Source organism: Phytophthora cinnamomi (genome assembly GCF_018691715.1).
Source record: "Phytophthora cinnamomi strain GKB4 chromosome Unknown Contig9, whole genome shotgun sequence".
Lineage (NCBI taxonomy): Eukaryota > Oomycota > Peronosporomycetes > Peronosporales > Peronosporaceae > Phytophthora > Phytophthora cinnamomi.
This window is the reverse complement of record NW_027150942.1, coordinates 614892-755523: the sequence shown is the minus strand read 5'-3', so window position 1 is coordinate 755523 and position 140632 is coordinate 614892. Positions and strand designations below refer to the sequence as shown.

General features: G+C 52.6%; 20 protein-coding genes across 20 annotated transcripts; 13 read left to right on the top strand and 7 right to left on the bottom strand.

Annotated features, from left to right (window-relative positions):
* Positions 1–7328: 7328 nt before the first annotated feature.
* Positions 7329–7751, top strand: IUM83_16374 (uncharacterized protein; the record flags this gene model as incomplete). The annotated part of the gene is made up of 1 exon (XM_067941250.1): positions 7329–7751. The coding sequence occupies one exon, from the start codon at positions 7329–7331 to the stop codon at positions 7749–7751; it is 423 nt and encodes a 140-aa protein (XP_067798458.1).
* Positions 7752–26008: 18257 nt separating this feature from the next.
* IUM83_16373 (uncharacterized protein) lies at positions 26009–27082 on the top strand (the record flags this gene model as incomplete). Its single annotated transcript, XM_067941249.1, has 2 exons — positions 26009–26362; positions 26591–27082. The coding sequence occupies 2 exons, from the start codon at positions 26009–26011 to the stop codon at positions 27080–27082; spliced, it is 846 nt and encodes a 281-aa protein (XP_067798430.1).
* A 10886-nt stretch (positions 27083–37968) lies between these two features.
* On the bottom strand, positions 37969–38934 carry IUM83_16372 (putative secreted RxLR effector protein; the record flags this gene model as incomplete). Its single annotated transcript, XM_067941248.1, has 1 exon — positions 37969–38934. One exon carries the CDS (start codon positions 38932–38934, stop codon positions 37969–37971), a length of 966 nt encoding a protein of 321 aa, XP_067798431.1.
* Positions 38935–44070: 5136 nt separating this feature from the next.
* On the bottom strand, positions 44071–45252 carry IUM83_16371 (Gag-pol fusion protein; the record flags this gene model as incomplete). The annotated part of the gene is made up of 2 exons (XM_067941247.1): positions 44071–44318; positions 44877–45252. The coding sequence occupies 2 exons, from the start codon at positions 45250–45252 to the stop codon at positions 44071–44073; spliced, it is 624 nt and encodes a 207-aa protein (XP_067798485.1).
* Positions 45253–45394: 142 nt separating this feature from the next.
* On the bottom strand, positions 45395–45688 carry IUM83_16370 (uncharacterized protein; the record flags this gene model as incomplete). The annotated part of the gene is made up of 1 exon (XM_067941246.1): positions 45395–45688. One exon carries the CDS (start codon positions 45686–45688, stop codon positions 45395–45397), a length of 294 nt encoding a protein of 97 aa, XP_067798459.1.
* A 17787-nt stretch (positions 45689–63475) lies between these two features.
* On the top strand, positions 63476–64421 carry IUM83_16369 (uncharacterized protein; the record flags this gene model as incomplete). Its single annotated transcript, XM_067941245.1, has 2 exons — positions 63476–64148; positions 64243–64421. The coding sequence occupies 2 exons, from the start codon at positions 63476–63478 to the stop codon at positions 64419–64421; spliced, it is 852 nt and encodes a 283-aa protein (XP_067798388.1).
* A 1340-nt stretch (positions 64422–65761) lies between these two features.
* IUM83_16368 (Serine/threonine protein Kinase) lies at positions 65762–68653 on the top strand (the record flags this gene model as incomplete). Its single annotated transcript, XM_067941244.1, has 2 exons — positions 65762–65901; positions 68491–68653. The coding sequence occupies 2 exons, from the start codon at positions 65762–65764 to the stop codon at positions 68651–68653; spliced, it is 303 nt and encodes a 100-aa protein (XP_067798387.1).
* A 2029-nt stretch (positions 68654–70682) lies between these two features.
* On the top strand, positions 70683–72817 carry IUM83_16367 (Multidrug resistance protein ABC Superfamily; the record flags this gene model as incomplete). Its single annotated transcript, XM_067941243.1, has 3 exons — positions 70683–71085; positions 71157–71515; positions 72686–72817. The coding sequence occupies 3 exons, from the start codon at positions 70683–70685 to the stop codon at positions 72815–72817; spliced, it is 894 nt and encodes a 297-aa protein (XP_067798433.1).
* A 4407-nt stretch (positions 72818–77224) lies between these two features.
* On the top strand, positions 77225–77839 carry IUM83_16366 (Ribonuclease III domain; the record flags this gene model as incomplete). Its single annotated transcript, XM_067941242.1, has 1 exon — positions 77225–77839. One exon carries the CDS (start codon positions 77225–77227, stop codon positions 77837–77839), a length of 615 nt encoding a protein of 204 aa, XP_067798432.1.
* Positions 77840–77883: 44 nt separating this feature from the next.
* Positions 77884–79347, top strand: IUM83_16365 (Ribonuclease III domain; the record flags this gene model as incomplete). Its single annotated transcript, XM_067941241.1, has 1 exon — positions 77884–79347. One exon carries the CDS (start codon positions 77884–77886, stop codon positions 79345–79347), a length of 1464 nt encoding a protein of 487 aa, XP_067798406.1.
* A 4053-nt stretch (positions 79348–83400) lies between these two features.
* On the bottom strand, positions 83401–85131 carry IUM83_16364 (T-complex protein 1, epsilon subunit; the record flags this gene model as incomplete). Its single annotated transcript, XM_067941240.1, has 2 exons — positions 83401–84918; positions 85039–85131. The coding sequence occupies 2 exons, from the start codon at positions 85129–85131 to the stop codon at positions 83401–83403; spliced, it is 1611 nt and encodes a 536-aa protein (XP_067798480.1).
* A 273-nt stretch (positions 85132–85404) lies between these two features.
* IUM83_16363 (Multiple epidermal growth factor-like domains protein 10) lies at positions 85405–86474 on the top strand (the record flags this gene model as incomplete). Its single annotated transcript, XM_067941239.1, has 4 exons — positions 85405–85576; positions 85650–85799; positions 85879–86046; positions 86122–86474. 4 exons carry the CDS (start codon positions 85405–85407, stop codon positions 86472–86474), a joined length of 843 nt encoding a protein of 280 aa, XP_067798391.1.
* Positions 86475–86909: 435 nt separating this feature from the next.
* On the top strand, positions 86910–90032 carry IUM83_16362 (Tenascin-like protein; the record flags this gene model as incomplete). The annotated part of the gene is made up of 8 exons (XM_067941238.1): positions 86910–86935; positions 86998–87016; positions 87099–87153; positions 87217–87417; positions 87487–88027; positions 88361–88422; positions 88496–88560; positions 89607–90032. The coding sequence occupies 8 exons, from the start codon at positions 86910–86912 to the stop codon at positions 90030–90032; spliced, it is 1395 nt and encodes a 464-aa protein (XP_067798434.1).
* Positions 90033–90490: 458 nt separating this feature from the next.
* On the top strand, positions 90491–92065 carry IUM83_16361 (transmembrane protein 181; the record flags this gene model as incomplete). The annotated part of the gene is made up of 1 exon (XM_067941237.1): positions 90491–92065. One exon carries the CDS (start codon positions 90491–90493, stop codon positions 92063–92065), a length of 1575 nt encoding a protein of 524 aa, XP_067798390.1.
* A 1168-nt stretch (positions 92066–93233) lies between these two features.
* IUM83_16360 (uncharacterized protein) lies at positions 93234–94082 on the bottom strand (the record flags this gene model as incomplete). The annotated part of the gene is made up of 4 exons (XM_067941236.1): positions 93234–93266; positions 93351–93653; positions 93794–93916; positions 94020–94082. The coding sequence occupies 4 exons, from the start codon at positions 94080–94082 to the stop codon at positions 93234–93236; spliced, it is 522 nt and encodes a 173-aa protein (XP_067798389.1).
* Positions 94083–95187: 1105 nt separating this feature from the next.
* On the top strand, positions 95188–96072 carry IUM83_16359 (Pol protein; the record flags this gene model as incomplete). Its single annotated transcript, XM_067941235.1, has 1 exon — positions 95188–96072. One exon carries the CDS (start codon positions 95188–95190, stop codon positions 96070–96072), a length of 885 nt encoding a protein of 294 aa, XP_067798478.1.
* A 13872-nt stretch (positions 96073–109944) lies between these two features.
* IUM83_16358 (Retrovirus Polyprotein) lies at positions 109945–110532 on the top strand (the record flags this gene model as incomplete). Its single annotated transcript, XM_067941234.1, has 1 exon — positions 109945–110532. One exon carries the CDS (start codon positions 109945–109947, stop codon positions 110530–110532), a length of 588 nt encoding a protein of 195 aa, XP_067798479.1.
* An 80-nt stretch (positions 110533–110612) lies between these two features.
* On the top strand, positions 110613–111359 carry IUM83_16357 (Pol Polyprotein; the record flags this gene model as incomplete). The annotated part of the gene is made up of 1 exon (XM_067941233.1): positions 110613–111359. The coding sequence occupies one exon, from the start codon at positions 110613–110615 to the stop codon at positions 111357–111359; it is 747 nt and encodes a 248-aa protein (XP_067798464.1).
* Positions 111360–112643: 1284 nt separating this feature from the next.
* Positions 112644–113342, bottom strand: IUM83_16356 (putative secreted RxLR effector protein; the record flags this gene model as incomplete). The annotated part of the gene is made up of 1 exon (XM_067941232.1): positions 112644–113342. One exon carries the CDS (start codon positions 113340–113342, stop codon positions 112644–112646), a length of 699 nt encoding a protein of 232 aa, XP_067798405.1.
* Positions 113343–129513: 16171 nt separating this feature from the next.
* IUM83_16355 (Pol Polyprotein) lies at positions 129514–130050 on the bottom strand (the record flags this gene model as incomplete). Its single annotated transcript, XM_067941231.1, has 1 exon — positions 129514–130050. The coding sequence occupies one exon, from the start codon at positions 130048–130050 to the stop codon at positions 129514–129516; it is 537 nt and encodes a 178-aa protein (XP_067798475.1).
* Positions 130051–140632: the final 10582 nt, after the last annotated feature.

Genomic DNA, 140632 nt, shown 5'->3' with positions numbered 1-140632 from the left:
TGCTGTGACAAATCCAGCCTACAGGTTGACTCCAGTAGTGTCCATGTACTCGTCAAGCAAGAAACCTCAGACGAGAGTTAGCTTTAACTTCAGGGGTGACTTTAGATATCCCGTTCCTGGGTTTGACCCATTCGGAGCCCCACTGTGATGGGGAATGCGAGAAAGTTTGAGTTAAGCAACGTAAGATTCTCTTGAATTTGTATGCGCCGCTCGCTGTTTTTGTATCAAATCTTCGGCGTTATTTTCTGCGTTCGGCGCATATAAGTTCGAAAATCCACTTTCTGGAGCAATCACGAATTTGTCTGCGACAAATAGTACCGTAAAACTCGCAATTTTGACTGTAGGATATCGTCGCGGTGAGTGAGTGGGATGTCCTTATGCACTCCTTAAGCTGTACAATGGCATTTGTATTTCCGAAGAGTGCGTTCTGACGAAGAGGACGGTTTGAATGTAATGTGCGCGATAGAAAATCATGGTGATAAACAAGTGATGCCAGCAAAAAACTTCTAGTGCGTAACAATCGTGTCGGTAGAGAAGAAAAACGTAGCTAAATTGCATTTTGAATAGTGTCATCGACATCGGAAAAGAATGGAGGTAGCATAGCGAAGCTGGTTTCTTCAAATGGTAACCCGGTAAAGTATCGACCCACACTCATATCGCCGGCAGCTTCATACCGAATGCATCTATCCTGAACGCCTGGAAGAGCCCACCCAGCTATTCTGCATTTTGCCGCTGCGGAAGGCCCTCCGTTGGAACAAGGAGATATATATGTGGCAAAACCTTTGCGAGTCGAGTGTGTACCAATATCTATGTAGCAACATAGATGGCTAATGAAAGTATAGGACAAATTTCTGGTAGAAATGGATTAATGTAAACGTGTCGGGCGTCGTGAGGCTGTGATCCATCTTGGTCATTCATCATGAGCCCAAAACGAATGGCTAAATAGTCTCCCTCCCCCCCCCAACCTATATGGCCAAAATGGATTGGCGCCGTATTTCCGGCTTTGCACATTGGATTCCAACTGATCAGTAGAAAAGTATGTGCAAACAGGAGCTCTGTATTCCCATGTTGCAGCACCCATGTTGCAGCATAGGTGTCGAACCACCGAAAAAGGCAGTGGTTATTTTCCCTCGGTTAGCTTCACGCCACTATTGTGGTTGCGACGAGCAACAGTCCGCTTCAATCTCTTAAAAATACATTTGAGTCAGCGGCGACTCCACACTCATTAGACGTCCATAGGCACGATATAAGAGAAATAAACTGGAGCGCATAGTTCCAGTTACTGTGGAAATGTATCACCGTCTTCTTACCTATAACATTACTCTTGATGGCCTCTACTTGGCTGGTGAGGTCGCAACGATCATTCAACGTGCTTTGGTGTCATGATGGGCTTGCGTTTGTGTCCCTTCATAGTCTTCGCAACACTACAGATTCATCTCTATTAGGTACGAGCAGAACAAACGCAGACAAGTTCTTGCTACATGTGATTGATAAATATGAAGACAAGTTCAAAGCCGTTGGGCGGTGTAGAAGTATGAATTGAGACATCAATTGGTTTCGTGTGAAAACGCTAGCCAAGATCACCTTTCAGCGTTCTCTGCGAAATCAGGGCGGCGCAAGACTCCGTCTGCGACGGTGTTGCTGTCACCAGGAACGTAACGTATCTCCATTTGATACTCGGCTAGCTCGTCATATCAAATTCACGTAGTGATTTTTGACTCATTTGTGCTCGTTGTTGGGCGTGGAATCGAAGCTGACCACCGCGTTTCGACCACAAGGCGATTGGGTCACTGAACGCATCAACCAAGCGTTGGAAAACTATCTGCGTGCGTTCTCGAATACAGAGCCAACAGATTGGGACATTCATTTATGCATGGCAGTGTAGTGTGGAGATCTCTAGCATCACCCAGTTAGTCGCACTAGCAACAACTGGCTGGTCTCGCGCACATCCAGTTGTATAACGCGAATCAGGATGACCTGGATACACACTAACACAATCCGTGACTACCCCATAGTACATAACGGCAATCAGGTCGACACGAATGTCAACCAACCAATCCCGTGCTGAAAGCACGGAGCCCCCAAGCGATAGATTAGCTCACCTGTCAATTTTTACTCATAAGTGAATAGACTTCGGCCAAAACTTCCAGGGAAATTGCCGACTCCCCCCACGTGTCTCCATTTTCCACCGGCAGATACTACGCATATATATTTAGTTGCTATCTGCTATCAAGACAATGGCAAACACGCGTTCAACGAACAAGAACGCAACTGGAGAAGATCGCTGGTACTCGCTCAAGTGTTCGCACGACTTCTCGACCAAGTGCAAAGGCAAACGCGCGAACTGGAGCAGCCGCAATAACCTCGGAGTCTAGTGATCTGCCACGGGCGCAACTGACCCTCGCGCCAAGTGTATCTGGAGACGTCCTCGGTTCGACTCCATTGTTCACGCCCTTGCTACCACCGAAAATCTCCAGCACCCCGCTGTGACAGCTCTCACTACTTTCCTTAGTACGGAACACTTCGTCACTTCGTGGCTACGATCATTTTTACAAGTCTCAAGTCGATGATCAAGTGTGAATCTAGTTAGCTGCCAACAACATGCACATTCAAGTAGTTAGCTGTAACAAACCGACGCACACGAGCACGTCAATTCGTTTTAAATTTGCGCTTAAGGATCACCGAGCTCCTACTCCGGTACCGTTCATGACAGTAAATTTACTATTAAGCGAACGCTGCCGTCAGCCATGGATTCGGAAAAGCACGACGACCGCCCGCACCTGCGCCAGAGAACGAGCCCCGAGGGTACGAGATGGGACGTGCGTCCCAGCAGCCACGCGCAGCTTCATCCAGCCCCAGGTCAGCCCGCGCCAGGCCAACCGGGCTCCGCGGCAACGGCATCGTCGGCGACGGCAACCGTAACTCCAGAACTGCTGGCGCAGATGCTTCAATGCACGCTCCAAGCAACGCAGCAGCAAACGACTCAAATGGGCTAGCTGCTCGCTCAGACAGCTCAACTTCAGCAACAAATCCTGCAGGTCCAGTCTCGCCCCATGCCGACGCGACAAAATTCCCACCGCCGGGCTTCGAGGGCAACGTCAACGACGACCTGGAGCTCTGGAGTTTTAGTGCAGAGCAATACTACTCCGACTTTAAAACCGAGATGCACGAGCTCTCCTCGTCTTTCTCCGATATGGTATTCGCTAACCTAGGGGTCGATGCACAAGCGTGGTTCCGAGATGTGAAATTATCGATGGGCCCGAACCCACTAGCATGGGCGCTGTTCAAAGAACGGATCCGCGCTCCCTTTCGAGACAAGGATTTTAAGTACAAGACCCTGCTGAAGATGTTCGAGCTCAAGCCTACAAAGTCTCAGCAGGAGTACACGTCGCGCTTCCTGCACTTGCTGTCGCAAGTCGACACATAGCTTCCCGATGTCGTCAAACGTTGGGTTTTCCAGCAAAACCTGCGACCAGATACGCGCGCGTACATATCTCGCAACCTTCCTGAGACGCTCGAACAAGCAATCGAAATAGATCGGCGCTATGAAGAAGCAAAGCCCGCGCATACGCGGCCTCCTTCAAAGGAGCAAGGGAAACAAATACTCAGGCCCAACTCCAACACCGACGCGAGGGCGAAGAAAGACTTCACGACGAAAGTTGACTCGCAGATGGTGTGTGGATACTGCAGCAAAAAGAATCACGCCGAGGAAGAATGTCGTAAAAAGGCTCGTGATCTCGCTGCAGGAAGGCCTGGATCGGCAAAAAGAAAACGATCCAGCTTTGTAGGTTGGCATCAGAGGTCCGCCAATACAGTATGATATTGAATTGGATCCACCGGCTGCCACTAATAAAAACTGCAATTTTAAGCTAAACAATAATAAAAATTGCCGCAATTTATATTGTATTGGTACAGAAATGGTACAACTTATATCACTTTACAGAGGGATATAGCAGTTGAGATCGCAATTTTCAAGAGAGTAGGCTCAATCTAATGGTGCTAGCTGGGAGTTGAACGGCGCAATCAACAGGTTCAGGGAACCCCAGGCGCAAAACTGTCCTGATCCTGTCACTATTAAGATTAAACTCGGTTGATCGGCGATAGAGGTGCTGGTAGTGGTGTCAAATGAGCAGCTGAAACGGGGAATGTATGGGCTGATCGCACGCACACGTGGAAATAAATATCGTTCCGGAGGCACATGGCTGTGTAAATGCGCCATAGAAGGATCTCACCAAAATGGCGCCATTCGTCATGGACATCGCGGTCGTACGGGAAGATCAGCAGCTTCCACCCCAGGGAGCATCGAAAATCTGGAGCCCATGGTTCTGTCACAACACCTGGACGGGGTCACACTCGAAGAAGCAATACGTAGCAGCCTCTATAGCCTGGCAGCCAAGGCGCACACAGTGTTGCGCCAGCGGTGATACTGCACTCAAGTGACCCTGGCCTATAGACTGGAGGTTTATTGGCTAGACTTTCGGTATTTGCCAGTGGGGGCACTTTTTACAAATTTATTGCCAATAATTGGGTCAATTTTATATTGTATTGAGGTCAGTGTAGGCCAGTAATAAAACATTATATTGAAAAACTGATTATTTATTGTATTGCACTATTTTTTTCCGACCTCTGGTTGGCATCCTACCGAGCGAACACCAGCTGGAGACTCAAGCAGTAAGTCCCACGCTGCGCCACCGTCCTCGGATAAAACCAGCGCCAGACATGGCAATATTCGGGCATTTCTTAAGGACAAACTATACTGCTAGTTGACGCATAAAGCTCGGATCAGTGATCGAACTGTCCGGTGCTTCGTGGACAGCGGGTCGTCATTTAATGCAATTTCGTCCTATCTCGCACAAAAACTAAACCTGGACGTGACATTGTGCCCAGAGGCTTTGACGGTCACGATCGGCAACAATCGGCGTGCCAAGATTCCCCGCAGAGAAGCTACAGTCACGGTCCATATGGATGAATGTGATGACTTATCCGACCTTACTTCATTTTTGTATAAGATAGCCAATTAATGATTTATCTAACTTAACCAATCAGATACGGATGAATATGACGACTTATCCGACCTTACTTAATTTTTGTATAAGATATTTATAGCCAATTAAATGTTTTTATCTGACTTAACCAATCCGAATGCGTCTCTCAAGTATTATGGGCCAATGATCATGTGACAAATGAGTAAGGTCCTCAAAGCCAAACCACCCCTGTACATCGGGTCGGAGGGCCACGAAAAATATGTGTACGTGTATACAAAGTTCTAGTTACGAGCAGATCATTTGCATATTGGCATCCTATCGGATCTCTCCAACCAGGATGGGCTTAGACGAGCTCAAACCTGGTAACACCAAGCGAGCCCAGGGGACTGCCATCATGGCATTCAAAGCCTTTGTGAAAAACGGGAAATGTAGAATTTGACTATGTCAAACAATGCATTGAGAAGGATAGTACGGATAAGTGTTTTGAGTCTGTATTAGATATATTTGGTATGTATCTTCCATTTCATGAGAGTAAGTATGGCAGGCCACTTGCACGGAACACCTCCATGCAGTACTATTGGCAAAGCAAGATATGGCTCTTTGAGCTCTTCCCTGCGCAACGACGCATTGTGTAGTGGGCATACTTTGGCTCACTACTTTGGCTTACACGTGCGCCACGTGTATGAGGAAGCGTTTGGGTTATTAAAAATTTGAATGAATTATACTTGAATCCACAAGTATAATTTCAATCAAATAAAGACACCAAGTAGCTAGGTTAAGGTAACATGAGAACTGCATTGCTTGTAAATTGATCTTCCTCCTAAATCTCCAAAAACTGTTTTATCGTCTATAAAAGGGGTTGGCAGCGGCTGGCTGCCAGAGCCCCGCCAATATGCACGTCTCTAATTTGTAGAAATGTGCTGGTTTCTACCAATAGGAATTTTGGGTATGTGTGGACCACTCATTGTGGTGGCCCACTTCAATGTATCCATTGGTGTGACTTACACCAATGCGAGGAAGTATCTAAAACTTTTAACAGATGCTTATCTGTAAAACCACAAGTGACTTTGTCACGCGCAAGTGACTGTTGCACTCGTGACCGTTGTCATGCACAAGTGACTGTTGTCACCTGTGTGTGTAACCCCGTTACACATTGTCGAAGCAATGTTGTTTAGCATGGGAAAGACGCTCGAGAACTTCTGCATGAAGCGAGATGACAAGGTTGTAAACAAAGCGCCACCATGAAGAACGACTAAAAAAAACGATGATGTATTTCTATAAGAATGCATGTTCCTTTAGTGACTACCAAAACACTGCGTTGATGTGTCTGCTGTGGTACCTGTTTGGACGAGCTTCGGTCCTGTCGCTCGCCCGCAAGCTGAATCTCTCCGTTGACGCTGCCGAAGTTTTCTTTGTGCGCCTCATCTGCATGAAGACCTCCGAGGAACAAGGGTTGTCGCTGTTCCCGGACGCCGACTTCATAACGTGCCCGCTGCATGCGATCGCTGTGGCGCTCATCACGCAGACCACTCCGTCCGTCGCCTTGATCGCCATCTTGATCGGGTTCCTCGTCGAAACCGCCGTCACGCTCTCGCCGGCGACGCCGCTGGTCGACGTGCTGAACCACCCCCAACAAGTTTGCCGCCCTCGACGCAGCCCCTGCACCTATCGCCGCTGCTCCGAAGCCGTCGCCGCAGTACCGACGATCTTCACGCACGCCTACCGCCTGCTGGACCGCGTCGTACACGCTGCTGGATTCGTAGCCCCGCGGACGCCACACCCCTTTCGCCGCGTTGGCGCGCAGTACGTGAACGGGTTTGGAGGCCTCACGCACCGCTCGATCTTCGACCGTGGTGCCTGGAAAATGTCATCAACAACTAAAGGATTCAATTACATCTTCAACACAAGCAAACAAGATCACATGAGCAGCAAAGCGCTCAGCGGGTACGACTTGGAGCCGAGCTCAAGGCGCTTGACTTGAATCCGTTCAACGCCGAGACGCAGAAGAAGATCGCCGCTGTCCAGAGCTCGCTGTTCACGACCTGCTACAGGATGGAGAGCTCCAAACACAACTTGAGTCAGCAAGTAGTCGATGTTCTCACAGCTTAGCTCGTCTTGTATTACCCCATGATGCCGGGCTTCTGCGCTGATGCACTGGGCGTCAGGCTCCTGGAATGAGCTGCTGTGAGTGGCGGGGCGTCCATCACTGAGGTGCTTGCGTGGTCTGCTCATCTGGCTGCCTGTAAGGCAAAACTCAAACCAAACCAAGAGCAAACATCACCACAGGAACCAAGCAGCAAAAGCTCAATCATCAAGCATCAGCGCCGTGACATTGACCAGTTAATGCTGCACTTCAAGCGCCAAGACGAGCGCATGGCCAACCTAGAAGCTAAAGTAGATGGAGCGCCACCACAAGACAAGAACAAGAAGCGTCAGCGGGAACTAAGCCAAGACGAGATCACGCCCAAGCGTCGACGGGGGTCGGTGACTTCCCTTCACGCGACGTGGTTCGGGTGGTACGCGCAGGAGCCTCGCTGGATGGTAGGTGCACCGAAGAGACAACGGTCGAACGCGAAGCAGCTCGTCGCCTTGATGAAGCCCTTCGTCGCCGATGATTTGAAGCTGGACGCAGCCACTAGTGACTACCGCGACCAACTCTTGGCGCTCGGGAAACAGGCTGAGGGATCCGTGCTCGCCTTCCTCGCCAGCCGCAAAATCACGTCGCGCGGCTCCACTACCATCCGCAAACGTCTCCACGAGCTGTAATTGAAAGTCGAGCAAAACCATAAGATCACCCGCCACCATCAGCTGCGACGCACTGCTGTCGCGATCCAGACCGCCAAGACGCCCTAGAGCATGCGTCATCTACAATCGGGTAAGTAGCGACAGTACCACACGGCAGGCAACCAGATAAAGAGGAAAATACAACGTCAATTGCATGGTTAGTGCGTTTTGCCGCGAACACTAACGCACGCGACAACAACGTAACTCAGTACCAGCACCATACGCACCGCAGCACAGAGCCCTTGGTCCGTAGAGCCCTTGGTCCGTAGCAGCCCCCCCATCGAATTATGACGACGGCTGGAGTCGAACCAGCAACCTCGGAGCCATGCTCTGCGCTCTTCTGTTGAGCTACGTCGTCGTGTGTGTGTGTGGGGGGGGGAACAGACTGTCAACCGAGGGGCTGTCTTGGAGGTCCGCGTAGCTGGGCTCAAAAAATGTCGAGTGAGCGAGAGCACATGGCTCTCGAGCCAGAAATGTCATGTTTTTGTTTTTTTTTTGTGTTTTTCTCAGCCCACGGGCCGTTTCAGGCCATTTCCTTATGCCTACAATCAAGGCTAAAACATGCTCTCTACTGGCTCTACACATCTTAACCGGTCTCACCTAATCACTTGTAACTACAGTGTTTGTCACAATCAAATCTTTTTGTACGCTGGTATTTTCATGTAATGGGTACCGTTATTGTGGTACACGTGAGAGAGGTCCTTTGGTCGAAGATTTTGGGGTATGGAGTAATATCCACATGGTTCCGACAACTACTCGTTTTTGTAGGATAAAACGGATTTTAGCCAATGAAAGCCATTAGTTCAATCATATATAGGAAATCGTAAGGCCCTCTGATGTGGGACACTTTTCCTACCATTCCAACCGCATTTGGTTGGAATATTGTCAGAATATGTTTGATGCGATACACATGCTCCTATAAATACACATCCCCAAAATATCTATCTGTTTCCAACCCAAGGGTCGGTACAGCGTTTGTCGTTAGAGTGACTAAAGCAAGCAGGCATGTCGATTGCATCGGTTGCACCGGCTAACCGCAAGAAGGCCAGGACAACGGCGATAAACTCGTTCACGACGTTCCTGGCTGCGGAGAGCATGGCACTTGACGCCGCCCACCAACTTATCGACGGGGATACGACAGATAAGGTTTTGCGTGTAATACTTGACAAGTATGCATACTCGTTGACCACATCAGCCGATAAGGTAAGTGCGATCAGTACCTGTCTAGTATAATACGGAAACGTAAAGCATTTGTTCGTAGATAAGTACTCATTACAAGGAGCGCTAGTTAAATCCCAACTAAAAAAGAAATATTTGGGTTGGGTAAGTATTGCATCAACCGAGAGGAGGTTGGTGATGAGAGAAAAGCACCGCCGTGTTCGAAACAAGACTTAGAAGGCATGGTGCGTCTACTTTACTCATCGGCTTCTACAGAGAGTGAATACCTCGATGCAGCACTAGTCATAATAATGTGGTACCCCAACGGCCGCAGCTCTGACCCGGAAACGGTGGAGAAGGGGTGATTTTCCATTTTACCTGGTATGCATTGCTCGAGCATGATGTTATAGAAATTGAGACTAACATTGCACTCACATGTACTAGCTGGTGTTTTATTTCTCCGATTTAAAAGGGTTAAGACAGCCTTGCCGCAAGGGATACCTCTGTTCAAGGATCCCAACAACGTTTTAACATGCCCTGTTCACGCATTAGCAGTGGCTTTGGTACTGCAAAAGGCGCCAAGTCAGCGCAAGTTTCCTCAGTTCATCACATAAAACATAGCTCGGATGGCACGCAGGATATACAAGAATTGAGGCTTACTGAACAGCTAGAGGTTTACAAAACTCACTCTTGTGTGGAGGAAACACAAGCCTCATCGACAAAACGAGCAGTTCCTGGTGCACATGCATACGTCAACAGGTTGCTGATTAGAATTAAAGAGATAGCAGACTTACCCAGCACTGGGTTGTACCCTGAATACAGATCAATTCGGGATGCCCCACGCGCACCACCCCCGAAAAGTCGAGGGAACTATACAGGTACCGTCCAATCACACGCAATCTACAATCGGGTCATAGGGGGCTATTGCTACAACCTCCTAAAACAGGAATATGAAAAGCGAATGTACACCCGTGGGGTACACCGCAACTGGTCAAATGAAACAGGTGTCCCTGACTGAGTGGACAAATAACTTTTGGGGTACCTGATTTGGGTTGGATATGCAGCGAGAGTCCCACGCGAGTCTGCTGCGCGTGATCTTCGGCGTCCTTCGGTTATCGCTCGCGCCCCTAGGCCTTCCGTTTGGCTATCCGTCCAGGGCGGGGGATTGATTTTGCCTCAGCGTCGCCGCTTCTTGACAAAGTGCGTCCAAGGTTAGGATGCACAGGAACCACTTGTGCATTTGAACGCAAAACGAACTCTGTTTGATCTTATCTCTCTTTCCTATATCTTTTCTTGGGCTATCTTCTTCATTACCCTGGATTCTTCAGCGGTCTCCTCTGCTCGTGTCTCTTCGTAATTCCTCACACCTTTTCAGGATCTCTTGATGTTTGTATGCCTGGGCGTGAGTTGATAGCGCACACGCATCACTTGATGTCGGAGGGACTTGGGGCCTGACGGCAGGATATGCTGCACTGTCGACACTTCGGGTGCGGTTTGGCTAGCTCTCCATGGTGAACTTCAGCCATCTCCGGAACTGGCACTTGGCGTCATCCCGGCCGCTGTCTTCGCGGCCGGGCACGTTCCTGGGACTTCAGGCATTGGCGGTTACTTGGATTTGTTCCATTCGGGTTGCCGACAGTCAATTCGGGTTGGCCGGTGGCTCCTCATCCGGAACTTCGTCCATTTAGGCTGAGCGTCTTCAATTCAGGTGGCACATTCTCCATTCGGGTGGCTAATCTCCAATTCAGGTTGCTAGCGACTCTACGAGCTCGGGCACCCCACGCTGTCTCGCTGCTTGAGGTCTTTAACATTCATAGAGCTCACTCGGAGTCTCCTTCAGCTCTGCAACCTAGATGACGGCTTCCTTCGGGGTGTGTGTACCTCTTTCAGGTGTTGATGGCTGGGTTGCTGCTGAGCTTGGGTTGTAATAGATGTCGGTGGATGCTCCGACCCCGTCAAGGCATGTGGCACCTCAGGATACGTTCACCGAGGGCTCTTGACTCCTTCATTCGGGATACCCACTGTCAAACAAGGTCGGCGGTCGGACTGGGCGCTGCAAGCGCCTCCGAACCTGTGGAGTTGCCCGGCATCCAAATCTCCACAAACGCCAGAGCAGGACAGACTCGGGTGTCCCTCTCGTACGCCATCCTGGGTATACCTTCCATTCTCCACACAATCACACGTTCCTCTCAGCTCGGCTAGGGGCAGCTGCACCTGGGCCACCTGGAAATTTTCCAGTTGCCTTGTGTCAAAAGTCCTCACAACGTAAGCAGTTTGATTCGCCAACGGCAGCGTCGTCAAACTCGCGAGTATTAACCTTCATACAATTACACCGACTTCAAATCCATTGATACTGTACTACAAGCAGCGCAGCAGCATCAAGTTAGACGTAGAACATGGGATAGTCAAGCTGAAGTATTTACCTTGCATCCAGCGATTTCATTGGCAATAATTCTGTCGTAGCCTTCGCTGCGGTCTTCGCCGTGATTCTAGCGTCTTCATCTCGCTCGGTGCTGTTCGCGCTGTAGCCATCTTCCCCGATACTACACACAAGCATCCATTGGCGCGCCACTGGTGCTGTTCCAAGGCACCCACGGCCTTCTTGAGGGTGCGGCCAGCAAACCCACGGCTGCATGCACTGCCACAACAGCAACATCCACGCCACAGACCCGTCCTTCATCAAACAGCACGCCACTGCCGCGAAGAACCGATGGGGCGACAGCGGTATCGACGAGGGCTTCATCAACCACGATGCGTGCTGTCGCGATGTAGCTGCGTGCGACACGCTCTGGTGTGTCGTCGTCGTGTCCTCCGCCCTCGTCGCTGTGGTCTTGCCGCCGACGCCTTGCTTGCGTTCGTCGTATCGGGGTCGTTGCTGCTTGTGTCCGGGGGAGGTTTGCTACTGTTCTTACCAACCGTCGCCACCCACGACGTACCAATATGTTGGCACATCGAGTACCAGTACAAGTCGGACTCTCGGTCAGAGCGTTGAAACTTTGATGATATGGCTGGCGGTGAGTGGAGGGCTTGTTTTTCAAGTATACAAAACGTAAGTAAAAAAATCGTTCAGATCTGCGTTTACACGACAACCGTAGGCGTATCTTGCAGAACTGTTGACTACATAACATGTACACATACACAACTGTGGGTGTCACAGTACTGATTGCCATTTCTAAATTTGGAATGTTTTAAATAGTGGGCTTGTTTTGCTAGTGAGTCTCTGACCCACTGCCCTACCCCTATACTGTAATTCGATCTTCTTACTTTTGTCGCTTCGCCGCCTCGCACCACCGCGTGTACTCGTCCAACATGACCTTGTCGGTGTGAGTCCCTCGGTCGATTCTAGCTTGAAAAGTTTCGTCGTAAGCTAATCGGTTTCACCTGCCTGGGCACCCAAAACTTGCACAACCCACGCTGGAATTCCATGACAGTGCGGCCCGCTTCGAGGTCGTACCTATACTTTCGGCACATTCTCTCTCTCCATAGACCATTCTCAACACCTGCCATTCTGCAGTCTTGAAATCGGCGTGTCGCGTTGAAAATGTTAAATTCTCTTGAGTTCGTCGGCGTCTGACTTCCATTTTGTATGAAAACTTTTGCGTTTCTTGTGCGTTTGTGCGCACACGAATTCGTTTTACCCCTGGCGACTTTACGATACAACCACTGTTATTCTGAGCGACAATTCAGAGTTCTCACGAATTTGTTGGCGTCAGATAGCTACCGTAATACACGAAACTCAATACCACCCCGTACTACAGACGGAACACATACGCTGCTGCTGATCACCAGCCTGGTGGGGGCAGCAAAATATCTACCGCGAGAGGGAATGAGACCGCGCGTGGCGGAGACGCTTATCCCCCCCCTATCTCCCTCCCTCCCCCCAAGTTCGGGACCTTGGACAGCGTCTCGTCGTACGTGGCTACCTCCACCACAGCTGAAGAAGGAAGATGGGTGGTTAGCGGCCACTGTGTACGTTATCCGCAGGAGTTTAAAGCGGAGACTATAGTCCAGCTGCATCAGTGCCCAGTCGGTGTCGCTAAACTGCATGGCATCGCAATATTCGGAACTAGGATTGCATGTACGACTTCTAATACTTTCACCGAACGACACTACAGTGGAAATAACACGGTTTTTAATTGTGCATTTGAGTCTACATTTGCTTGCGTATGTACTGGTGTTACTACTAACCATGCCTTGACATGATCTACAACGGTTTTCTCGAATTTCATTAAGGTTCTTCAACCATTGGAGCTGATTCCTGCGTGGAATCACAGATTCTCGCTTCTCGCAGACGTACGAGGGGGACGCCAAGATTTGCCAGGTAGACATCAGCTACTTCGTCGGTGGCTTCGAGGCCTACTTCGAGAAAAGATGCTGTACTGCGAGCCGGTTCTGGTGGTCTGCTTCAATACCGGTATCTGGGGCTACGACGAGTGGCTGCCTGCAACCCGACTCGTACTGAACATGGTGTGCATGCCACTGCTTGTCACGTCGTATAATGAGCACGAAGCTGGAGCCGACGAGGACGTGTTGAGCTAATGCCGTCCAAGTGGATCTGGCGGCCAGAGAAGAACCCACGCGGTGCCAGGACACCGCGTGGAAAGGTCCTGTGATCGCAACTTGCTAGCAATGCGGACTGATTCACGCCACGGGGCCAGTGCTACATGCTGGAACTTCGTAAACTCAAGGTTATGATAATTAGCGTGCCTTTGTAAAAATATATTTTTTAAGTAGCATAGGGAAGTCTCTCGTGGTGTCCGCTAGTGGGACGACCATGGCATTTATCATCTCGTTGCGTTGTTCTAGTAGCTGGGGTAAATGATTTCGGCCGCTTCAACTACTTCAATTATGTAAGCACCAACGATATACCTATGCATCTCCATATTCCTCTGGCCCATGGCGCCGTATTTGGCTGTCTGCACCTGGCTAATGCCCTCAGTGTTCGAATCAGCGCGCAGGTATGGTGTCCAACTTGGAGCCCTTGGACTCCAAATGCTTTAGCTCCAAAAGTCGCACACCACTCGATTAAGTGCGATCACAAGATTGTCACACAAATTCTTGCTACATACAAGTAGTCCTGTCGTCTCAATTAAGTTAACGTACCTTAACTAACCTCCAGCTAAACGGCCTCCAGAAACTTGCGTAACGTACGTTAACCTCCGTTAGCGTCTGAAAACCTATCATACAATTTCCAAGTTAAATCAGGGCAGAATCTTGTGGAGGCGCCTCACTTTGAAGAACGCGATGGACGAGCTCCGAGCTCCGGATCCGGCCCGCCAAACATCCAGCTCCAATTTGGAACGAGAACGCAGTGATATGCTGCAGGCTGTGGACTATGGGCCAAGGACGCCTAACCGATGGCTGCCCAGTCGTGGCCATTGTTCAAGTGGTCAGACTCACTATGAGACTCCGTTGCGTGACCGCTCCCCGAGCCGCTATCAGCTCCGCAGCGCGTCCAAGACACCGCCTCTAATTGCTGTGAGTCATGGCGCAAGGACGCCTCGCAGATATACACCTAGTCGTGGTCGTTATTAAACGATCAGACTCGATTGGATTACGAATTCGAGACTCCGTTGCGTGAGCAGTCGGCCAGCCGATACCAGCTCCGCAGCGCGTCCAAGACGCCGCCCAGGACTCTCGGCGAACACCCATCCCAAGCTACAAGGCCCCGAAATCTTTCCAACGATCGAGCAGAGAGACAACATCCAGCCCAAAGTCTGCACCAGCTCGACCGCGTAAGATTCAGCGCTCAAGTGGTGACATCCGCACAAATACGCGCCGTCAGCGCATAATTGTGGAGTTCCAATCACATGACAGCCCCGCACCAAGTTATGACGCCAATTCTGATAAGAACACAAACTTTAGTGGCCGTCCTCATCATCGTGACCCAAGATCACAGCTAGCTGCAACTAATCGTGACTTGTGCGCACCTGGATTACACTTCACGGTAAATCCACCTCGACTGTTTACTGCTCATCGTCAACACAAGCCAGTACTGTGGCAGTTTGTCACTTTGTTTCTTCATCCAGATCATTGGGACATGGCCGATTCAGAAGCTCAAAGTCGCTATGCAGCGTTCGCTTTTTGCAAGAAGTGTATGGTGTCGATATACTATGCACCCTCAAACCACAAGGTTTCTGCGCACATGTCGGAGTTTCACCGTGCCGAGATGGTCGAGTATGAACAGAAACAACAAGAATACACGGAAGTCTTGCCACGCACAGTCACCCGGGGATTAGAAGCCGTGACAGATGTTCGAAGTATCACCCCAGCGCAGCAGGAACGTGTGAATATGCTGCTTGCGCAATGGATTGCAGCGCATTTTCGGCCGCTTGTCATAGTTGAAGACGAGGGATTTTTGGAGTTTGTTTCCTGCGTTACTCTTGAGCTTGGCCGTGTCTGCGTGGATATCCCTAAACGGAATCAATTGCGAGGCTATATCGTGCGTTTTGCTGGTGACCTCAGAATCACAGTTCGCCATGACATTGAAGCATCATGTTTCTACTTCTCAATCACTAGTGATATCTGGACAGCTCTAACGGCTCACAGCTCTAACTCCTTCATGATTCATTATGTGACAGAAGACTTTGAGCTTCGCAATTGGACACTGGAGGTGACGGAGATCCCTGGGATTCATACAGGTGGAGTTATCGCAGCAAAACTGACGGCGATGATCGATTTGTGGAATCTGAACCGGAATGAATGCACACGATTCGTTCACGATTCAGGAAGCAATATTGTATGTGCTGCCGAGCTAGTGAACTTTGAAAATACACCGTGCATCGCACACGAGCTGCACCTTGTTGTGTCTGGAGCACTATCGAAGAATAAGTCATCCGAAACAGAACGTCCAGCGTGGGCATCTCTTGTTGACGACGAGGAAGACTCAACTACCATTGAATATGAGGGCGACGATGACCTTGATGAAAATGAGAGAAGCTACATGGAGCGACTTAGAGACCTCGCAATTGACGAAGTTCTACAGTTTGCAGATGAAGTACTCGTTGGTCTGGAGAAAAACGCCATGGAGACAATGCGCGAAATCGTTCAATCATTTCGATCGTTGTCTGTGTACTTCAGAAGGTCAGCGAAAGCACGCAACCGGCTCATTGAGATTCAGAAAAAACGTTACAGCAACTCTGTGGCAGTTAACATGATTGTCGACTGCCCAACACGCTGGAATAGCTACTACGACATGTTGGAGCGATGCCTAAAGCTTCAAGGGGCGTTAGATGGATTTTTTCAACACTTGCATTCTGCAGACGGGCAGGTGGAGTTTAAAGATATGCGCAACAAGCTTTCGAAGCCAAAGCATAAGGATTGGATGGCAATTGACTGCATGTGCCTCCTTCTGAGGCAGTTTGCAAGAGTGTCGACAATGCTAGGTGCTCAACGTTATCCTAGTCTACCGCTTGTCACGTCTGCTATTACTGGTGTAGAGACTGTTCTTCAGAACAAGCATCTCTTGGACGGCAAACTAAATGGCGCTGGAAGTGAAGCTTATGCCGATGAAGTACGTGTGTTGATGACGGATGTGCAAGCCACTATTCTTCGCGTGTTTCAAAGTCGATTTGGTAAGCTAAAGAACACCGATCTGACCTGGATTGCGTACCTGGATCCCCGCATAGCGAAGACAATGAATCACGTGAGGCCACATGAACGACTTCCAACTGATGAAAGTTTATGCAAGCTGTCGTTGAGCTCGCAAATGTTACTCCGTCGACACCCCCGCATACCCAGCAATTTTCTACAGAGCAAACACGAAGCCCAGACTATATTGGCGACACAATGTTTGGACCCCTTCAGCCCTGTGCCTCATCACGAACAGAGCAGGCATGCAGAGAAGAATTTGGCAAGTATCTCGCTGCTGCTAAAACTATAGTGATATCACAAAAAGACCGGGACAAGTTCGACACACTTGCATGGTGGTGCACCGACAAATCAACATACCCGAACATCGCTAGGCTTGCAAGGTAGTGGCTCGGAGCAGTAGCAACAAGTGTACCTTCGGAGAGAGCGTTCTCTACTAGCGGAAACATCATAACCGCGAAACGAAGCTCTTTGGCACCAGAGCTAGTTCGGGATCTTGTCTTCATCGCAGAAAACTCACGCAGGCTGAGCAAGTAAGCGTTAAATTCAATTGTGTTCAGCAGAAAACGAAAAAATTGCATCTACTGAAGTAATTGTGTTTGATTCTTCGTCGCTGCAATTACATTACTCTGTTTCCGGATCGTTGGTGTGATCCATCAGCTGTTTGTTAAACTTGGGCTTCTTGTCCTACGTCAATGCAGTCTCTGCAGGTCGTCTCCGTCTCCGTCATCTCAGCAGTCACCTCGCTCGTGGACGGCACCCCCTCGGTTGTCTCGGTCGTCAATCCCGACATCTCCTCGGGCTTGACGTCGGTCGTCTCAACCGTCTCGACCGTCTCGGTGGTCACTTCCGTGGTCTCCTCCTCGGTCGTCTCAGCCGTGCCCGCAGTTGGCTTGCGCTTCGGATTGCGGTGTATCTTCGATTTGGGCTTCGTGTCCTATGTCAACCCCGTATCATCCACAATCTCAATCGTCTCACTCGTCATCTCGCTCGTGGACGGCATCTCCTCGGTCGTGTCCGTGGTATCCTCGGAGGTAGCCATACTTCCTTGGCCACTTTGACCGTTCAGCGGTCACATCCTTCTCCTCCGTGGCCCTCCTTTTCTTGGTCTCCTTGTTGGAGTGCGCTGAGCGCTGTTCTACGACGTACTTGCCACCTATGAGCCGGTCTGAGGCCGCGGAGCTCGACAAAGCCCTCGTGTGGCGGGTTGCCTAGTGCCAGCGTCAGCAGGTTACTTGTGTGGAGCGAGAGTGAATGTTGTAGCAGCTCAGCAGTTCGTAAGCCCGTGGGCGCGGTCTGTCGACATACTGGTCCTCGTCGCTGTCGCTAGCGTCGATCGGTGGCATCTGCTCGCTCAGCGGCGTCGTCCTTTACTTCGGATGGTTGCTCTCCGTCGCCTACAGCTCACGCGATGTGGACCACACACGGCAAGACGTTAACGATCACGTTTTTGGAGGTTTAGAAACCAGCCAAGGGGCGTGGAGGCTAAGTAGGTTTTTCGCAAAACTTCGACAGCTCTACATACAAGTAGCTCCGCCATGCCTAGCCCTCCAGGGGGTTGCCGGCTTCCTTGAGCCCAAACATCTGTAAAACGTCGCCCCGGAGCGTGCCAAAGACGTAACTGCTCGCCCAGCAGCTTTTCCGCGAGGGCCTTAGTATTTGGATACTTCATCCCCGCCTCTTGCACCCCATGCAACAGCGTCGTCTCCTATGTCTTAGTAAGCGTCCCAGCTTCTTTACCAAAAGAAAATTTGTTCATCAGAAAGTATCTAAGGCAACCAAGTGCGGTCGCGCTCAGCTTCGACTTCTCCTCCTACAATTTCATGGACATCGGAGTGCTCCGTGGCGCTGGCCCAATCGTGGGTCAACGTCGTGTGCAGCGTCGAATCGCTCATGCCGGCGCCTTCCTGTCCCAGCTGCGAGAGATACTCCCGAGAGGACGACGAGCTGTTCTGGTCCTGGGTCCACCAGGGCTACAGCGCGAAACTGCAAGTCCGCGGGAGCCCATACACTGCAGTAGCGGTGGGAGACCGTGTGGCCCAGTGTGGCGGAATTCCACGCCATTCTGACGGAGCTATGACCGAATGAGCCCGTCACGGACTTGGACGTACTGCCGCCCCGTGAACACCAGGAGCTTTTGAAACGAGCTGCAATTGTATTCCAGGAGAGGACCGGGCGGAGCTTCGACTACCTGGATGTGTGTCGACATACTAGAATGCGTCACTTTCTTTTCATACACCTATCCGTGAAGCGATACAACCAAGCCATTAGCTACCAATTTACGCAGAACGTCAGTCCGGAAGTACACCAGCATTTCTATCAAGAACTTTTGATTTCACGACATATAAATCTGATAACGCAAGTTTTGCCAAAAGAAAGAAAATGCATCCATCGGCGTCGCTTTCCTACAAGTTGTAGACCACAACAACCAGTTTTATCGACTCTACAAGCTACACTATACTTTGTCGTGGGCTACGCCACCGCCCACCGTTTACTTGGTCTCTCACACGCACTCACACAGGCACTGGTTCACTTGACTGGGCAATTTCTCACTTGCCCTTCGCCTTGTCCGCAGCACCGAACTTGGCAACATCATCTTTCGACGGCGCATAGTTTCCCTTATACACTGTCTTTGAGACAACACCAGCATTACTGGTAGTAGTAATGGGCACATTAGCAGATTCCTTCTGGCCAGCTTCGGCACTATCCGTCAACGCAGACTAGAATCTGAAGCTAGGGTACCCATAGCAGTAGCCAGAATAGCCGAACCTGCGCGGGTAGCCGTAGTTGTAGTCACCGCCGTAGGAAGAGTAATCCAGGTAGTACCCGTAGGCGTGGCCCCTCCACAAGAGTAGTCGGGGGTAGTAGTAGTAGTATTCGTAGCCATAGCTGAAGCCGTAGCCAACTTTGCCGAAGAAATCTTTGGCACAGTAACTTTTACAGCAGTAGTCCTTGCCGTAGTCGTCGTAGTCACTACCGTAGCTCTTGTAACCGTAGCCCTTCAAGCCACCGTCAGCGAAGTCATCTTAGCCTTAGTCATAACTGTCGTCCTTGTGGTCCTTGTCCTTGCCATTGTCGTCCTTGCCGTAGGCGTAGTCCAAGGGCTCGCTGATTTTGGCGTCTTCCTGCCGGCGGCGGTAGTATCACGAGCGCTGTGTGTAGTGGTGGCGCTTCTTCCGGTCGTCACGGTCGCGGTCATGATCGTAGTCGTGGTGACGATGGTGGTGTTCGTAGTCCTCCTGGCCGTCCTCGGAGCCGAGGTGGCGGCATGGAGCGAGACCTGCAGGAGCGGCACGGGCGTCGGACACATGCAGGATTGATGCGCATAGTGTGAACACAACGAGGACCTTGGCGTGTATGCTGCGGACGAAGATTAGTATCAGCTCGGGTGAATGATCGCTTGTTTTGATACAGGACCACACTTGCGTAGCGCCGCGCGCCTGGACCTGCAGCCCCAGCTTGCTTTTGTCGTGTGTGAGGATGGTCATGGACACGGCCTCGCTCTTCTTAAGTAGCTCGTCCGTGACGGGGCGAACCGGTGTAGACCGACATGTCAGAAGCTCGCTCCGAAGCTGTAAGCTGTTCGACCAGCCTGTTCCGCGCCAACACCAACCTGTAGAAGTCGTTGCTACTGCTGGGTCGACACCATTCAGGCTGATGTCGCGCCAAGTCGAGTTACGCGCACGCAATTAATCCGTCGGAACTGCCTCCCCCCCTCTCATTCTTCGGGTGTTTCCTGAATAAAGTGCAATAATGAGAATCTGCACTTGTTCTAAGCTCACAGACAGTCGAGACTTTGATATGCGTGAGCAAAGGCTGGTTTTATTGTTGTGGTTAGCTCTGCTCTCTACTCGGCGAAATGCGGAATGATCTTGTCTGGGCAGGGGCGGAGCCCACTGGACTGTGGGTTCAATAGGTATTGTCGTACGCAGCCAATGTGAGAGGTCGCACCATATTTCTCATACTCTCTTCTCGACATTAACACTGACACGGATCTGAAGCCCTTCTAGCACAGCACAAGATATTCAAAACAAACAGACCTCGTCAATAACTTCATCGAGGATGCAGGCCGTTTGAAAATATCAATTTCCACCCATACGCATAGTGTTAGCACACTAATGCGCGGATTTGGCCTTCCTTCCAGTCGCTGAGCTCCACACCATGCCAAATCCTCATACCACTAATTGGCGTGATGCTCATCAGTCTGTGGGCTCTCTTCTGTTTGCAAACTGGGTCTCCTTGCTGGTCCCACCCTCATGTGGTGAACGCACCACGGATCCAGCTACTCCGCCTTATTTATTCCCCCGAACATAAGCTCCGCCATCGCCGATGGCTGCCCTTCCGATTGCACGGACTCCAAGTTGTACACGGTGGCGCCCTAAATATTTCAATAGGCAACGGCTTCGTCAACATGTCGGCGACGTTCTCCCTCGACGCCACAGGCTTCATGGTTATCCCGTTCCTAGCCACGTATTCGCGGATTTTGAGGTCTTTGATTCGCAACTGCTTGGTACGACGGTGTGTACCAGCATGTTTCATCAATTCACGCGCACTACTAGAGTCGCAATAGAGTACAGTGCACGCTCTCGGCAACTGCAACTCATCCGCCAACTGCTCCAGCCACACGGCATCATGGGCTCCCGTGTTGGCCGCTATCAACTCTGCTTCACATGTGCTTTCAACTAGGATGTCTTGCTTCCAGCTTTTGGCCGAAATTAGTTGTCCATTGCAGTACACAGTAAAGTCACTCACAGATTTCATGTCTCCCCCTTCTGAAGCAAGGTTGGCATCTGTAGAAACCTCAATGTGGAGCTTCTCATTCTTCCTAGCTTCCACCAAATCATAATGTAAACCCATGTCCTGACTACCAATCAAATAGCGAAGGACTTTTTTGGCTGCTTTCCAGTGTACCGCCGAGTACTTGTCCAGAAACTTGCTCAGAATCCGGATCGCAGTCGCCAACTCTGGACGAGATCCACTCACCAAGTACTGCAGACACCCAACTAGACTGCGATACGGTAAGCACTCATCTTGCTTGTGCTCACCTTCTGTTGCTGGTTGCAACTTCACCGCATCAGTTGGCATTGGAATGTGCACTGGATATGCAGTATCCATGCGAAACTTCTGCATGATGTCCTGCGTGTACTTCGTCTGCTGGAAGATCACGTGCCTCTCCGGGTCGTACGCAATCTGCAATCCCAACAGGTAGTTTACATTACCCAACTCCTTCATATTAAATCGGGCCATCAACTTTCTAGCTATGAACTCCACATATTGTTCACAGCCAATTAGCAAAATGTCATCTACATAGATCGGTAAGAGCACCAGGCGTGACTCCACACGAATCCAGTAGAGAGCCTCGTCCTTAAAGCATCTGTGGAATCCGAACTCCACCAATGCAATTTGTAGAGTACTGTTCCAATTCCGCGGTGACTAACGCAGGCCATATATACTCCTCTTCAAGAGACATACCCAGCCCTCGTAGCCCCTCTTCACGTGCCCTTGAGGCTGCTCCATGAAGATTACCCTGTCGGTAGGTGCATTGATGAATGCAGTGACAAAACCATACTGCTTCACCAGTGCACGCGTCATCCCCGCGTAGAGCAATACAAATCTCAGTGTCTCAAAACGAACCACTGGAGCAAACGTGTCGTCAAACTCCAATCCCCAAATTTGTAGGCAGCCAAGATCTACCAGTCTTGCTTTGTATTTTACCAAGCGGTGTTCATTCTCCTTCAGCACCCAAATCCATTTATTTTTGAGTACATGAGCGTTCTCGGGTCGTGGCACTAAGCCCCAAGTCCCATTCTTCAGCTGCGCTCGAAACTCCTCCATCGTGGCCTCTAGCCACTTCGCACACTGGGTAGAGGCCATAATTTCATCCCACGTCAATGGAACATGCAGTCCCATCATTGCAGTTGCTGCCGTAGACGAGCTCAGCACACTCGCAACGAAATCTTTCAGGTGGACAGGTTTCTTTTTCGCGCGCTGTGAACGACGCGGGTTATTCACCTCTACAGGCACGTGACGCTTTCTTTTTGGCGCCGGTCTTTTTTCTTCTAGACTCACTTCCGTCTCATTAGGTTGCTGTGCCGTGCTATCAGAAGTACACACATCCTCCCCTTACGCGCGCACATCACCCATTAAACTGCTCAATTCACTTGGAACAGCGCTCTCCCTGTGCCCAGCGTCATCATCACTATGCTCAACAGAGTCAGGGAGCTCCACAACAGGTAACCGAACAAACGGTAACTTGTTACCATCAAGATCAGATCGACGCCGCTGGCGATAGACAATATTCAATAATTTCTCAACATACTCGCTTGATACCGTTGTCTGCTCGTAGAACTTCATTTCTGTCGGCGATGCTCACTTATCACTCCACTTGTCAAATCGAGGAGTCGATAGCCTTTCGTCTTGGTTGCGTAACCCACCATCAAGGTAGGTGCACCACGCATCGACAATTTGTGAGCCCGATAGACCTTATCCACAAACTTGAGAGCCAAACAACCAAACGGGGGCAAGTGTTTCACACTTGGCTTCGTGCCATACACCCTTTCATATGGGGTCAAGTGGTATTTGTTGCCCTTTGTACTTGTGCGGTTTATTGTTTCAATTACGTACGCTGCGGCCTCGCCCCACAACAGGCTAGGCATACCGCTGCTGTACAGGACTGCTTTCACTTTGTTGAACAATGTGCCGTGTGCCTTCTCGATCAAACAAGACTCCTCTGACGCGTGAGAATGCGATAAAATTTGCAGCGACTCACCAGCCAATTGTTCGGCCATTGTCGTGTTCAGAAACTCAGTGCCCTGGTCGGAATGGAACACACTCACCAGCATCTGTTGTTTTGCCTTGATGAGATCCCGAAAATCCTTTAAGCGATCAACAGTCTCATCCTTAGTCTGCTGTCCATAGTAACACTGACATCTCGAGCCTTCATCAATCAAATGCAGGTATACAGTGTACCCCTCCATGGTCGGTACTTGCATGAAGCCGAGATCCATCTACACTTTCTGGAACGGCACCGTTGTGCTCTTGGGATCTGTTTTACGAAACGACATGCGCTTCATTTTAGCCATATCGCAGTCATAACACTCCCCTTTAGCCTTCCGGCCTTCACGCTCCAAGTTTATGCCCACCATCAAGCCCTTGGCTTCCATTTCCCTTATCGCCTGCCAGTTCGCATGGGCTAGGCGTAGGTGCCAAAGCTTTAGCGAGGAGGAGGGCGTACTCGTAGAAATCTGCAGCACCGACATCACTTTGCATGACCGCGGAATCTCCACAACTGACTGATACAAACCATTCACAATTCCTAATGTTCACGTGTATTTCATCGTAGAATTTGTCAAAGCGATCGCTTCTTGATCGTCACTTGTTTGGGATTTGAACCCGTGCTGCACGTACATCAGCCGCTGCGAGAGGATGTTCGTGGCGCCGTCCACAAACAGAGCCTCGATGGTGATTGGAACCTTCATCTTTGTAATGGCGTCAATCATTACCAATCTGACCAAACCCTTGAACTTCGGCTTCAGCATAGTAGATTTCACCACCCACTTAATCACCGTTACTGTGTCTTCGGTCATCGAAATGAATGCATCGCGGCATCCACATACATTTACGCTTGATGCATTATCCAACACGAACGGCAAACACAATCCAGCAGCAGACTCAATCGTCGACAATTCATTAGTATAGCAAGGATCATCATAACTCTTCACCACCTCGATCATGTGGACTGGCTTGCCTTTGGAATTCTCCTCGTAGGGGCGGTAGTATCCCGGTACGCCGTCATGGGTGTCGTCATTGCGTTGTCCCTTGGTAGCCTGCTTGCCCTTGCCTTTATTGCCTTTCGTCGATTGCTCACTCTTCGGTGCAGTGCAATCGCGCTAGAAGTGCCCCCACTTGCCCCAATTCCAGCACTGAATATTTGTTCGTCTCCGCTTCTGTTGTCCACATCGGTCTCCACCACCACCGGAACGCCGCTTTTTACCTTGGGCATAGAAAGCACTCTCGCCGTGGGGCTGCTGTGGTGCAGGCATGTATCCAGCCGCAGACTGAGGTTGAGCATTTTTCCTCGCCCGCGCTTCTGATACCGACTTTGCCTGCTTCATCCGTTCTTCTCGACTGGTCAATTTCACCTTCACTTGCTGCAAGGTGTAATCGTCGCGATTGTCAAAGGACTCAACCATACTTTCATATTTGTCACCAAGACCAGTCAGTAAGGCAGTAATCACCTCACGATCGGATACGTTTTCACCCATGAGAGTCAACTCCTGATGAATAGCCTCTACACGATGAATGTAATCACGAATGGATTCATTATCTCCATCAAATTCCATACTCAACAGCTCACGACGCTTGAACAGAGCTACAGCGAACGATTTCTTCTCAAAATCTTCTACCAATGCGCTCCACTTGGCCTGTGACTTCTCCAAATGCGCCAAGCGCACGCGAGTCCCGTCGTCAAGTGTGTTGGTGAGAATGTCGTTGAGAAGCAGCACCTTCGTCTTCCACTTCTTTCGTCGTCTCGCCGCCTCCTGGGATCCATCCCGCTCAGGCTTGGTCTCCTCTCCGACGAGGATCTTCCAGCACTTGCGAGCCTTCAACGCCGCCTTCAGTCCCTCCTTGTACGCGAGGAAATTCTTCCCGTCGAATCTCAGGAACCAAACAGTATCAACACGATGGCTGTCCAGCCCTCCTTGGTTTGGGCTCATAACCATGAGAATCTGCACTTGTTCTAAGCTCACAGACAGTCGAGACTTTGATATGCGTGAGCAAAGGCTGGCTTTATTGTTGTGGTTAGCTCTGCTCTCTACTCGTCGAAATGCGGAATGATCTTTTCTGGGCAGGGGCGGAGCCCACTGGGCTGTGGGTTCAATAGGTATTGTCGTACGCAGCCAATGTGAGAGGTCGCACCATATTTCTCATAGCAATGAATGGGGGGAGCGCAGCGCGGGTCCCGCTAGTAGAGTGGCAGAAGGCAATGCCGGTCTGCCAGTCGCATAATTCAATAATGAAAGAAAAACGTCGTTAAGGTGCTAATGTTTATATTAGCAAGTACGAGAAGAAAATGTTCAGATCGCCAGCTGCGATCTGGATAGTACCGACTTCGCTGGTTTGTAGTGGACAACTGCATATAAGAGCGGCCAATGAAATTGCACTAGTTAGCAGCTGTCGCCTTAGCATATACGTTCAGTTACCATCCATAGTGTGACGACGACAAGAGGTCGAGGAGGGATCCGTCGAGGGCGCAGTCCGAAGTCGAGCTCACTTCCTCTTTTGCCTCCAGGTACCGAGCACGGACCTAAAGTAGTAGACATACGAATAAGAGGTTAAAAAGTAATATATTGTAGTGAGTTACCTACAGTGTGCTTTCTGTTCATTTAAACATTTATAATATAATGAGCAAGTCCGAGGTTGACTAGAGTTCGGTTGACTCGCTGCGGTTCAGCGGAAAGCCTTTGCACTTCGCACCATCGAAGAGCAAGCTGGTCATCCGCCTCAAGGCGCTGAGCGAGCAGCGCTCGCTGGAGAAGCTGCAGCACAAGCGTGCAAAGCTGTTGACTCGGTTCGGGGATTTGCTCGAGAGCCAGCTAATGCCGCCGCGTCCTCCTGCAGAGGATAAAAGCGAGACGTGGCAGCACGATTTGCACGAGACGCTGTTGAGTCAGCAGTCGTCGTATATCAAGCGGCTGCTGTGCGAAAAGCTGCCAGGCGATTTCAAGGGAATCGCGACCAAGTGCATGGACGATCCCGTTCAAGTGATTTGGAAGCTCGTTGAAAAACAGTACAGCATCAGCAACGCGGCAGGCGTCGTCGGGCTGGTTCGACAGTTCATGGAGGTGGTTAACACCGACTTCAAGAGCGCGAGATAGCTCTGTCAAGATCTCAACAGTGTGCGCAGCCAAGTAAACAGTGTGCGCAGCCAAGTAAACGTGAACGCGCACGCGGCTCTGCACAGCCACATCTTGACCTCCCAGCTTATGCTGGTGATGGTGCTCGAAGTGCTTCCGAGGCGCATGTAGGGCACTTCGGTCGAGCTGATCTAGGCGGGTTTTACGATCGAGAAGGTGAGCGACAAGCTCAATGCCGTCTTTGGCACCAAGAGCCAGTACAAGATCTGTTTTTTTGCCAGCGGGAAGGTGGTCAACCATGTCAACGCGGCTCCTGCAAATCCGAAGAGGCCTGTGCTTGGCAAGCGCAAGGCCGTAGACGGGCCGGTGCGCGACATGCACTACAACGTTGGTGCAATGAAATATCACTATTGTGGCGGTGAGCACAACAAAATGAACAATGTTGGGCCACACAAGATGTTCGACTGCTCCAAGCGTGCACTTGACAAGGCAGCTGGTGTGTACCGCCGGAACATCTGGTCGAGGCCAAGCCACCAGGCTCGCAAGGAAGTGCACGAGCCTACGTCCAAGATGAGAGGCAACGGCAAGGGAACGGTCAAGGGCAAGGTGAGACGTGAAGTCCCACTGGAGGAGTGCCTGGCCAAAGCTGTGGCGGTGGACGCGTGCAACGCTGAACAAGACGCGTCACCAGCGACAGCTAATGGGTAAAGCCTCCAAGCAAATTCTAGGTGCCCGTGACCCTTGGAAAGGATATGATACCCTTCAGCGACGAAGACTAGCCAATGGATACCGTCATCAACACAGTGAATGCTGACGCCACGGGCAAGGCTCAAGCCGCGGGTAAGCAACCGAACGGCGGCGTGGAAAAGGTAGAGCAGCCAGGCAAAGACAGCAATCAAGAGATTGCTGAGACGGCGATGTCCTTGTCCGGCATGCTGACTGAGGTCGAGAAAAAGGTTCAAAGTTTGTATCCATTTCTGTTAGATGATGAAATGTATCTAACCACACATTTTTGGGTACTTGACTCAGGGTGCGGGCACGGCCTAACCAGCGAGACAGCGTGGCATGTGCGGAAGGAGCCCAACACCCAGTACATGTTTACATTCGCACAGGTCTGTATGCATTCAAATACACATATTGGTACAATGAAATTTTACTTGCATGATCCACGACGAATTATACCTTTACTGTTCGAAAATATTGCGTTAGTACCGGATGCTACATCAAACATTCTGAGCGAGTTTTGGCTCAGGCGCGGTGGGTACGAAATTTTGGGATCCATAACTGGCGAGTACAAATTTGTAAGTTTCAAAGACGAATCAGTTTTTGTTGCAAAATAAAACGTTGCAAGAGCGACAACTGCTGTGTGACGCAGTGAAGCAACAGCCATGTAGACCGCTAGTTCATCTTAATAATAAAAGGTTTGAGCGCACACTGCAAGAGTGGCATGTCAAACTACGCCACCTCAATAAAGAGGCAGTTGTTGCGATGTTAAGCGCAACGATAGTGGCTGGAATGCCAAAATTACTTGCATTAGGTCTAAGACAAATTTCGTTCTTCTGCACAACGTGTGCAGAGATAAGAAAAGGAGGATGTCCTTCCGGAATGCGAAGGATTCGAGAGACGAACACCCGATTAGCGCCATTCACATGGACACAAACGGCCCCATGAAAACAACTGGGGTGTATGGAAACTGCAAGAAAATTAAATGCTTTCCGAGCATCATTAGAGTGGTTTCGAAATTGCGCTTTCACTGCCACTACCCTCACAGACCGAGCTTGGTGATAGTGAAAGCCTTGCCGAGTTTTTTTTTAGTTTTCGGAGGTTCACTATCCTCACATTGTGTCTACCGGAGGATACTTCATAATATTCTACTGTTCACTACGGTACTGTGGAGATCAGTGGCGTTGACACAGAGTACTAAGCACACTTCAGTGTCCGCGCGCTCGCCACATCTTCCCCAAGGTCTGCATCGCGGGCGCCGCTGCCAAGGCTCAGCGCATCCGAAGCACCATTGGCGTCGCTGCCAAAGCGCAGCACGCCATTATGCTGTCTCTGAGCGGGTACGGCGTTGCGTGCGTGTATCTCGATGCGCTTGACGCGGAGCGGAGCACTTGAGCTTCGCGCTGTGCTCGTCCAGAACGGGAGGAGGATGCGTGGTTGGAGCTGGTTGTGGCAGGCGTCGTGCGCGCACCCGATCCCGTCAACGTACTCGCGTGCACGGACCCGAACGCTGAGCACGACTTTCGGTTCCCTGTTAGCTATCCTCAGGCTGGTGAGGCTGCTGCGTCTACACCGGAGGGCGTCACCTCTGAACGCGGTGACAGCTGCTCCGTGGAGGAAGCCGAGTGCATTGTCGCGCGAGAAGTCATCAGGGCGTCTTCCACGTGCTGCCACATCTCCATTAATTCGCCGTAGCGGCCCTTGTAGTTCTCGTCAACGATAATTTAAGCGCATCATCGATGTCGGTGAAGTTCTTGAGCTTGTCGTCCACCATTGCAACGCGTTCAGACGTGCTGAGTTTCTGCTTGGCGAGCAGACCGCAAGGATGGATGTTGGTGAGGGTAGTGTAAGTTGTCACCGGAATTGGCGTTTTCACTAGGATTTTGTAATGAAGGTTTAGGGGAAGAGGTGTTTTAAACAGCGTTTTTGGTGGTAGTGGTAGTGATAGCTCTTTTGAAACCTCTCTACAGACGATAACATATCGTGGCATTGGACTTATGTCTTGCGCAATAAGAAATAAGCATTTGAAAAAGTAGAGGAGTTACGTTTGCAGCTGGAGCGTGAGAGAAAGTTCACGATTCGCAGGATCAGGTCCGATGGAGAAACTGAGTTTGTGAATGCAGCCTTTAAAAGCTTTTGTAAAAGCAAGGAATTATATTCCAGTCATCGAATGCTTACAGCCCTGAAGAGAATGGTGCTGCAGAGCGAGATCGCCAGAGCGAACTGAACAGAGTTCGCTGAGTCTTGAAAGACGCTGATATGGCAGACAAGTGGTGTCCAGAGGCACTCATGTACATGACGTATGTGTAAAATCGCAGGCCTATGGTGCGGTTGGGAAATAAGACCCCGTATGAGGTGGTGTATGGGACACCTCCCAACGTGATCAAGCTACCCGTGTGGAGCTCTGTGTGCTTTGAGGATGTCCCTGTCGTCCTAAGAAAGGACAAGAAGTTGTCTGCTCGTGCCGTAAAGTGCCGGTTCCTCGGAATGTCGGAGGGAACGAAAGGTTATCAACTCTAGGACATGTACACCAACAAGCACATCCAATCACGAGACGTGTTGTTCGATACGACCAATGTAGCCACCCTGGTCCAGCGAGCGTTCAGGCAGACAGATGAGGCCCCCACAATTGAATCTGCCGCGCGAGTATCACTCGCAGCAGAGGGAGCCGATGCATTTGCCACCGAGCCTACGGGAGCAGTGGGAGCTGAAGCACCTGTAGAAGGGTCTATTGGTGCAGTGGGAGCTGAAGAACCTGCGGAGGCCAGTAACCCAGTCGCGGGAGTTATGAAACGCCGACGTGCAGGACTCGTGGATACGCCGCCAAGGCGTGAAGCCCGCCCATGTCGAAAGGCGAAGAAACCGAAGAGATACTCGGACTATCAGTGGTTCCAGGCAATGTTAGAGCAAAACCTGTGCGCAAGACATTCCAGAGCAAAGAGTGGCTACACCACGATCGCTCAAAGACGCGTTGAGTGGGCCTTACATAGAGCGGTGGAAACACGCTCTGGAACTTGAGTACGACTTCTTGATCGAGAATGGGGCGTGGAGACTCGTTCGACTGCCACCTGGACGTAAGGCTTTGTTAAGCCATTGGGTAGCAGGTGTAAAGAATAACGCCGACGGGACTGTCGAGCGGTCCAAAGCACGTCTCCTAGCATAAGGCAACCACGAAGAGTTTGGGGGACTGTGATGAGTGGCATGATTCGAGTCACTGCGCCTGGCGCTGGCTATAGGACCGATATTGGACTGTAATATCCATCGGATTGATGTCCATACGGCGGTTCTGAACGACACGATGGACGGAAAGCAAAAGGTCTATATGAGGCAACCTCACGGATTTGCGAAGCGAGGCCATGAGCATTTGGTCTGTGTACTTCAAAAGAGCATATACGGTCTGGAGCAAGCCCTGCGCATTTGGTATCGAGTTTACATATCTTTTTGACGTCGACGGGTTTTGCACGCCGCACAAAGAGTTTTGCATCTACGTTCAAAAAGTGGGAGAAGAACGGATATGTAGTGGGATTACCTTGATTCTCTACGTTAGCTTACACGTTGCGCTACGTGTACGAGGAAGAGTAAAAGGTATTAATAATTTGAATTAATTATACTTGAATCCACAAGTTTAATATAAATCAAATAAAGACACCAAGTAGCTAGATTAGGAAAAATGATAACTTTATTGTTTCTAAATTGGTCTTCCTCCTGAAACTGTTTATCATCTATGAAAGAGATTACCAGCGGTTGGCTGGCAGAGCCCCGCTAATATGAATGTCACTGATTAGTAGAAATATGCTGTTTTCTACCAATAGGATCTTTGAGTATGTGTGGACCACTCATGTGGTGGCCACTTCAATGTAGTCATTGGTGTAACTTGCACTAAGGTGAGGAAGTATCCAAAAACTTCTAGCAGATATTTTATCTGTTAGAACCACAAGTGGCTTGTAGCCACTTGTGCGTGTACCCCCTTACACCTTCCCCCTTCAAGGTTAGACGCACGGGGTCCCCGCACGTCAATTCTCCGCGTAGGGAGAAGAAAACGCCGTGCTCACAACGATGAGCGCGAAGAAGATTGAGCGTAAGCACTCCATCGACCAGAACTGCGCGCGCCAAGAGGCGAAGTACAGCGACGTCGTCGCCGAAGTCGACGACGATGCTGAAGACATGGAAGACGAGAAGGACTCGTTCTCTAAGCGCAAACACTCAGTGTCGAGCAACTCGCTTGACCCCCACACTGGCAACGTCCGCCAGCGTGAGGGGGATGAATCGGACGCTTCGAGCTCGAAGCGTTCGCGAACTGAGAGTGATAACCGACTGGCTTCTGCTGGGGCTTTCCGTTCTCCGCACGCTGCAGCTGCAGCGCGTGGTCCTGAAGCCCGTAGCTCTCCACGCGCCGCACCTGCAGCGAGTCTCCCGTGGATATCGTCCGCGTCCGAGCTCTCGGACCGGTATGGGAACTTGGTACCTCTGAATGAGGTGCCGCCGTACGTGTGCAACGCCATCAAAGATGACACCGTGGCTGCCGAGCTGCACTTTGATGCGGAAACGCATCAAAGACGCGATTATTACATCGAACTCTTTCATGAGATCCGATGGTTCCAAACCAAGAAGACATCTTCTCGCAGCAAAGTACCCGAGTGACAGGCACTTTGTCAAAGTTGGAATGCTTTTGTTGAGAACTTCACCAAGAAGCTGAGTGCTTACCGTGATCGGATTAAGCAAGCGCGTGATCGCTTCGAGGCGTACTCGAAGCGTGGAAAGTTGGAGCAACTCCACGTTGCTGCGGAGGAGGCTAACCTGCCGTGCGCTGTGCCCGAGGGCTTTCAGTGCGCAAAGTGCTTCCCAGGCGCGGTCCGCTTAAGCGACCGCGACCTGAACGGGTACACGTCGTTCCGTGTGCCTGGAAGTCTGAAAGAGCTCCGTGCTAAGTTCTTAGCACGTGAGGGTTCGGGCGCTAGCGATGACCGCAGCGCTCGCACTATTTCCGCTGCGCCAGCGCGTACTCCTCTTCGTACGCCCTCACCATTTCCGGAACGCCCTCCATCAAGACGTTCCGCGGCTCCCATGCATCTTGATGGGGAGGAAATCCTCTCCAACGAATACGAAAACGAGCGCCTTGAGGGTTCATTTTCGGGATACTATGGTCAACAATCCGCTCAACAATCCAGCGGGTTGAGCCGCGGGCGTCACGGATCGGCGGTGGCGGGGGTGGGAACACGCCCCGGGTATGATCCGCCCCGGGCTGATCAGTTCGCGACCGGGTGACCGCCGTGGAGCGTCTGCAGGGCGATGAGTTCGCCGCCCTGAAGCAGGAGCTGGCGAACCAGAAGGCTCAAGTCGCGGCGGTCTCGCAGACCGCCTCGAATATCCAGGTCGAGTTGGGGACCCGGATGAAGGAGTTGCTCCAGTGCGTCCGTGCGCTGGAGGAGAGGCTGGCCGCTGCCGAAGCTTCGGGTCAGCCGAGCTAGATGGCTCGTGCTGCAGGTACGGCTTCAGCCGTCCGACGTAAAAGGTCGTATGGAGGCGCATGCTAGACGGTATGTCTAGCGTGTAAGCGTTGCCGTGGCGTGCGAACACTGAACGGCCCGATGATGCGCGGAGCAAGGTTACTTGTTCCGAAATCCGAAACTGCATATTTAGGCAGGTTTTGAGTAGCTAACGAAAACGGCGAACCCACTTTGACTTCATTTGTGTTGCCTCTGCCCACATTTTCTGCGTTCAGCTTCTGTTGGTCAACAGAAGTTGCTATTCCATCCTGGACAAACCGAATTACGGCTTGTCTTTTGCTAATGAAGTCGATTGCATCCGAGCCGAAGCCATTCAGATCGCTCTCCGCTAGAGGCCCGGCCTCTGCGTGGTTCTTCGCGGTGTCTGCGCCCTGCGCAGACCCGTGGTCTTTGTCCGTCTTGTTTGAGGAGTCTGCGCAGGGCGCAGACTCATGCGTTTTGTTCGTTATTGCAGCTGACACTGTGCAAGTGTCAGCGGCTGCGGCTGCTGTATTGCAGTCGCAGATCCTCCCCCACTTAAAGTGGGAGCCACCACTCCGGATGACTAGGCGGTCATTGATGCCACATGGCATTCACGTAGAACGGTGTATGCCCGGTCGAGGCATGCACTGAGTTGGTGGTGGCGAATTCCACCATCGACAAACACTCGCCCCAATACTGGAACGCGTGAGCGTAGCTCTTCAGAATGTCGATGATCGCGATTCACGCGCTCGGTTTGACCGTCCGTCTGCGGATGATCCGCAGTCGACATGGAAAGCTGGCTCCCAAGAAGTGTAAACACTTCTTGCCACAGGTGCGCTGTGAAGCGCGGGTCTCTGTCCGACACGATGTCGGTCTGCATACCTTGGTGTTTGACCACCAAATCAACAAACAGACGGGCCGTCTGCTTCGCAGTCACTTCTGCCGGCACCGCAGCAAGATGCACCATCTTGCTGACGCGGTCAACGAAGACGGCAACACCGGTATTCTCTCCACTGTCTGGGGGAAGACCAAAGATGAAGTCCAAAGACATGGACTTCCAACACTCCGACGGAGTCGGTAGTGATTGTATAGGAGCCTGCGCAAACGGCACAGGCTTTACGCGTTGGCATACCTCGCAAGCACGGACGTACTTGAGCACCTACTTATACTGGTGGTGCCAGTAGAAGTCTCGCGTGCGAAGGACGTATGTCTTCTCACGTCCGAGATGTTCCGCAGCGGGGCATCATGATATTCATACATGATCCTGAGTCGCAGGTCTTGGTCGTTTGGCACGACAACGCGGACCGCGTTGTCGTCGACTGCATTGTAAAGAAGCAGTCCATCGTGCACCCAAAAACGGTGTGCACGCGCACGAAGGTGCTTGGGCAGCTTCTGACGGGACTTGTCAGAAGTCGCTGTGCCATAGGCCAGCAAGTGTTTCGTGTCCGCGTCGTGCGCGTACGCGGCCTTCACATCGTCCAACAGAGGCGATGTGGGTTTGCTCGACCGCATGGCGTCAATGGCATTGACGTCAGCAGCTTCTGCGTAGTAGCCGGCCGACGTGATAACGCGTCGGCCACTACATTCAATCTTCCGGGTTTGTATTCGACCCGGAAGTTATATTCCGCAAAGAATGAGAGCCATCTCGCCATTCTTTGTGATATGTGTGGTGGCTTCACTGCAGTGCGCAGTGACGCATGGTCGATGTAGACCACGAATGGTCTACTTCCAAGTAGATACACTCGGAACTTTGCGAGTGCATATTTCATGGCAAGGAGCTCCTTGTCATGCACCGGATAGTTGCGCTCAGTTGGTTTCAGCTGACGCGACTGGTAGTAGACGACACGATCACGGCCCTCGTGATCGTGCTGAATCAACGCACATCCGATCGCGAAATCGGATGCGTCGCACACTACGTGGAATGGGCGATCTTGGTTAGCTACTGCCAAGATCGGTGCCTCAGTCAAGCCCTGCTTGACTGCATCGAATGCCTTTTGGCAATCGGTTGTCCAATTCCACACAGCTTCCTTCTTAAGAAGTTGTGACAGCGGGCGGATCTTGTCCGCGTAATCCTCCACGTACTTGCACAAGTACGTGGCCAAGCCAAGGAACTGCCTCAGTTCCTTGACACTTGAAGGCATCGGCCATTCATCGATCACTCTAACCTTTTCCGGAAATTCGAGGGCATGTATCTGCTCAAGGCATTATTCTCACTGTAGCTGAGCTCGTTGAGCATAGATGGAACAGTGAGAAGAGCATGCACGAGATACTAGTGTCGTGGAAAGGCTTGGAGCCCATTGGGGACTCGTGGGGATCCGGTCTCTACAAAGAAATCCCTGCTATCGTAACAGTCTACACAAGTGCAAGTGGAGACAAGGCGCTCAGGAAAGCAGTGGAGAAACTGGGGTAACCACTGTACCCTCCGTGTACCCCAGATGTAACCTGGGTGTGATTATTTGTAACCGTGTACGTTTCGTGTAACCAGTTGGTAACGGGTTACATAACCTGTGTAACCAATCCACACAAGTCGAGTCGACGACATTCGTGAGTCATATCTTGGAACGGCGGTGAAGTGGGTCGAGGACGCTCAAGACGTGACTCACTCACCGGGCCTCAGCTAAGAAGCTGAGGCCGAGCTGGTGGTAGAGTAGCTAGGAGGACGAGTAGAGGGCGAGACCACGAAGTCCCTACTTGTAGAGAGATCTCAAGCACAAAGACAACTGCTAGTGCTCACTTCTGAATCAGCACCAATAAAAGCAAGGGATCCTAGGAAGCCACCAACATCCCTAATATGCGTTTCGTGGACTGAGCCGCATGGCCTCCCACTGCTGCCGCAGTGTATCCATATGGGTGTCCGTGGGCTTGTGGTTTGCGCTGTAGCCCTGGTGCAGAACAGCTCGCCCTCCTCTCGGGAATATCTCTCACAGCCGGGATAGGAGGACGACGACATGAGCGACTCGATGCTGCACACGGCATTAACCCACGATTGGGCCAGCGCATCGAAGGACTCCGATGCCCATGGAACTGTAGGTGAGCGCGACAACATTTGTTGCCTTAGCTACTTTCTAATGGATTTTAAAGTCACGTGGACGTGGCTGGGACGCTTACCAAGGCATTCGGAGAGAAAGCTGTTGCGGGGGTGCAAGAGGCGGGGATGAAGTTTCCAAATACTAAGGCCCTCGCGGAGAAACTGCAGGGCGAGCAGTTTCGTCTTTGGCAAAACTCCAGGAAATCCTGCGACTTTTTTCAGGTGCTTGGGCTAAAGGAAGCCGGTAACCCCCTGGAGGACGAGGCATGGCGGACCTATTAAAATGTGGGAGCAAGCTAGTGAGCGTCCAAGCTCAGCACGAGACAGAAGAAACAACCGGAATCACGGCACTTGTTATATAGTGGGCAGATTCAAGACTGAGACTCAGTCTCGATCTCCCTTGCCTATCCTACTTACAGAAACTGCTGGCAGCGACCTTCTGTAGCCACACGATCTTTAGGTACCAAAGGCCACGATTCCCAACACAAGATCTTACACGGCTGACCAGCCCATCGATGAACCAACGTCACCCATATTTCAACGGGAGCTACTTTAACATTTTCAACGCTACACGCCGATGTCAAGACTGCGGAATGGCAGGTGTTGAGAATGGTCTATGGCAAAAGAGAATATGCAGTGATGCTCCGAAAGTATATGTACTGCCTCGAACCGGGCCGCACTGTCATGGAATTCCAGCGTGGGTTGTGCGATTTTTGGGTGTCCAAGCAGGGGAAACCGATTAGCTTACGACGAAGCTTTTCAAGCTAGAATCCACCGAGGGGCTCACGCCGACAAGGTCGTGTTGGTCGCGTACACTCGGTGGTGCGAGGCGGCGAAGCGACAAAAGTAAGAAGATCGGGTTACAGTAAACGAATTTCCAGAATAAAATAACTGAGCAGAAAATGATGGAGACGCTAGCACAAGCGTTTCAGAGAAGCCCCCATTAAGGTGCCCGCGTCATGTTGTATGACACTGTTTGCTCGGGAAGCTGCTTGTGGCAGTACTTTACAGTAAGCATTCGAAGTACTTCGCAAAATACAAACCTTGCACCTACTTCAAACTAAGTCGCAGCGCCAATGGCATCATTACATGAAATGAGACCCCGCCAAACAAATTGACGCTTATCTACATTTTGACCTTTTCGAGATATCGGCGTTTAAAGATGTGCCATTCATTTTCGCACTTAAATGAATATCGGAGAAATTGGCGTTTTAGTTTTTATGACCGATGAAATACTTGACTGGAGCTCACGCAGTCCAAGATTAGCAAAGATGGAGGGAAGACAGGAGAAGCCAGCTTCCAGCGTGGGCGCCCGTGCACCGTCAGTCGAAGATGCGGACTCTGCAGTCGCCTCCTCTAGCTCGGACGACGTGTTGAGCGCGGATGAAAGCAGTGACTGGTCAGGGAGTTCGCCTATTGCTTCTGTGGTTGACGATGGTGACTACGAGTCATTTTAATTTACTGATTTTTTATGTGTGACACACTTATGTCACACATAAAAATTCAGTGAATCAAAATGACACTTAGTGCAAAAAATCAAAGTTTGCGGGGCTGATAAAATGTGTTGGAGGCCAAAAGTTCGTCCATTGAAGCAGCATAGTCGTCCAAGTATAAAAAACAAAAACAAAATTTTTTGCACTTTTAATTTTCTCTGGGATACGTTTTTCGACTGGCCATTACAAATACTTCCACTACGTATTTTTGCGCCACCGATAGCTCCAAATGACCACAAAACATCGGGCTCTAACGTGATATGGCTGGTTACAAAATGAACCAAATGTAGATAAGCGTCATTTTGTTTGGCGGGGTCTCAAATGTGAAGTATTGGCTGAACGACCAGTACTTGCTTGAATTATTCAAAACTTGAGCATTCGTAACGAATCAGCTAAACAACCTCGGGGGCGTAGTGAGATGTTTTGAACAAGGCTGTGCAAGAGTTTTGTGTCAACCAATTCGCTCAAAGAGCATGCTCGTGCAGCCTTGCAAGAAGCACATGACGATACTCTAAAGGGGCGTACGCAGTACAGGCTGCGCTCAAGAAGTTTTAGCACACGCCCTAGTTCTATTCGAATTGGCCACGGAACATGCCAATATGACCTCTGTCGAGGCATATTTTCGTCTTTGAAGTCGTTCGGCGCACGTTATGGACTAATTGGGCCAGCTGCTGCGGTTCAAGCTCAAATAAATCGCTGGTGCGTAGATATTTTGCTTATTCCGCCCCCTCGTCAGACATAGCACCTGTCGCGGCAGGTGCCGCGCCTTCTTTTGCTTATAACCAATGCGCTCGTTTGATTTCTGTATCTTCAAAACTCTACGAGAAGGCTATGATGGATGCATCCCGCTTCCAAAGCAGACTGAATACCCGATCTTCTACTCTATTTTACCTTTGGTGCGTTCGCGTTCCACCACACTTTGTACGCGCCGCGTATGCCCTTGTCCGTGCGAGTAGCATCCTTAGATTCTAGCTTAAAGATTATCTCGAAGAGATTCTTCGGCCTCACCTTCTTCGATACCCAGGAGTTGAACTGCTCGCGCTCCAACTTCATGGCAGTATGCATTGGGTCGTGGTCCCTCTTTACTTTCTGGAGCAGTGCTGCCAAACCTCGCTCACCATATATGTCGGTCAAAACGTTTAGCTCCTTAATTCGGTCTTGGGGCGGAGCGTGATTGTTGTAAGCGGTGAAATAGTTCTGCCAAGCCTGATAAACATCTCCCTTCAGGGGGTTGTCAGCTTCTTTGAGCTTGAGCAACCGGAAAACGTCGCTGTAAGACTTCCCGGCGTGGTCCCAAAGACGAAACAGCTCGGCTTCCAGCTTTTCGGCAATGTCCTTTGTATTGAGAGACCTTTGGCCTGCTACAAGCATTGCCGCCACCGCATCATCGCCGTATTGCTTTGTAAGCGTCCCAGCCATGGTCACCCTAGTTTCAGGGAACTTTTTGTTGTACTTGGAAATGTACTTGGCCAAGTACTTCAGATTCGGGCTCGACAGGATATCATCCACGCCGCCGTTGAGCTTCAGAAACACAAGCGCATCGTCCGCGGACTGTTGCTTCTTTAACATGGCGCGAAGGCCCGAATTCAGCTTGACTTTGGACGACAATGACTTGATCGCGCCCACGATGCCGTTTCCAAAAGCGCGATCTTCTTTTTCTTCATCGACCGCGTACAGGTTGTCAGTCCGTAGCATTCTCTTGGTGGGAGCGTCGTGCTGGGCAGCAGTGAATGAGCGAACCAAAGCAGGGAGGTTCGGTGCGGTCATCTTCGCGACACTCGTTGGTGTGCCCTCAGCAATCGCCACGAGGGCGGTAGCAGCTAGTACGGCGATGTTGAGAAGGCGCATCGCGATGAGTCTGGATACTGGTAGCCTGAGCGGATGAGGCGTAGAGAGCAAAAAGCCGAATAACGCTTGCCAGGTGGGCCAGTCACATCAAGGCAAGGCTGAACAGCTCTCCTGTTGTAATCCTGCATGTTATCCTTGGAAAGGGCCCCCCAAGCAAAAACCATGCGAAACACTGTCACTCTGGGCGTAAAGCGAAGAAGGAAAAATAGTTGGCCTCAGATCCATTCTCAACCAGATCGCATGTGTCGAAAATACATGCGTGTGATTGGCTAGCTTGCCCAAAGGGTGGGGGTAGTGCTCACATAACCAGTCGAAGATGTTGTCAGAGGGGAAATCCGGATCCGCCTGGTACATGTCTACAGTATGAAGAAAGAGTCTTCAGTCTTCAATAAAGACTCGCGCTTCCGGGTGTAAGGCGGAATGTCAGGGACTTGCAGCCTTCCTGGCGCTGGGAATGCAAAAACAGCATGATGTCGAAATCCCAGTACGTCGCTGCTGAATCCACCGCGACACTGGTGCATCCTTCGATTTTGGTGCTCTTGCAGCCACTGGACCACTTCGCAACGACCTCGTTCCACCGCTTCATCCGTGGCACGGAATGTACAGCCCTCGGAGCGGTGGTGGTGAAGCCGCTGAACCACGTCAAGCTTGCCGTAGCGTCTGAGTTATCCATCGCATCAGTGGTGCGCTCCCCGGCGTAGCTGTCATGCAACTACTTGACGACCTCTAGATGACCTTGAGCTGCTGCGTTGTCCATGAATGAAGCTACAAAGTACTATAGTAGTTGACAAAGTAACCCCTGCGAACTACTTATAGTAATACGGAAAAAGTGTCAGTACTGGCAATCCTTGGGCAGCTTACACTAGGTAGGTACAGAGAGCACATTAAATCTCTCTGTTTAAGCAAGCCTCATGTTCTGGTGGTGGCTGGCTGTCAACGACGCTTAGACCTACACTGTATTAGTACTGAGCGATAATATTGGGATCGGGTGTACCTAACAACGACCATAAATCTGGATATATTGATATTATGGAGTAAAAAATGAGCTCCGAAAAATACAGTTCGAGACTTGTTTGTGATGACTTAGGGTGCACGATGGACCATCCTTCCCCCGCGGACTCCGATTGGCTATATCACTGCTGTATGCCATAACATATAGAAGGTTATAGCATACTCGTAGGTAGTTCGGTGCAAAATAACTTACCTATCAGGCGCACAGATCAGCTCTTAATACTAAGTAGTTGTGCGTTCGTGATAACTTATGGAGGCGACACTTACCAGTGCCGCACTGGCAGTGCGCCATCCACAGTCAGTCTGGGACCCAGCAACAAATCAAGAATCAGATTAGTACCCACATTAACTTCCTATTCAGTACAAATTACCATGTATCGTTTTTGCTCACAGCCCTGATTTACACTATACGGAGTGACAAAATCACCGGTTTTCACAATAAGTTATATTTTCGTAATTTACACTACGGATTACGGAGCGGCTTACGGGACGGCTTCAAGGTGTAGTTTACGGGACGACCCATCAACTAACAATTGCATTCAACAACGAGTGGCCATGAAGTGAGTACCCGGACTCGGCGGCAGCGGAGCAACGGTGGCCTGGGTCGGTGAAGGGTGGAGTGGTTTCGAAATATGAAGCGTCTGGCGACGACCCGGGTCACCAAAACAACCCGGGGCTTGCAAATCCTACTAAGATGCATGATCATTCATATGAAATTACATAGGTAATTCCACTAAGTACTAGGCAGAGCTGACTTGGCTGCCGCGGTCTTTTCATCAGTCCCGTGGTGGACAAGTTGGTTGCTGTGGCTGTTTGCTCGGCTGAGTTGCTTCAGTGCTTTCAGGATCAGCAGATGCATCGAATGCTGTTGTCATACCTGTGTCTTCGCCTAGAGTAGCCTTAGTACGGTCGAGATGTGTACGAGTGGATGGGTGTCTGCTTGGCGTAGTCGGTCGCGATTCTTCGGAGCCACCAGAGCGCCATTGCATGGGCTGCAGGGGTCTGCCATGATTCTGGCTAATAGAAACACAGTGGTAGCAAGTCTGAACTGGAAAAAAAATTCAAAATTTCTTCATTTTGTTCGCGGTTACCCGGGTCGTTGCCAGACGCTTCATATGCTGGGTTGCCAGCATGTCTTACGCGGCAACGTCGACGACGAACAACGTTGCAGAGAACATGGGATTGCTCACGGGGTTGCAAGCCTGGTACAGATACAAGTGGGTGCCACTTCACGTGGTGGGGGATAGCAAACTAATTGTACATCAACAGCAGAAGCGACCGCCCCCGAAGGCTAAAAATCTTATCCTGCTGTCCTGGCGAAGTCGGAGGGTTGCGGATCAACTTGCGGTGCTCAGTTGGCAGCACCATTTACGCACTTACAACAAAATGGCTGATGCGCTACCAACCTAGCGATGGGCACACGACGTAGCATGAAAATGCACACCCAAACGAGTCATCGGCTCCAACTCGCTTAGGGAGGATATTCACTCCTATGGAGCTACAGTGATGAGAACTCTTCGGGGTTCGGGGCCTCCCCACCTTAACGGCTGGGGGCAGCACTGAGTGTACCAACTCAGGGCATCGAAGTAGGTAGGTTGTTAGAGACGATCTCCGACTAGGCCATCGCTGTCGTTAACCAAGAAGTTAAGTGACATCAATGTGCCTCAATGACAAAACAAAACAAAACAAGAAGTGATTAGCTGGCCTAGAGTACAAGAGAGTACGGATTTTAAGTGACAATATCACTTCTTATTTTGCCTTTTACGAGCCCAAGCTCCCACTACGTTACACTTTCAAACCTGTCACAGCCTGAGATGTGTCGTACTTAAGTACACTACAGTTGTTAGAGCCGATCGCTCTGGTGAAGGTGTCTTCAGAAAATATATTTGACGAAAGCGACAAGTATGGATTTTAAAATCGTCGTGCTTAATACTATGAGGCCTGTGCTGCTCACAGCCTCACAAAATTAGCAGCGTAAAACTGTTAAATACTTAATAGGAATTCCTCATTGTTTGCCTGTACGCTAGAGTTCGATACCGATATGATCTCTTTATCCCCTAAGCTTAGATGTTATCCGTCCGCCTAACACGTAGGCGTGTTACACCATAGCATCGGAGTATCGTTGTTAGCTGCTAGTGGGTTTGAAATGCCTTGTCCGGTTCAATTTATTTGTTAACCCTAAGCATAACTTTAAATAAAAAATAAAATACTTACTTTTGTTGCCGCAAGTAAGCATTGAAGCGGGCTCTGTTATCTTGCCCGAGGCGATGGGCAGATCGTATGCTCACGCTGCGTGTTCTCGCGTGAACCTCGAAGTTTCAACACCGTGCTGGCCGTCAGAGATCACCGAATCCCCCCTGCCGGAACGTCCACCGAAGTGCTCGCTCCAATTTTATTATGGGATTTTGTTAATGACAACCAAACCTCTTGAATAGAAACTAGCTACCCAAGCCAGCACTATTCAACGTTCCGTCTCAACAACCACACAAGCTCGTGCGAACAGCACGACCGACCGTCCGCAGATCCCGCGCTCGACGCTTCCAGGGCACTCCGGGATCCAGTGTCCACCGTTACCCCTCTTCACGTCTCACACCGCCTGCTACCCGCTCGTCCGCTTTGCTCGTCGATCCGATGCAACCACTCGTCTCACGTCCGTCTCACTCGTCTCACGTCCGCCTCACTTGTCTCACGTCCGTCCAGCACTACGTGCCGCCGTCCGTCGTCCACTTCGTGCTCTTCGGCACGTCCGTTCCTTGCGTCTGACGGCGCAAGTCTCGTCGTCTGGCGGTCTCGGCTTGTGCCCGAGCCCGCAAATCCACTAATGTCTCGTCGCCTGGCGGCCTCGGCTTGTGCCCGAGTCCGCAAATCTGCTTCTGTCCTTCTCTCTGTTTACGCCTCGCCGTTCGGCCGTCGTTCTTCAACGTCGACTTCTACGTCGTCGCTAGGTACAGCGCCATCCTTCATGCTACTGTCCGTCATTTTGCCAACTCACCGGGCTTCTACCGGTGCTGTCGCCATCAACTGGACCGCCATCGTGCCGCCCATCAAGATTGTGCCGTGCTGCTCGGCCACCAACTTCGCGTCGCCGTCCGTACCATGGCCCGGTTCACGTGGGCCTCGCTGCTCAACACACCTGTTACACGACCTCTCCAAAATTAGGGTTTTCCACGACCCTTCCGTCCTGTATGAGCTGGTCGTACGCGCTCATCGAGATCCATCGCTTGGCGCCGTACTTCCGTCCTCGCCCAGATCCTGATGGTCGTAGGTTCTGCACCTCAACTTCAAGGACATACTGTCCTGCTGCATTCCTTCGCCGTCGTCGTATCTCCACCACAAGTCCACGTTGCTGTTGTTCTGCTGCCGCACTCTCCACTATTCGCTCACGTCGCTTCGTAGCTCGTGTCGCCGTTGCTGCTTGCACGCAAGCTGTCGTTGCTGCCACAGCCGTTCCGTCCTGCGGTCCATCATGCTCAAACTCGAGTGCGTTTTCGTGCTCGTGTTGCGCCTCGAAATCCGCCGCCACCGTCGTCAGTAGTGTAGTGGGTAGTGATAGCTAACTAAGAACGAAGAATGAGCTATAAATTGCTCAGGGTCATTTTCCACGTCCTTCCGTTCCACTAAGTAATTGTCGTAGCCTGCAGGTTCCACCACGCGTACTGGTCCAAGCCACTGATGTACTAATTTCGATGCCTTCGGACCTCTCGGAGGTTTATACAACCATAGTCGGTCTCCAGGTGCGAAAACGCGCTGCTTCCGCACCTTACGGTCGTAGCGCCGTGCCTGCCGTTCTTGTTCACGCCGCCCGGCCACTTCCGCTCACTCATTGCTTCTCGTCATTGCCACCAGTAGTCGTCGGTAATAATCCGTCAACGGACCAGCTTCCGTGACACTCGCCGCTCTCAGTAAGTCGTTAGGATTCCTAAGTCGTCTGCCCGTCATGAGTTCATTTGGTGATAACATGACCCGTAGCGTGCTGCCCGCTGTTGTAGGCGTACACTGCGAAGTCCACCCAGACGTTCCAGTCCCGTTGCTTCTCGTCATTCATGTACGTAGCAATACAATCTTTCCATGTTCGGTGAAAGCGCTCTACTAACCCAATCATCTGTGGACGATATGGCACTGGATTCATTTTTGTGCCTGCAACATGATCACAAGCTGCTCAATGACTTTGCCCGTCAACTCGAGCGCGCCGTCTGTCAGTATCTCTCGGAAAGCACCAAACTTCAACACCACGTTCTTCATGAGGAAGGCCGCGACGTTCTCCGCGGTGTGCCTCTTCACCGTCATCGCCACCGCATACCGCGTCACGTACTCGACCGCAGCAATCACATATCGTTCACCACCACTCGTCGTAGGCAGATGGCCTGCTACATCTAGCGCCCATCTGTCTCCAACGTCTCCGCCTCTAATGCTACGCAGAGGTGGTATCACCTCTCTCGGCGTCGCCCGGCTGCCGCATTCCTGACATCCCAAGCCCCATCGTTTCACTTCGTTGCGCAAGCCAGGCTACCAGTAAGTTTGAACGATTCAAGCGTAAGTATGCGGAGCTCGTAGGTGCCCTGCCCATACAGAGTCATGACACTACTTCGTATCTGTAGCCCATACCACCGGAGGTAATATAACTCGTTGCCCATTTTGCGTCTCGATCACAACTAATCCGAAGGATTTCGTCACCTTCTGACCTCGGTACTCGCCTGCTTCGACCATACGCCGCACCAGTCTGATCTTCGTCTGTGCGTCACTGATCTCGTCGTCAGTAAGTTGTAGCGTAGGTTCTACGGCTCGTCGTTGCACTCGTTCACTGTGTTGTTCTAACTGCCCATCATCGTCGTGTTCGGATCCGGTCTGCTTGTCAAGTACCCGTCGTTCGTCACCGCCATACCGTTCGCTTCGTTGCTCGCCAGCAACATGTTGAGGTGTTGGTTTCGTACGTGCACCCGTCGTCACGCCTGACTTCGTGCTAAACTGACTCGTCACCGTGCTCGTGTTCACCGCTCTCGCAGCCCATGACTCCGGCCTCGCCGTAGGTCGCGTCGTCCGTGCCATTGGTGTCGTCTCCGAACTCGTTGTCGCTGCCGCCGTGCTCATCGTCTCCATCGTCCGCGTGGGTCGTTCCTCGGCCATCCCGCGTTGTACGCCGTCTTGTTCTAACGGAGCCGCGAAGGTCACCCGCTTCCGTGCCTGGACGTTGCCCGTGTTCGTCGAGTCCCGCGCCAAGACCGGCGTGGTCTCCATCGTCGCCGTCGTGTTCGTCGTCGCTCCCGTCGCTTGAGCTGTGGCGTCCGTGCTCGCGGCCTCCAAGTCCATCACCGCTACTCGCTTGCCGTGATCCGTGCTCGGCTCGCCACTCACTGTCGTCGCTAGTGGTCGTGCGCGTCCACCGCGTCGTCGTTGATCGTTCGCTGCCCCACCACTGTCACCTTGTTGTTCACGCTGTCGCTGGCAGCTTTCAGTCGCCAGTGTTGCGTCGTCGCAAGTCGCCGTCGTCGCCGAAGGCTCCTTCCGTGGACTGTTGTCCATCTTGGCCGTGCTGTTCTCCGTCGTGGCCCTCGTTCGCGGCATACTGCTCGTCCGTCGCGCTCTCGCTCGTGATCTCGCGCGTCGCCGTCGTCTCCAGCACGCGTTGCTGCTCTACCTCAGCGCGCTTCTTCGCCACTCGCGTGAGAGGTCGCGTCGTGCTCGTCGGCCCTACGCTTCGCCGTGTCCGTTGCTTTCTGGTGCGCGTTCGAGGCTCTGCCGTCATCGCCTCCGTCGTGCCCACCACCGACGTAGATACCTCTGCTTCTTTGACACATAGCGGCCCTAGATTTTCGCTGACGACGAACCGTCACTAGTTTGACTTGGAGTCTATATTGAGTTGTGATTGGTGGAGAGGGAGGATGCGGCGCGGCCGTACCCGTGTGACATGAGTGGCGACAAGGATGGGGCGTGTTCTTGTGGAAGGAATCCTGCGCCTGACCGCAGATGGGCCCAACCGGCTGGAAGTGTGAAATCCTGGGCGTGCACACCCAGGATTCAACAGTACATTCAGCCCAGCCACCGGACTTTCCCTTACGACGAGTGCCTAAAGGCTGGCGGAAAGTGTCTCTGGAGAACGTATCCCAGAGTACACCTCGTCTTGCTGTGGTCCAGAGCGACAAGATGGATCAAGTACCAAGAAACACCCACTACCACCACCACGATCACGCGCTGGAAGCCGTACAAGTTGATGTTTGTGGAGATACACGGTAGTCTGTGATGAAGAAGAACTTGCACCCAGAGTGCACCACGGAAACCCAAGATTCACTTGTGTGAAGACAAGTGCCCCACGATTTCAAGATGGAATCCTGGGATTAGACCGTGAATCCAGACGCCCCATACTAAAATCAAGTATCTCCCAAGCCGACATCCAAGCTTCACCAAGTTACGCCAAGATTCCAAGAATCACCCAAGATGCCAAGTGGAATCCTGAGTGTGAATGCAAAGCAAGTTTGGAGCCAGTTTGAGGCCAGTTTGCAATCAAGTGATGTGTGGCTTGAAGAACAGTCGAGAATCCACTGAGACCTGTCGAGTCGACTTTTCGCAGAGAAGAAGGAGAGTGCTCACGATATATTGCGACCGAGACGACGGACTCATTTCCTAGTGAGACCAAGTCATTTGTCAGCCCACCACGAAGGTACGACGACCGAAGTCGCCACTAGTCAGGACCGCAGAACTAAATGTATACTCAAATCAAGATATTCGACCCGAAGCATAGTGAACCGGATAGATTTACGTGAAGAAGAGTGCGGAATAGAGAAGCGGTAATATAGTCGATAACCAAACATAGTTTTAATTCCCTGTAACGCGCAAGTGACTTCGGCCAAGCCTGCCGACGGAAATCCGGAGGACCCGAGACTATTACCGCGGGACATTAAGGGCACATCGACTACAAGGACGAGTCATCTGTGTGAGCTCCACCTACTCTAACTCCAGTTAGGTGGTGACCAGAGACGCCTTGTGCTTCCTGGGGTGATACACCTATTTCATATGCTAGTTGGGTCACTTGCTGTGCTCGTGGTAGCCCACTTCACGTTCCCGATTGTGTTCTCGAGTGCTAAGTAGCCGTATTCAGGATTGTGTATTGACTGCTGCGTGTGATGGGAAGGTTAACTGATAGTGATTGTATTTTCCTCTTAATTGAGGGTGGTGCGCGTATTGGCGAGTGTCCAGGCGAGATAGGCGCCTGCATTTTAGACTCGAGTGAGCCTGGTGTGTGAGTAACCCACCGTCCGAGGGTCCGAAAGAATAAGTGACGGCTAGTTGTAGTGTTGTATACTCTGTATTTGTTGGTTATCAGGCTAGGATAACATTTGGGTAAGGTGCCTTCTAAGTTCCAAGCATCACCCTGAATCGAAATGACATACTGGATCCTGAATTTGCGATATTCCGGGTTCGGGTGGTCTGAGATTCTGGGTTTGCTTTCAGCATCGTGGATGCTTTCTGAAGTAGACGTGTACTTCAGCATTTCTTCAAAGGCTACATTTACAACTCCAGTGAAGTGCCATTCCGTCGAAAAACAACGAGCCGACAGGGATTACGCAAGGTACTCACGCCAAACAAGAAGGGGTGAAAATTCACGGTTTGCTTCGCGGTACTCTTGGTTTTATTCTTCCTCTGTTGATTCCCAGTGTTTATCTGGGCTGCGCTATACAAAATACCTCTGGGCGATCAAGGTTTCATCAGCCTCGCATCACACTCTTGGGGGCTACCTTTTGATCGTTTGCATCCTACTCCCTGTGTTTGGGGGACTGGGCTTTGTTACCACACCTCTCACCCCCCACATGCAGGTCAAACGAAGGCGCTCCAGAGTCAAGGACAGCCCCATAATGCTGCACAGATCTCTGGACCTGTCAAATGGCGAAGTCAAACGATATGAGCTCGTGATTATGAAAAACAGACCGCAACGACACATTATGTGCTAACCTTGATCCTCGTTGCTCCTCTGTAGAATTGACAGGCGATGGCGGCTAGACAACACCTCGAATACTCGCTGCGTCAACTCGTGGTAACAGTGCCTGCAGTACGGAATGGTTAAAAGAATGGTAGTATCATGGCTAGCATCATTTCCAAGCACCACCAGTGGGAGGCAAGCATGAGGGAAGAGGAGAATGGGTTTCGCATCGACTGGCGCCTAGACGAGATGAAGATATCATAGTGAGATTCTTCCCCTACAAACTACCCTGTGCTCTCTTACGGGGTCAGTCGTGAAAAGTTTGCCACTAAAAGGGCCACCCGTGATATTTATTCGTAAGATCTAATAGCGATCTCATCGACTGAGAGTAGGTCAATTAAAGATTAACCCTCAATATATTGCACGCTTTGTTAAAATGGTTCTATAGTATATAATGGGCCGGGTCAGTTCGGGTACCCGAAGTGCGCTGTCGGGCGGGTGCGAGTACCCGAGGTGAACCAAGAGATGCGATCGGGCGGGGCGGGCAACCCGAAAATCGTCATGTGCGAGCTCAGGTCCCCATCTTCTTAGTCAAACATCACATGGCAACTCGTCCACGTCCTGGACTGCCCGGACAAGAGCACATAAGGCGATGGGGTTGCCATGGCACCGTTGGGTTCTAGCGAGACTGCAGGTGTGAAGTTTCCATCGGAGTGCAACGAAGATAGGAAACGCATTTTTCGGGTTCGACGCGAGTGAAGACCATATTCACGAACAAGTCAGATGTACCTAGGCCATCGAAGCATCCTGGAGCATGCTCGACAAAATGTTCCGGACAAGAACCTCGAGAACGTATATAATCAATGATGCTATTTGCGATATCCTTGATGCTTGTTTTGTCCGTCTTGTCCCAGTGACCTGATCAACGGCAGGCTAAATCTGGGTACACCGTTCAAGCGGTAGTAGGCAATGGGGTCGAGTAGAGGAGCAGTTTCATTGAGTATTTCGCTCCGAGGTGCAACGACTCTCGAGCAACAAGACCAACCGCACCTGCAAGTACATTGAGTGCAGGAATTTTTCACCTTCTTCGGGACGGTAGGTGTGGGCTGGCGGGTTCATGCTGCGTCCACCATCGTGATATTCGCTGCCACCGTAAGTACGGCGTGGCGTATTTGCTGAACGCTACCTCCCGCCACGACCGGCGCCCATGCGATTGTCGGGTGGTGTGCGCCTGGTCACCGACCGGGACCGGCTGAACTTTGATGTTCACCTAAGCTTCCCGGGCTGCTCGACGGAGGAACAGAGGGGAATGCCCGCCAAAAATGTCCAGAGTGAGCATGGATTCATTTCAACAACCGACAAGTCGACGAACGGCATAATGAGGTAAGCATGTTTCCATCTGGATACCCGCCGTTAGGGCGGCGACATGCCTTGCAGCCGGGGCATCTGCGAGGCATACTCGCGCGTGAGCAGAAGGGAATTTCATTGATGGTGAAGCGAAGGCGCGGTGTCTTACTATGACCGCAACACGGCTTGACTTCTGGATATATTTACGCTTGTATTGAACTGATTATATGTTTCGTATTCCATCTATGCTGGGGTGCTTCATCCCTCGACCATTTCGGCTCTTTTGTGGGACTCCCTCTGCTTTCCTTGCTGCACAAGCCTCGCACAGGCTAGCCTTACTAATCGGTAAATGAAGCAGCTCTGCCCTCACATGGTCGTCTTGTTAGGAGAGAGGAAACACCAGTTTGGGATTTACCCTCTCAGGAACAAGTCCTCAACATAGACTATCACACAGAGTTAAGCAGCAGCTATGTTAGTATATGTTGGCGTGCTTCGGGAGTTCCAGCTCCCACGGTGGTGTTCGTTGTGTCCCCGACCCACTACAACTCCTGCCGTCTACGTGCGCGTTAAAAATATTGAATTAGCTCTGCCAGGGATCGCCCTTCAGGGGTGCCGACTTCCTTGAGCCCAAGACGAACCTGCCCGCCCTGCAGCTTCTCCGCGAGAGACTTCGTATTTGGACACTTCATTCCCGCCTCTTGCACCCCCCCCCTCCCCCCCGCCACAGCGTTGTCTCCGTGTTTCTTGGTAAGGTCCCATCCAGAAAGTATCTAATGCAACCAAATGCTTCGACGTCTCCTCTTCAGTTCCATGGGCGTCCGAGTCCTTCGTGACGCTGGCCCACGATTGGGCCAACGCCGTGTGCAGCATCAAATCGATCACGACCGGTCCCGGCAGCGAGATATATTCCCGAGAGGTCCTAATCCTGGGTGCACCTGGTCTACAGCTCGAAACTACGAGCACCCAGCAAATCCACGGACGCCCACTGCGGTACAGTGCGACCCCCCCCCCCCCCCGTTTTCGCGGAGGGTGGACCATAAAAGAAACGAGAGGGTAATAATTATGCCATGGACATTAAAATGATGTACTATTTGATACTGTATTTCACTTAACCCGGGCCTTATAAATGAAGCCTGTGAGGCACCAGCAGTTGCGAATAGTTCATCGGAGATCTTTTAAAGCCCTCAGAGCAACACTTCATTGCGGAGAAGAGATCCACAGTCTTATACCATGTTGGCGCTAAGACAAAGTTCGTGTTTCTGAGTTAGTGTCAACGTAGTGTACCAGGAGGGGCGACGCAACATTTGTACGACACAGAAATGTTTAATGAGAGCAGGGGTATGAAAAGGTCTATGCACCCAGGTTTACTCGGAGAACGTGTCATCCCTCCCTTGATACAGGGAAAACCTTTGAAAACGGAGATGTGCACGCCACTTGCGCAATCCAGTCCTATCCCAAAAGCTATCATCCGAGTGCCTCCAAATGTGCGGAGTATTATTTCTAACAGTTTATTAGAGGTCAGCAGCCGCGAAAACGGGGGGTCGCACTGTAGCAGTGGAAGACCATACGGCCCAGTGTGGCGAAATTCTACGCCATTCTGACGGAGTTATTGCCAAATCAGCCCGCCATGGACTTCGGCGTGCGGCCGTCCGGTGAACACAATAAGCTGTTGAAACGATCGGTGGAGCTTCGACTACCTGGATGTGTGGAACCTCTAGACGCACCATGAGGACTAGGGACGGGTGCTGAAACTTTTGGTGGTGCTTCGAGAGGGGGATGCTGGTCCACCTCCTGCTAAAGAGGTCACCGGTCGAGTTGGGCGTGAAGCGACAATTTGTCGAACATAAGAAGGGTTTTGAAGTCAAAATGGCTACTGGCTCCACCATTGGGCAGTCTGGGAGATTTTTGAGAGTCACCCAGACTGAGGAACCTACTGATATTCGGTTCATGTTCTTCTGGGACATCGCTGGGAGGCAACACTGCGATGGATCGCCCGGCAATATCGCAGAACCTGTCGGTGACGGGCGTGATACTCTTGCCAACATATGATTGTCGAGAAAGCGGAGTTTCGGGCGAAGACCGAAATAGGAGTGGTTTCCGCTGTGGGACCAGACGCGAGAAAGGTGCGCTGCAACGGCCAGCCAGTTGGGAGAGCCACCACCGGCCAGATTTCGCCGGGAACCCAGCGGCTTCATCAATCTCCCTGCAACCGCAGTACTCCATCCCGCATGGCATCCCCTCCTTCGTCTCCTCCTGCCATGGGCTCCACGGATCCCTCCGTCCCAGCAGCTGGACCTGAGGGCCCTCCGACGGCTCCGTCGGTCTCCCTGGTGGACCAATCTACCGCCAACAGGGAATGCCCCCAAACCGCCCGTAGTGGCTCCTGACTCAGTCCCAACCGCCGAAGCCCTCCGATCACGGCCACGCCACCTGCTCATGCAGCCCATGCATCACAGCGTGAAAGCGGTCCGCCTCTGCACTTGACGAGGGCTGTCAGCAGAAACGCGCGGCCATTCTCGAACGAGAGGCAGCGACAGCCGCGTCAGCAATCCACTCGGGCGCTCCACCTCCACGGGCGCGTCCACACGCGCCGGTAAACACCTGGCCAAGCCTAAGGCAGACTCAACGTCGAAGAAACAAACCCGCCCATCGGTGCCCCCACGATCAGCCTCGGCCAACGCCTCACCGCCCGAATCAGCAACACCAGCAGCGGCGCCAGCATTCCCGACATGCTCTCCAGGTCGAGCCCGTCGTGCCGGCACCCCCGGGCGCGTCACACGTTAGCCCCCAACCAGCAGCGTCGGGGGGGGGGGCATCCTTAGCCAGGCTCCGACACCCAATGCCGAGCCTGCACGCCCGTCGCAGTTTCCTGCGCCAGTGCCGCCGTCGGCCGACTCCGACAGTGAGGACAACGTTGCCCAGACGACTCCGCCCCCCTCCCTTAGGCCTCGGCGCCGCTCCTCCCGCCGTCTGATCTTGCCCACGCCCGCTTGCGCCTCAGCGCCGGCGCAGGTCCCACAACGACCGCAGACCCTAGTCGAACGCCATTCGACTTGAGCTCGTTCCTGCGCAGCTTCAACGTCAAAGGGCACCACAACCCGGCACATTTGGCGCCGCAGGGCTCCGACCCCTTGCCGTTGAACCCCTCAAGGCTCGTCGATAGCCCATTGGCGGCTAACACCTCCACGCCGGCGTCCGAAATCGTGCGCCTCCCGCTTGGCACGGCAAGGCTGAGCCCGCCCACAGCCCGCTTTATGCGCCGGCTCATAGCCACGCTGAACCAGGTTTCGCCCGCCCTGCCAGAGAGGAGGCGGTCGCGGCCGTGGCTCCAGTTCCTACCACGTAGACGCTGTCTGACCACCGGAACGTGCTCCCTCCCAGGACTGTATGTGACCTCTGAACCAAGCTTTTCCCATGAACGACTAAACGCGTTCGGGGGATTTCGTCCCAGCCGCCGTTCACGTCCTCGCTGTACACAGGCTCAACCGTTCCTTATGCCTCTCAAAGGTATGTACGGAACGCCGATGGCCTTCGTTTTCAGGGTGAGCCTGCTCGATTCAGTCTTTTCTGCGACGCGCTGGCAATTCTCAGCGCCACTCATAGCGCCCGGTATGGACGCTACGGCATCACGATTATTCAATTCCTGCGGACCGATCTCGACGCACAGCTGTTCTCTGGATCGTACGACGCCAACTACAATTTGGATTTCGGGCCCTCCTCTGTACCGCCGCCAGATCCACGTTGCGCCAGCTACCAATACCTGCTGGGAGCGATCCAGGGATTGATGACATTCGCCAACGCGGAGTCGTACGAGCCCATAACTCGGACACCCCAGGATCTGCGAGCTCGCCGCAGCAAACTTGGCTGCAGAACCGTACCACTCCCCGGCCCGCGTTGAACGCACTCTCCACGAGGTCAACCAGCTGCTTGGCACCGCGTTCATATATCTTTCGAGCGACGCACCGACTTGGTGGAGGGACTTCCGCACGACAGCGCTCCGCATTGATTACAACTCGGTGGCGTGGGCAATGGCACTCCACAGCCCCCCCCCCCCCCCCCGGCTAGCTGCCGAGCCCACGTTGGCGGCCACCCCGGCCGATGCTCCCAGGGGATCTGGAGTGAACCGTCACGACCCGGCGGCATTCTGGCGCATGTAAGGGCGCTTATCCCACGCGACGCTAACGGTATGGAGCCATGCCTCCTGTTTTTCATGGGCTCCATGAGCTTTGGCAGCACCCGAGCCCTCTGTGCGTCCAGCAACCGTGCGCACGCATGGCCCTCAGAGTTGCCTCCAGCCCTACTCCAGTACATGGAGAGTGCTTCAACCGCCACGGGTCCGACGGTCGCCGCTGCAATTTACGAGGACGAGACGTCGTCGACCCCCCGGCGCTTCGTTATCAGGACGAGAGTAACGAGAATACAGCCCTGTTTACTACTCGACGTTCCGGCGAACCATCTATACCCAATGACCGTCACCACGCGGCAACGGACAGAGCTACACGCTCCACACCCGTATCCAACCATGTAGGCGAGGCGTCGCACCCCGAACAGCCAGATCGGGTTGTCAGTGTTAAAGTGAAAGAACGCTTTTATTTTGTTTGCCAATTGTCTTTATTAGCCACTTTACCGCTATTCTAATGCTATCTAACAAACGTGCTCAGCCCGAAGCAAAAGTGGAAGTGAGGACACCGTCCTCTCTTCCGATCCGCTGCTTCCGTTCTCCATCGCACAAATCCTGCCTCCGTATCAAAAGAGAGGAGGCAGTCTCCCTAACCCTAATGGCTCCATACCAGCCATTAGCGTAGTACCGTAGACTACGTCGACACTTGCCTTCGTATACTTAAACTAAATATACATAATCTTATTATGTCTGGTCCGGTGCTTGCGTACCCATCCCGGGAAGCCCAGTCGGTTTCCGAACCGCACCTAGCATTCCGCGGGGCTGGCACAGCACCGGCGCCAGGCCATCGAGCCCCAGGCTCAACACTCCCACTAAGTGTCGTGAGTAGTCTTAAGATTTTTCACCCCTATCAGCTCCCTGAGCTTAGCAAACTGTGTTGCCGGTAGTGCCTTTGTCAGAATATCTACTGCCATGTCATCCGTACCGCAGTAATGGATATTCAACCTACCCTCTTCTACTAGTTCTCTAGTGAACAAATAGCGAATTTGAATATGCTTTGTCGCCTTATGGTTTCCTGCGTTTTTGACCGTGCTAATAGCAGATTTACTATCACACCACACCTGTACTGGTTGCTCTTGCGGAAATCCCATTTCCCTCAGTAGGTACCATAGCCATTCGCTTTCTTTTGCTCCTTCGCTTAGTGCAATGAGTTCTGCCTCTGCAGTTGAGAGAGAAACTGATGCCTGTTTGCTGCTACACCATGAGTACTGGTTCCAGCCATAGTGATCACATACCCAGTTACGGACTTACGTTCATGGAGTTGACACGCGAAGCTTGCGTCTGTGTACACTTCATACGTCACAATTCTCGAATTTTCATCAAGAAGGAGACCGTACGTCGACGTCCCTTTCAAGTATTTGAGCACTCTCGTCGCTGCCTCCCAGTGGGTCTTATTGTAACACGAAAGCAATTTACTCAATTCTCTCACTGCATTTGCAATGTCTGGTCTTGTTCCTCTTACCAGATATTGCTGTGATCCGACTAGCCCTCTAAAGTCAAACTTTTGGGCCGCTATTTCCTGAGCTGACATCTTCGTTTCAGCAACGAGCTCTACTCCTCTGAGCTGCGGTGTAGTCACTGCTGTACAATGCCCCATATTGAACTTTTTCAATAGTTCATCAATGTACTTGTGCTGTGAGATTGTCATCGTTCTGTTCTTTCTGTTCCTTTTAACCTCCATCTTCAATATATAGTGGATGTCTCCTAGGTCTTTCATCTTAAATCTCACCGAGAGATCCTGTTTGAGTTTGTTGATCAGTTCCATATCTTTCGACATGATCGTAAGATCGTCCACATATACCACTACAATGATCCAACTCACTCCCACTTTTTGGACATAATGCAGTATTCTTTATTGCATCGGAAAAACCAAGGTTGGTGAAGAACTTGTGGAATACCTTGTACCAAATCTTAGGTGCTTGCTTCAACCCATATATGCTTCTCTTGAGCTCACAGACCAAATCCACATGCCCTGCTAACATGTACCTCGGTGGTTGGTGCGTATACACCTGCTGTTCACCCTCCATTGACCCATTGAGAAAGGCTGTACTCACATCCATCTGGTGAATATGGCAATCCAGGATTGTTCCAATTGCCAGTACAAGACGAAGCGATTCGAATCGTGCCACTGGCGCATAGACATCGTCACAGTTGACACCATACGCCTGATGGTTTCCATGTGCCACCAATCTAGCCTTAAACCGCTCAATGGTGCTGTCAGCATTATACTTAACTGCTAATACCCAATGACATGGTAACGGCTTCTTGCCAGGAGGCAGCCGAGTTAACTTCCATGTTCCATTATCGAGTAGTGACTGGTACTCCAAATACAGTGCCTTTCTCCATTGTGTCCTGTGTTCTCCGGTTTGTGCCTCCCGGAGACTTTTGGGAACTGAGATCCTATTCGCAATTTTATCTACTGCAATTGCCTTATCGATGTGGGTTTGAAAGCACTTGTAGTCCGAGTACAACACAGGAACGATCCGTGTGCCGTCCTGTTGGGTTGGGCGTTGCGCGTTTATGGCTTTGATCCGGCTGGATCTGCGCTTAGGTCCCACGGGTACTGACGATTGTCTCTTCTTTCGTTTGGCTCCCACTGCTCCTGATGTCCCCCTCGGTTGTTCAATCACAGGAACTTCCACATTGGTCACATCGTTGTTGGATAATGTACATCGATCTCCTTTAGCTCCTACTTGCTGAGCTGATCCGGTTTTATCCCAAATGACCGAGTAATTATGCTCAAGCAGTTCTCTGTATCGAATGTTACCGACCTGAACACTAGGAACTTGCTGTTGTAAACATCAAACAGTCGGTATCCTTTAGTATCCTCAGATATTCCTAGGAATCTGCACTTGATTGCCCGTGCGGATAGCTTTTATCCTTTCGTACAACCTCTGGTACATATGCGAAACACGCGCATCCCCATACCTGAAGTGTCTTTGGGTCTGGACCCACTCCTTTAACCAATTCATAGGGACTTTTGTTCTTTAGACGGCTCATTGGCTTGCAGTTCTGCACATACGTCATGTATTTCAGTGCTTCCGGCCACCATTTAGCCGGCATTTCTGCGTCAAGTAGCGCACACCTTACTTTACTAATCTTAGTCTGATGGTCTCGCTCAGCCGCTCCATTTTCCTCTGGGCTGTACACATTCGAGGTCTGAAACGTTATTCCTTTATCAGTGCAGAATGTTTTCAGAGCTGCGTTCACGAACTCCTTCCCTCCGTCGGATCTTATACGACGAATCGTGAATTTTCCCTCTCTTTCCAACTGCAGTAGCAGCTCTTTGACCTTTATCTGAACCTCTGTTTTCTTGCGGAGGACAAACGTCCATCGCCACGACGTCTGGTCGTCAATGATACTGAGAAAATATCTGATCGATCCTAGGACTCCGTATACTCCTAACGTCCTCATGGGACCATTTGTATCCATGTGTATGGTGCTGACAGGTTTATCGTCCCTAGGTCCCACCATATTTCTGTAACTCATTCTGCGCATTTTCATTTCGGTGCATGTATGGCAGAAGAACGGCACTTTCGTCAGTGCTGCTTTACTAAAGCTCGGTAGTCCTGGTATCAGATTTCCGCTCATTACCTCTATTAGTTGTATCTATTGAGGTGTCCCAATTTTACATGCCACTCTCTAAAAGCAGCCTTATTTGTCTGTACCCTGGTGCTTTTAATGGTGCAATCGGTTTTGCCTTTACTGCAGAGTAGTTTAATTGCCTGTCTCTCAGCGTGCGCGCCTGCACATAGTAGGCCCCGTTTACTGCAATGGCTACAAATGCCAACTTATGCTTCCAAAGTACAAACTTGTACTTCCCGTCTATACTTTCCACTATTTGGTAGCCTGTTTGTTTTAGCCAATATTCACTAAGTATATTTGCCTTTGCTTTAGGCACCAAAGCCGTATTATTGAACTTAAAAGGACGAATTACGTCCGGACTACTCAAATAGAGCTGTATGGAGCCAACATGTGTATTGCTAAGTTTAGTCCCTTCTCCAAATGTAAACCTAAACCCTTGGCTCGGCCGTTAGCTCAAAAACTGCGTTGCATCGGCGGTTAGTCCATAACCGCAGCCTGAATCTAACACCGAATCATAATCGGTGATGTTAATTACATTTCGTTCTAACAAGTCAGGGTACAAATCTCTTACCACCTCTTAAATGGCTTTCGACGCCACTTCGATGTTGCCGGAAGCCTCCGAGACCTTTCCAGCAAGTGCCGGAACGATCGTTGGCTCAAAGTCCGCCACGTCGTCGTCGTCACTCATCGGCGTATCCGAAACGACCGGTGACCCAGGTGTCAGCGGTGGCGAAGCCATCAGCGCATCAACATTCGCCTTGGCTTGCTCCGGCGTCAGCGTATCGCTGTGTCGTGGCTCTTGCACATCGCTTGTCACTTGAGCGTCCGCAACCTTCTTGGCCCTCTTGGTTTGCCGTATCATCTCAGCATCGACCGGAATTTCGACGCGCGCCGCCTTGGCCTATTTCTTGGCGGCCGCTTTGGACCCCTTCACGTGAGTGACCGGCACTGGCTACTGCAGCGTAGGGCTCTTGAAGGTGTTGGTGCGATACACGCCCAAGCTTCTGTCCTTTTTCATCGCGGGGAAGTCACGTTTTATGTGCGCGAGACCGTCCCGGTTGTAGCGCCCTTCACAATAGAAGCACTCATCTTCGCGTTTCGACTCAACAACACGCGCCTTGCGCTTGCTCAGATGCTGCGACGCCCTCACATGATTTGCGGGCACAACCACCGCTTGCATAGCCTCAATTTCGCGGCGGCTCTTGTTCATGAAGACATTGCGCAGCAATGCTTCAACCTTGTCCAGATGGAACCCGCCGTTGGTGTAATCCACCTGGTTTCCCCAGTACTGGCTTGGGAACAAAGCCAGAACCTTCATCGCCGCGTACTGGTTCGGAAACATCGTCACGCCGTCCAGTGCCTCGCGCGATTGACGATTGATCCGATTACGCGCCTCCTTGACACGCAAGATGAGCTTGCCCACTGCCGCAAAATCCATTGCCAGAGCCTCGTCAAACCTCGCAATCATTGCGGCCATCCCTTGCGCATTCGACTGACCGAACACAGTCTCGAGTCGCTTCCATGCAACAAGCAGACTTTCGTCATTGAACGAGACGCGCAGCGACTCCATGTACAACCTGGGCAGCGTCTGGTTAAGCAGCGACCTAATGTAGGTGTCTTGCTCGCTGAGATTTGCCAGCTGCCACTTGTATGTCCTCTGCGCTTCCGCATCGTCCGTGTCAATCGGGCGGGGAATCTCGCAGCTTGTCCGCAGCATATCCTCGTAGGCGAACGCTAGCTCTACCAGGCCCTTTACTATCGATTGACGTCACATAGCCGCACTCGTCTGGCGAAGGTGCCCAAGGATCAGGTCCTTCCACACCCCGAACTGTTTGGTGTCGCTCGGAAAGACGAGACGGTCGAACGGGTTGCTCGCGTTGTTGCTCATGATCACTTGTACTCTTAACTTGAAATGTTAAAGTGAAAGAACGCTTTTATTTTGTTTGCCAATTGTCTTTATTAGCCACTTTACCGCTATTCTAATGCTATCTAACAAACGTGCTCAGCCCGAAGCAAAAGTGGAAGTGAGGACACCGTCCTCGCTTCCGATCCGCTGCTTCCGTTCTCCATCGCACAAATCCTGCCTCTGTATCAAAAGAGAGGAGGCAGTCTCCCTAACCCTAATGGCTCCATACCAGCCATTAGCGTAGTACCGTAGACTACGTCGACACTTGCCTTCGTATACTTAAACTAAATATACATAATCTTATTATGTCTGGTCCGGTGCTTGCTTACCCATCCCGGGAAGCTCAGTCGGTTTCCGAACCGCACCTAGCATTCCGCGGGGCTGGCACAGCACCGGCGCCAGGCCGTCGAGCCCCAGGCTCAACAGTCAGCAACACCACCAGGACACCCAGGCATGCACTAGCCAACGAGAAACTCGTGCAGCGACGCCATGCCGTCGATGGGTGCCGGCCTGTCTCAGCTCATACGCCTCCTGCGGGCACCGGCTCTTCCGACGAAAGCCCCCAGTATCTGCCTTGCCGGTCATTCCGCCGATGCTGCCCGTCCCATTGCTCAACGTCGAGCCTCGGATCACCTAACACATTCTGTTGACACACAGCTCTTGCGACTCGGCTGCATGCTCGTACATACACCTCTCGGCGGAGAATCGGCTACTCATCCACAACGGTATGTGCCGATGGGGCGGCCACGCTCACGCAGAGCTCCTCTCCATGCAGGCGTCAGGACTTCAACGGAAGGGGTTGTGGGATTCCATCCGCATCGCGCCCATTCAAGTTGGATTCAATGCAGCAGGGGCCTCCCAGCCGCCGACCCAACGTGCGTCCACCGCAGTCTCAGGTGCTGCCATTATTTCTATCAACAAGCCGAGTACATTCGCCGCGTACGGCTATCATTACCAGAGTTCGTTGAGCGCATTCGGTGCCAAACCAGCGACGACTACCGGCCCAACAAAACCCTGGTGACCGACATGCTGCAATACTATGCGCGGGATACGAGCACATGAACCAGCTGGTGACCATCGCCTCGGAAGGAATTTGCGTAATTCTCAACTCCCCCCCCCCCTTCCACAGCAGCAGCATTCCCCGGCTAACCACCCGTCCGCCACGGAGCGGATCCACGTCCTACGTAAAAACATCCGGCGTGAGCAAGTCTCGTTTCGATGTCTGGTCGTGGATGCGACGTCATCTCGATTTGGCCGGAGCTGTTCATTAACCCTTTTGGCGTGATGGCTTACACACATGCGAGAGCGTCCACCATTTCGCCGGCTATGTACTCGGAGACAATGCCATTGTAATCGACTTGTCGGCGGCCTTCGGGCGGACCGGGTCTGCAGGATCATGCGGCATGCTGGGGGAGGGCGCTGTCGTATTCGTAATGCACTGGCACCGCCAACCCCTCGGATTTCTACAATTACCCCTGGGTCGACAATCACATCAACGTGTGCTCCGACATCGACCATCGGTGCGAGAATATCGAGCGTTTATTGTGGTTCGCCATGATCGCTGTCCTGGGCCCAACATCCACGAACACCGACAAGTTCACCAGTTGGGAAATTCGCCAGAAGTTCTCCGCCTAATTTTCGACACAGTCGCGGAGACAGTGGTCATGCCGGCAACGAGAGTCACCAAAGCCAAAACCCTCATCGCCGCTGCTTTCAACTCCGCGTCAATACTTCGCAACGGTTTCCGGTCGCTGCCGGCCCCCCTCCAGCACGTGGCCAAGTGCGTCCGCCCCGCACAGGCGTTCTGGCGGTGCTTACGCAGATGCGAACGTCGACTCCATCGGTATTCCCGCGTCTTCATCAAAGCGGACATGCGGGACAACCTGCGCTGGTGGTGGTATATCATGCACGACTAAAGGATGAATGGCGTTCCCCTTGGGTACTTCAACGCGGCGCCCGATCCTGATCTCATCGTGTCTTCGGATGCTTCCGACAACGGTGTATGCACAATCGTCCCATCGCTCAGGCTGGCTTTGTCTTACCAATTCGTGACTAGCGAACGCCGCCTCGTCGCTGAATTCAAAGCAGGCGCCAGCAACGACTTCGATATTAACTACCGCGAATTGCTCGCATGTGCTTCCGTCATTCACACATGGACAGCAACGTGGGGTGCCGCCCTCCCGCAGACACAGGTCGTGCACATCCATTTCCGAATCGACAACCAGTCGGCGGTATCGTGGCAGGCGAAGATGGCGTCCCGCAACCACAGGGCTCAGGTCATCGGCCCCCTCATGGGGGCGTGGGAGTAGCAATTCCGTTTCACCTCCTCCCATATTCCTGGCTCCGATAATACCATAGCGGACGCATCAGCAAGTTACACGATGAAGTGTTTTTGACGCTAACCCAAATGGTGGAATCACACCCAACCCCCGCGCAGCACCAATATTCTCAAGAACGCGTGGCGCGATATTTACGTGACAACGCCGTTGCAGACTCCTCCTACAACTTAGATGGACGCTATTTGGACATTTGGCAAGATGGACCGTGAAGCACGGCATTCCATGGCACTTAACCCTTTCACCGTCAGCCCCGATTTAAGCAATTTCCGCTTTCATCGTCGACAGCGCTCAGAACGGCTTCGGCTCCCAGTGACCAGCTCGTTGCGGCACAATCAAGACACCCTTAGCTGGCGTCCGTCATTTCTAGTTGGCGTACGGGATCTCGTTTCCGTAAAGCCATCCCCAGATTCGGGTATCCGCAAGCGCAATGCACCTCCGACACAGATGGCTCCTGTTTCGATCACCATCCTCGAAGCGTGCTCGCGGCTCCTTGAACCCTGAACACCAGGCGATGTGGGGGTTCTGTACATGCCTTTCTTCTTCCTTGTGAGATGCCCCGATATCGTGGTCATATCCTCCACCACGTTTGCCGTCACAGCAGCTGACATATCAACGTTTGGTGCTGACGGAAACGCCACGATCGATCCCAAGGACGCGATGTTTGCCTACATTTGCTTTCGAGGATCAAAGACTAACCAAAACGGCAAACCCGCAGTCCTAATGCTAGCCCGTTCAGGACATCCACTTCTGTGCACAGTCCTGGGTGCCCTGCTGCTGCTGAGAGCCAGTGGTGGTTTACCTTCTAAGACGCAGAAGTGTTCATGGGAAGGAGCGGGCGACCAGGATGCATTTCAGCACCTTAGGTGTCTAAGGTCATTCAACGCACCGCACGGACGGTGGGGGAGGATCCGGCGCGCTTCAGGACGCATTCGCTGAGGGCAGGCGGGGCGCAAACATGTACAGGGCCGGAGTCACGCCCTCGCGATCGCATGCCACGGCCGTTGGGCGACAGAATCGTTCAGGTATACACCCGGTTGTGCATCGAGTCTGTGGCAAGCGTGGCTGCCAAAATGACAACAGGCCCAAAGGTATCCACGGCAATACAGGAGCAAATGTATATATACTGCAGGCCAATTGTGGCGCAGCCCGAGCCACATCGCTGTCTGTATCGGTAGATATGGATTTTGCTCTCGTAACATGTTAGTTTGCCCCTACATCACGTATGCCCCAGAGAAGGAAACTGCTAATCCTAGCTGCCCGGCTTCATTTGGCTATTGCTTGCGATGGCTGCAAATGAAAAGATCTCAACGTTGTCGGTGCAGTGGTTGGAGTGGAGCATACATCATTCCGAGTTGCAGGTCATGACGCAGAGTGAAATTGACCTGAGGCCAGGAGCAGTTGAGTATGCGCTTGCGTAGACAGCAGATAGCAGATCCTTTGGAGGACGCGCTTAAACGTACACATGGACTGAGTTTGGTGGTAATGGTAATGCGAAAAACGTGTCATTGTTTTACGGTTGTTGAGCTTGCTGCTCTTGTGCCGCAAGAGGAGCTCTTCGATCGATCTCGTTCGCACCTCAAACCCATCGCTAGAGTATTCACCAAGAACCCATTTCCAGAACGAATGGCTGATTTCATCATGTATATCGTTCGCGATCTCTCGAGTCAGATGGATATCATCATAACCTGCGGATTCCTCAACGACCTTGATCCACGCGCGACTCAACCGTTCCTGTTCATCAGGAGAAAAATTATTGGAAGACTTCACTGGGGCTACGTTGACGTTACTACTAGAGCAGCGAGTCTTGGGCGTTTTGCTACCCATGACGTCGTTCCTGGCAGGCAAACTGCTTCTTTTCCTTGAAATGGCAAACTGATAACTTGACAGTTGCTTCTAAAATTGGCACATTTATTTCAAGCGTTGCCCAGTGTTCCAATCCCTCAATAACAACCGTTTGGACGCTTTCCTATTTTCAACCAATTATATCACGCCCCCGACTCGTCGGCGCAAGGGACTTACCGGTACGTTTTCCCAAGTCAACACATTCTTATTTTGGGACTCTGGGACGGAACTTAAGAACGGCCCTAAGCTGTGGCTGCTGCTTCGCCGTTGTTCGCACCCTATCGTGGCTTATTCAGAGCCACTACAACATGCTTCCATTGATCTACGTAGTGACGAATTACAGTTGCATAGTGAACCCAAGTGTAGCCAACCTCAACTGTGCCCTTTCATTCCCAAAGTTGCTCCGTCGACGTCAAGCGATGGAGTCCCAAAAGTCCGCGTCCGCGCTACCGTCACCTCCGCCGTTCTTGTCCGCGACGCTGGTGCTGCAGTCCAGAGCCGTCTTCGCCTCGCTCATGCAGGACTCGGTCACGTCCTCCCTGGACTCGGCGGTGGACTGGCAGGCGCGCAAACTCGGCTCCGTGGCGCTACTGGAGCACATCTTGCAGGGCTGCAGCTCCGAGACAACTCCTTCCAGCCTCTCTGGGCCCGGGCGACGGAGGCCGCTTGTCGCGCAGGAAGTACCTACGCATGGACTGGCACTACCGCCGGTTTCAGTTCCGTCGCGTACCAAGCAGGAGAGCGCCATGGAGCTGATGCAGTTGCTGTTTGTCCACTTCAGCGGCTGCATTGTGCCTTTCGATGCAGTGCATGAGGCCGCGGGCCTGGGCAAACTGAAGTTGCTGAAGTTCCCCACGCAGCATGAGATTCCTGCCAAGAGTGAAGGCGGCTGGGCGCGGATAGAGGCGGTGGAGATGAACGTCGTCCTGTGGGGGCGCCACCACCTGGCTAGAGCTGCGGAGAGGAAGGGTAATATGGAGGTGGTGAAGTGGCTAGCGCTGCCGTTCAACGCTGTGCGCAATGGATACGTGCAGATGCACGAGTGGCTCTGTGTCAAGTACAAGACCCACGCTGGGCTTTGGAGGAAGGAAGGTGGGGGCTGTTCCCACAAAACCTGACATTTCAATGTGATGCAATGGATGCACAAGAGTGGTTATGTGCGGGACCTTCCTGGCGGTGTGGACAGCTATTAACGCCCGTCGGTTGGACATCGTGGAGAGGCTTATCAAGCTCAAGCTGCTGGAAGCAGGGCGAGCGCTCGAAGTGCGCTACTGGAACCGCGTTCGAGAGCAGCGATACTATCCGCTCACTGAATCCCTCGTGCGAGGCATGGTGCGGATGCAGCAAGACCCGCCCAATTTCTGAGAAGACGATGCCGTCGCGCTGGGGGTCTGGCGCAATGGTTCGTGGACTTCAAGAACCATTAGGGTAGAATTTTATTCAGTTCGTCTGAGGTTCGGGTCGGGCTTCTGGGTCTGGGGTTTTATTGCGGTAAATTACCAGTAAATTCGAATCGTCAACCTGATCCAATCCGAATATTAGAGTCAGTTTTAATTACTAGCGATTGTCGCTACAGTATGGTCAAATTTCCAACCGCACTTAAGACGAGCATCATACAAATTTCGAGTCAAATCCCGTCGAAGCATAAAAAGACTGTCCTACCCCTTACAGAATTAATATGTGGACTTTTCCCAGATAGATTATTTGCCCCGTTTGCTGATTGGTCGGAACCTGGGGATGGATGGCACGAAGCGAGCGCAGTGAGCCCCGCCTGCGGTTTGACAATCCGTGTGCGGAGCACGCGGCTGCAAACCCAGGACCCACCAGTGGTCTCCCTAGCAAGCGGAGGCGACGCGTGCGAGCCGCAGCGGGCTTAGGGTTCTGGCGCAGCGAGCGAAGCAAGCCTTTAGGGTTTTGGGGATCGCGCGGAGCGCGTAGCTGGGGGACATTGTATTGTGACACCTCTCCTATTGGCACGTTTTGTGTGCATGTCGAAGGATGTCTAGGGTTGGTCGAGTTCAGGGGCCTGGGTCGTAATTTTCAAATCAGCTGCACGCAACTTCTGTCAGCAGTGCCCCAGCTGGGCAACAAGCTATGATTGGCTAATATTCACATAGTGAGTAGGGTAAAAAATAACTGGCCCCTCCACACCCTTCGCATCATCACTTCAGAATCATCCGCGAAACCAGAGAGAGCGAAAGCGAGAGCGAGAGAGCGCGAGGCTTCCACCAGCTAAAACGTGCGCCACCTCGTCGATTCATCTTCCCTCTACGCTCAATATGATGTAACTTTCTGTGCTTGGATGTTCTTGCTAGTCAATGGAGCTACCCGAAAATCACCCTTTGTATTCAGAGGCTCTGGCAGCAACTCAACTCGCAGACGAGCGATTGGAATCAAGTACTCGCAGTGATCACAATGGGAGTTTGCGACGGTTTGCGGAATTTTGCGAGCAGGAAGGGTACCCAAATCCTCTTGAACATCGATTTCAAGAGCTTCCGAGTGTTTTGGCGGCATATATTGGTAAAATCAGCCGTAACAATTCGACGCAATGGCCTGCTGAAAAACTCCGAGCTGCGCTGTCGTGGCACTACTCGCACTACTCAAAACCCGCTATGGTTAAGGGAGGGCATCCAGTGGATCGATGGATTGTTGAACGGCAAGACGATGGAGGATACGAAGCGCGAGGAAACCCAGCCAAAGCGACCATGATTAGTCAAATCATGACGGGGCTGAGTAAGGTCAAGAAACGAGAGCGTGTTCCTGTTCGAGCATCCCCCATGTCACTATCAAAACTGACAACCATGATCAACTATCTCCAGAAAGACACAGTTTTCAACGAGTTGATGTGCGTGTGGTTCATGGCTGTTGGATCGCTGTGTTTCTACGGCATGTGCCGTATCAATGAAGTGCTACAGATGAAACGGGGCGACATCCAGTTGGGTCTAGAGCGTGTTTCATCTACCAATCCGTCCGTCACGGTGCGATATGGATGCTTTACTATTCGGGACCGTAAAACTGATCACGATCCTCAAGGTAGCAGGACATACAATCTTCATTTTCTCCCCAAGGACGAAAAAGCTGCTGAAGCCCTGACGTATGTGCAACGGTAGATTGAATTTGCGTCAGATAGCCTAAATCACTCTTGGAGTCGTGACGAGTTCGTGTTTCCATCCCTAACACGAGTTCCCCGAGACAGTGTCAAGCGAAATCGACCGAAGGCTGCTACAACACTCAGCGGTGAGTCATTTAAGCATGTTGGAGTGAAATGGGGCGCTGCAATGACTGAGAACTACTTTATTCAAATTTTGAATATCGTGGCTGGAGCTAGCAATATCAATCAGAGTCTGCTCGGCGATGACATTTGGTTTACATCACACTGTTTCAGACGCGGTGGAACTCAGTATCGCTTTATGTTTGCGCCTGAAAAGCGACGATGGTCATTGAAAATGGTGAAGTGGTGGGCTGGCTGGTCTCAGAAAGAACGAAATGAAACTGTCTTACGCTACCTCCTGGATGATCTACTTGATCGCGAAGAAAGCCAGCTGGGCGACTCGCTGGCACCCGATGTCATCAACCACACCAAAGAGATGTTTATCGACGCATCTCGGCTCCATGAATCTTCTGTAACCAGCCGCCTCGCGTCAGTTGAGGGTAACGCCAACAACTCCGTGACTACATCAGATCAGGTGACGACGACAAAAGACTGTTTAAAAACACTGCTACGAGAAATCCTGGTAGAGGTGGCAGTTAACGGTGGCAACGACTTTCCCCGTTCCCAAGTTGTGTCCGAAGCGGAGATACCGACAACCACTGCGCTGACATCAGAGTTTCCAGAGGCCAAATCGTGGAGAGACTACGTAACACAATACTGGACAAGCGACCCCTCTCGTCACCAATATAGAGCAGGTGTTGATATGCTCCCACACGAGGTCAAGAAGTACAAGTCACGACTGTCCAAAATGAAGCTGATTGCCGAATATATCCGCTCCAACTACGACAATGATATGAACAAGTTCGAAGACAGCTTCAAGGTCATTATTGAGGGAAAGCTGAGCGTCAACAAGTTTTGTACCCTAATCAGGTTTAAACGTACACAAACATCGTCGCAGAAAAATGTACAATCAACTTAAACACAGTAAAATACAGGTTTAGATGGAATACTGGTGCACGACAGCATGCTTGTCATCATTCCAAACTCCATACAGACTCTACAGTCTGCCACACTTGACGATTCATATCAGTTTCAGTATTGTATACAAACACACAAGTCTGCCACACTTGACGTTTAATACTTGTTTCAGTATTGTATACAAACACACAAGTCTGCCACACTTGACGTTTTACATTAATTTCAGAATGCATACAAAGATCAAATCTATTGGTAGCACATGAAATTTACAAGGTTTTTGTGATTAACTGTATTATTGTGACAGCTCTCGGAAGTTTGGGAAAACATCGATATCAATGTCAACGAAGTGGAGGCGACTAGTCACGTGGGGGGTATGCTCACCACCATCCAGTAGAACACGATTGGCCCTTGCACACATTGGGCACAGGACGCGATTTCGCATACGCGTCACGCCCCTCCAGCTTTCCTCCAAACTACTCGCATAGAGACACGCATAATGAAATACGTGCTCGCAGGATGTCCCTTCCGATCGTAGTCCTCGGCGACCTGGCGTCGGCTGTCGACACACGGTACATATCGGTGGTGGTGTACGATGCGCACGGCGACCTTGAACGTCGACTTGACAAGCTAGCGCAAGCGTAGCAGGCTGTCCCGACGGCTGAAAGGATAGCCGCACGTGTCACAAGTAAACGCCCCGACGTGCGCCTGCATCTGTTTATATAGAACGCGTCAGTTTATGACATATGAATGTGATTGGCTAATATGACGCACGGTTGGAGGTTGCTTGGGTTACTGGAAGTGGTTGCCTCGGGGGAGAAAGCTCCGGACGGAAAATTCGATAATGAGAGCAAGATTTTCCTGCGACCGTCCGTTTCCGGACGCCACTGGGGCAACTATCACACTCCCTGAAGGCCAAACAGGTGTTGTAACCCTAGCCGCGATGGTTGACAGGCTACCCTGTCACTGAAGCTTATCCGTATCAGCAGTGTAAATTTAGCGTGGTCCACTCCTATTAATAAACCTAATCTCCAAAAAGTTGCTCCAACCAAAAGAAGTCCTACTTCTCTAAAACCCCAGACCCAGAGCCCGACCCGACCCGCAGACGAACCCGGAAAAAATGTAACCGCCATTAGGGCGTCAGAATTAGCAAATGGTGCAAAAAAATATGACCATTTGAGCGCCCATGAAATGACCAAACCAGTTTCAAAATATCACCCCAGTCAAATATGATATTACCGGTCATTTTCTACCTGACAATCACTCTACACAAGACCGAAACGTCGGCGCCGCGGTCTGCCACCGCAGGCAGGGGGCAGGTGTCCTTCTAGCGACGGCGGGCGCCGAGTCCAGCAAGGGGTTCGGCGATATGGCGGACGAGGCCGCCACGCCCGGTGGGCTCAACGAGCGGGTACTGCAGGGCAACGGCGGCTACGGGCTCGTGGCGGATCAGCTGGACGCCATCTTCTAGCGCCTGTCGGGCACGGACGCGGACCCCGCGCGCAGGTAAACGGTGTCAATGAACTAACTCGCGCGGCTTGTGTTCGTTGTAGGCACGAGCTGCTGAGGTCTAGGCCGATGACAGATTGGTCATCAACTGTTTGCTACAGGCCGTCGACGCGAGCAAGCTGGCGCCTCTGCAGACCACGCTTTGCCGCTCCGCATCCGGGGGAGGGGATACAAAGTGGAGTGGAAGCGGAAAATGCTCTGGCTCATGCAGAAGACCGACGTGCTATCCACCACCTTCAAGCAGTCCACTAACGTAAAGACAGCACAGCTATCGAACGGCAGCAAATGATCCCGAAACGCATTAGGTAGGGCTCTAGCAGTAGATCTCGGGCATTAAAACCCAACGCAATACATGAAGCATGATTTCTTTTGTCTAACACGACTCGTGTTCGACGAGTGGCGGACTACATCAACGCCGTACTTGCTGCACGTGGGCGAGAGGTAAGTTGTCGCGGCTGACTTGGCTTTCGAGGTGTGCGCTGCGCGGAGAAATTCAAGACTGAGGAGAAACTTGCCGTTGCGGACGGTCGACCTTTCCGCCCATTTCAGAAATGGTCGGTCATTTTGGAAATGGTTCACCCAAACAGCTCAATAATTTCTCAAAATGTTATGTCCGCTGACCATAAAAAATATGGCGACCATTTCGGTCGGAAAATGTCGTCCAAAAAGCTAATTCTGACCCCCCCCCCTCCTATTGTCTCCACGGTGGAGACGTTCCGCGCTGAAGTTGATCTCTTTTGGTGCTGCGCCAGACCGAGGCTGGGTGGCGTTCCAGTGCCCGCACCTGATCGCCGCCTTCCTGCTTGCACCAGATATCGCATTGCCATGTCAAAAACCTGAACCCGATGCAGGGTTCGAGAGCATATATTGATTCCATGCCGACACCTACTTGCCGCTTATTTGGGTGCTTGAATTTGCGTGACGTGCAGCTCCGTCCGAGTCCGAGCCCCGGAGGACAAGTTGTGCAGTTGCGGTGATCTGCGGATGTTGTAGATACATTTGCAAACGAGATCATTGTTAACGCGCTGCACGGCCCGCCATCGTTTCCAATGTTGGTGACCGAAAGCTTTCCATACTACATACTACGTAGTAACCATCAAGTGGTGACACAACTCGGCGTCGTTAAACCCAGCACCGAGTCGTTTTTTTTTCTATCCGGCATATACATTAAACACGTACGAACAGACATCCCGACAGATAAGGATTAGTTTGCCACTAGAGAATGAGCATTGTAGTATTTGCAGCCGCACCGACCACAATGCTACCCGTTGCACCCGGACCACAGACGACGTTGAAGGTTCGGATGCAGATATCCAACCCGGAGAGTATGTTGTAGGAAGCAGTCCTTTCGCAGCATGCAACGTTGCACATCGAAAAAACAGGTTTTTATTACGTTTTCGTAAAGCATTATTTCAAACTATATACTCATGATCATGCAACTCGTCATGGCTGTCCACATCTCGGCAGCATGTTACAGGCAGCTATCTGTACCAGGAAATAATCGCCACTGTCATCGATATAATTTATCAACCAAAAAGGGTAGTCATCCTTCAATAACAGTAGCAAGCAATCTTTTTGTACGATAGTACCTCACCTCGGTTCGCAACACAGCGCTATATACTCTGCAACCACGCTCTTCTTTTCGCCTGCTCAAATACAGTAGCAATTACGCTAGCCACTGTTGGAATTCCGATGCAGACACGGCGACCGTGATGTGACTACGTGGAGACCCGACAGTTTAGCAGAGCTGTGATGAGCAGAGATCAAGATATGCGGGTCTTTTACTTGGGAAGCGGCTCAAGCCCGCTTAAGAATCGTTAAAGCTCAGGAGCTGTAGTGATAGCGATTCAATCTTACTTTTCCTTTTCCATCCTAGTGCAGACTCCAGGTCATACGGACCGAGTTCAACATCGAATAGTACTTCAAACAGGGTTGTGAGCCAAAAGTCAAGAGAAGCCTGCGGACTTTCGACTGCGTGAAGGCGATCCAAGATGACGGAGCCATTGAAGTACACTAGCGATGGAGTTCCAAAGAACTGGAACGGAAAAGACTGGCAGCAGTATAAGTGGGCGATGACGATTGTCTTCAAGAAGAAGAAGCTCGTCGACGTCGTGGACGGCGCCGTGACGAGAGACATGCTGACGTCTGCGGAGGCTGAAGCAGATTTTGATGACAAGCAATTGACGATCATGCAGCTTATCGGGATGTCGTTGCCAGCGGATATTTTTCATCAAGTCCGAGACAAGACCACGGGAACCGACATGTGCAAAACGTTGTGCGTCATCTATGAGAGCAGGGCAAATAGGACGACCATGGCTCATAGAGCGGAAAGCATTCGGCACGAGCTTGAGATGTTGAAGTTAGCCCCGGGTGGAGATGTCAACAAGCACCTGAGTAAAATGTTCAACTTGAGAACTGAATTGTTATCGTTGAATTATCAATTTGATGACATTACTATGGTGGAGTCGGTCTCCGACACGGAGTATCGTTGGAAGACGAAGACTTGGAGTCTCTGCACTTCGCGCGTGCCGTGGAGACGCCCAACCCGAGTGAGGCCGACTCGACGCTTGAGGCACCTACCATGACGTTGTTTGAGGCACCTACCATGACGTTGTTTAATGATGATGACACTGTCGCTGCTACTGTGGTGAACGAGACCATGGTCAGTTTGACTATGGACCTCGAGGGAGGCGAGGCGCGCGCAGCTCCGAGTTGCTCTGCACAGCGACACGTCGAGCTCAGCGAAATGCGAGCGACCTCGCGCAAGACGAGCACAGCAGATCTGGGTGGTATCACTGTCGCATTGCCGAGTGAGGAGACGATGGTATGCAGCACGGCCGAAATCTCGAGTTTGCAACCGGAACGGCGACAGGTATCTGCGGATCATCGGAGTGATGAACTACCTGAAGCCGATGCACAAGTCGAGGGCCTGAGTCTACCGGCTAGCACCTCAACGAAACGTGAAGTTTCGATGGAGATGAAACCAGATCAACCGCTACTACCTGTGTTACAGAGTGGAGATGATAATGAAACTGTGAGTTCAAAGTCAGAACGATGTGATGGAAGTGAATCGGTTGTGAGTGTATGTGGCACTGCAGCTGATGACTCTGAGATCGTTGTGGAAGATGAGGAACCTGCAGATGAAGACGACGATGAGACTGTCGTGGCAAGTGTGTGGAGAAATTATAGGGAAGCGTCGACGTGATGAGACTCCATCTGAGGAGATTCGCGTGGAGCTGAGTGCGGCTAAGCAGGAGCCGATCCGCACCCGCACAGGGCTCCGTGAATATCATGAGCGCAAGCGGCCTTCCTACTTCGATAACTATGTAATGAATGTAGCAACGCACCGCACGCATACTGGATAACAATGGCCGGCCAATTCGTGGTAGCGATGTGAGAATCCCGAAGAATCGCCGAGCAGCTTTGCGTAGCAAGTATTGCAACTTCTTTTGTGAAGCTGAGTTGGAAGAGATGGCAGTATTGAAAGCTCGCCATGTCCTGGAGGAAATTATGTACGAGAATGTTCCTGAGGATGCAAAGCCGATTAAGACTAAGTGGGTGTATGACGCCAAGGCGGATAGCCAGGGCTATGTGATACGCTTTAAAGCGAGACTCGTAGCACTCGGGAACTATCAACGCCCCGGAATCGACTTTCATGACACGTTTTCACCGGTGGCACGGATGTCATCGTTCCGACTATTGGTTGGACTAGCTGCTGAGCTGGATCTGAAATTATTTGGTGGAGATATCAACACGGCGTATTTAAACGCGGACCTAGGAATCAAGCAGTTCGTGAGTTCGATCGAAGGATTCCCTTGTGAAGTCGAAGGCCACATCTATGTAGTGAAGAAAGCATTGTATGGTTTGAAACAGTCAGGACGAGAATGGAATTCGGAGCTGAACCAGTGGATGCTGGACCATGGTTATCAGCGGTCAATGACGGAACCTTGCTTGTATTTCCGTCTCGAGGGTGACATGACTATGCTTGTATTAGTCTACGTTGGTGGCGACCAACGATGAAGCGGAGAAGAACAAGTTGTTCGAGGACTTGGACAAGGAGTACGGCATCAAGGACCAGGGTTTGTTAAAGCATTACCTTGGTGTGGAGGTGGAAAAAAAACGATGACTGCATTGTCATTCGGCAATGTAAGTACGCACACGAGATTGTGGAGAAGTTTGGTTACGGAGAGGCCCATCCGGTTGGGAACCCGATGGAGGTGAATGATCGCTTTGAACCCCTCGGTGAGAGTGAGGATAGCGACACTAGCTTTCCCTACCGTGAAGCCATAGATATGCTGATGTACCTGGCGACGAGTACGCGACCAGATCTCGCATTTGCACTGAGCCAACTCAGCCGCTTCGTGGCGAAGCCTTCTCACAAGCATGTGGGTGCATTGAAACGAGCACTGCGGTATCTCGCAGGAACGGAGGACTATGGAATTACGTATACACGACAGACAGCAGAGTCGAAGAGTGTAGTGCTCGTGACAGTGATTGGGGAAACGATCCCGAAACATGCAAGAGTACCACTGAATATGTGTTCACTCTGGCTGGTGGAGCGGTGTCTTGGATGTCAAGACGTCAGACTATTGTAGCGTTGTCTACAGCTGAGGCCGAGTATGTGGCTGCATGTGAAACCACAATGGAGGCAGTTTCAGAGAGTAACATTTTGCAGGAGGTCATTCCGCAGCAGGAAGTGAAACTACGCATTGGAATAGACAATCAAGCAGCACATGTGATGGCAACCAACCCTACTTATAGTCGACGAACTCGTCATATCGAACTACGATGGCACTACGTGCGCGAGCAAGTTGAGAAGGGTGTGATTGGCCTACACAAGGTGTGCGGTGCTGTGAATCCGGCAGACGCGTTTACGAAGCCGCTCGACAAAAATGTCATATCCAGCAAAATGTCATATCCGACAAAGTAAATCAGCCAGTCTCCGACGGGGTCCGCAGCGTGTCCGCCAGGCGGAAAGTCGGGATGTGCCGCCGCCCCCATACATTTCCCCATAGACCGGTGGTGTATCACCGGGCGCGTTTCCGCTGGCGTGGGCGCTTGGTACGCGGTACCAAAAGCGGCGCCTTGACTTCTGCCGGGCCGCCAACCCCCCCCCCAGACTTGGGCCACCGTTCCGCCAGCACATGGCACGGGTGACCTGCTTCTCCACCCTCCTTTGACAATCGCTATGGGGGCCCGGACGATCCTTGATATGCCGTTCCATCTCTGCCGAGTGGAGCTCTTCACCCGCGTCTTCTTTAGCGCGGACAAGGCAGCGTCATGACTACACATGTTCATGCGTAGTCAGCGTTATGGCGGGAAGCTACACGCTGGCGTGAAGCGTATCACTGTGATCAATGTGACTTGCCCATGGCACTGTCAAAGACACTAAAAGGAGTGCGTTTGTCAGATGTAATTTTCCAGCATATTTGCGTCACCTCGATGGATATCTCGCGCAAAAATCAAGGGTCGACACAACGGGGGTGTCGCCGCGCGCGCTTAACTGCATCAAGCTCGACGAAATTCTCCTTCCTCTTGAGGGATTGAAAATGAGCGAACAGCGAATCGCTTGGCACGAGAACGCGCGCTCCCTGGCTGATCGGGAGGCCGATCGGGTGTCTTCCAGCTTGACTGCTAATGGACGCAAGACAAGTAATCAACAGCGGTCAAAGACGCCGAGGCTAAGGGTCCATGTCAGCGCGATAGTCCGTGAGTGCTACCAACAAAACAAAGATCAAAGCAAGCGTGATCACAAATGCAAGAAAGGGGACAAATAGCCCGTGAGCGGCTAGTAACGTTTGCCTGCCGAACACCTCATGTTTTTCACTTTCGAATAATACCTCAAGTAACACAGTCCTATCTCCGACTGAATCATCATTGACGACAGTGATACACTTCACGCCAGTGTGTAGCTGATTGCTGTGGTGGATGACCTGCTATTACGTTTGCTGGAAGAGAGATTTATGCCGCCGGAACCCACCCACCAGGATTGAGGCTTGCTCTGGTGGGGATGCCTGTGGCTATCCGACCCATTTCGGGACCGGGTTCCGATACCCCTCATTACACTATGGGGCATCTCCAGCACTTGAGGCCTCCAGCCCACCCAACTATCCTACACCGGGGTGTGGGTTGGCAGGGCGGACCACTCTCCACGGCGTGGCTGCTCCTCCAACATATTGCCTATACGTGATGGTGAATGGCCTTCTATTTGTGGTTTAATGGGGGTGATATCGATATACATTTGCTACCACAAGGAGTGGAACAGTACTCAAAACTGATCCCCTACGTTCGAAGCACTTCCGCTGCAGAAATCCGTGCGTGAGGGGTCAACCAAATTCAAGCATTCATCTCCTCCATTTTTTTATTATCCTATCCGACACAAATTGATGGACAACGAAGTCCGGCAATTTGACTGGTCCCTCGCGCCTCGTTTTCGCGGTCCGAACCGTGCTAGCGGTGCACTTCAACAGTCAAGTGGATCCGTGGTTGACCGAAGAAAAGTGTTGATCCAAATTTGACCTGCGCAGCGGTTGACCCAAAAAAAAATCGCTCCGTCACTAGTAGTGCCAATTCCATAGTAGCCAATAAATCGCAAATAGTAGTGCTATTATCACTACTATTGCACCTATACTAATGTTCGTGATCTACTCTGTCCTCTTTCATTCATTTTTTCGGCTGTTTTCTTCGACTGTTCGAAACATGTTTGCTTCTGCTGTTCAAAACATTTCTTCAGCTGTTCAAAAAGGTTACATGAAATATGTAATGAGACCAGAAAAAAAAAGCCCAGAAATCAGAAAAGAAGGCCAAAGCTCAGAAAAACTTTCCTAACGAACTGTGATCTACCCCCGGGCGAGCAGTATACCACACGTAATGTTACGAAGAAGAAGAAAAAATCGAACTGCGAATCAAGCGGGCCCCTAAGTCCGCGAACCAGTAGGTATGTATTACCACAAGTTGGCGATGCCAAACCCTTGAGAAGGGGTAAATAATTTACCCCGGATTGACTATATTCAACTGACCAACATGCCGGGAGAGCACAATACGGAAAGCTTATATCCAATAACAGCGTACAATTGCACACTGGGAAACCAGACGGAGTAATCAATGCACCAGTGTAGTACGCAGTACTGCTACATGTACAGGACCGTTTGGTAGTGCTACCCATCAGCGAGCTCACTTCAGTTTTTGCCACATTGTGACGTGTTGCCGTTTGAAGACACTAGAACACGGCAGATTGGGAGCTGGAACTCCCACCAAGAACAACGTGTATTGCTTGTTCCTTGGAGTGCTAGTTGAGAACTGATTATAATCTACTACCCGCCCTCACCTGCCATTGCTGGCAGTCCAGGAAAGCCAGGCAGCCAATCCCAAGCCCAATCCTACAGAATCCAGTAGTGGCGCCTAGTTAAGCTTTGCTCAGGATACAGGTACGCCAACCGTCACACACATTCAAGACTAAGGGACACGCCGGAACGCGGACTGTCTTCAATTCTCGACTATGAAGCTTACACACTTTGGCGCGTTCGCCGTGATGGTCTTCAACGTGGTCCACGGCAACTCATTCTCCGACGTCACTAAGGCGGCTGCACCGTCGCCGGCTTCCTTCTCTGACAACGACATGACGGCTGACGAAGAAAATCACATTTTCGGCGGCAAGAACGGAAAGGTGGACAAGTATCCCTAGATGGCGGGACTACGAGCTAACGGTTCGGACGACGTGAGCTACTGCGGTGGAGCGCTGGTTACGGCCCAATATGTTGCCACGGCTGCGCATTGCCTCGGTGGACTGACCGACGCATATGTCTCTTTGGGAACACAGCTATCTCAGGGCCGACTCTCGAAAGGCCGAACAGATTCGGGTTGTCGAGGCTTTTCGCCACCCTCCACAATTCGACGTGGCTCATGTATGACGTGGCGGTGCTCAAACTCGAGACACCGGCAAGACATCAACCAATTAAGCTGTGCGCGGCCGACGGATCAGACAACTAACCCGGCACGATGGCTATAGTGCTTGGGTGGGGACAGGTGGACAACCAAAACGTCAGTGAGATGCTTCGGCAAGTAGACGTCGAGATCATTCCTGATGAGTTGTGTGTCAATTACACCATGCCGTCCGATTCTATCATGTGCGCGGGAGTTGGCGACGGCAAAGACGCTTGCTTTGGAGATTCCGGTGGGCCCCTCGTAGCCAATGGAGCGCTAGTTGGAATCGTGAGTTCGGGCGGAGAATTTTGCGGCGAGATACCTGGGTTGTACACTCGCGTGACGCAAGTTTTGGACTTCATTCACGATATCCTGAACGGCGGCTCCAGTGGCAATGTCACGGAGTTGCTTACTGTGGGAGGTGCCAGTTTCGCCTCACAGGTTTAAGTGACGAAACCTACTGTAGAGAGGCGTATGAAGGCAAAAAAAAAAGTTCTTGGAAATGGATCTAGAAACTGAATTGTATCATTTTATAGAATCATATCCTCTAATAAATCAGTACGCTTCAGTAAATGGGTTGTCAATCCCATAAAATGGGCACTCCCTAATCATGAGCCGGAAGCGCCGAGGACCAGCAGCAGCGGCGCATGGTCGCTCGCACCGCCGCCGCTCCTTCTCCGAGAGCGACGTGGAGGTGCGCGTGAAGCGCGCGAAGACGCGCCGCGACGAGGCGGGCGGCGCCGGCTCGTCGGCCGAGGCGGTGGCCCACTTCCAGGCGCTGCAGAGCCGCGCGGGCGCCACGGCGCTGGCCGACGTGTTCGAGTGGCTGGGCGACGCCGTGGTGGGCGAGCTGGTGGGCCGCTGTCTGCTGTCGCAGTTCCACCGCGCGCCGCTGAGCGCGCGCGTGTTCCGCAACTTAAGGCTGGCGGTGGTGACCAACTGCAACTTGGCGCGAGTGTACGACGCCATGGGCTACGCCGCCGTGCGGCGCACAGAAGACGGCGCTGCGGTCGGCGCCAGACTCAAACAGAAGCAGCGCGCGGACGTGGTGGAGGCCGTGGTGGGCGAGCTGGTGCTTAAGTTGCACGAGCAACCGTCCAAGTTGAAGTTGATATCAGATCCCACCAATTACCGCGCCCATTTGGATACACTGGTGGCCACCATGCTGCACCTGCACTTCGCCGAGAGGACTCGAGCTGCCGAGGAGAAGGGGAGGCCATGCTGACGGCCAAAGGTCCGTTAACAGTGGCCTTTAATCCGTTCGCGTGTCTGCCGCAGGAGCAGCTGGACGAGGCCACGGGCGAGTTGCTGGTGCGCGACGGCGTCTTCGAGCACGACGTGTTCAACGAGCAGCAGGAGGAGCAACGCGCGGACGCGGACCTCATTGAGGAGTACGAGAGGGCTGCGCAGACGAGAGTGGAAGGGAGGCACCACTACTTTGCAGCTGTCGAGAAGATGACAACCAGAGATCGACTGGACGAGGTGGTGGACGAGGAGGAGAAGACGTTGACGGTTGATCGGCGTGTTCGGCTGGCTATGCTGCAGCTGGACGAGCAGCATGTTCTGCGCACGTCGAGCGAGATCTTCGAGGTGTTCAAGATCTACGGCATGGCCGTGCTCTCGGAGCGGATGAGTCTGTCGCTGGTGCTGCCGCACGTGGAGTTGGGGGCGCACAAGCAGACCAAGAAGGCGGCGATGGCCACGCCGGCGAGACTCACGCGACAGCGGCAGCTGGTACTCTCGGTGGCGAACCTCGCGGTGTGTGCTGCGTCGTTGGGGATCGTTGAAGCGATGGTGGATGCAGAGGACGAGGCTGAAAGGGAAGAGGAAGTGGCTGCTCGACGAATGCAAGAGGAGCACGGACGTGCGAACACTCTGCGTGCGTTCGTGGGCTTCCACAGCGCCGTTGCTACGACGTCTACCACAGCGAACCGACGCAGCAATATGCTGGTAAACGCCATTTGCACTGATCTTTATGACACAGCGTTCGCTAGTCAAAGCGAGTTCAGCGCCTCCGCGTTGCGGGCGTCGAAGATTCCCGAGAGGGAGCCACTCGTGGCCATGATGCGGTCTGTGGGGGAGGCGCGGGTCTTCATGAACAGCAAAACGTGTGACGACTTGCACGCGTGTGGGGAGAGACCGGTAACGGACGCAGCATTGGCGCGTGAGAGGAAACTCAAATCGGCTTTGTTGCTTCGACAGTGCGACTCCAACACGCTGGAGGACCTGTTCGAGACGCTCAACAAGGAGCAAAAAGCGCAACGCAACCATAGTGAAGCCACTTCGGAGTCGCAGACTCAGCGCAAGAGGAAACCCAAGAAGAAAAAGTCAGCGAAGGGCTTCGCCGCCACGGCTGGCTGCATAACTCGCAACCTGGAGCGCTTCCTCCACCGCCGATTCCTCTTCTGTCTCGAAGAGGTCGTGGTTCTGTTCGCCCAGCGCAAGACAGAAGCGTGTCGCGCGCAAATTGCTGCGTTTCAACAGGATTTGGAGCCGTGTGTGGACGAGCTTCAGTTCCGCAAGTGGGAGGTCTCGACTAGCACGCTGACGTTGGCCATGCGGGACAGCTTCTTCCGAATGCTGCTGCACGACATTTGCCAGTTTCACGCCATTGTGTCGTCCAGTAGGAACGCGCGGGACGGAACTCGGATCACGCAGCTACGGCTACCGCTCCACTACACGTGGTCAAACATCGACACGCGCATCACGACGGAGAAAGAAGCTCTCTGCTGAGTTTTGGTGGCGGTGAAGAAGTAGGTGCTGTCGTTGCTGGGGTTGCTGAGCCGGTTGGTAGCGTTCGTATATGGTGCCTCATTGGGGGTATGCCTCGCGTGGGAGGCTCCGTAATAAAGCCTTGTGGGGCGCATTCTCGAAGCTGTGCTGCCTTTACTAGCATCACTACTGCGTTATCTACCGTGTGAGGGTCAGGGCGAGCGAGCGGCGACAAGGCAGCGTGCACCGTCAGCTGGCGCATGCCCAGCACTCGATTCACTCGAGCGTCCATGACATGCGCGGTTGGTGTCCAGGCGTGGCGGATGCGTGACGCTCTCTTCTCCAGGTAGACTGCTTCTGGAGGAAGTCAGCACCTTTATCCCGACCGACGTGGAACTCAAGCGGGTTGTCCAATGCTGCAGTCACACCTCGCGATCGTTTTTGCTTGCGCTATAGGCTCTCCTTCTCGAAGGTTAACCCCTTGAGACCGAGGTAGTACCGTACCCCATTGGTCCCTAAGCCCTAGACGCTCTAACGTGTATGTGCGGGGAAGGGTTCTCATACAAAGCCCTACATAATTCTATAACTTGTATAGTGTATAGATGCAGGCGAAACCTAACACTCGATCGTGGGGACTCTCGGTATCGTGTATGGTTCATGAATTGGCAGTGATAAATACATGTTAGTGATCATACCATGTATGTGGTGCAACAAAACCAGTCCAAGGGAGTGATAGAGGTGCTGCGACGATGAACACAGCCGTGTACAGGAAGAGCATAACAGCCTCACCACGAACATGTGCTCCTGATCAGATAGGCGGGATATTTTGCTATACTAAAACCCAATTGAAATGGAAAGTTCTAAACAGCAGTTCAATCAGCCGTCGTCGCGTCGAGTGCGAGACGGGCCCGTTTTGGCAGGTGACTAGCGGCCACCGTGGACTCATCGCTTGCATGCCTGCCACTACCACCACTCTCTTCTCCAGTGTCTTCATCTTGGCGCTGCACAATCGACAGCTTCCCACCCTCGCTGCGGCGCAGGTGACAGCGCCTCATTGCTCCAGCACTTGTGTCAGATATCGAAGCAGGAGTGCGGCTTGACCTAAACGGTGTGGCGCTTCTTCTCGCACCGAAAGATGCGCCACACAATAGGTTTCTTCGACATGGTTTATAGCTGGCATGTACTGCAGTACGTTGATGAATCACCACCACGGGCGTTGCTAATACCCTTGAGAAGTGAGCACACAGTGTATACTGTTGTTCGCCGCTTCCGGCCTTGGTTGTTGTTCCCAAGTCGCCACCCATTGAGCTTGATTGATCTGCCCTCTCTTGTTTTTCGCAGTATACTTGAAATCGGTATCATACAATTTAACAATGTGTTAGGCTGGACCATACACGATAAGCAGACTTGGGGATCAAAACAAAAAAAGAAGGTGCGCCCAAAGACACGCCTGGCACGCATCGAATGCAATAGGCAGTAGTTACAACATGAACAACTTGGTGCACCACTTGTGGGGCTTAACTTTGATGTAGACACGCATGCTTTTGAACGTTGAGCGCTAAGGAAACACCATCTCGTCGAAGGCCATGATGACAGGCGGCATGTAGCGAGCAGCAAAACGGTCTTGTAGTGCATCAATACCGGGACTCAGATTCCACGCGAGATCCGTCGGGACCTTTGGAGTCATCAATCGGCTGAAATATAGGTTCATGAAGTTATGCATGAATCGATCGTGCGTCAAGAAGCGCCCAAAACACCCACGAGGTATGACACCCTCCCTCCTTTTCTAATGATGCGCAAATATTTCTTTGTTTGGAAAAATGAACCATGCTATAATAGAACTATGAAGACATACAACTTTCTCGCCTCGATAGGTGATGTCTTCACCACGTCCTCATGGATACCATCCCGTGACTTGTCCTTGAACGTAGGATACTTGAGTTCTTGTGCAACTTGTTTTACATATTAGCCTTCCATGTCGACACCGGGCTACACTGCCTCGCCTCGGACTGATAGTCTTCGTCGGAATCATCCGACTAGCCGCGGTTATCGTCTACATCCTTGAAATCTGGATCAAGGTTCTGGGGACTGATACACGAATCTAATACACAATCAAATATCAGACACAGCATTAGGTATAAGCATAACTTGGACCATACACTATAATGACACAATATTATACCTTCGAGATTTTGTAGGATTGGCCATCGCCACTTCCACGGTAAACGTAGTGTCGTGCGGGGAAATGGCCTGCAGAACAACCGGGGTGGGAGGTGCGAATGACCTTGGCGTAGCCTCATTTTCCAGTGGCGGGGCGAGAAGAGATGACTGTGTCTGTTGCGGCGGGCTACCGACGAGTGATTGCACTCGTGGGCTCCGGACGGTTTTGGATCCGGCCAGCTGGTACACAAGTACACGGTAAGCGCGATTTAGATGTGGACCAACCAGAATGCAATACATTCAGCCGCACCGGGTTTGCAGACCTTGGTAGCTTTACAGAGTTTGAAGAGGTTTGACGTCGAACGACATTTGCTGATCCGCCACGCTTCGCCTGCTTCTTCGCTTGGAGCTCAGCTGTTCATGCAACAGTATCAGCACACCGTAGCGAGTAAGCACCAAATGCAACATGCAGTGTTACCCCGATCAATCTTATCCAAATACTTCATGAGCGCTTCCACGCCTTCGAAAAACTCTTCTCCGCTGACGCCCTTGGTAGTCTTCCCAAGCTTGAGATAGGTGAAGTCAACTGATAGCCCAGTGGATCGCTTGGATGTCCAACCAGCCTTCTTCAGCCTGAAACGCCATTTTGGAGAGGCAGCGTGGGGTTTAGGAGCCAAGCAAGAAAATCCGGAAATGAGCCACGAAGTCGAGTGGCGGGGGTCGATCTTCTACAAAACAGCATATGCAAAGTGCAAGTTTGATCTGTTAATGTCCTTTCTGGTAGTATCGTTTATGTTGATCGTTGCACATCAGCGGGAAAGCATGGATACATTACCTACCCCTTCATGACTTGAAGTTTGTAAGGGTCAATACAAAATCCAAGTAAATAAAACCTTAACGTGTATGGTCCACGTTAAGGAATGACCCTTATCTTGTAAGGTCCAGGCGTCCGGGCTCAAGGGGTTAATGTGGCTTGTAAGCGGGACATTGGTGCGAGGACCGCTGATTCCAGCCTCGCGATTCGTGTTTGTGCGCCGGGTTGGTACTTGCTGCTTACTGGTGTTGCGTGGAATCGACGGCGCTGTCTCGATCTGGGGGAAGTGTTTCGAGCGAGGAGGTATTATCAGGTCTTCACTGCTTCTGGTTGTATGCAGCTGAATGAACACAGGAGGAAGGTTTCTCGGGGACTTTGCTGGCGAGACTTGCGCTTGCTGCGTAGGCGATTTCTTGCTTTCCGACGATAATGTATCACCTTGGCGATCACTAGGAAGCAGCAGGAAGGAGGTGCCATCCAGGTCTTCCCACCAGGCCTTCCTTCCCCTCGGTTCGTTTTCGAGGGAACGGTTGTCTGGTCTGGTTCATTGGTGCTGAGTACCCCCGAAGAGCAAGAGTCCAGTTGGGTCGGAAGAAGCGGAAGCGAAGACGGCGGGATGGCACAGCTGATGGAGCGTCGGCTGGAGCTGGACATCATGACGACGAGCGAGGATGGACTGCCGGGGGAAGCAAAGGAATATCTGCACTTGCAGCATCAAATCATGCTGCAAAGTTGAGAGAAGGCCGGGCACCTGTAGCCGTGAATGTTGTTGGAAGGAGTCTCGACGTGCGGTGGTGAGCTGTGAGTGTTATACCTATACTACATAATAGTATTCTGCGTGAATTTCGTTGAATCGATTGTCTTTCGTACCTTCATGCGACTTCCTTTACCTAGCACACCACAAAGTAAAGGGAAAAATAAGCTTAGCACCCGAACACTCCTCTCGTACAACACGGAGTAGCAGCAACAAGAGTGCAGATAGCTGACTATAAACTAAAACCTTCCATTTGTTCCGCCACCGCCGCAACTCGCGTGTCTCGAAAACACAAGCTGCACGCTGTTGCAGTGCAGCAGCAGTAGATTTATAGGCTTTCATCGGCCTACGCGTACGAGCCTTCAATAATGACATCATCGATCTTGAGGATCATCCGCACAACCTGCGTAGCAAGCTGCAGCTGCTGCTGCTTGCCGATAAGCGTCTCGAACACCTGCTGCTCCCTCATGTCGTTCGTGCCGGACGAGTTGCAGTCAATACCGAGTCGCGGGTTCTTCTCGGCGATCTGCTGTGCGCGCACGGCGGAAAGCGAGTCAATGGGGCTCAGACCGCTGTTCTCAGCCAGAGCCATCGGGACGTCCTCCAGAGCGTCAGCAAAGGCGCGGATAGCGTACTGCTCGATGCCCGTGGTGTTGTCAGCGTGTTCCCGCACGGCAATACCGCAAGCAATTTCGGCAGCGCCGCCGCCGTACACGATGCGGTTGTTCTTGATCAGGTTGCGCGTTACACACATGGCGTCGTGCAGCGATCGCTTGGCCTCCTCCAGAATCATCTTGTTGCCACCGCGCACCAGCACGGTGATGGCGTCCGAGCTCGCGCAGTCCTCAATCACCAGCATGCGCTCCTTCGTCGTGCCGAAAGCGACCTCACGCACGGTGCCGGCGCGGCCCAGCTTCTCGGGCGTGAGCTCCGAGAAGCGCGGGACGATGCGTCCGCCCGTGGCAATAGCAATGAGCTCCAGCTCGACGCCGCCGACCCAGCGCACAGCAGGCAGCTGGTTCTGCAGCAGCAAGTGGTTGGCCTCGTCGTCGAAGCCCCACTGACAAATCACGAGGTTGGCGCCGCTGTCCTTGACCTGCTTGATCATGGTGGTAAAGTACTCCTGCTCCTGCTTGTAGAGCTTCTCGTAGGCCTCGACGCTCGTGATGTCCAGCTTGTGCTTGGTCTTGGGCTTGGGAGGCTCGAAGGGGCAGGTGAGGATGCACATCTTGGCGTCCTTGACCTCCTTGGGCATCTGCGGGTGCGAGAAGTCCTTGTCGATCACGATGCCGTGGATGAGCGCCGTGTCGCCCAGGGTGCCGCCGGGCTTGCCCTCCATCTTGATGAGGTCGAAGTTGACGTCGCGCGTGTCGAAGTTGGCCACCTTCATGACGGCGTCCACGGCGATCTGCGCCATCTGGCGCTTGTACTTGTTGACGATCTTGGAGGACAGCGTGGTCATGGCCGTCTCCACGAGGGGCGTGGCGTCCTGCTCCGAGAACTGGATCACGTCTCCGATGGCCTCCAGGTGCTTGCACGCGATCTCGCAGGCCTCCTCGAAGCCGTCGGCGATGCGCATCGGGTGCAGCCCGTTGCTCAGCAGCTTCTCGGCCTGCTCCAGCAGCGCGCCGGCCAGCACCACGACGCCCGTGGTGCCGTCGCCGATCTCGTCGTCCTGCGACTTGCTGAGCTCCACGAGCAGGTGCGCCACGCGGTGCTCCACCTGCATCTGCTCCAGGATCGTGGCGCCGTCGTTCGAGATGGTCACGTCGCCGTCCTGGCTCACCATCATCTTGTCCATGCCGCGCGGGCCCAGCGACGTGCGCAGCAGGCTCGACACGGTGCGCGCCGCCAGGATGTTGCTCTGCAGGTTGGAGTTTTCGACAGCGATGTATACCGAGTTTTTTGACAACGTGTATAGTATACCACAGCACAACGCTTTAGTTTTTGACCATTTCGACAGCTATTTTTGACACGCACGCACCTTGATGGCCTCCACGCCCTTGATGCGCTCCTTCTGCTCCTGGTCGCGCAGGATGATGAAGGGCCGCCCGTACTCGTCAAAGACCATCGACATGGTGGCGGAGGTGGAGGAGCAGGAGGGGGGAGAGCAGCGAGCGGCGGCCGAGAGGAGACACAAGAGAGGATCCGAGGCCCCTGTACGATACGTACGACGGTGGCGTCTTGTGGTGGCCAACAAGATTTTCGCGCTTGGATTTTTACGCGCGTAAAAAGCTGCGATTCGAGGGGTAATTACGTGATGATGTGAATTACACAACAATATGTAGTGAACATAATCTGGCCGTTACGCGGGGGTTGAAGTTGCCTTTTTTGCCATTTGCTGATCGTGATGCGGCGCCTTCTGCTGGCTGCCAGTGCGCTGCTGTTGCTGCTCGATGGCGCGGACGCGGCCTGCGCGCACGGCGTGTACAACAAGAAGATTTGCTCGGGCTACGGCACCTGCAACCCGCAAAACCTGTGCGAGTGCGACGCGCGCCACTTCGGCTTCGACTGCTCGCAGAGTAAGTGCGTGGTCCATTGATCCCTAGTTTCGGACTCTCGCCTCCGGTTGCCTTACTATTTTATGCACGGTAGAGAGCTGTCCGCTGGGGCCGGCGTGGGTGGCCGCTGCGCGAGCGACGGACGACGCGCACTACCCTGTCGAGTGCTCGAACAGGGGCGTGTGCGACTACGAGAGGGATCCTGCAGCTGCGACGAAGGCTTCGTGGGTTCGGCTTGTCAGCGGTGTACGCGTATCTGGAAAGATTAGGGCAGTGCTGTGATTGTTGTAAGCTGACGGGTTTTCGTGCTTTGGATGCTGCAGTGGAGTGCCCCAACGCCTGTGACGGTGCTGGCCAATGCCTGTCGTTGAAAGAGCTGTCAGCGACGTTTGCTGTGGGGTCGGAGCCGCTCTATGACAGCGTCTGGGACGCAGAGATGATCTACGGATGCAATTGCCGCAAGGGATACCACGCCTATGACTGTTCACTGCGTGCGTTCTTACGTCAATCTGGTTGGTTGTTTCTCTCTTTGCTCACCGAAGTGTTGTGGTGAATTCATTCCTCAGGCTCTTGTCCTCGAGGAGATGACCCGCTGACTACGGGACAAAAGAACGAGGTGCAAATTGTGCAGTGTACCGCGACGGGAGGCTCATTTTTCCTGTTCTTCAATGGACAAGGCGCGCAAGTGCCGTTCAATGCCTCACTTTCGCAGTTTCAAAGCATCCTCGCTTCAATCCCAAATTTCCCCCAGGTGAACGTCACGTTTGGTGGGACAGCAAAGACCGTTTGCAGTAGCGCGACCGCCAACGCCATCCTGATCGAGTTTATATACGATTTCGGCCCGTACGACAACGCTTGGTGCATTTGTCCGTTGTGTCTGTGCCTTCTTGCTAACGGTTTGTTGGTCTTTACAAACTAGGCAACCTCCGATTAAGGTTTTGGGGACGTTAAAGGGTACCTCTTATCTCACAGGAGGCAGCGTATTCGCGACCTCTGCAGGTGGTATCTTGGCCGGAAGAACTTCTGTTCAAGGCACGAAGGAGTGGGAATTCTGTAGTAATCGAGGGGACTGTAACCATGGTGAGAAAAAGCAAAATGCATTTTTCAATGTATCAAGGCGCTAATCTGTGTACTTGGCTCTAGACACCGGTCAGTGTGTGTGCTTTCTCAATCCAATGCCGGGCTATCGGTCCAGCGACGGATACGGAAATCCAGGAACGCGCGGCGACTGTGGTTGTGCCAATGACAAGAATATGTACGGCGGTCCTATCGTATCCTGCGTCGGAGAGCTCGCTTGTAGCGGCCACGGCTACTGCACAGGACCTCCATCCTTTAAATGTGTTTGCGAGAAAGGATGGACGACAGGAGATTGCTCCTCAAGTATGACGATTGCAAACATTTTTACTTACCATCAACGGCTAACCCTATTTGTTTCACAACAGGAACTTGTCCAATCGGGCCGTCCTGGTTCACTGCCCCATCAGCGAGTAACACCGTGCACAACCAATGGACAATGTGCTCAGATGTCGGAACTTGCGACCAGACAACTGGCCAGTGTTCATGCTATACCCCATTTGAAGGAGCTGCGTGCGAGTTCAGTGAGTGCAAGTCAATGCAATGCAGTTTACTCTGGGAACCTCACAATATGTACTATGGTATAGTGAAATGTCCAGGTGAACCTGCTTGCAGCGGTCATGGGGAATGCATGAGTATCCGGCGACTTTCATTGGAAGCTGACGTGGACTCGCCATCGCTGCGATTCGACTATGGGGCTGACCCGAATAATATGCAGACATTTGACCGATACAACATCCTCGGCTGCAAGTGCGACCCTGGCTACGAAGGATACGACTGCAGCAAACGTAGGCATCGTATTGCTGCTTTCTTTGGAAGTACTTTTGTTGGCTAAAACACTCTATTCGTGATGACAGGGTCATGTCCTAGGGGTGATGACCCCATTACGACAGGCCAAGTAGATGAAATCCAGGTGCTGAGGTGCACTGCGTCAGGAGGTGTCTTCCGACTCCAGTATCGCACCTCGACGTCAACCGATATCCCTTTCAATGCCCGTGCCAGTGCGCTTCGTCATATCCTCAAGACTTCGTTCGGATTCGAAGATCCTGTCGTGATGTACTCCTCTGGGATACAAGCCTGCTCTGCTCCAGCATCTCCCGCCAATATTATCACCGTCACATTCCCAGTGGACCACGGAGATATTCCACCGTTGCGAGCTGTCACGGCAGGCCTTACCGCAACTGGTGGAGCAGTAAGTTTCATCACCGCGGTCAACGGGGATGCAATCGGTGGTGTTGCGAGTCAACAGGGCACAAAGGAAAACGCGGTCTGCTCGAACAGAGGTTACTGCGATTACCAACAGGGAACTTGCATTTGCTCGTTTGGATACGGTAGTAGCGACGGTCTCGGGAACCACGGGAACCGAGACGACTGCGGCTACATATTGCCGAAGGTCAAGTACGTAGCTCAGGAATAACACAGTCAAATCAATCCCCACCAAACCCGATGTTCATCAGATATGTTTTCTAGCAAAATAGCGGTTCAAGATGTCTTCGAGTCCTGAGCAAGTCCTCAATCCTCCGCGGAACGGATCGTACTCTTCATAGTCCTGGCTATTTGACGAAGCAAATGCATGGTACTGGTGATGACACGGCTACGTTAGGCAAGGTGATGCGTCGGGCAGCATCCGCATTGACCCCATCGGATCAACCAAGCGGGCAAAGGAGGTAGATTTCCAAGTACTACTGTAGTCTTGGCAATAATGGACTGAATTTCCTTGTTGTGCTGTAGAGAATCGCTGAGTCGGCGAACGCTGGCCACGGCCGAGTTCAAACGGCTTGTTGCTTGTGAAGGTACGAAGGTGGATGATCAACCATCCGTATGATTATGGTGAAATCATTTTTACATCTTTATCTTCCGTGTCAGGTGCGATTCAGCCAACTCGCGGACAGAGCGAAAGCAACCTGAAGGGTTGTGATCTCGTGGCATCGGTAATGCCAAACAGACGTAGCTTACCTCTATCCTGTTTATTGCAGATGAGATTTCCCAAGCGAAGATCAAACTGGATCGAGCTCTGCAAATAAAAGACCGTTGTGACCGAGAGCTTCAAGCCCTGTGTGAATCCAAGCGCCGTCGCTATCGAACCCTTTTCACACTTGACGGCCACGATGAACTTGTACTACTCGAGCAGGATAAGGCCAACGAGAGCATGACTCGAGGTAAGTTTCTCATCGGGGTGCCCCCGGGAGACCAAGCAAAACCTAACATCTTGTTTAAAATGCTGGTGGCAGATAAGCGCGAGCTAGAGCGGTTGATGAGGAAACTTTCTCCGGCTATGAGCCATTTTGCTTCTACACAGGCTGAGTTCGTCCATATTCTTCAGGGTTGTTCCGTCTGCAGCAACCGTTTGGCATTTTGCGCTGGGTGTGCCGATAAGGCATCCGAGTTCTTCAATAGTTTTACATCAGCTGAGCTTTTTGCTCTCTATGGCGGCGACTTACCACCCGCCAACGAAACTGAAATCGCAAACTTTGTTGATGCCGTCGCCGCCCGCGAAGCTCGAGCTGTTCGCAACGAGTACGCAGATCTGTAACATCGACAGCAACTCATAGATGGAATAACAAATTAATTAGAATTACCTAACCTGTTTACTATGAAAACTTGCCTCTTGGAATCGGCGTAATACATAACATTAGAAGTAAATCCTTGCATTTCCAACTCATCACTCGACAAGCTCCACCGGTACTGTCATCGTACCGAAGAGAACATGCTCCTGAACACGAACATATGCACTCGTCTTCACACAGGAAACGGATCGGGAATATTACAACAGATGTAGCCGCTATCGCTCAGGACTCCAGGAAAAGTTAACCACTATTTCGTCCTCACAGAAAGTACCCCCCGCAGGACGTTAGTTGGTAGAATCTGCAAATCACCCGGTGTCCCAACAATGTCAACATTCGAGTCGTACAGAAGCGTCAACAAGGGCTGCGCGCCAAATCTCAAGCTCCAGTTGGCTCCTGCACAACGTGATCAGGCTCTTCGCATCCGTCAATTCGGGAACTACTCGAGCCCTACGGGCACAGGAAAGTTAATGGGTAATTCAAGGGGCCAACTCGCAAAGTCGAAGTCGTCGCCTTTCGTCGACCCAGTGAAAAGTGATTCGCTGATAGCCCTCGGGGCACTAGCAGCGTTCGGCACATCATCCTACGGCATGCTTCGGCGCCACTGGGAGCGGGACTCAGTGGTTCAAGACCTCAACGAACGTCAACGCAAGGAGTACCAGCTGAAAGAGCGTGAACGCGTAAACCCGGAGCGCTTCGAGAATGTCCGGCTATTCAAGATCGCGGCGATGGGTGTGTTGCTTGCACTAGTTGTGCTTGCACTATTGTACGTGGGATGGTTCTACCTGCTGCTCGCTCTCGTGGTCGTGTTTAGTGTGATGATCTGCGCGTTCTCCTGAGCATCCAGAAAAGGTAACGATTTGAAAGGACTGGAAATTGTGTGCTGTAGTATTCGGAACTTTTAGCATAATGGATGTAGTAAGGTACTGTAATTCACTCTGTGTACTTGAGATCTGTTCAATTGCCATGTTTCTGCTGTCACTGCTGAGACCAAAGGTAGTTTTAAAAGCGTTTTAGAATACCCTGGAGCTACTTGAAGGTCATCAATAGTGCAGGTCAGGAGTTTCAGCAACTCAGGAAGAGAAAACGGACATGCTCGGACGAATTTAGTTAGCCGATCAATGCGAAGGTATCATCGCATGTGTGCGGCTAAAAGCTGTCGACGTCATTTCCGCTTTTAAACGACGCTAAGTTTTCTTCAGCTACGTTGAGTGATTTCCACGCGGTAGAAAAAATGAAGTCGAGGCCTGCGGAGCGGGGCGAAGATGGTAGCTTTATGCGGATCGAAGTCATTTCAATGTTGAAGCTGCTGTTGGTCTCGGGCATCGCAGTCACGTTCCTTGCCCTCTTCGTGCTAATTGGCTTCAGCGGTTCCCCTGCGGTTGCTAACTCCGACTGGACCAGCATATCGACACGCTGCACGTCCGACTTTTCGATCAGCTTGTTCAAGGAGTGCCTCGGTCCTAACAGTACGACCACGGTCCAAGACGCGGACGCGAATGGAACTGTTTCAGCCATCGATGAGGTCCTGAGTCTGTCGTCGAAGGAACAAAGGCCCGTTCTGACCTGCATGTTTGATGCGTGCACGAACCGAACGAACCGACCGTTTGCAAGCAACGAGCAGAGCCTCCATGTGGTTCACTACACGTTCGGGCTCAACGGGTTCACGCAGCTCAACCGCTACTTCTACCTGGAGGCCGCGTTCCCAAATTTACAGAAGACAGCCCGGTCTTTCGATGTCACAATGACGCCGCACGTCAAGGGGTTCTTCCTCAACGAGACCAGCGGCAACCAGACTTACGCAGAAATCATCACCAACGTTGTCCAAAAGACAGTCACTGTCGAGTGTGGAGAAGGTGAATCGTACTGCGACCCAGCCTACTTCCTACGCTTCGGAGACATTGACTTCAACGACTATCAAGTCGATGTTTTGTTCAACTCCACCGAAAACTTGGCGTTGAACGGCTCGAACATTCAGTTTCGCAAGACCTGGGGCACCGAATCATTTACCGATTGGCTCATCGGCATGAAGCTCTTCTTTCTGTTCCTCTCAGCGATCTTCGCTGGCTGGTACATTTTCAGCGTCAACAAATTGTCGTCTCGGGAGCAAAACGTCGAGCAAGGTTTCGTCATGGCACTCGTGTTGTCGCTGATTCTCTTCAACGATCCATTCTACGCCGCCGAAGCGAAGTACGGCAGCAACGCAGCTCGTATTCTTAGCGTGGGGTTCCAAGTGACGTTCTTCCAGATGCTGCTGCTGTTTTGGCTGGTTTCAATCGACAACCTGCGTCTCCAAGGCAAAGAAAGCGGCGTGTCGAACACGCGGTTCTTCGCGCCTAAAATTCTCTTCGTGTCCTTCTTCTGGATCATCATGGCGCTTTACTACGGCTACATCAAGTACAACCGCAATAACGATGTTACGTGGGACCCCTTGACCGAGAACAGTAACTTTGCGCTTCTCAAGGCGTTATGTGAGCTCCTCAGTGCTGTTTTCGTCGTATGGTACTGCATCTTAAACGTCATGAGTATCACCGAGATCAAAGCACGTCGTATGCGCTACCGCTACTTGGTGGGACTGAGTTTGTTGATGATAATCGCTTCTTTCTCGGGTCTTGCCAATGGCGCATTTTCGCCAACCCCATCCAGCGGAGGCGCGTGGACCTCGCTCCAAACTATTTTCAACGTGTACGTGTACACACTGTGCTACTTGTACGCTCCATCCGCCACGACACTTGACAACTTGCGCAAGCGCAAGCAAGCTCACGGAGGTGAAGACCCCGAAGCGAAATCCGTGCTAAGCAGCAATGCTGTAGAGCCTGCCGATGTGGAACTTGCCGGAATCGACGAGATTCGCGAGACGGATTTGGCCTAGGATTGTTATCACCAACGACGCGATAAGCTAACAATGACAAGAGCAACGACATATTAAGCCACAGCAATATATTTCTCAAACGAAACTTGCGTTCCAGTCCAGACGTGCATGATTAGAACTACCACGGATCTCCCACAACAATCATTAATCATTTTCGTAAGGTTTAATGCTCTGCATATGTAGAATGAAGCACATTGCATTTAGCGCTGCGTTCGAAGCTTCTGGAGAAACTGCAGACGTCTCAAGTGCTGATACTCGATTGCTTCGGCTGAAAGTCCGTCTTCACTCGGCGTCACGATGCCCAATTCCAGTTAAAGCCCCAGTGCCACCACTTCCTTCAGTTCGATTCCTCTGTCAGGGCTTTTTGCGCCGCAACTGGATGTTGAGTACCGTCAACGTCCAGACGTTGCTTAATCTTCGTCTTGCGTCGTATCTTCTTCGTCCTCACGCCTTGATTTTGATCGACGATTGAGCTACTGGAACGAAATCCCGTGTTGAATGATCCGAGGCCTCAATACGTTCTGCCATTTGTCGTAGTCCATGAGTTCCATGCGGACTCCCAGTTCCCACGCTTGCCATTGGCTAGGTATTCGGCTTTCGCGCACCTGAACGCTTCTTTCCGACGCGCCAATGCATACCCAAGGTTGATTGGGCACTTGGTCCATTTCTCAGTGAACATCATTAGGACCAATTGTGGACAGGTCGATTCCCATTGAGTTCCACTGTCTTGAGTCGTCCAGTCAGGGGCAAGTTATCAGCGTAGTCGGATTGGATCTTGTTCCAGAACTCTTGCGATTATTGCGCTGCCAGACTCAAAGACGCGGTGATCCATGCACGTGTAAGAGCCAACCGGTCATCGGGATTGAACTGCGCAGGGGCTTTCGTTGTTGGGGAAGAAATCATCGTCGTGGCGGGAGCAGTAACAGTGGAAGGAATCGACAATTCGTCAGATTGGTTCTCGCTAGGGGAGAATTTAAAGCTGAAAGCTTTCTTTTTTTTTTTTTTGGGGGGCTAGATTTGCGCACCAATCTTCAATCTCTTCCTTCATTGCGCCGGTGTGCTGCTTCCGTGGCGTATTCTGGAGCGAAGGGGGACGCCAGGGAATCGGGAGGAGGTATTTGTTGGTGGAACGAAGGTGGGTGATTTTCTTATGATCGAGTACAAGCCACTACGAATAGCAGAGCGTGTTTCCTCCATAAATCTGCCAGCGTACCACAATTCCACAAGTGAGCACAGGTCTGTGCTCACTAATCTTATATGTTACAACGCGATATACTGCACAAACCTCAACTGTCTCAACCGTTCTCCAGAATTTGTTGTGAGAGCCCACCGCAGCGAAGAAGCCGATGACGGCTGCATTGCCATCGATTGCCGAGGTGAGTGTCACGGCGATGACCGCGTCTCGCGAGCGCAAGACGCACACCGCCAAGAGCACGACCCCCACGCAATTCCTGCAGCCCGACGCAGCGAGCAGCTGCTGGCCGACGCCGCCAACGGCACGCCCCGGATGGTGCGCAGACGCTGCAATTGAGCGGCAACGCAATGGACTGAGGCCGTCAATCTCGAAGATCTCGATTTCCAGATAATACTTCGAAGAATTTGTTTACTATGTTTAGATGCGGCAAAAAGTAGATATTTTATTTTTTATTTAAGTTAAGCTTAGTGTCACGAATGGCTTTTGTTCGCCATTCGTCATACTAGCGATCATTACTCGTAGCGACTCGCTACATGTACTAGCGAGTGTGCAAGCGCGTTGGCGTGGCTTGAAGCCGCGATGGTGGTCAACGAGATAGAGGGAACTGGAGGCAGCGATGAAGAAGCTATGCTGCACAAAGGAAATAGTAGCATTCGCTACTCGTATCAAGATGAGGGCATTGAGCACTACTAGGAAGAAGCTCAAGCGATGCAAATAGAACTCAGCATTTGGCGAGCTGATTAGCTAGCTGTCCGATACCTGGAGGGAGCGTGGATCCGTAAAGAAGATAGCTTTTGTTCCCCATATCGACACAACAGGCATGCCGCGTCCGCTGCAACGGCAGTCATCTGGTGGCCATTCTCGCGAGGCAGTTCCAGGTGCCCTCGCTCGTAAGGCACCGGCCACACGAACTTCACCCAATAAAATCAAACCTACTACTTCCCTATACAGCCAATCAAACTGAGGTTGTGGTCTTCCTTTCAAACTTTCCTCGTTTTGGAGGAAAGTATTCGCAGGGTTCGAAGGTTTGATTTCATAGGACAATGAAACTTTTTACTTACTTACTTTCCAACCTTGAGAACCCCTATTATTCAAGACTTGCACATAGAGCTTGATCGTGCAGCCTTGCGAGAAGCACATGACGACACCCAAAAAGGGGCCTGCGCAGTGCAGAGTAGTACACGCCCCAGTTATATTCGAATTGGCACGGAATATGCCAATATGGAACCATATTTTCGTTTTTGAAGACGTTCGGCGCATGTTACCGCCTTCCCTGGCTTGTAGTGGACAACTGCATATATGAGCGGCCAATGAAATTGCAGCATTAGAGCCAGCTGTCGCCTCAGCATATAATTCCGCTATAATCATTTAGAAACAAATTTACCGGTATGGTACAGGTACTGTGATTCTGATTGCCACTCGTTCGGCGATGTCCCCCCGGCGAGCAGAGATGCAGGAGCGTCCCCACGGACACGGACTCGTCGCAGCTCTCCACCTTCTCGCGCCCGATGAGCGGCCGGATGCGCGCACGGATGAGCCGTCGTCGTCCGCCATGGCGCAGCGCTAGGGAGCAAGAGACGCAGGGAGTGCAGGGAGAAAGTCAGACGGAGGGCGCGCTCGCCTCGCCGCAAGTGACAACCTCTCTTGTATCCTGGCGCCTCTCCTGTCGTGTGGGCCTGTCCCCTGACGAATGGGTGATGATTTCAATCTTAGTTGTCTGGGTTCCGTTGAACCCTTGCTCTGGGTACACTCCACGAGTCCCCAGGGCACTGCATGAGTAGTTCTAGGGCCAGTTAGCCAAAGCCAGGTAATCTCACATTCAATCAGTTCTCAATCTAGCTCGTAGAGCTCAAGACGGCTTGGCATTTTGGATCGATCCAAACAAGCAGACCTGGTACACCCGTCGGCCAACCGAACCCCGCCAACCATGAGTCGCACTACGGAGAAGGACGACAAGGAACGCTACCTGACGTACTCGATCACAGTACGCGCAGCGGACAAGGCGAAGGAAATCAAAGAAGAAGTGGTGACGAAGAAGATGCCCAAGTTCAACGAAGGCAGCCCCAAGGACTTTCTTGACTGGGCCTACCACTTCTCACAGCTAGCGAAGCTCAAGCACTGGAACGCAGAAGACAAGTTCCTGAATGCTAACATTCTCCTCATGGGAGATCTTCTTGAAGCCTTCGAGGATGCAGCCTTCACCGACGATGATACGCGCATGGACGAAGAATTCACGCGTGCGCTCCGCAAGGCTTCAATTGTGGTCTTACTCGTCGACTCTAGCGAGACGATCCAAGAGGAGCTCTGGGAGATGCGCAAGTCCCGCTCCGAGACGCTTGCAGACTACAGTAAACGTTTCCGTGCGTTAGTTCGACAAGAACATACTCTAGCTCGACTGCACGAAGCTTCACCGATGTGTGAAGACGCCCTCTGTCGCTTGTACAAGCGTGGGCTTCCGTACGACTGGCAGAACAAGTACGACGCCAGCGGCCAAGTATTCACGACCGTGGCGGCTCTAGTACCCTTCTTTGAGCGCATTGAGCAGGGTGAAAGACGCCTCCATCGACATGAACCTCAAGATCGCCGGGGTAACCAACCCAACAGCAGGAACCCCAGCTTCAGAGGCAACAACCGAGGCAATGGTCATCAACAACAGGATGGTAGCAGTCGTGGACGTGGTGGTCGTAGCGGCCGTGGTGGTCGCAACGGCAACAGCAACAGCTCCTACAGCTCGAACAACAACAAGTACTGCTCCTTCCATCAGCGCTGCGTTCATGAGATCGTTGCAGCAGCAACAGGGACAGCAGCTTAAAGAATCACGAGTTTCCTTTCAACTGGTCAATGGAGACACGAGGAGCGACGGATCAATGCTTGTTCGCTTCCGGATCCCTCAACTAAAGCGAGATGCGGTTATTGTCCACCAGTTTGAAGTGCTTCCTTCTCTCCCTGACGACATGACTATTGGACGCGATTTAATGACTGCTCTGGGTCTAGTGATTGACTTCAAGAATCGTCGAGTCCAATGGGATGGCAGTGAGCTAGCGGTTCGCACGACATCCGGCACTGAGGAATCACTTCCTCGTCCTCATCCAGGGCTAGTAGAAGTTAACGACGAAATCGACGAAGCCCTTGCCGGTGACTCAACGGACGTGACACCAGTCGACCTCCTTCCTCAACATTTGGATGCGGCGCTCTCTCATTGCTACCTGAAACTTTTGGAGGAGTATGTCGATTTGTACAACGAGCGCCTTGGACGTATTCGTCTGTGTAACGGGGTTACACGTACAAGTGGCTGCAAGCCACTTGTGAATTTAACAGATAAGTTATCTGTTAAACGTTTTGGATACTTCCTCACATTGGTGTAAGACACACCGATGGATACATTGAAGTGGACCACCACAGTGAGTGGTCCACACACACCCAAAAGATCCTATTGGTAGAAAGCAGCATCTTTCTACCAATCAGAGACATGCATATTAGCGGGGCTCTGACAGCCAGCCGCTGCCAACCCTTTCATAGATGATAAACAGTTTTAGCAGCTTTTTAGAGGAAGATCAATTTACAAACAATACAGTTCTCATTTTACCTAATCTAAGTCACTTGGATCCCTTTTGTTACTTAACTTATATTTGTGTATTCAAATATAATTAACCTAAGTAATTACTAAGTACTTACGCTTCCTCATACACGTTGCGCAACGTGTAAGCAAAAGTAGTGAGTCAAGTTAGACCCACTACACCTGGTAGCACTTTGTAGTCCGTCCAACGACCGACTGCTTGACGTTCGTACGCGGTGTACGAACGCGGAGCCGAGAACCACATGAGCACGGAGGTGCCCATGGAAGCTCAACACGCCTGCAACGCATGTTGCACGCGCTGACTGCCCCCACCTGTCTGACCCAGAGTGGGAGGCCCTCCAACGACTGTCAACAGTCATTGGAGAAGCGGCGATAGCTACAATGCTGCGTACGCTATCGCCGACGGAGCAACATGGTGTTGCTCTGGGGTTCATCATGAAGGAGCAGCGTGACGCTGCTTCCTCAGTGACGGCGTCGTCAGGGACGACACCGCGTGCTCAACCATTAAAGTTGAGCGTAAGCAATTACGTGGGAAGAGAGGGCGAGCCTCTCCTCCGATGGCTTGTCGAACTCGACACAGCCATAGCGGCTCGACGCATCGTCGACCCGCTGTCGAAGGTCGCGTTCGCCATGTCCTGCCTTGGCGGACGCGCAAGGAGTTGGGCGTATGGACGCCGACTCTCCGATCCTACGTGCTTCAGCACGTACGAAGTATTCAAGGAGGAGCTCAAACAAGCGTTTGAGCCCCCGCAAACGAATTCCGGTCGAGGGCGGAGTTCCTCGACCTTCAGCAGGGTAAGCATGATGTCCATGCTTACGCGCAGCGCGCACGATATTTGGTATCAAATATCGTGACTAACCCGATTGACGAGGCGACCAAGGTCGTCACGTTCATGAAAGGACTTAGAGATGGGCCTGTGAAGACCTATCTCTTCCGAGAGTACCCGAGTACTCTCGAAGCTGCGATCACTCTTGCCATGCAAGAAGAGTTTAGCCTGCGGCAGGCTAAACTGCATGTGAACGTGCCGAGGCCGCAACCACGCCCGGTAGCGAGGACGGGAGGTCCGGAACCAATGGACCTCTCGAGCCCAACAACTGCTGGTTACCAGCAGCAGGGAGGTAACGTGCGATACTTCCGTTGCGGAAGGATCGGTCACTTTGCACGGGAGTGCACAGCTCCCATGCCCCCTGGAGGTGGCCGTCGTGGCGATGCTAGGCATCGCCGCGGACCAACAAAAAACGCGAACATCCAGTAGGCGCGGGGCGCCCTACTGGTAATACAGTCGCGCGTGCCGACATCGGGCACGCGACACTGAGACTGCAGCCCCAGTGAGACCAGCTCTCACTGTAAGAAACAAGATGACAGGCCGAACCTAGTCATCTTGAAGGTTTACTCGAAGAGAGCGAGTGACTCTCTTCGAGCTTTGGTAGACTCAGGCGCGTCGAACAACTTTGTTCGACTACGAAGCCTGTCGAGACTTGACTTCGAGGAGGTAGATACACCTCGAAGTCTTTTGGAGGTACGACTGGCAACAGGTGCCATCGTGAAGACCGAGAAGCGCGTCGTGAACGTGCGCTTCTCGTACAAACAACGAGTGTTTGTCGAACACTTTATCGTCCTGGACCTGGACGATAAGTTCGACGTGGTAATGGGCATGCCGTGGCTTGCACGGCATGATCCGGTGATAGACTGGAAGAAGCGCACGCTCGTGCGCTTCGGACGCGATAGCGGAACAGAGAGCGATGGCCCTGTTACCGCAGCGCGCGCGCACCAGCAGGTGCGCGCGGCTCTCACCAGTCGAGACAGCGCTTTATGCTGCTGTCCCGGAGTGCCAGGAAGTGCGCGAGGGCGCGCACAAGTGAGACCCACGTCGGCAATGCTGCCGACGTCGGAAAAAAAAAGATGTGTTGGTTCCGGGAACCAACACCCACGTTCAAGCGTGTAAGGGACAGTCCCTGACCCGAAGCGGTCAGGTCGACAACGACGCGTCGGCTCCGGGAGCCGACGCACCCTCGGTCATGAGGGGCTCCGCCAATGATTGGCGTCGAGGTGACGAAGGCGTGTCAACTCCGGGAGTTGACGCTGCAAACAGTGCGGGCGGTTGCAAACGTACCGCACTGACGCAATTGCATGCTGTCGTGCAGCCGGGCTGCACGACGAAGCGCTCATGCGATCAAGCCGGGCTTGATATCGCGCGCCCGCAGACAGGGTCTGCCGGCGAAGGACACATTACCGTGCAGCCGGGCTGCACGAAGGAAAATGCGGTCAAGCCGGGCTTGATACCGCGCGCCCGCGGACAGGGTCCGCCGGCGAACGACTGTCCACGGCCGGGCCTGGACAAGAAGAACAACTGTGCGGAGCCGGGCTCCGCACAACAAGAAAAGACGGCGCAAGCGGAAAACGCTGCGCAAGTCTCGGTCCAGGACCGAGACGCAACAAGAAACAGTCTGCTGGGCAGACTGCGGCGGTGACGCCGAATGTCAAGACGCTAAGCGTCTTGACGCGCACCGATACTGGATTCCAGTATCGTGACATGGAACTCGCTAGTCCTCCGACGACGGCGTCGGAGTTGACTTCGCTTCCAGCCATGAGCTGGAAGCGCTTCACGCGACTTGCACGATGGACGCATCGAGCAAGTCTGCTTCTCGGACAACGAAAGAACGGCGAGCGAGAGCGAAGAGCTGAGGCAGCTCTTCATGGGAAGTACCACTGAGAGTGAAGACACTCTCAGTGCGAAGACGAAGCGAGAGCGCTTCGAGGAACAAGGTTGGGACTCGCTGAAGTCGAGTCCCTATTACGAATTGTTGAGGGAGTACAAAGACGTACTCCCGGAAGACATTCCTGCGGAGCTTCCGCAGGATAAGGGCATTCAGCACGAGATTGATCTCGTGCCGGGCACGAAGTACTGTGTCACGCGGCAGTGGCCACTGCCGCGAGAGCAAGTGAAAGCGATCGACGACTTCTTTGAAAGTCGTCGTAAAAGCAGGACAAGTGCGGGAATCAAAGTCCCCGCACAGTGCTCCGACGTTCTGTGTCAAGAAGCCACAGGGCGGATGGCGCATCGTTCATGCTTACAACAAGCTGAACGATGCGACGGTACCGGCGCAGACGCCGATACCGCGAAAAGATGTTATCATCGATTCGATGGCCGGGAGCACCGTTTACAGTGCTCTCGACTTGCGAGATGGATTTTATCAAATCCTAATGCGTGAGAGCGATATCCCTCTCACGGCAGTGAGCACGCCAAGCGGCATGCTCTGGGAATGGCTAGTAATGCCACAGGGGCTTAAGAATGCCCCTGCGACTTTCAACAGGTGCGTGACGCACTTGTTGCGCTCGGTGCGCGACTTCGCACCGAGCTACTTCGATGATGTATTCATCCACAGCCGAGCTGTGGACGGGAAGACCGACGTAGAGATGCACAGGGTGCATCTCCGGAAGCTTCTGAGCTTATGCGAAAGCATAAGCTCTACGCGAACCTGAAGAAGTGTATCTTCGGGGCGAGCGAGATACCCGTCCTCGGGTGTCTCGTAGGGAAGAATGGTGTTCGCCCTGACCCGGAAAAGGTCAGAGTGATAAATGAATGGCCAACGCCTTCAAGTGTCAAGGAACTGAGGCAGTTCCTTGGCTTGGCCACGTACTTGTGCAAGTACGTGGAGGATTACGCGGGCAAGATCCGCCCGCTGTCACAGCTTCTTAAGAAAGAAGCTGTGTGGAATTGGACACCCGATTGCCAAAAGGCATTCGATGCAGTCAAGCGGGGCTTGACTGAGGCGCCGATCTTGGCAGTGGCTGACCAAGATCGTCCATTTCACGTAGTGTGTGACGCATCCGATTTCGCGATCGGATGCGCGTTAATGCAGCACGATCACGAGGGCCGTGATCGTGTCGTCTACTACCAATCGCGTCAGCTGAAGCCAGCTGAGCGCAACTATCCGGTGCATGACAAGGAACTCCTTGCCATGAAGTATGCACTCGCAAAGTTCCGAGTGTATTTGCTTGGGAGTAGACCATTTGTGGTCTACACCGACCATGCATCACTGCGCACCGCAGTGAAGTCGCCACACATATCACAAAGAATGGCGAGATGGGTCTCATTCTTTGCGGAGTATAACTTCCGGGTCGAATACAAACCCGGAAGACTGAACGTGGTGGCCGACGCGTTATCACGTCGGCCGGACTATGCAGAAGCTGTTGACGTCAATGCCATTGACGCCATGCGATCGAGCAAACCCACATCATCTCTGTTGGATGATGTGAAGGCCGCGTACGCGCACGACGCGGACGCGAAACTCTTGCTGGCCTATGGCACAGCGCCTTCTGACAAGTCCCGTCAGAAGCTGCCCAAGCACCTTCGAGCGCGTGCACACCGCTTTCGTGTGCACGACGGACTGCTACTCTACAACGCAGTCGACGACAACGCGGATCGCGTTGTCGTGCCAAATGACCATGACCTGCGACTCAGGATCATGTACGAGTATCATGATGCCCCGACTGCGGGACATCTCGGACGTGAGAAGACTTACGTCCTTCTCACGCGCGACTTCTACTGGCACCACCAGTATAGTGGGTGCGCAAGTACATCCGTGCTTGCGAGGTATGCTAACGCGTGAAGCCTGCGCCGTTTGCGCAGGCTCCATTAATCACTACCGACTCCGTCGGAGTGTTGGAAGTCCATGTCTTTGGACTTCATCTTTGGTCTTCCCCGGATAGCGGAGGGAACACCGGTGTTGTGGTCTTTGTAGACCGTTTCAGCAAGATGGTACATCTTGCTGCGGTGCCAGCAGAGGTGACCGCGAAGCAGACAGCCCGTCTGCTCGTCGACATGGTGTTCAAACACCATGGCATGCCGTCCGACATCGTGTCGGACAGAGACCCGCGCTTCACAGCGCACCTGTGGCAAGAAGTATTTACACTTCATGGGAGCCAGCTTTCCATGTCGACTGCGAATCATCCGCAGACGGACGGTCAAACCGAGCGCGTGAATCGCGTGCTCGTCGATATGTTGAAGAGCTACGCTCACTCGTTCCAATACTGGAGCGAGTGCTTATCGATGGCAGAGTTTGCCATCAATAACTCAGTGCATGCCTCGACCGGGCATACACCGTTCTACGTGAATGCCATGCGGCATCCACGTCTACCGAGTTTACTCGGAGTGATGGCTCCCACTTTAAGTGGGGGAGGATCTACGACTGCAATACAGCAGCCGCAGAAAACCGCTGACACTTGCACACTGTCAGCTGCAACAATGGACAAACCACATGAGTCTGCGCAGGGCGCAGACTCCCCCAACAACAAGGCCACCGACCACGGGTCTGCGCAGGGCGCAGACACCGCAAAGAACCACGCAGAGGCCGGGCCTCTAGCGGAGAGCGAGCTGAATGACTTCAGCTCGGATGCAATCAGTTTCATCACCAAAAGACAAGCCGTGATTCGGTTTGTCCAAGACACAATAGCAGCTTCTGTTGATCAACAGAAGCTGAACGCAGACAATGCGGGCAGAGGCAACACAAATGAATTTAAAGTTGGTTCATTAGTTTTGTTAGCTACACAAAACCTGCCTAGACATGCAGTTTCGGATTTCGGAGCAAGCAAGCTTGCTCCGCGCTTCATCGAGCCGTTCACTGTGTTGGCACGGCACGGCAACGCATACACGCTAGACATACCGTCTAGCATGCGCCTCCATCCGACCTTTTACGTCGGACGGCTGAAGCCATACCGGCAGCACGAGCCATCTAGCTCGGCTGACCCGAAGCCTCGGCAGGAGCCGAGGCAGGAGCGGAGGACTTGGCCTCGGCGACGAGCAACCTCTCCTCCAGCGCGCGGACGCGCTGGAGCAACCCCTTCATCTGGGTCCCCAACTCGACCTGGATATTCGAGGCGGTCTGCGAGACCGCCGCGACTTGGGCCTTCTGGTTCGCCAGCTCCTGTTTTAGACCGGCGAACTCAGCGCCCTGCAGACGCTCCACGACGGTCACCCGGTCGTGGAGAGGCGCATACTGATCAGCCCGGGGCTGATCATACCCGGGGCGTGTTCCCACCCCCGCCACCGCCGATCCGTGACGCCCGCGGCTCAACCCGCTGGATTGTTGAGCGGATTGTTGACCACAGTATCCCGAAAACGAACCCTCAAGGGGCTCGTTTTCGTATTCGTTGGAGAGGATTTCCTCCCCATCGAGATACATGGGAGCCGCGGAACGTCTTGCTGGAGGACGTTCCGGAAATGGTGAGGGCGTACGAAGAGCAGTACGCGCTGGCGCAGCGGAAGTAGTGCGAGCGCTGCGATCATCGCTAGCGCCCGAACCCTCACGTGCTAAGAACTTAGCACGGAGCTCTTTGAGACTCTCGGGCACACGGAACGACGTGTACCCGTTCAGGTCGCGGTCGCTCAAGCGGACCGCGCCTGGAAAGCACTTCGTGCACTGAAAGCCCTCGGGCACAGCGCACGGCACATTTGCCTCCTCAGCAGCAACATGAAGTTGCTCCAGTTTTCCACGCTTCGAGTACGTCTCGAAGCGATCACGCGCTTGCTTAATCCGATCACGGTAAGCACTCGGCCTCTTGTTGAAGTTCTCAACAAAGGCGTTCCAGCTTTGACAAAGTGCCTGCCATTCGGGCACTTTGCTGCGAGAAGAGGTCTTCTTGCTTTGAAACCATCGGAGCTCATGAAAGAGTTCGATGTAGTATCGCGCCTTTGATGCGTTTCCGCATCAAAGTGCAGCTCGGCAGCCACAGCGTCATCTTTGATGGCGCTGCATACGTACAGCGGCACCTCATTCGGAGGTACCGAGTTCCCAAACCGGTCCGCGATCTCGGACGCGGACGGCATCCATGGATCGCGCGCTGCAGGCGCAGCGCGCGGAGAGCCTTGAGCTTTAACATCACGCGCTGCAGCAGCAGCGCGCGGAGTACTGAGAGCCCCAGCTGAAGCGAGTGGGGTATCACTCTCAGTACGCGAACGCTTCGAACTCGAAGCGTCCGATTCGTCCCCCTTCACGCGGGCGAACGTTCTTGGCGTGGGGGTCGAGCGATTCGCTCGACACTGAGTCTTTACGCTTTGAGGGCGAGTCCTCCTCGCCCTCCATGTCTTCATCGTCGTCGTCGAAGTCGACGACGTCACCGTACTTCGCCTTCTGGCGTTCGAGTAGTCGTCGATGGAGAGATGACTCCCCATCGACTTTGCGGACTTCTTCTGAGGCGCGCTCATCGTTGAATGAGCGCGGATTTCTTCTCCAAACGCGGAGAATTGACGAATGGTCAATTCCAAAGATTGACGTGCGGAGACCCCGCGCGTCTAACCTTAAGGGGGGGATGGTGTAACGGGGTTACACGTACAAGTGGCTGCAAGCCACTTGTGAATTTAACAGATAGGTTATCTGTTAAACGTTTTGGATACTTCCTCACATTGGTGTAAGACACACCGATGGATACATTGAAGTGGACCACCACAGTGAGTGGTCCACACATACCCAAAAGATCCTATTGGTAGAAAGCAGCATCTTTCTACCAATCAGAGACATGCATATTAGCGGGGCTCTGACAGCCAGCCGCTGCCAACCCTTTCATAGATGATAAACAGTTTTTAGCAGATTTTAGAGGAAGATCAATTTACAAACAATACAGTTCTCATTTTACCTAATCTAAGTCACTTGGATCCCTTTTATTACTTAACTTATATTTGTGTATTCAAATATAATTAACCTAAGTAATTACTAAGTACTTACGCTTCCTCATACACGTTGCGCAACGTGTAAGCAAAAGTAGTGAGTCAAGTTAGACCCACTACACATTCAGTCTCGTGCCGGGCACGAAATACTGTGTCACGCGGCAGTGGCCACTGCCGCGAGAGCAAGTGAAAGCGATCGACGACTTCTTTGAAAGTCGTCGTAAAGCAGGACAAGTGCGGGAATCAAAGTCCCCGCACAGTGCTCCGACGTTCTGTGTCAAGAAGCCACAGGGCGGATGGCGCATCGTTCATGCTTACAACAAGCTGAACGATGCGACGGTACCGGCGCAGACGCCGATACCGCGAAAAGATGTTATCATCGATTCGATGGCCGGGAGCACCGTTTACAGTGCTCTCGACTTGCGAGATGGATTTTATCAAATCCTAATGCGTGAGAGCGATATCCCTCTCACGGCAGTGAGCACGCCAAGCGGCATGCTCTGGGAATGGCTAGTAATGCCACAGGGGCTTAAGAACGCCCCTGCGACTTTCAACAGGTGCGTGACGCACTTGTTGCGCTCGGTGCGCGACTTCGCACCGAGCTACTTCGATGATGTATTCATCCACAGCCAAGCTGTGGACGGAAAGACTCGACGTAGAGATGCACAGGGTGCATCTCCGGAGAACTACTTGAGCTTATGCGAAAGCATAAGCTCTACGCGAACCTGAAGAAGTGTATCTTCGGGGCGAGCGAGATACCCGTCCTCGGGTGTCTCGTAGGGAAGAATGGTGTTCGCCCTGACCCGGAAAAGGTCAGAGTGATAAATGAATGGCCAACGCCTTCAAGTGTCAAGGAACTGAGGCAGTTCCTTGGCCACGTACTTGTGCAAGTACGTGGAGGATTACGCGGGCAAGATCCGCCCGCTGTCACAGCTTCTTAAGAAAGAAGCTGTGTGGAATTGGACACCCGATTGCCAGAAGGCATTCGATGCAGTCAAGCGGGGCTTGACTGAGGCGCCGATCTTGGCAGTGGCTGACCAAGATCGTCCATTTCACGTAGTGTGTGACGCATCCGATTTCGCGATCGGATGCGCGTTAATGCAGCACGATCACGAGGGCCGTGATCGTGTCGTCTACTACCAATCGCGTCAGCTGAAGCCAGCTGAGCGCAACTATCCGGTGCATGACAAGGAACTCCTTGCCATGAAGTATGCACTCGCAAAGTTCCGAGTGTATTTGCTTGGGAGTAGACCATTTGTGGTCTACACCGACCATGCTTCACTGCGTACCGCAGTGAAGTCGCCACATTTCACAAAAGAATGGCGAGATGGGTCTCATTCTTTGCGGAGTATAACTTCCGGGTCGAATACAAACCCGGAAGACTGAACGTGGTGGCCGACGCGTTATCACGTCGGCCGGACTATGCAGAAGCTGTTGACGTCAATGCCATTGACGCCATGCGATCGAGCAAACCCACATCATCTCTGTTGGATGATGTGAAGGCCGCGTACGCGCACGACGCGGACGCGAAACTCTTGCTGGCCTATGGCACAGCGCCTTCTGACAAGTCCCGTCAGAAGCTGCCCAAGCACCTTCGAGCGCGTGCACACCGCTTTCGTGTGCACGACGGACTGCTACTCTACAACGCAGTCGACGACAACGCGGATCGCGTTGTCGTGCCAAATGACCATGACCTGCGACTCAGGATCATGTACGAGTATCATGATGCCCCGACTGCGGGACATCTCGGACGTGAGAAGACTTACGTCCTTCTCACGCGCGACTTCTACTGGCACCACCAGTATAGTGGGTGCGCAAGTACATCCGTGCTTGCGAGGTATGCTAACGCGTGAAGCCTGCGCCGTTTGCGCAGGCTCCATTACAATCACTACCGACTCCGTCGGAGTGTTGGAAGTCCATGTCTTTGGACTTCATCTTTGGTCTTCCCCCGGATAGCGGAGGGAACACCGGTGTTGTGGTCTTTGTAGACCGTTTCAGCAAGATGGTACATCTTGCTGCGGTGCCAGCAGAGGTGACCGCGAAGCAGACAGCCCGTCTGCTCGTCGACATGGTGTTCAAACACCATGGCATGCCGTCCGACATCGTGTCGGACAGAGACCCGCGCTTCACAGCGCATCTGTGGCAAGAAGTGTTTACACTTCTTGGGAGCCAGCTTTCCATGTCGACTGCGGATCATCCGCAGACGGACGGTCAAACCGAGCGCGTGAATCGCGTGCTCGTCGATATGTTGAAGAGCTACGCTCACTCGTTCCAATACTGGAGCGAGTGCTTATCGATGGCAGAGTTTGCCATCAATAACTCAGTGCATGCCTCAACCGGGCATACACCGTTCTACGTGAATGCCATGCGGCATCCACGTCTACCGAGTTTACTCGGAGTGATGGCTCCCACTTTAAGTGGGGGGAGGATCTACGACTGCAATACAGCAGCCGCAGAAAACCGCTGACACTTGCACAGTGTCAGCTGCAACAATGGACAAACCACATGAGTCTGCGCAGGGCGCAGACTCCCCCCAACAACAAGGCCACCGACCACGGGTCTGCGCAGGGCGCAGACACCGCAAAGAACCACGCAGAGGCCGGGCCTCTAGCGGAGAGCGAGCTGAATGACTTCAGCTCGGATGCAATCAGTTTCATCACCAAAAGACAAGCCGTGATTCGGTTTGTCCAAGACACAATAGCAGCTTCTGTTGATCAACAGAAGCTGAACGCAGACAATGCGGGCAGAGGCAACACAAATGAATTTAAAGTTGGTTCATTAGTTTTGTTAGCTACACAAAACCTGCCTAGACATGCAGTTTTCGGATTTCGGAGCAAGCAAGCTTGCTCCGCGCTTCATCGGGCCGTTCACTGTGTTGGCACGGCACGGCAACGCATACACGCTAGACATACCGTCTAGCATGCGCCTCCATCCGACCTTTTACGTCGGACGGCTGAAGCCATACCGGCAGCACGAGCCATCTAGCTCGGCTGACCCGAAGCCTCGGCAGGAGCCGAGGCAGGAGCGGAGGACTTGGCCTCGGCGACGAGCAACCTCTCCTCCAGCGCGCGGACGCGCTGGAGCAACCCCTTCATCTGGGTCCCCAACTCGACCTGGATATTCGAGGCGGTCTGCGAGACCGCCGCGACTTGGGCCTTCTGGTTCGCCAGCTCCTGTTTTAGACCGGCGAACTCAGCGCCCTGCAGACGCTCCACGGCGGTCACCCAATCGTGGAGAGGCGCATACTGATCAGCCCGGGGCTGATCATACCCGGGGCGTGTTCCCACCCCCGCCACCGCCGATCCGTGACGCCCGCGGCTCAACCCGCTGGATTGTTGAGCGGATTGTTGACCATAGTATCCCGAAAACGAACCCTCAAGGGGCTCGTTTGCGTATTCGTTGGAGAGGATTTCCTCCCCATCAAGATACATGGGAGCCGCGGAACGTCTTGCTGGAGGACGCTCCGGAAATGGTGAGGGCGTACGAAGAGCAGTACACGCTGGCGCAGCGGGGGTAGTGCGAGCGCTGCGGTCATCGCTAGCGCCCGAACCCTCACGTGCTAAGAACTTAGCACGGAGCTCTTTGAGACTCTCGGGCACACGGAACGACGTGTACCCGTTCAGGTCGCGGTCGCTCAAGCGGACCGGAAAGCACTTCGTGCACTGAAAGCCCTCGGGCACAGCGCACGGCACATTCGCCTCCTCAGCAGCAACATGAAGTTGCTCCAGTTTTCCACGCTTCGAGTACGTCTCGAAGCGATCACGCGCTTGCTTAATCCGATCACGGTAAGCACTCGGCCTCTTGTTGAAGTTTTCAACAAAGGCGTTCCAGCTTTGACAAAGTGCCTGCCATTCGGGCACTTTGCTGCGAGAAGATGTCTTCTTGCTTTGAAACCATCGGAGCTGATGGAAGAGTCCGATGTAGTAATCGCGCCTTTGATGCGTTTCCGCATCAAAGTGCAGCTCGGCAGCCACAGCGTCATCTTTGATGGCGCTGCATACGTACAGCGGCACCTCATTCGGAGGTACCGAGTTCCCAAACCGGTCCGCGATCTCGGACGCGGACGGCATCCATGGATCGCGCGCTGCAGGCGCAGCGCGCGGAGAGCCTTGAGCTTTAACATCACGCGCTGCAGCAGCAGCGCGCGGAGTACTGAGAGCCCCAGCTGAAGCGAGTGGGGTATCACTCTCAGTACGCGAACGCTTCGAACTCGAAGCGTCCGATTCGTCCCCCTTCACGCGGGCGAACGTTCTTGGCGTGGGGTCGAGCGATTCGCTCGACACTGAGTCTTTACGCTTTGAGGGCGAGTCCTCCTCGCCCTCCATGTCTTCATCGTCGTCGTCGAAGTCGACGACGTCACCGTACTTCGCCTTCTGGCGTTCGAGTAGTCGTCGATGGAGAGATGACTCCCCATCGACTTTGCGGACTTCTTCTGAGGCGCGCTCATCGTTGAATGAGCGCGGATTTCTTCTCCAAACGCGGAGAATTGACGAATGGTCAATTCCAAAGATTGACGTGCGGAGACCCCGCGCGTCTAACCTTAAGGGGGGGATGGTGTAACGGGGTTACACGTACAAGTGGCTGCAAGCCACTTGTGAATTTAACAGATAGGTTATCTGTTAAACGTTTTGGATACTTCCTCACATTGGTGTAAGACACACCGATGGATACATTGAAGTGGACCACCACAGTGAGTGGTCCACACATACCCAAAAGATCCTATTGGTAGAAAGCAGCATCTTTCTACCAATCAGAGACATGCATATTAGCGGGGCTCTGACAGCCAGCCGCTGCCAACCCTTTCATAGATGATAAACAGTTTTAGCAGCTTTTAGAGGAAGATCAATTTACAAACAATACAGTTCTCATTTTACCTAATCTAAGTCACTTGGAATCCTTTTGTTACTTAACTTATATTTGTGTATTCAAATATAATTAACCTAAGTAATTACTAAGTACTTACGCTTCCTCATACACGTTGCGCAACGTGTAAGCTAAAGTAGTGAGTCAAGTTAGACCCACTACAGTCTGGATGACTACATTTTGCCACTTCGCGCTGATTACGTGCCTTCGCACGCCCGTCCGTACTCAATTGCACGCAGCCTGGAAGATGGAGCAAGACGCGAGATACAACGACTTATCGAGCTCGACGTCATTGAACAGATCTACGGCTCTGAGTCAGCAGCTCCAGCCTCTTCTTACGGAAAGTCAGTGGTTCGCTGCGATTGTTGGTTGACTTCCGCCGCCTAAACAAATTCCTGTCTCGATCGCATAATTCGTGCCGAAGATTCGGGAGATTTTGCTATGACTTGGCAAAGCGAAGTGTATGAGCACTTTGGATGCAAACATGGGATACTTTGCCAGACGGCTCGCTCCACAGAGTCGGTCAGTGACTGCCTTCTGTCTGCCATTCGGAAAGTTTCAGTTTAAGAGATTCCCGATGGGAATTTCTACCGCTCCTGACGAGTATCAGTCCTGTATGGAACGAATCCTAGGGGACTTGCCATTTGTCATCGTGTACCTCGACGACGTGTTGATTTTCTCGGAGAACGAGACGGAGCATCTCGAGCATTTGCGGATCGTCTTCGAGAGACTGCAGCAGTACGACGTAACCCTCAACGCTAGCAAGTTCAAGATTTTACGCGAGAGTGTTGACTACTTGGGGTTTACCCTGACAGCTAATGGGATTCAGCCCCAGAAGAAGAAGATCGAGGCAATCCAGCAGATTGCAGAGCCTCGAAACAAAAAAGAGCTCAGAAGATTTCTCGGTATGATCACCTACTACCGAGAGATGGTTCCCAACAAGTCTGCGCTGACAGCTCGATTGAACCGACTAACTTCGAAGAAAGTCACGTTTATGTGGACCCCAGAGGACGCGGCTGCATTTCAGGAGATCAAAGCTGCTCTGGCTCGCAATGTCTGGCTTGCTTTCCCGGACTACAGTCGGACATTTCGTGTCTTTGATGATGCCAGTGGACGTCAAATTGGCGGTCTCATTGTTCAAGGAAAACGCATCATTGCTCGATGAAGTGCGTTGACTGCAAGAAGGCAAAGCTCCACGGTGGCAAACAGCAATACGGACATCTGCCACCAACTCCAGCCTCAAACATGGACCGGCCGTTCGATGTTGTCCATGTCGACCTGGTGGGTCCATTTCCGCAGAATTTCTACTGCCTTACTGCCATTGAACAGCAATTCCGATGGCTTGGGGTCATTGTTCAGAAGGGTAAAGGATCAGCTGCCACTGCTCTTAGCGTTGAGAGAGCATGGTTGTGCCGATATCCCCGTCCGAAGTTCGTGGTTCACGATCAGGGACCAGAATTTACCGGTGACGAATTTCAAGCGCTGCTTCTGTCGATGGCAATCAAGGATAAGCCCATTACGGCAAAGAACCCGCAAGCAAATGCCATTTGCGAGCGTGTGCACCTGGAGATAATGAACGTTTTGCGCGCTCGCCCGGATCTGAACGACCAATTGGAGGTGGTTCTCGACTACGCAGCTTATGCCATTCGCGCTAGCTATCACACAGTTCTGCGTGCGTCTCCAGCACAGCTTTTGTTCGGAGAGGATATGATCACGCGTGAACTCCATTTCGCCAATTGGAGTTTCCTCTCCAAGCAGCGGTTCATGGCAATCTTGCAGGACAACGACCGGGAGAACCGAAAACGTATTCAACATTTCTATCGCGTTGGTGATAATGTGATGCTGCGGATTCCAGCCCGCGAACGCAAGAAAACAGATCCCGTCTCAAAAGGTCCATTCGTTATCAAGACTGTGTACGACAACGGCAACGTCTTGCTGGACACCGGATCAACTGAATACCGCACAAACATCCGACGGATCTTCCCATGCTAATTCAGCAATGAGTCGACCTGCTCAATGACAGATTTCCTGTCATGGGGGCGAATGACAACCTCTCTTGTACCCTGGCGCCTCTCCTGTCGTGTGGGCCTGTCCCCTGACGAATGGGTGATGATTTCAATCTTAGTTTTCTGGGTTCCGTTGAACCCTTGCTCTGGGTACACTCCACGAGTCCCCAGGGCACTGCATGAGTAGTTCTAGGGCCAGTTAGCCAAAGCCAGGTAATCTCACATTCAATCAGTTCTCAATCTACCTCGTAGAGCTCAAGACGGCTTGGCACAAGAAGCGACGCATGTCCTTCTCAGCAAGCGAGAAGCTTACTGTTGCCCGAGCTGTAGAGGAGTTCAAAGACGTTAGCAAGGTTATTCGTCCTGACCTTAGCGAGTTTGCTTAGGAATTTAGATGTATACTAGTGCCGAAGTGGATACGAATCGAGAGCACACTGCGAAAACGGTGTGCTGCCAAGAATAGCAGCAGCAAGAAGAAAGCTTGCCCCACCTGAATCGGCACGAAGCTACCACTGGTGGCAGACTGGAGCTCGTAAAGTGGTGCTGGTTGCACGCCTTCAAAGCCCGACACAAAGTGTCCAAGAGAGCTAGAACCCGTGCTAGATCGACTCGGACGACGACATTGGAGACGTCGAGTACGCTAGCTGCAAATAATATTTCAAATCGAATCTCATTCGGTATGCATACCGGTAACCGAAAAAGGCAAAGGCAAAGGCTTTTTTTTGCATGGTACACTGGGCCGGTAAGTGGGGTGTCTACTACAAGCCAGGGAAGTCGGTATGGACTAATTGGGCCAGGTGCTGCCGTTCAAGCTTAAGAAAGTTTCTGGCGAGTAGATTGTTTGCTTCTTCCGTCCCCTCGTCAGACATTGCACCTGTTGCGCTGCTGCGTCTTCTTTTGCTTATAACCAATGCGCTCGTTTGATTTATGTATCTTCAAAACTCTACGAGGAGGCTATGATGGACGCATCCTGCTTCCAAAGCACAATAAGTGCTCGATCTTCTACTGCTTTATTAAGTTCGCAGTCTTCCACCAATCTGTGTACTCGCTGAGAACGAGGTTGTCGGAGTGAGTAAGCTCGTGCTCGGGTTTTAGCTTAAAGACGTTCGCAAAGAGGTTGTCCGGCTTCACCTCCCTCGATACCCAGGAGTTGAACTGCTCACGCTCCAAGGTCATGGCAGTACGCATCGAATCATTGTCCCACTTTACTTTCTGAAGCAGTGCTGCCAAATCTCTCTCACCATATATGTCGGTCAGTACCTTCAACTCCTTAATTCGGTCTTGGAGTGGAGCGTGATTGTTGTAAGCGGTAAAATAGTTCTGCCAAGCCTGATAAACATCTCCCTTCAGGGGGGTTGTCAGCTTCTTTGAGCTTGAGCAACCGGAAAACATCACTGTAAGAGTTCCCGGCGTGCCAAAGACGAAACAGCTCGCCTTCCAGCTTTTCGGCAATGTCCTTTGTATTGGGAGACCTTTGGCCTGATACAAGCATCGCCGCCACCGCATCATCGCCGTATTGCTTTGTAAGCGTCCCAGCCATGGTCACCCTAGTTTCAGGGAACTTTTCGTTGTACTTGGAAATGTACTTGGCCAAGTACTTCAGATTCGGGCTCGACAGGATATCATCCACGCCGCCGTTGAGCTTCAGAAACACAAGCGCATCGTCCGCGGACTGTTGCTTCTTTAACATGGCGCGAAGATCGTAATTCAGCTTGATTTTGGACAGCAATGACTTGATCGCGCCCACGATGCCGTTTTCAACAGCGCGATCTTCTTTTTCTTCATCGACCGCGTACGGGTTGTCAGTCCGTAGCATTCTCTTGGTGGGAGCGTCGTGCTGGGCAGCAGTGAACGAGCGAACCAAAGCAGGGAGGTTCGGTGCGGTCATCGTCGCGACACTCGTTGGTGTGCCCTCGGCACTCGCCACGAGGGCGGTAGCAGCTAGTACAGCGATGCTGAGAAGGCGCATCGCGATGAGTCTGGGTACCAGTAGCCCGATCGGATGAGGGGTAGAGAGCAAAAAGCCGAATAACGCTTGCCAGGTGGGCTATTCACATGAAGACAAGGCTGAACAGCTCTCCTGGTGCAATCCCGCATGTTATCCTTGGATAGGGCCCCCCAAGCAAAACCATGCGAAATACTGTCACTTTGGGCGTGCTCGCTTACTGAGTGAAGTAGGAAAATATTATTATTAATACATGTAGTTGGACCTTATTAATACAATAACACAATCCGTAGCCAAGCGGCTGTCGAAATACACACGTGTGATTGGCTAACTTGCCCGTATGGCTCAAGTTGCCGTGCACGGCGAGGGTGGGGTAGTGCTCACATAACCAGTCGAAGATGTTGTCAGAGGGAAATTCGGATCCGCCTGCACATGTCTACAGTATGGTCAACTCGACCACAGGGTAAAACACAGCGAGATTCGTAAATTATGGGAGTGTATCGTGGATACAGATATTGTTTACGAGGTAATAACAGCTCCCGTTTATGGATAAACTGCCATAATTATTGTAAGATGCGGTATTAACGTATCTAACTCATTCATTTTGTATGCAGCTGACTTGCATAGGCAAAACTCAGAAAAATATAATACGATGGTGGTTTGATATCTGTTACGAGACAGCCTTATCTGAAAAGTACATAACTTTTGCAAAATGCCAGCCAGTTACGTTGAGCCACTCGCGGCACAAGACCAGCCCGATTGAGCCTCACCGCCACCCAAGTCCTCGACCGTCTTACTCGCCAGTGGTATGACGAGTTTGCCAACCTGCTCGCGGCAGCAGTGCGTCGGCTCTTGGCTACTTGATTTTTAGCAGCAGATATTTACTCTTGATATTGAAGCACAGCGACGCATGCATCGTTTTGTGGATACGATGCCAGAACCCGTAAAAATACGTTTTGGAGGCACATATGTAGCCAACTCTTTTTCATAAAATCGTACTTATTCCGGGCACTAACCCGCTGCAGTGATTTTTGTGGCGAGATTAAATCTATTAGAAATAACAGTTGTATTGCGATATAGCTTCATCTATTTTCTGAAAAAATCTTGCCCTGTAAAATAACGCCTGTAGTTGCAAGTATGTACATCAATTTTCTGCGACACTGATTATCATACGCGAGGACTGACTTTTTGCATCTAGTATCTAACATTAGTCTTAATTGAAGACTCGTGTTTCCGGGTAATGCAGGGCCTTGCAGCCTTTCCAGCACTGCGAATGCAAAAATAGCACAAGGTCGAAATCCCAGTATGTCGCTGCTGAATTCACCACGACACTGGTGCATCCTTCGTTTTGGTGCTCTTGCAGCCACCGGACCACTTCGCAACGGCATCTTTTCACCGCTTCATCCATGGCGCGGGTTGTGTAGCCCTCGTAGTGGTGGTGGTGAAGCCAATGACCGACGTCCAGCTTGCCGTAGCGTCTGCGTTATCCATCGCATCGGTTTTGCATTCCCCGGCGTAGCTGTCATGCAAGACTTGACGACCTCTAAGTGACCTTGAGCTGCTGCGTTGTCCATCGCAGCCGTGGTGCAGCCCTCGGCGCGATTACCGTGCAACCACTTCACTACGTCGAGGTAGCCACCAACCGCGGCTCCGTGCATGACTCTCGTGGTGTACCCCTCCGATCGGTTCGCGTGCATCCACTTCACTACTCCCAGGCGACCTCCACTGGCAGCACCATCCATCGCCAGTGTCGTGCATCCTTCCCCTTGGTTCTTGTGTAGCCACCCCTGTGCCGCGGCTGAGTTCATGTGCACCCCTCCGGCCTACGCGCGGGCAGCCACTGCACCACGTCCAGGCACTTGTTAGCCGCCGCGTAGGCCATGGCATTTGCTGAGCACGTCCGACGTGACGTCGGCCCAGTCCCCAGTATGATACTGGGGACTGGCAGTATGGCTCGGTACTGTCCTTCGGTACTGTCCATGCAGCTTCCACAAGTTTATCCAAATAGTCGGTGTTTGCATCACAATTTATCCAAATAGTCGGTGTTTGGGATCGCGACTTTTCATTGGAGGAAATACATTCCCCGACTGGTACTGAGATTCACAGCAGATGTAACAACCGCCTTCATGTTCACTGATACCACACGTGTTGTCTGTTCCGCTGATCTAGTTATCGAAGCGATGGACAACAGGACATGAGGGTGAACGCGGTGCTAAGGGTGGGAAGGTGCTGCCTTCTGGAATCCGAAGAGGTAGGATCCCGATGTCAGATTGAAGACTAACTACATGCTTCCTTCGATACTGGTGGGGACACCACCAACTTTTTTACGATGTCGCCAAACATCGTATAGGTGGTTGACAATCATATGAAGTGTAGTACGCGCGTCGTAGCTAACTTGCTACTGTTACGCAGCGGTGGCTGTTCGAAGTACTATTCGAAGTTGCACTCGGTCCGTATGACCTGGAGTCTGCACTAGGATGGAAAAGGAAAAGTAAGATTGAATCACTACAGCTCCTGAGCTTTAACGATTCTTAAGCGGGCTTGAGCCGCTTCCCAAGTAAAAGACCCGCATATCTTGATCTCACTATGCTCATCACAGCTCTGCTAAACTGTCGGGTGTCACACGGCAACATTGTCACGGTCGCCGTGTCTGCATCGGAATTCCAACACGCCTCCCTCGAAGTGTCAACTTCGACTAATCCACATCTCCGATGCCAGCGAGTGCCAGCATCCGCTTGTTACATATTTTTCGGACTTCGCTGACAACAACCAAAACACGGATGCAGCGCAATCTTCGTGCAGTGGTGAAGACGAAGGCCTTCTCGTTGACAACATCCCTTCGTCGCCAGGTTCTGATGGTGTGTCCGAGGACCAAGAAAACACACAGCAGAACAACTCCATTCAAGGCAAAAAAAACGAAAGCAGATTTCGGAGCCAAGTAATGATCAACGCTTCCTCATGAATTTGGTTCAGCTACAGACGGATGCTATGGTAAACAAGCTCGAGGAAATTCGAGCCGATCGTCGTGCCGCTCTACGACAACGTGTCAAGGAAAGCAGGAGAGCCGCAAACACCAGGAGCGCGAGAGGGAGCGCGATCGCGAGCTTCTGCGCGAGGTATTTGGGAGGCGCGACTAGCACGGGTTTTGTTCTTACAAGCTCGGTTTCAGACGGCAAGCATATCAATCCAAGTGCACAAACAGCGTCGGCTATGCGTCGAAGTATCTCGCTACACATCGATAGACCGATTCCAAACTTCTCATGCAGCACCCGTAGCGTCACGCCGTGAGCACTATAATAGAGAAACGCGAGCAGCACATTTCTTGCCGGAACATCTTCACGGTAGTTCGTATTTTCCCGCGTAATACGATTTTCCACCATGGCAAAGAGCTTTTCAAACGTAAGTCGCCGCATCCTAAAGCTGCCATGAAAGCGTTCATCATCGAACAGTGACTGGGGGACAACCAGCTCACGGATCCATTCCCCACTACGCGGCTTCACCCACCCCTTTTCTTCGTCATTGCATTGGTCGGCCCCGACAAACAATCCACTGGTACAGGCATCGCCACTGAGCAAGTACTGCACTGCTTCATCAGTGTCGTCACTGTCCTCGCCGCCGCTAGATGATGCTTAGCCTCGAGACAGAAACCTATGCAGAACTAATAGCGTTCCGCTAGCCAGCTCTTCCATCGTCAAGTAGCTCTTTGGAATGGACGAAAGGCCGCGCTTTCTCAAAATATGCCGGTGGAAACACAACTCATGATTTCGCTGGATTTACTGAGTCGCCAATCTTGAGTAGCCTACTAAAAATTTGCCGGTGGGAATCCCCCCAGTGCGGTGTTCGCTCAGGACTTGGCGATGATCGAGAACTGGAAGGTGGCCGTTGAGTGGGTGATGCTGGGGAAACCCCGTCGGTAGCGGGTCTTCTTCTTGAATCCGTGGACTGGGGGCAATCTTGAGCGAGTTGTCTGTCCTCAGGGTTTAACCCCTCTAGCCCCGCGATTTTGGGCAGATATTACCCTGTATTCTACAGGATAAAGAAATGACTTGGGATTACTATTTGCGGAGTTTTTGAAGGCTCACAATCCCCCACTGTTATCTACCGTGTGTCATACACGATAAGATGGATTTTTGAGGTGGCAAGCTTGATCATTTGCCCTTTATTATCCTGAACACGGCGGTGAGTTTGTAGAGAATTTGTCAAAAATTCTGAAAACACTCTCACTGTGCAGTTGCGTTCATTATTCAATTGATTACAAGTTCAACTACCAATCGCATCACTGGCCACACTACTCACACTCTCGCCACTCACAGACGCCGCTGGTGAGCCTTCTTCACCTTCACTGTCGTCCACAACGCCACCACCATCTTCATCATTATGCAGACCTCTACACGGAGCGTGGAGCCGGAACTTCTTCAAACCAGGGGGGATGTTTGCACCTCCACGCCAGAGGTCGTGTCAAATCTGGCTGCACGTAGCTGAGTTCGTGGGCGCCCTTGGGCCATGCTGCCGCGCCTTCTGATAGAGTTAGATCGTGCATTTTCCTTCATTTTGTGCTCCTCTTGCATTCGTTACCGAGCACTCCACGCAGTTGTAAGTCGTTTCCCATGGAGCTTTAGCCGGTGAGCACACCTTACAGCCGTGCTGACGGCGCTTTTGCGACTCCTTGCCATTCTTCCCCTGCGTTGTCCGAAAAATGTCGACTTTCTTTGTCGTATGTAGCGCAGGACGCGCATATCACGGGACCGACGAAGGTGGGATGGAAGAATTTGCCAGCGCTTCCACTGACAAGTCACACTCAAATTCGGCTGTTCCCACACTAAGCAGTGTCATCTGTATCATTATCATGACAAACAAAAGTAGAATACACGATAAGTATAGCAAATACTAATACCTGGATTGAATAACTCTGTATTCGCACCTGATCATGTATGTCAGCTGCTCGCATGCCGTCTTGATAGTCTTTCACGAATTGGGGCGCAGGTACCTCAACGATAGCTGCACCAACATGTCGTGATAGTGTCGTTGCTTGTGTACTACATCATGTAATAATGAATGCACCGGTCTGTTGTTCATCCAAGAAACAGCGATCAAGCTGGGCTCTGCTTTTGGTTGGGCGATGCGGTACGAGTCTCTATCGTGTCGACAAGATACAGCCCTCGTAGTAGCAGAATAGACGACAAGATCACGTTTGGTAGAAGCGGTTAGTAGTAATAAAACGTTGTTTAGGTAGGCCTTCACACACCTCTTTCTCGCTGCGTCGCAATGCGTCGGGGCCCTGGTTTAGGCTGACAGAATCGCTATTGAACCGCCCTTGGTCGATTTCGGCCCTATACAGGTTACCGTCAGTAAATATCCTGTGTTGTACAGACACACAAACCTGCCGTACCGGTAATAGTAACCACTGTTGGTGTCGCACGTCAGGAAGCACGCGGGTGTCCGGGCAGGAGACTTCGCAGGCGTCGGGGGCAGGCGAGGACGCCGTGGTCGGCGACTTCGACGGCGCTGTGGTCGGTGGCTTCACTGACGTCCGAGCAGGAGACTTCGCAGGCATCAGGGCATGCGCGGCCGTGCGGGCAGGAGATTTCGCGGGCGTCGGGTCAAGCGCGGGAAGCATTTGGCGGGAGGCGTTTGACGTTTGGAAGGAGGCACCTCGTCATACAGAACTACGAATAATTACCCCCGAAGTTACCTACAACACTGTAAGACTTTATACCAGAACGCATCACTTGAGTTTTGTAAAGCGAATCTTAGTTTAAGTATGGAACTGATTTGCCGAAATCTTTATCCTGTAGAATACAGGCGGCGGGGCTGGAGGGGTTAATGTCGCTTGTAAGGACCTTCTTGCAGACGGCCGCGGAGAATAAGGAAGGTTAAGATCGTTGCATAATACGTCTTCTACGGGCGTAGCTTAGCCGAAATGACGGACTTGGAACGTCCTCGCTGCTGGGGCCGCCATCTTCACCCTCCATGGCGTGAAGCAAACACTGAGATGCACTCACAAAATCATCAAATCTATTCTATACGATAGGTGTGGCGATTCGGGGGTCGGTTCGCCAGGATCGATTCAATTAATCGCCCATGGGAATTTAGAGTGAAACCCACAATACCTATTTTTACGAGGCCTACTAATTCGGCAGGGTGGGCCATATCAAAGCTGCGAAGCCATCAACTACAAAAGGAGGCCAGAAGCAGCCGCATCACCGAAACCACTGAAATGTATTACATGAACTCAATAAAAAACCCATGTCTATATTTGGCACAATACCTGTGTGGCACCAACAATTACGAATTGACATAATAGACAGATCATGTAGTGGGTCTAACTTGACTCACTACTTTAGCTTACACGTTGCGCAACGTGTATGAGGAAGCGTAAGTACTTAGTAATTACTTAGGTTAATTATATTTGAATACACAAATATAAGTTAAGTAACAAAAGGATTCCAAGTGACTTAGATTAGGTAAAATGAGAACTGTATTGTTTGTAAATTGATCTTCCTCTAAAATCTGCTAAAAACTGTTTATCATCTATGAAAGGGTTGGCAGCGGCTGGCTGTCAGAGCCCCGCTAATATGCATGTCTCTGATTGGTAGAAAGATGCTGCTTTCTACCAATAGGATCTTTTGGGTATGCGTGGACCACTCACTGTGGTGGTCCACTTCAATGTATCCATCGGTGTGTCTTACACCAATGTGAGGAAGTATCCAAAACGTTTAACAGATAACTTATCTGTTAAAATCACAAGTGGCTTGCAGCCACTTGTACGTGTAACCCCGTTACACCATCCCCCCTTATGGTTAGACGCGCGGGGTCCCCGCACGTCAATCTTTTGGAATTGACCATTCGTCAATTCTCCGCGTTTGGAGAAGAAACCCGCGCTCATTCAACGATGAGCGCGCCTCAGAAGAAGTCCGCAAAGTCGATGGGGAGTCATCTCTCCATCGACGACTACTTCGAACGCCAGAAGGCGAAGTACGGTGACGTCGTCGACTTCGACGACGACGATGAAGACATGGAGGGCGAGGAGGACTCGCCCTCAAAGCGTAAAGACTCAGTGTCGAGCGAATCGCTCGACCCCCACGCCAAGAACGTTCGCCCGCGTGAAGGGGACGAATCGGACGCTTCGAGTTCGAAGCGTTCGCGTACTGAGAGCGATACCCCACTCGCTTCTGCTGGGGATCTCAGTACTCCGCGCGCTGCTGCTGCAGCGTGTGATTCCAAAACTCAAGGTTCTCCGCGCATTGCGCCTGCAGCGCGCGATCCATGGATGCCGTCCGCGTCCGAGATCGCGGACCGGTTTGGGAACTCGGTACCTCCGAATGAGGTGCCGCTGTACGTATGCAGCGCCATCAAAGATGACGCTGTGGCTGCCGAGCTGCACTTTGATGCGGAAACGCATCAAAGGCGCGATTATTACATCGGACTCTTCCATGAGCTCCGATGGTTTCAAAGCAAGAAGACATCTTCTCACAGCAAAGTGCCCGAGTGGCAGGCACTTTGTCAAAGCTGGAACGCCTTTGTTGAGAACTTCAACAAGAGGCCGAGTGCTTACCGTGATCGGATTAAGCAAGCGCGTGATCGCTTCGAGACGTACTCGAAGCGTGGAAAGCTGGAGCAACTTCATGTTGCTGCTGAGGAGGCAAATGTGCCGTGCGCTGTGCCCGAGGGCTTTCAGTGCACGAAGTGCTTTCCAGGCGCGGTCCGCTTGAGCGACCGCGGCTTGAACGGGTACACGTCGTTCCGTGTGCCCGAGAGTCTCAAAGAGCTCCGTGCTAAGTTCTTAGCACGTGAGGGTTCGGGCGCTAGCGATGATCGCAGCGCTCGTGTTACTTCCGCTGCGCCAGCGCGTACTGCTCTTCGTACGCCCTCACCATTTCCGGAACGTCCTCCAGCAAGACGTTCCGCGGCTCCATGTATCTCGATGGGGAGGAAATCCTCTCCAACGAATACGAAAACGAGCCCCTTGAGGGTTCGTTTTCGGGATACTGTGGTCAACAATCCGCTCAACAATCCAGCGGGTTGAGCCGCGGGCGTCACGGATCGGCGGTGGCGGGGTGGGAACACGCCCGGGTATGATCAGCCCCGGGCTGATCAGTATGCGCCTCTCCACGACCGGGTGACCGTCGTGGAGCGTCTGCAGGGCGCTGAGTTCGCCGGTCTAAAACAGGAGCTGGCGAACCAGAAGGCCCAAGTCGCGGCGGTCTCGCAGACCGCCTCGAATATCCAGGTCGAGTTGGGGACCCAGATGAAGGGTTGCTCCAGCGCGTCCGCGCGCTGGAGGAGAGGTTGCTCGTCGCCGAGGCCAAGTCCTCCGCTCCTGCCTCGGCTCCTGCCGAGGCTTCGGGTCAGCCGAGCTAGATGGCTCGTGCTGCCGGTATGGCTTCAGCCGTCCGACGTAAAAGGTCGGATGGAGGCGCATGCTAGACGGTATGTCTAGCGTGTATGCGTTGCCGTGCCGTGCCAACACAGTGAACGGCCCGATGAAGCGCGGAGCAAGCTTGCTTGCTCCGAAATCCGAAACTGCATGTCTAGGCAGGTTTTGTGTAGCTAACAAAACTAATGAACCAACTTTAAATTCATTTGTGTTGCCTCTGCCCGCATTGTCTGCGTTCAGCTTCTGTTGATCAACAGAAGCTGCTATTGTGTCTTGGACAAACCGAATCACGGCTTGTCTTTTGGTGATGAAACTGATTGCATCCGAGCTGAAGTCATTCAGCTCGCTCTCCGCTAGAGGCCCGGCCTCTGCGTGGTTTCTTGCGGTGTCTGCGCCCTGCGCAGACCCGTGGTCGTTGGCCATGTTGTTGGGGAGTTCGCGCCCTGCGCAGACTCATGTGGTTTGTCCATTGTTGCAGCTGACACTGTGCAAGTGTCAGCGGTTTCTGCGGCTGCTGTATTGCAGTCGTAGATCCTCCCCACTTAAAGTGGGAGCCATCACTCCGAGTAAACTCGGTAGACGTGGATGCCGCATGGCATTCACGTAGAACGGTGTATGCCCGGTTGAGGCATGCACTGAGTTATTGATGGCAAACTCTGCCATCGATAAGCACTCGCTCCAGTATTGGAACGAGTGAGCGTAGCTCTTCAACATATCGACGAGCACGCGATTCACGCGCTCGGTTTGACCGTCCGTCTGCGGATGATCCGCAGTCGACATGGAAAGCTGGCTCCCAAGAAGTGTAAACACTTCTTGCCACAGATGCGCTGTGAAGCGGGTCTCTGTCCGACACAATGTCGGACGGCATGCCATGGTGTTTGAACACCATGTCGACGAGCAGACGGGCCGTCTGCTTCGCGGTCACCTCTGCTGGCACCGCAGCAAGATGTACCATCTTGCTGAAACGGTCTACAAAGACCACAACACCGGTGTTCCCTCCGCTATCCGGGGAAGACCAAAGATGAAGTCCAAAGACATGGACTTCCAACACTCCGACGGAGTCGGTAGTGATTGCAGTGGAGCCTGCGCGAATGGCGCAGGCTTTACGCGTTAGCATACTTCGCAAGCACGGATGTACTTGCGCACCCACTTATACTGGTGGTGCCAGTAGAGTCGCGCGTGAGAAGGACATATGTCTTCACGTCCGAGATGTCCCGCAGTCGAGGCATCATGATATTCGTACATGATCCTGAGTCGCAGGTCATGGTCATTCGGCACGACAACGCGATCCGCGTTGTCGTCGACTGCGTTGTAGAGTAGCAGTCCGTCGTGCACACGAAAGCGGTGTGCACGCGCTCGAAGGTGCTTGGGCAGCTTCTGACGGGACTTGTCAGAAGGCGCTGTGCCATAGGCCAGCAAGAGCTTCGCGTCCGCGTCGTGCGCGTACGCGGCCTTCACATCATCCAACAGAGATGATGTGGGTTTGCTCGATCGTATGGCGTCAATTGCATTGACGTCAACAGCTTCTGCATAGTCCGGCCGACGTGATAACGCGTCGGCCACCACGTTCAATCTTCCGGGTTTGTATTCGACCCGGAAGTTATACTCCGCAAAGAATGAGAGCCATCTCGCCATTCTTTGTGATATGTGTGGCGACTCCACCGCGGTGCGCAGAGATGCATGGTCGGTGTAGACCACAAACGGTCTACTTCCAAGTAGATACACTCGGAACTTTGCGAGTGCATATTTCATGGCAAGGAGTTCCTTGTCATGCACCGGATAGTTGCGCTCAGCTGGCTTCAGCTGACGCGATTGGTAGTAGACGACACGATCACGGCCCTCGTGATCATGCTGCATCAGCGCGCATCCGATCGCGAAATCGGATGCGTCACACACTACGTGAAATGGGCGATCTTGGTCAGCCACTGCCAAGATCGGCGCCTCAGTCAAGCCCCGCTTGACTGCATCGAATGCCTTTTGGCAATCGGGTGTCCAATTCCACACAGCTTCTTTCTTAAGAAGCTGTGACAGCGGGCGGATCTTGCCCGCGTAATCCTCCACGTACTTGCACAAGTACGTGGCCAAGCTAAGGAACTGCCTCAGTTCCTTGACACTTCAAGGCGTTGGCCATTCATTTGTCACTCTGACCTTTTCCGGGTCAGGGCGAACACCATTCTTCCTACGAGACACCCGAGGACGGGTATCTCGCTCGCCCCGAAGATACACTTCTTCAGGTTCGCGTAGAGCTTATGCTTTCGCATAAGCTCAAGTAGCCTCCGGAGATGCACCCTGTGCATCTCTACGTCGTCTTCCCGTCCACAGCCCGGCTGTGGATGAATACATCATCGAAGTAGCTCGGTGCGAAGTCGCGCACCGAGCGCATCGCGTCACGCACCTGTTGAAAGTCGCAGGGGCATTCTTAAGCCCCTGTGGCATTACTAGCCATTCCCAGAGCATGCCGCTTGGCGTGCTCACTGCCGTGAGAGGGATATCGCTCTCACGCATTAGATTTGATAAAATCCATCTCGCAAGTCGAGAGCACTGTAAACGGTGCTCCCGGCCATCGAATCGATGATAACATTTTTCGCGGTATCGGCGTCTGCGCCGGTACCGTCGCATCGTTCAGCTTGTTGTAAGCATGAACGATGCGCCATCCGCCCTGTGGCTTCTTGACACAGAACGTCGGAGCACTGTGCGGGGACTTTGATTCCCGCACTTGTCCTGCTTTACGACGACTTTCAAAGAAGTCGTCGATCGCTTTCACTTGCGCGGCAGTGGCCACTGCCGCGTGACACAGTATTTCGTGCCCGGCACGAGATCAATCTCGTGCTGAATGCCCTTATCCTGCGGAAGCTCCGCAGGAATGTCTTCCGGGAGTACGTCTTTGTACTCCCTCAACAATCTCGTAATAGGGACTCGACTTCAGCGAGTCCCAACCTTGTTCCTCGAAGCGCTCTCGCTTCGTCTTCGCACTGAGAGTGTCTTCACTCTCAGTGGTACTTCCCATGAAGAGCTGCCTCAGCTCTTCGCTCTCGCTCGCCGTTCTTTCGCTGTCCGAAAGAACGCAGACTTGCTCGATGCGTCCATCGTGCAAGTCGCGCGTGAAGCGCTTCCAGCTCATGGCTGGAAGCGAAGTCAACTCCGACGCCGTCGTCGGAGGACTAGCGAGTTCCATGTCACGATACTGGAATCCAGTATCGGTGCGCGTCAAGACGCTTAGCGTCTTGACATTCGCCGTCACCGCCGCAGTCTGCCCAGCAGACTGCTCTTGTTGCGTCTCGGTCCCGGACCGAGACTTGCGCAGCGTTTTCCGCTTGCGCCGTCTTCTTGTTGTGCGGAGCCGGGCTCCGCACAGTTGTTCTTCTTGTCCAGGCCCGGCCGTGGACAGTCGTTCGCCGGCGGACCCTGTCCGCGGGCGCGCGGTATCAAGCCCGGCTTGATCGCATGGCGCTTCTTCGTGCAGCCCGGCTACACGGTAATGTGTCCCTTCGCCGGCAGACCCTGTCTGCGGGCGCGCGGTGTCAAGCCCGGCTTGATCGCATGGCGCTTCGTCGTGCAGCCCGGCTGTACGACAACATGCAAATTGCGTCAGTGCGGTACGTTTGCAACCGTCCGCACTGTTTGCAGCGTCAACTCCCCGAGTTGACACGCCTTCGTCACCTCGACGCCATTCATTGGCGGAGCCCCTCATGATCGAGAGTGCGTCGTTCGTCGACCTGACCTCTTCGGGTCAGGGACTGTCCCTTACACACTTGAACGTGGGTGTTGGTTCCCGGAACCAGCACATCTTTTTCTTCTGACGTCGGCAGCATTGCCGACGTTGGTCTCACTTGTACGCGCCCTCGCGCACTTCCTGGGCACTCCGGGACAGCAGCATTTAGCGCTGTCTCGGCTGGCGAGCTGCGCGCACCTGCCGGTGCGTGTGCTGCGCTAACAGGGCCATCGCTCTCTGTTCCGCTGTCGCGTCCGAAGCGCACGAGCGTGCGCTTCTTCCAGTCAATTACCGAGTCATGCCGTGCAAGCCGCGGCATGCCCATTACCACGTCGAACATATCGTCCAGATCCAGGACGATAAAGTGTTCGACAACACTCGTTGTTTGTACGAGAAGCGCACGTTCATGACGCGCTTCTCGGTCTTCACGATGGCACCTGTTGCCAGTCGTACCTCCAGAAGACTTCGAGGTACATTTACCTCCTCGAAGTCAAGTCTCGGCAGGCTCTGTAGACGAACAAAGTTGTTCGACGCGCCTGAGTCTACCAATGCTCGAAGAGAGTCACTCGCTCTCTTCGAGTAAACCTTCAAGATGACTAGGTTTGGCCTGTCATCTTGTTTCTTGCAGTGAGAGCTGGTCTCACTGGGGGCTGCAGTCCTCAGTGTCGCGTGCCCGATGTCGGCACGCGCGACTGCATTACCAGTAGGGCGCCCCGCGCCTACTGGATGTTCGCGTTTTTGTTTGTCCGCGGCGATGCCTAGCATCGCCACGACGGCCACCTCCAGGGGCATGGGAGCTGTGCACTCCCGTGCAAAGTGACCGATCCTTCCGCAACGGAAGCATCGCACGTTACCTCCCCTGCTGCTGATAACCAGCAGTTGTTGCGCTCGAGAGGTCCATTGGTTCCGGACCTCCCGTCCTCGCTACCGGGCGTGGTTGCGGCCTCGGCACGTTCACATGCAGTTTAGCCTGCCGCAGGCTAAACTCTTCTTGCATCGCAAGGGTGATTGCAGTTTCGAGAGTACTCGAATACTCTCGGAAGATATAGGTCTTCACAGGCCCATCTCCACCCTCCCTTCATGAACGTGACGACCTTGGTCGCCTCGTCAATTGGATTAGTCACGATATTTGATACCAAATATCGTGCGCGCTGCGAGTAAGCATGGACGTCATACTTACCCTGTTGTAGATCGAGGAACTCCGCCCTCGACCGGAATTGTTTTGCGGGGGCTCAAACGCTTGTTTGAGCTCCTCCTTAATACTTCGTACGTGCTGAAGCACGTAGGATCGGAGAGTCGGCGTCCATACGCCCAACTCCTTGCGCGTCCGCCAAGGCAGGACATGGCGAACGCGACCTTCGACAGCGGGTCGACGATGCGTCGAGCCGCTATGGCTGTGTCGAGTTCGACAAGCCATCGGAGGAGAGGCTCGCCCTCTCTTCCCACGTAATTGCTTACGCTCAACTTTAATGGTTGAGCACGCGGTGTCGTCCCTGACGACGCCGTCACTGAGGAAGCAGCGTCACGCTGCTCCTTCATGATGAACCCCAGAGCAACACCATGTTGCTCCGTCGGCGATAGCGTACGCAGCATTGTAGCTATCGCCGCTTCTCCAATGACTGTTGACAGTCGTTGGAGGGCCTCCCACTCTGGGTCAGACAGGTGGGGCAGTCAGCGCGTGCAACATGCGTTGCAGGCGTGTTGGAGCTCTCCATGGGCACCTCCGTGCTCATGTGGTTCTCGGCTCCGCGTTCGTACACCGCGTACGAACGTCAAGCAGTCGGTCGTTGGACGGACTACAAAGTGCTACCAGGTGTAGTGGGTCTAACTTGACTCACTATTTTAGCTTACACGTTGCGCAACGTGTATGAGGAAGCGTAAGTACTTAGTAATTACTTAGGTTAATTATATTTGAATACACAAATATAAGTTAAGTAACAAAAGGATTCCAAGTGACTTAGATTAGGTAAAATGAGAACTGTATTGTTTGTAAATTGATCTTCCTCTAAAATCTGCTAAAAACTGTTTATCATCTATGAAAGGGTTGGCAGCGGCTGGCTGTCAGAGCCCCGCTAATATGCATGTCTCTGATTGGTAGAAAGATGCTGCTTTCTACCAATAGGATCTTTTGGGTATGTGTGGACCACTCACTGTGGTGGTCCACTTCAATGTATCCATCGCTGTGTCTTACACCAATGTGAGGAAGTATCCAAAACGTTTAACAGATAACTTATCTGTTAAATTCACAAGTGGCTTGCAGCCACTTGTACGTGTAACCCCGTTACAGATCATCCTAGCCTTCAGACAACCATTTCGTTAGCAGAAGAGATGCCCACTGGCGTGTTTGCAATTCCGCTGTACAACAGCTCGGCGTCTTCCATTCTTGTCGTAGTACTGGTCTTTCAAACACTTAATTACACCTTCATCCATCGATTGCAGAGCTGCCGTCGTGTTCGGGGTGGGGTGGGGGCTTGTGGATCACCACATTGAACAGGGTCACGGAGTCCTCATTGTGAGATGATACATCGTCGACTCAAAGAAGTATGTGTCGTTCCTCCTACCGCATTCTAGCTCCAAAGGCCATTCACCAGCGAGCTGACTCTGGTTTCCACGTACTCCAGCTCGACTTCGTTGTTCACCACCTTCTCACGAATGCAGTGGTAGCGAATGTCGAGCAAGCTTGGTATCCAACATTTTTCGCCAGTGCCATCGCGCCTTGGTTGTCTTCTTAGATCACTGTAGCCCCCATTTTTTCAGTGCCAATGTCCTTCAATAGATGGTGCACCCAGACACACTCCCTCACGCAGTAGCTCAGCGCCATATACTAGGTCTCTGTAGAACTTAACGCGACAGTCTTGTGGTGATGTAAATCCACTAAAACCTCGCTACCGTTCGGTGCGAGGCTTACCAACAACGCCCGCCTTCCCATTAGGGTAAACGGGTGTTGGATCAATACCTGAAGACCAGGAGCGATCCCTTACACCGGGTCGGTTGCAAACACTTCTGTGCGGCGAGGTTATCTTCGGTCAATCCAAAACCTGCACCACATAGCCACGAGCGAGGGCTAGGACGCAATATAGCGCTCTCGCGCAACCCCCTGCAGTCCCTCAGAAAAAAGGGTACCGGCTGGTAAGGCCTAATACAGGGGTGACCGAGGGAATCCTCGGTCGGTAGGTAAATACACTCGGGGACACTCCCGTCCCACAAATATATAGTGAACGACTATATAAAGTCGCTCCAGCCTCCGGCCACGCCAACTCTTGGCCTAGCCTAGGCGAACTCTCGGTCAGGTAACCTCAAGTTCCCCAACCGGCATCCCCACGCAGCCGAGCGTGTCCAGGCACTACAATAAGCTAGCTACACTTACCGAAGTCGGATTTGACCCTTGTTGGCTTTCGGGGAATACTGCTCTTTGATTTCTGACTATCCAGAAACCCTCCGGGACTCTGCGCGTCATCTTATGGCTAGTCCTATGTCTCTATACAAAGATCTACTATAAGCGAGTCTCAACGAGACAACCTCGAACTCATCAGATGGTGACCGGGACTTCGCGAATAAGTAGGACCGGGTCTACACTACTAAGTCCGACTGCATCAAAATAATGGTACAGGCTGAATGCGAATCCTTTAAATCCTCGGTCGGGGTTTTGTTAGGGCTATCACGTGTGCTTAAGGCTACTTTCTAAGTCGGTGGAGCTTTAGTTCGAAAGGACGACTAACCCCTAGTTCTGGTCTTCTTGTCTCCATGGTCTACTACCTCAACCATGTGTCCATCCTTCCCCAAATTCAAGCTTACATACATGGCCTTGATTTGTCAGGCGACCTTCAATGTACTCATGCATCATGCATTGTGGCTGCCTTCGTTCATCATCTGGCGGGTAAGCTCGCACGTACCGCCTAGTCGGCACGTCACTGCTCACGTGCTTGTTCACAGTCTCCTCCACGTTGTGTATTGCAGGACCGAACACGACGAAGGCTAACCTTCTCGATGTATCGGCCCTTGTCAAGGGTCAACGTCCCTGATTCTTGAACTGCGATGATCTCGTAGGGCCCGTCGAATAGCGGTAGCGCATTCGCTTGAACGCCTGCGTCGCGACGGAGGAGTACCTAGTCGCCTGGGCGATGCTCCCAGTTCACTCGCTTGTTGTTTTCACGCAAATTGTTTTTCTTGATCTGCTCAACCTTGCGGCGGTGCTCATCGACCCAGTTGGTCTCATGCTTCCTGCCAAAGATCATGTCGCGACCGAATGCTAGCTGGGCTGGTGACGCATTGATCATCGAATGGTGAGCGGACCGGAGCGCGAAGGTGGCGTTGTTGAGAAACTGTTCCCAGACATCTGTGATTTTGATCGTCATGGTGCACATTTTGTCGCCAATCACTCGATGGACACGTTCAATCACCGCATTCGCCTGCGGGTTGCAAACAGTAGTTGGTGCGTGTGCGATACCGTAGCTGTCCAGCAGCTCTAGGAATTCTTTTTTGAAGGGCACGAGCACCTTCTGCGACTGTGCGTCCACCCAGAGCTGCACCCCTCCAAGCTCATGTCTGCAATTCTTTGGCAAGGTGGAATACTTGCTTTGTTCCACTGCTAGCGACTGCATATCAACGTTGAAAAAGTCGTCGTCGTCGTCGTCATGGCCCATGGCAACGAGGGTTTCATGCTTGGGTTGAGGCTTCGATTCGCTGCTGCCATTACGCTTTTCCTCCAGTTCGGTCGGTGTTTTATCTGATATCGGTAGACGCGAAAGAGCGTCGACCACGACGTTATTTTCACGTGAAATATCGCTCCGAACTCCTCAATCTCTAATCGCCAGCGCATCATGTGCACGTCGTGAAAGGAAGTTTAAGTGGTCCGTGAAGAGATGTAGTCCAAGAAAGAGACTTCGAAATTCGCGCAGGAGCAAAACAATCCTCAACAAGTCCAATCGATTCGCCGTTTACAGACTCTGTGTGTAACGGAGTTACACGCACAAGCGGCTACAAGCCACTTGTGATTTAACAGATAGAATATCTGTTAAAAGTTTTAGATACTTCCTCACCTTGGTGTAAGCCACACCAATGGATACATTGAAGTGGACCACCACAATGAGTGGTCCACACCTACCCAAAGATCCTATTGGTGGAAAGCAGCATCTTTCTACTAATCAGAGACATGCATATTGGCGGGGCTCTGACAGCCAGCCGCTGTCAACCCCTTTCATAGATGATACACAGTTTTAGCAGATTTAGGAGGAAGATCAATTTACAAACAATACAGTTCTCATTTTACCTAATCTAAGTCACTTGGAGTCTTATCTGATTTAAATTATATTTGTGTATTCAAATATAATTAACTCAAGTTAGTACTAAGTACTTACGCTTCCTCATACACGTAGCGCAACGTGTAAGCTAAAGTAGTGAGTCAAGTTAGACCCACTACACCTGGTAGCACTTTGTAGTCCGTCCAACGACCGACTACTTGACGTTCGTACGAGGTGTACGAACGCGGAGCCGAGAACCACATGAGCACGGAGGTGCCTATGGAGAGCTCCAACAAGCGTGCAACGCATGTTGCACGCGCTGACTGCCCTCACCTGTCCGACCCAGAGTGGGAAGCCCTTCAACGACTGTCAACAGTCATTGGAGAAGCGGCGATAGCTACGATGCTGCGTACGCTATCGCCGACGGAGCAACATGGTGTTGCTCTGGGGTTCATCATGAAGGAGCAGCGTGATGCTGCTTCCTCAGTAACGGCGTCGTCAGGGACGACACCGCGTGCTCAATCATTGAAATTGAGCGTAAGCAATTACGTGGGAAGAGAAGGCGAGCCTCTCCTCCGGTGGCTTGTCGAGATCGACACAGCCATAGCGGCTCGACGCACCGTCGACCCGCTGTCGAAGGTCGCGTTCGCCATGTCCTGCCTTGGCGGACGCGCAAGGAGTTGAGCGTATGGGCGCCGACTCTCCGATCCTACGCGCTTCAGCACATACGAAATAATCAAAGAGGAGCTCAAACAAGCGTTTGAGCCCCCGCAAAACGAGTTCCGGTCGAGGGCGGAGTTCCTCGACCTTCAGCAGGGTAAGCATGACGTTCATTATTACGCGCATCGCGCACGATACTTGGTATCAAATATCGTGACTAATCCAATTGATGAGGCGACTAAGGTCGTCACGTTCATGAAGGGACTTAGAGATGGGCCCGTGAAGACCTATCCCTTCCGAGAGTACCCGAGTACTCTCGAAGCTGCAATCACCCTTGCCATGCAAGAGGAGTTTAGCCTGCGGCAGGCTAAACTGCATGTGAACGTGCCGAGGCCGCAACCGCGCCCGGTAGCGAGGACGGGAGGTCCGGAACCAATGGACCTCTCGAGCCCAACAACTGCTGGTTACCAGCAGCAGGGAGGTAACGTGCGATGCTTCCGTTGCGGAAGGATAGGTCACTTTGCATGGGAGTGCACAGCCCCATGCCCCTGGAGGGAGAGCCGTCGTGGCGATGCTAGGCATCGCCGCGGACCAACAAAAAACGCGAACATCCAGTAGGCGCGGCGCCCTACTGGTATGCAGTCGCGCGTGCCGACATCGGGCACGCGACACTGAGGACTGCAGCCCCAGTGAGACCAGCTCACTGCAGAAACAAGATGACAGGCCAAACCTAGTCATCTTGAAGGTTTACTCGAAGAGAGCGAGTGACTCTCTTCGAGCATTGGTAGATTCAGGCGCGTCGAACAACTTTGTTCGTCTACAGAGCCTGCCGAGACTTGACTTCGAGGAGGTAAATGTACCTCGAAGTCTTCTGAGGTACGACTGGCAACAGGTGCCATCGTGAAGACCGAGAAGCGCGTCATGAACGTGCGCTTCTCGTACAAACAACGAGTGTTGTCGAACACTTTATCGTCCTGGATCTGGACGATATGTTCGACGTGGTAATGGGCATGCCGCGGCTTGCACGGCATGACTCGGTAATTGACTGGAAGAAGCGCACGCTCTTGCGCTTCGGTCGCGACAGTGGAACAGAGAGCGATGGCCCTGTTAGCGCAGCACACGCACCGGCAGGTGCGCGCAGATCGCCAGCCGAGACAGCGCTAAATGCTGCTGTCCCGGAGTGCCCAGGAAGTGCGCGAGGGCGCGTACAAGTGAGACCAACGTCGGCAATGCTGCCGACGTCAGAAGAAAAGATGTGCTGGTTCCGGGAACCAACACCCACGTTCCGTGTAGGGACAGTCCCTGACCCGAAGAGGTCAGGTCGACGAACGACGCACCTCTCGATCATGAGGCTCCGCCAATGAATGGCGTCGAGGTGACGAAGGCGTGTCAACTCGGGGAGTTGACGCTGCAAACAGTGCGGACGGTTGCAAACGTACCGCACTGACGCAATTTGCATGTTGTCGTACAGCCGGGCTGCACGACGAAGCGCCATGCGATCAAGCCGGGCTTGATATCATGCGCGCCCGCGGACAGGGTCCGCCGGCGAACGACCTGTCCACGGCCGGGCCTGGACAAGAAGACAACTGTGCGGAGCCCGGCTCCGCACAACAAGAAGACGGCGCAAGCGGAAAACGTTGCGCAAGGCTCGGTCCGGGACCGAGACGTAACAAGAGCAGTCTGCTGGGCAGACTGCGGCGGTGACGCTGAATGTCAAGACGCTAAGCGTCTGACGCGCACCGATACTGATTCCAGTATCGTGACATGGAACTCGCTAGTCCTCCGACGACGGCGTCGGAGTTGACTTCGCTTCCAGCCATGAGCTGGAAGCGCTTCACACGCGTCTTGCACCATGGACGCATCGAGCAGGTCTGCGTTCTTTCGGACAGCGAAAGAACGGAGAGCGAGAGCGAAGAGCTGAGGCAGCTCTTCATGGGAAGTACCACTGAGAGTGAAGACACTCAGTGAAGACGAAGCGAGAGCGCTTCGAGGAACAAGGTTGGGACTCGCTAAAGTCGAGTCCCAATTACGAATTGTTGAGGGAGTACAAAGACGTACTCCCGGAATATTCTGCGGAGCTTCCGCAGGATAAGGGCATTCAGCACGAGATTGATCTCGTGCCGGGCACGAAATACTGTGTCACGCGGCAGTGGCCACTGCCGCGAGAGCAAGTGAAAGCGATCGACGACTTCTTTGAAAGTCGTCGTGCAGGACAAGTGGGAATCAAAGTCCCCGCACAGTGCTCCGACGTTCTGTGTCAAGAAGCCACAGGGCGGATGGCGCATCGTTCATGCCTACAACAAGCTGAATGATGCGACGGTACCGGCGCAGACGCCGATACCGCGAAAAATGTTATCATCGATTCGATGGCCGGGAGCACCGTTTACAGTGCTCTCGACTTGCGAGATGGATTCTATCAGTCTAATGCGTGAGAGCGATATCCCTCTCACGGCAGTGAGCACGCCAAGCGGCATGCTCTGGGAATGGCTAGTAATGCCACAGGGGCTTAAGAACGCCCCTGAGACTTTCAACAGGTGCGTGACGCATTTGTTGCGCTCGGTGCGCGACTTCGCACCGAGCTATTTCGATGATGTATTCATCCACAGCCGGGCTGTGGACGGAAGATCGACGTAGAGATGCACAGGGTGCATCTCCGGAGGCTACTTGAGCTTATGAGAACACATAAGCTCTACGCGAACCTGAAGAAGTGTATCTTCGGGGCGAGCGAGATACCCGTCCTCGGGTGTCTCGTAGGGAAGAATGGTGTTCGCCCTGACCCGGAAAAGGTCAGAGTGATAAATGAATGGCCAACGCTTTCATGTCAAGGAACTGAGGCAGTTCCTTATTTGGCCACGTACTTGTGCAAGTACGTGAGGATTATGCGGGCAAGATCCGCCGCTGTCACAACTTCTTAAGAAAGAAGCTGTGTGGAAGTGGGCAACCGATTACCAGAAGGTATTGATGCAGTCACGCGGGGCTTGACTGAGGCGCCGATCTTGGCAGTGGCTGACCAAGATCGCCCATTTCACGTAGTGTGTGACGCATCCGATTTCGCGATCGGATACGCGTTGATGCAGCACGATCACGAGGGCCGTTGTAGTGGGTCTAACTTGACTCACTACTTTAGCTTACACGTTGCGCAACGTGTATGAGGAAGCGTAAGTAGGTTAATTATATTTGAATACACAAATATAAGTTAAGTAAGAAAGGATTCCAAGTGACTTAGATTAGGTAGAACGAGAACTGTATTGTTTGTAAATTGATCTTCCTCTAAAATCTGCTAAAAACTGTTTATCATCTATGAAAGGGTTGGCAGCGGCTGGCTGTCAGAGCCCCGCTAATATGCATGTCTCTGATTGGTAGAAAGATGCTGCTTTCTACCAATAGGATCTTTTGGGTATGTGTGGGCCACTCACTGTGGTGGTCCACTTCAATGTATCCATCGGTGTGTCTTACACCAACGTGAGGAAGTATCCAAAACTTTTAACAGATAACCTATCTGTTAAATTCACAAGTGGCTTGCAGCCACTTGTACGTGTAACCCCGTTACACCTTCCCCCCCCCCCTTAAGGTTAGACGCGCGGAGGCTCCGCACGTCAATCTTCGGAATTGACAATTCGTCAATTCTCCGCGTTTGGAGAAGAAATCCGCGCTCATTCAACGATGAGCGCGCCTCAGAAGAAGACCTCGAAGTCGGTGGGGAGTCATCTCTCCATCGACGACTACTTCGAGCGCCAGAAGGCGAAGTACGGCGACGTCGTCGACTTCGACGACGACGATGAAGATATGGAGGACGAGGAGGACTCGCCCTCAAAGCGCAAAGACTCAGTGTCGAGCGAATCGCTCGACCCTCATGCCAAGAACATTCGCCCGCGTGAAGGGGATGAATCGGACGCTTCGAGCTCGAAGCGTTCGCGAACTGAGAGCGATACCCCACTCGCTTCCGCTGGGGCTCTCAGTACTCCGCGCGCTGCTGCTGCAGCGCGTGATGTCAAAGCTCAAGGCTCTCCGCGCGCTGCGCCTGCAGCGCGCGATCCATGGATGCCGTCCGCGTCCGAGATCACGGACCGGTATGGGAACTCGGTACCTCCGAATGAGGTGCCGTTGTATGTATGCAGCGCCATCAAAGATGACACTGTGGCTGCCGAGCTGCACTTTGATGCGGAAACGCATCAAAGGCGCGATTACTACATCGGACTCTTTCATGAGCTCCGATGGTTTCAAAGCAAGAAGACCTCTTCTCGCAGCAAAGTGCCCGAATGGCAGGCACTTTGTCAAAGTTGGAACGCCTTTGTTGAAAACTTCAACAAGAGGCCGAGTGCTTACCGTGATCGGATTAAGCAAGCGCGTGATCGCTTCGAGACGTACTCGAAGCGTGGAAAGTTGGAGCAACTCCACGTTGCTGCGGAGGAGGCGAATGTGCCGTGCGCTGTGCCCGAGGGCTTTCAGTGCACGAAGTGCTTCCCAGGCGCGGTCCGCTTGAACGACCGCGACCTGAACGGGTACACGTCGTTCCGTGTGCCCGAGAGTCTCAAAGAGCTCCGTGCTAAGTTCTTAGCACGTGAGGGTTCGGGCGCTGGCGATGATCGCAGCGCTCGCTCTACTTCCGCTGTGCCAGCGCGTACTGCTCTTCGTACGCCCTCACCATTTCCGGAACGTCCTCCAGCAAGACGTTCCGCGGCTCCCATGTATCTCGATGGGGAGGAAATCCTCTCCGACGAATACGAAAACGAGCCCCTTGAGGGTTCGTTTTCGGGATACTGTGGTCAACAATCCGCTCAACAATCCAGCGGGTTGAGCCGCGGGCGTCACGGATCGGCGGTGGCGGGGTGGGAACACGTCCCGGGTATGATCAGCCCCGGGCTGATCAGTATGCGCCTCTCCACGACCGGGTGACCGCCGTGGAGCGTTTGCAGGGCGCTGAGTTCGCCGCCCTGAAACAGGAGCTGGCGAACCAGAAGGCCCAGGTCGCGGCGGTCTCGCAGACCGCCTCGAATATCCAGGTCGAGCTGGGGACCCAGATGAAGGGGTTGCTCCAGCGCGTCCGCGCGCTGGAGGAGAGGCTGCTCGTCGCCGAGGCCAAGTCCTCCGCTTCTGCCTCGGCTCCTGTCGAGGCTTCGGGTCAGCCGAGCTAGATGGCTCTTGCTGCAGGTATGGCTTCAGCCGTCCGACGTAAAAGGTCGGATGGAGGCGCATGCTAGACGGTATGTCTAGCGTGTATGCGTTGCCGTGCCGTGCCAACACAGTGAACGGCCCGATGAAGCGCGGAGCAAGCTTGCTTGCTCCGAAATCCGAAACTGCATGTCTAGGCAGGTTTTGTGTAGCTAACAAAACTAATGAACCAACTTTAAATTCATTTGTGTTGCCTCTGCCCACATTGTCGGCGTTCAGCTTCTGTTGATCAACAGAAGTTGCTATTGCATCCTGAACAAGCCGACTTACGGCTTGTCTACAATTAATAAAGTCAATCGCATTCGAGTTGAAGTCATTCAGCTCGCTCTCCTCTGCGTGGTTCTTCACGGTGTCTGCGCCCTGCGCAGACCCGTGGTCCTTGTTCCTTGTGGAGTCTGTGCTCTGCACAGACTCGTTTTCCTTGTTCTGGGGGTCGGCGCCCTGCGCTGACCTTTGGTTGTCTTCTTCCTTGTTGTCGCGGCTGACACTGTGCATGTGTCAGCGGCTTTCTGCGGCTGCTGTGTTGCAGTCGTAGAACCTCCCCCACTTAAAGTGGGAGCCACCACTCCGAGTAAACTCGGCAGACGGGGATGCCGCATGGCATTCACATAAAACGGTGTATGCCCGGTCGAGGCATGCACCGAGTTGTTGATGGCGAATTCTGCCATCGACAAACACTCGCTCCAGTATTGGAACGAGTGAGCGTAGCTCTTCAGAATGTCGACGAGCACGCGGTTCACGCGCTCGGTTTGGCCGTCCGTCTGCGTATGATCCGCTGTCGACATGGAAAGCTGGCTCCCAAGAAGTGTAAATACTTCTTGCCACAGGTTCGCTGTGAAGCGCGGGTCTCTGTCCGACACGATGTCGGTCGGCACACCATGGTGTTTGAACACCATGTCGACGAACAGACGGGCCGTCTGCTTCGCGGTCACCTCTGCTGGCACCGCAGCAAGATGTACCATCTTGCTGAAGCTGTCGACGAAGACCACAACACCGGTGTTCCCTCCGCTATCCGGGGGAAGACCAAAGATGAAGTCCAAAGACATGGACTTCCAACACTCCGACGGAGTCGGTAGTGATTGCAGTGGAGCCTGCGCGAATGGCGCAGGCTTTACGCGTTGGCATACCTCGCAAGCACGGATGTACTTGCGCACCCACTTATACTGGTGGTGCCAGTAGAAGTCGCGCGTGAGAAGGACGTAAGTCTTCTCACGTCTGAGATGTCCCGCAGTCGGGGCATCATGATACTCGTACATGATCCTGAGTCGCAGGTCATGATCGTTCGGCACGGCAACGCGATCCGCGTTGTCGTCGACTGCATTATACAGCAGTAGTCCGTCGTGCACCCGAAAGCGGTGTGCACGCGCACGAAGATGCTTGGGCAGCTTCTGACGAGATTTGTCAGAAGGCGCTGTGCCATAGGCCAGCAAGAGTTTCGTGTCCGCGTCGTGCGCGTATGCGGCCCTCACATCGCCCAACAGAGACGATGTGGGTTTGCTCGATCGCATGGCGTCAATGGCATTGACGTCAACAGCTTCTGCATAGTCTGGCCGACGTGATAACGCGTCGGCCACCACGTTCAATCTTCCGGGTTTGTATTCGACCCGGAAGTTATACTCCGCAAAGAATGAGAGCCATCTCGCCATTCTTTGTGATATGTGTGGTGACTTCACTGCAGTGCGCAGTGAAGCATGGTCGGTGTAGACCACAAATGGTCTACTTCCAAGCAAATACACTCGGAACTTTGCCAGTGCATACTTCATGGCAAGGAGTTCCTTGTCATGCACCGGATAGTTGCGCTCAGCTGGCTTCAGCTGACGCGATTGGTAGTAGACGACACGATCACGGCCCTCGCGATCGTGCTGCATTAACGCGCATCCGATCGCGAAATCGGATGCATCATACACTACGTGAAATGGGCGATCTTGGTCAGCCACTGCCAAGATTGGTGCCTCAGTCAAGCCCCGCTTGACTGCATCGAATGCCTTTTGGCAATCGGGTGTCCAATTCCACACAGCTTCTTTCTTAAGAAGCTGTGACAGCGGGCGGATCTTGCCCGCATAATCCTCCACGTACTTGCACAAGTACGTGGCCAAGCCAAGGAACTGCCTCAGTTCCTTGACACTTGATGGCGTTGGCCATTCATGTATCACTCTGACCTTTTCCGGGTCAGGGCGAACGCCATTCGTTCCTACGAGACACCCGAGGACGGGTATCTCACTCGCCCCGAAGATACACTTCTTCAGGTTCGCGTAGAGCTTATGCTTTCGCATAAGCTCAAGTAGCTTCCGGAGATGCACCCTGTGCATCTCTACGTCGGGCTTTCCGTCCACAGCCCGGCTGTGGATGAATACATCATCGAAGTAGCTCGGTGCGAAGTCGCGCACCGAGCGCAACAAGTGCGTCACGCACCTGTTGAAAGTCGCAGGGGCGTTCTTAAGCCCCTGTGGCATTACTAGCCATTCCCAGAGCATGCCGCTTGGCGTGCTCACTGCCGTGAGAGGAATATCGCTCTCACGCATTAGGATTTGATAAAATCCATCTCGCAAGTCGAGAGCACTGTAAACGGTGCTCCCGGCCATCGAATCGATGATAACATCTTTTCGTGGTATCGGCGTCTGCGCCGGTACCGTCGCATCGTTCAGCTTGTTGTAGGCATGAACGATGCGCCATCCGCCCTGTGGCTTTTTGACACAGAACGTCGGAACACTGTGCGGGGACTTTGATTCCCGCACTTGTCCTGCCTTGCGACGACTTTCAAAAAAGTCGTCGATCGCTTTTACTTGTTCTCGCGGCAGTGGCCACTGCCACGTGACACAGTACTTCGTGCCCGGCACGAGATTGATCTCGTGCTGAATGCCCTTATCCTGCGGAAGCTCCGCAGGAATGTCTTCCGGGAGTACGTCTTTGTACTCCCTCAACAATTCGTAATAGGGACTCGACTTCAGCGAGTCCCAACCTTGTTCCTCGAAGCGCTCTCGCTTCGTCTTCGCACTGAGAGTGTCTTCACTCTGAGTGGTACTTCCCATGAAGAGCTGCCTCAGCTCTTCGCTCTCGCTCGCCGTTCTTTCGCTGTCCGAAAGAACGCAGACTTGTTCGATGCGTCCATCGTGCAAGTCGCGCGTGAAGCGCTTCCAGCTCATGGCTGGGAGCGAAGTCAACTCCGACGCCGTCGTCGGAAGGTTAGCGAATTCCATTTCACGATACTGGAATCCAGTATCGGTGCGCGTCAAGACGCTTAGCGTCTCGACATTCGGCGTCACCGCCTCAGTCTGCTCAGCAGACTGTTCTCGTGGCGTCTCGATCCCGGACCGAGACTTGCGCAGCGTTCTCCGCTTGCGCCGTCTTCTTGTTGTGCGGAACCCGGCTCCGCACAGTTGTTCTTCTGGTCCAGGCCCGGCCGTGGACAGTTGTTCGCCGGCGGACCCTGTCCGCGGGCACGCGATATCAAGCCCGACGTGATCGCATGGCGCTTCGTCGTGCAGCCCGGCTGCACGACAGCATGCAAATTGCGTCAGTGCGGTACGTTTGCAACCGTCCGCACTGTTTGCAGCGTCAACTCCCGGAGTTGACACGCCTTTGTCACCTCGACGCCATTCATTGGCGGAGCCCCTCATGACCGAGGGTGCGTCGGCTCCCGGAGCCGACGCGTCGTCGTCGACCTGACCTCTTCGGGTCAGGGACTGTCCCTTACACACTTGAATCTGAGTGTTGGTTCCCGGAACTTGCACATCTTTTTCTTCTGACGTCGGCAGCATTGCCGACGTTGGTCTCGCTTGTGCCTGACCTCGCGCACTCCTTGGGCACTCCGGGACAGCAGCGTTAAGCGCTGTCTCGTCTGGCGAGTCGCGTGCACCTGCTTGTGCGTGCGCTGCGGTAACAGGGTCATCGCTCTCTGTTCCGCAGTCGCGACCGAAGCGCACGAGCGTGCGCTTCTTCCAGTCAATTACCGGATCATGCCGTGCAAGCCACGGCATGCCCATTACCATGTCGAACTTATCATCCAGGTCCAGGACGGTAAGGTGTTCGACAAACACTCGTTGTTTGTACGAGAAGCGCACGTTCACGACGCGCTTCTCGGTCTTCACGATGGCACCTGTTGCCAATCGTACCTCCAGAAGACTTCGAGGTGTATCTACCTCCTCGAAGTCAA